This window comes from Sinohyriopsis cumingii, chromosome 8 (genome assembly GCF_028554795.1).
Source record: "Sinohyriopsis cumingii isolate HCF-2022 chromosome 8, ASM2855479v2, whole genome shotgun sequence".
Taxonomy (NCBI): domain Eukaryota; kingdom Metazoa; phylum Mollusca; class Bivalvia; order Unionida; family Unionidae; genus Sinohyriopsis; species Sinohyriopsis cumingii.
In genome coordinates this window covers 97,337,874-97,469,171 of record NC_142968.1, presented here as the reverse complement: position 1 = coordinate 97,469,171, position 131,298 = coordinate 97,337,874, and the positions used below count along the sequence as shown (strand labels likewise).

At 35.3% G+C, this 131,298-nt stretch overlaps 2 protein-coding genes across 3 annotated transcripts; one reads left to right on the top strand and one right to left on the bottom strand.

The window, feature by feature from the left end:
- The first annotated feature begins 23,876 nt into the window (after window positions 1–23,876).
- Window positions 23,877–59,489, top strand: LOC149794202 (uncharacterized). The gene is made up of 10 exons (XM_089968310.1): window positions 23,877–23,934; window positions 31,561–31,717; window positions 35,654–35,749; window positions 38,239–38,337; window positions 39,116–39,214; window positions 41,516–41,644; window positions 44,103–44,201; window positions 44,854–44,952; window positions 47,067–47,480; window positions 49,860–59,489. Exons 2-10 carry the CDS (start codon window positions 31,598–31,600, stop codon window positions 50,469–50,471), a joined length of 1,767 nt encoding a protein of 588 aa, XP_089824436.1. The 5' UTR covers window positions 23,877–23,934; window positions 31,561–31,597; the 3' UTR covers window positions 50,472–59,489.
- Window positions 59,490–62,821: 3,332 nt separating this feature from the next.
- Window positions 62,822–121,676, bottom strand: LOC149794201 (uncharacterized). 2 transcript variants are annotated; one of them, XM_089968309.1, is made up of 42 exons: window positions 121,391–121,676; window positions 116,097–116,260; window positions 109,559–109,753; window positions 106,579–107,026; window positions 105,631–105,786; window positions 104,495–104,612; window positions 103,873–103,993; window positions 102,770–102,924; window positions 100,569–100,682; window positions 100,064–100,198; window positions 99,554–99,619; window positions 98,706–98,771; window positions 97,342–97,526; window positions 96,828–96,925; window positions 95,374–95,516; window positions 93,366–93,421; window positions 88,214–88,361; window positions 85,981–86,057; window positions 85,527–85,637; window positions 84,769–84,936; window positions 83,595–83,735; window positions 83,092–83,173; window positions 81,421–81,974; window positions 79,931–80,086; window positions 79,341–79,458; window positions 77,491–77,611; window positions 76,875–77,029; window positions 75,867–75,980; window positions 75,589–75,723; window positions 75,248–75,313; window positions 74,540–74,605; window positions 73,813–74,009; window positions 72,814–72,911; window positions 71,994–72,127; window positions 71,460–71,515; window positions 70,987–71,134; window positions 70,374–70,450; window positions 67,663–67,770; window positions 66,864–67,031; window positions 65,746–65,886; window positions 65,123–65,204; window positions 62,822–64,347 (listed from the first exon to the last, which is right to left on the bottom strand). In XM_089968309.1, exons 2-42 carry the CDS (start codon window positions 116,197–116,199, stop codon window positions 64,201–64,203), a joined length of 5,727 nt encoding a protein of 1,908 aa, XP_089824435.1. In that variant the 5' UTR covers window positions 116,200–116,260; window positions 121,391–121,676; the 3' UTR covers window positions 62,822–64,200. The 2 variants fall into 2 exon arrangements, with proteins under 2 accessions (XP_089824435.1, XP_089824434.1); XM_089968308.1 differs by lacking the exon at window positions 121,391–121,676 and adding an exon at window positions 118,434–118,607.
- Between the last annotated feature and the right edge of the window lie 9,622 nt (window positions 121,677–131,298).

Genomic DNA, 131,298 nt, shown 5'->3' with positions numbered 1-131,298 from the left:
ATATATATATATATATATATATATATATATATATATCGCACTTGTTTCCAAATCCACTGTTCATATAATGCACTTTGCATACCATGAAATGTTTGAAATAAACGCAGTTTAAACTAAATTAATCTACTCGTCTTGGTTGTTTCCTGCTGTCAGTTTTGTTCATCGTTGTGCTCGTATTTGATAGTACCGAAATGAACATTGAGGGATTTTAGACATAAAAATGATGAATGATTCAATGTAATACAAACTAAATGACTGTACTGCAATAACTGCGTCCTGAACTCGCGAAGGGTGCAGGTCATAATCCTAATATCATATCAGTCCATGTCGGATACTGCGATGTGGCCCTGGGCAAGGCAATCTACTACAGTTGTCTTTGGACTAAATGGCGTACTTGTCTTGTTATGCTGTCAAACGAAATCTGGCGGGTTTTTTTTTTTTTTTTTTTTTTTTAAAAAAAATCATTTGACGCAAAGTAGATTTATCAGCTGACAGCTGACCTGTAGTTTTGCATGCTTGTATGTGAACCATAGCATAATCACGTGAGAACCAGTATTTGTTCGAGTGACTATGAATCAGACGTTACAGATTATCAGGTTTGAAGTGCTGTCCTACCTTTTTGACACCATGGGCCACTGAAAAATGTTTTTCTTGAAGTCGAGGTCCGCAGCAGAAAACTGAAAAGCAACGACTATATAGCTTCTCGAGCTCTGGCGAGCCATTTAAAATCAGCCCGCTGGCTGCGGGTTAGGCAGCGCTGGGTTAGAATATAGACGTCACAGAGATTACTAGGTTAGCGCGCGTGTGTGTGTGTGTGTGTGTGTGTGTGTGTATATATATATATAAAAGCGCTTTACAACATTAGACAACACCTATAAGATAATAAAAAACACATAATGATATGATCATAAAAACAAACGCCATGAAATCAAAGAAAAACAATATAAAAAAAACATAATGAGAATATCTAAGGTAGGAAAGTAGTGAATGGGGCCACCCTAGGGACAATGGGAATTACCATTAAAAACACCCCTGGGGCACTCTGGGGACTATGTAAATTTAACATGGGGAAAATTGCTGGGCCACTCTAGGGACAAGGGGAATTGAACATGGGGAATAGAGTTTGGGCTTGTCTAGGGACAATGGGAATTTAACATGGGGAATAGAGTTTGGGCTTGTCTAGGGACAATGGGAATTTAACATGGGGAATAGAGTTTGGGCCTGTCTAGGGACTATGTAAATTTAACATGGGGAATAGATCGTGGGACTGTCTAGGGACAATGGGAAATTTAACATGGGGAATAGAGTTTGGGCCTGTCTAGGGACTATGTAAATTTAACATGGGCGATATTGTCGTGCCCCTCTAGGGACAAGGGGAATTGAACAGGGGAACAGAGTTTGGGCTTGTCTAGGGACAAGGGGAATTGAATATGGGGAATAGATCGTGGGACTGTCTAGGGACAATGGGAAATTTAACATGGGGAATAGATCGTGGGACTGTCTAGGGACAATGGGAAATTTAACATTACGGAAACCCCTGGGGGGATATAGCCTCAAGGGAATTTAACATGGGAAAAAGTCTTGGGCAACTCTAGCCTCAAGGGGAATTTAACATATGTAAATTGAACATGGTGGGTCTGTATAGCGTCAAGGGAAATTGAACATGGTGGGACTGTCTAGGGACAATGATGGTAGAGGGTCAAACACAACAGAGACAGAGACATACATACACTAGTACAAGCGTGAGATTTATATATAAACCATTACCAAGACCTGAAATCTTGCTGGGGTGTTCAAAAATTTGCATAATTGTAATGATGCTAAAATAGCTATAACCAAGGAAATGCTCAACGACAAAATGGATGTGACTAAAAGTAACGCTAAAATAACGAAATTGTCCCAGAATTTAAAGGAAAATAAACATATCCCCGCAAATTAAGTTTCAATGGTTTAGACTAAAATGGATAAAATTAGTAACTACTTACAATATCAACTTGTGTGACGATCGTGGATAAACACCCATGTATCTATTTATAGCTATAATCAGCTGAAATTCCTATGAAATCTCACTATCTATTTATAGCGACAACTTGTGGGTTATTCCTTTGGAAAACCCCACTATCTTTTTATAGCCTCAGCTTGAGTGACGTTCCTGTTTATGAACTCCAGTACATATGTATAGCTACAACCTGTGGAAAACCCCCAAGTCCATATTTATAGTCTCAAAATTTCCAGCGTAAGTGACGTTACTGTACTGGAAACTAGTGGATAAATGGCAACAGTGTTGCAAGTGGCTGACCTGAATACGCGCTACTGTAGGTAGGTAGGTAGAATGTATTTGATAGGGATAAAGGGAGTTTTATAGGGACACACACACACACACACACACACACACACACCACAGAGGGAAGAAAAAAAAACAAACCCAAAATATACTATTCACACAGGGAAGAGGAAAAAAGCCAACAAATATACTATCCAGACGTTCTTACACTAACACACACACACACACACACAGATCGAAAAATAAAACCAAAATTAAATTATACTATCCATACAAACGTACGCTAACGCATACAAACCCCAAATATACTATCCATACAAACGTACGCTAACGCATACAAACCCCAAATATACTATCCACACAACGTCGCTAACGCGTACAAACCCCAAATATACTATCCACACAAACGTACGCGAACGCATACAAACCCCCAAATATGCTATCCATACAAACGTACGCGAACACATACAAACCCCAAATATACTATCCACACAACGTCGCTAACGCTTACAAACCCCAAATATACTATCCACACAACGTCGCTAATGCATACAAACCCAAAATATACGATCCACACGGAAGTGAGGGAAAACAAACCCAAAATATACTATCCACACGGAAGGGAGGGAAAACAAAACCAAACATACTATCCATACAAGCGTACGCGAACGCATACCAACCCCAAATATACTATCCACACAACGTCGCTAACGCGTACAAACCCCAAATATACTATCCACACAACGTCGCTAACGCATAACAACCCCAAATATACTATACACACAACGTCGCTAACGCATACAAACCCCAAATATACTATCCACACTCGGGAGGAAGAAGAAATAAAAAACAACCAAATATACGATCTACACAACGTACGCGAACACACACACACACACACACACACAGAGGGAAGAGGAAAAATCAAACCCTAAATATACTATCAACACAGAAGGGAGAGAATACAAACCCCAAATATACTATCTACACATGGAAGAGGAAGAATACAAATCCAATACCTACTATCCACACGGAGGTGAGATGTAAAAAAATAAACCACATATCTACAATCCACGCAGAGGGAAGAAGAAATAAATAACCCAATATACACTATCCTCAAAGAGGGAAGAGGAAAAAGCCATAATATGCTAACCACACAGAGGGAAGAAGAAAACAATTATACACTATCCACATGGAGTGAAGAAATAACACTTTATATATACTATCAACAGAGAGTGAAGAAAATAACCCATTATATTCCATCAACACAGAGTGAAGAAGAAAACGTTCTTTGAAAGCACCTAAGCCCTCACCTGCAATGACCAACTCTACCAAACACCTACACCCCACCCCCCACCCCCAACACTACAAAACCCATTTAACCCGTTATTTTATGGCATCAGTGTGTGATTTAGGAAACATCAAGACACAAAATGATGGATGAATAGACTGACTATTGTTTACCGACTTGCATGCCTAAAGAGCGTGCGCGAAGGAAAACATCCTTCCATTTCAATTCTAACTAAAACATGATTCAGAGGGATAGAGAGAGGTGAAAGAGCACAATTTCATAAAGTGTGAGTAAAAACAAAACACGCCATCCTTATTATACAATGTCAAGACAAAGAGACACTTACGTTTTCTTTCTGGTCTATTCTCTTTTAGAAGGTAGTATGAAATTTCACATCAGGGCCAACGCATCGGCTCACATTGTCAAATTTTCCATTTCCATGTCTTCACTGGCACAAGTTCTTCCTCATCTTCAATTTCGTCTTCTTCTGAATCCCTCTTCTCTTTTTCGTCTTGTTTCTGTTTCTTCTCTTTTCTCTTAGGGCACTCTGAATCCCAGTGTCCTTTCTCCTGACAACGATATTAGGTATCTTGACTTTTGTCTCTCTTTCTTAGACGAAGCAGGTATACTGGAGACAAATACCCATTTACCTTTGCAGATATAGCAAACTTCATCAGCACTTACACACTTTCGTATGACTCTCATCAAATCAACGACCAAAAGAGTAAGTTTTATTGCCACTTTCGCCTGTGAATTATGCTTTCGTATGACTTTTAGCATATATTTGACCAGCAGGTCGATCTGTGCTGACTCTTCCATCTTCTTGATTGTTTGAGAGTGGAATGAATACTCTGACGCTAAGACACTCTCCCTATATACAGGGACCTGCTGCGTATGAAACCTAGTCAAATGTAATTTTGCAATAAGATGCAACGATTTCATTGAGAAAGTAAAAGGCAATGACGTGCCGTGTCACCTCACACAAGACCTGAAGTGTTAGCTCAAATCCGTGTCAGCGATTTCGAAGACGACATAACTGAGCTTTAATCAATGCTCTCCATTTCTGCCACAAAACCACGAGTCCTGATTCATGCCAAAAGATATTTCGTTCGGTTCATAAAAAATAGTATCACATCTGAGAAACGCAAAAAACGAACTTCCAGCAAACAGAACGACGGCTTACACCTACAACGTGAAATGTATGAGTTCAAGTAGTGCGTAAAACTTAGTCAAATTAAATTTTTATAGTCAAGACGAAACGATCTCTTTTCGAAGAAGAAAGCAGACACCAAGAGACACTTTTCAAAATGTGTATTATTAGAGGTTTGTTCTAGCGATCTGCACGGTTAAATTAAATGTTGATGTATTTTGCAATAAGACGGACACAATTTCCATGGGATCGCCCATGGTACCATTGTTCGTGCATTAGTTTAATTTTTTAAAATATTTTTTAGATAAATCGCCTAAAGGATAGACCCAGTAAAGCATGGCCATTCTCGTCACTGTGTGAATAGCTACTCAAGTCAATTCGAAGTGAACGCGGTAAGAAAATAAGTATAGCCAATAAAATGGCTAACAACGGGTGATGCATTGTTTTGTTCTAGGACTGTGTGGCATAATAATCCCTACGCTCTTTCGTTGTTACCATTACAGTGCAGACAGACTGGAATGTGAACTTACAAGCCCTCTTTGTGTATTGTACCATTTCTTCTTACCACATCAAAATACTGAGCGTCACAGTATTGGTTCGCGTTTTCAAGCTGACCATTTTTTTATATCCTACTTAAACATTTTAACATAAACACTCACACTCACATCGGTAGAGTCAGAACAGACGTGTTACATTATTGAGGGGCATGTTATCTTTTTTTTTCTTCAAACTAATAAATTTGAGGTTTGTATGAATTAAAGAACCGAAAGTACAGTGAACCTCAAGGATGATGACCCAATCTGTCTGTCTATTGATGCGTGTATTTACTTAAGAAGAAATATGACCTCTAAAACACAAAGAGATACGGCAAGCATGATTAGAATGAACACAACGATGTTTTCCTTCACGCCCGTGTAATTTAGAGTTTCAATCCTCTTTCAAGACAAACTTGGTCTCCTTTTGTAGGGCTTGAAATAAAATAAACTGAAAAATCTTAAGCACTTTGCTATAGATAATTTCATCAACAGACTAAACAACATAAATACCGTTACAACACCAGAAAGCCTTAAATCTTCTATCAAAAAGAAATGCATCAAAAAATTAAAGATTAACGATAACTAACCAATGAAACCGAATTTAACAAAGGCAATGATATGTGAAGAAATGTCTCTCACTTTGGAAAGGTAGGCGAATGTAATCTGTCATGCACCATCAACTTGAAAAAATTATAAAGAGAGAGAAATCTGAATTCAAAATTCATTTTGTTTTTCTTCAAAAATTGTTTCGTTTCTTTTTTCCTTTTTGGAACAAATCTAAGCACTAATATAGAGTGGAAAAGGGAAAATGCACATAAAAGCTTTGATATTTCTGAAAAAATGAGGGGATATTCCTAACGTTCATAATCACCTATATATGCTTGGACTTGTCTGTGACTTATCCACAGAAGAAGATGTACATATTTCTGGTCAAGCTGCAAGTGTGTGTGTGTTTTGGAAAATGGTAAAAATTGGATATACAATTTTCTCGTGACACTTTTAAAGTGAGGAGTCTGTGCAAGTGTCAAAAGCCAAAGTCATATAAGTTTTGTATTTTGTACGGCTTGTAAATATTTCCACTTTAGAAAATGTGAAGTATCACAAGTTATTATCACAAACAGAAGTGGAACATAGGGGCTGCAAGAAAGAAAATAACCCAGACAGTTGGTGTCATCAAGAGTGCTAGAGACGGTACCCGAACTTGCTTGCTTGCTTACTTGAATTAAAGTGATTTTCGCTCCAGTGGAGCATGTATCACTAGTTTAATCACGCACCGCGTGATTTGTAATTACTCCTGGGGAAGGAAAGAGAGCCTCATCCTCCAGGCTTTTATGTACTCACAGACTACTTTTAAATTTAGCCACTCAGGTGTAGGACTAACTAGTCCTTAACAACCTGACGGAAAGGCTTTAAACATGAGTGGGAATAGTCTCACCACACACTCATTTTTCTTAGTTAGTTTGAAATGCCTCAGGTGTCAACCCAAGCAGTATGTAAAGCCCGCTACGATTGGTCGGTAGCGATGACGTCACATTAGGACACATGGGCGTCTGGCAGGTGGAAATCGTTCCACATTCTGCCACGTGTACGATGTCCGAGCGTGGTAAAGGAGGAAAAAAGGTGCTCAGCAAGCCAGCGATGGATGTTAAGTACTCCCCAAAACGCCAGCCCGTACTTATTTCAAATCAAGTCAAGCTTTTGCTAATGGACAATAAAAAGTACCAATAATGTGTTTTCCACCTGTGCAATTAGTTCAAATCTAACGAGTCTGTTAAATTTCTTACTTCCTAACGTATCTATCTAATATTAGTACTTAGTATACATAAAAATAACCATACTGGTCTTATTTAAATTAATATGTCTAAGCGACATATACAAGTTTTGTCACTGTTAGGTTTAACAAGTTAAGTTTGTTGTGGTGTTCGAATGGGTCAAGTTTGTTTGGAGAATAGTTTAGTCAAGGAGGGATACCAAGCCAAATATGGTTCCCTATTTAATAAAAGGCAATCTTTTGGAGCCCTAAAAAGGGCTGTTTTTTCTCCTAGAAGGTACCACGTCTCTCTTTCGCCCTCACGATCTTTCCCGCACTCCTAGTCTCATGATTCTTGATATCAGGAAATGCGTAGCCATGATGGGCGACAATGTAAGCAGCGGCTTCTACAAGTTGACTGAGGGGGTATCCAGTGTAGGCTTGTCTGTAGAATTGGGGGGAGAACTCTGACCCCAAATCCCCATTGACAAGGTCTTGGTTTAAAGGTGTGTAGAGATTTGTAGGCAACGTATTGTATGGCTCTTATACACTGTCTTGCTTTGTTGACGTCATACAATGCTTGATCTAGCCCCATTTCGGTGTACTTCTCAACGAGGGTCAGCGTCCCCCCTCCTCCTCCTCAACCGCCTCTATTTCCTCTTCTGGTTCTGATACTAATTCTTCAGTTGAGGTAGATAGTTTCAAATCCGCTGCTATGGTGTCTGTCGCTGTTATTGTTGTTGTGGTTGTTATTTCAGCTGGGATTGCCTGTAGTATCGGAGTGAGAGAAGAACGTAGTGCCTCCGATAATTGAGTCTGAGTTTGCCATACCGTTTGTCTAACATAATTGGCCCTTTGTTCTGCCACCACTCTTTCCGGGGTGGGTTGTTTGTTAGGTATAGTCGGCTGTTGACTAGATGTTATTTGTGGTCTCGAGGTGGGTGGAGTGCTAACTGGCTGGGTCTGCATTTCTTGCTCCCGCTGCTGTTGCGTGTATTTCTTCCCTCCACACCAAGTTCTGGGTCTAATTATTTTAATTTCGTTGTACCCGAACTTACATTATCCATATTATCACCACCACCACCCTCCCAAAAAAAAAAACCGCACAGACCTAAAAGAAACACTCACTCACTTTTTACTGACCATCACTATTTTAAAACTTTTGATAGGCGACGGAAACGAAGGGCTTCGAGTCACACTTTCTAACCAAGATAAAGAAATCATGTGCTTATAGACTCACTTCTGTTGTGTTTTTTTAACTGACTAACATATCGTAGGCATAAGTACTCCCCAAAACGCCAGCCCGTACTTATTTCAAATCAAGTCGTGTCACCAAAAAAGAAGACGTGTACGACATCGAAGGCATTCTCGAACGCAGAACCCGTAAAGTGGGCAAACGACGTGTCAAAGAAGTCAAAGTACGTTGGAAAGGTTATCCACCCAGTTTTGATTCTTGGATCGACGCTTCGCAAGTCATCGACTATAAAAAGAAGTGACCATCATGCCCTTTCACACAGATTCAGCTACTGCGATCACTCCTTCACCCAGTTTTTCTCTGCAAGATTTGCAAAAACAACCCTTGTGGGTGTGGTGTGGAAAACGTGTGCCTAAAACGCAGATCGTCTTTTTCTGCCAAATCTTCGTGGTGTATTGTGTCATCGGGGCAGCCATTGCCAATTTGAGTTTGCAACAAGGAGACAAACAATTGTGGACCATTTTATTGAGCAGTTGCATCGGTTACCTGCTTCCCAATCCCTTCCTGAAATTCTCTTCGAACGGGAAGAACGGGAATCTTGCGTCCAGTGTCAGTTACCACTCTAACAACAACAACAACAACAACCCCATTTTGGGCGGAGACACTCCTCTGACTTCCAGTAACCCCTCGGACAGTCACAGAACTCTGGAATTATGAACAATAACAACCAATTTTACTTAACCTTACCCAGTGACAGTTCTATGGAGGTGTTTCCCAACAACACTTTGTACTGTTACACGGTCAAGTTACCTCAAACCATCCAATTAGATCACGAAGCCCATTGGGAAGTGGCTTTGGTGGAAATCATTCACCCAACACAAATCAAAAACATCACCGAAAAGCAAAACACTTTCCAGGTGGAAATCCTGAATGCCCAGTTGGAAGAAGAAATCAATAAAATCGGGTTTTTAGGGGACACAAGACCAGCCAGCAATCCAGCCTTCATTATCTAGACCTTGAAAATTCCTTCAGGTTATTATTTTAGTGGTGAACATTTGGTGGACACTATTGGGGACAGGTTCAACTTAGCCTTTGGCAAAGCACTGAGTAGAGCCAAAAAAGTGTGAAGATTGAGTACCATAAAGTGGCTCATCGTGTCATGCTCAAATTTCAAGATACGGACACATTGTCCATCAGGTTCAATAGTAGTTTGTTTGAAATTTTGGGTGGACATGCAGAAATGGTCGCAAACAATTTGAGCCCCAAGATCAACAGTAATATGGATTTTTACAGAGCTTTTGGAAACCCGGTAGAACTGAACCAAGAACTGAATTTGATCTTTGTGTATTCCGATGTGGTGGAGTACAACGTGGTGGGACACACCTCCGTACCGTTACTGCGTGTCATTCCTTTCAAAGTGGATAGTGCCACGACCAGTGACCAGGAAGGTGGAAACAACCTATCACGTACACCGCGAATTTGTACATCCTCATTATTTGCCCGTCAGTAAGTCGTATTTGGACACTGTCAACATTGCTATAAAAGTAGATCTGGGACAAAATATTCCATTCACCAAAGGGAAAGTTACAGTGAAACTCCATTTTCGAAAACGGTTCTCTAACGAATTGTAAGTCAAGACAGCGACGAGGGACATTTCCACCCTATAAAATCCGGCCAGATTCGTGTGGAAATTCAGTTTGCAGAAAATCTAAGCGCAGATAATATTGTGAACGTCATCATGTATGCTAAATTTGACAATACGATAGAAATCAACAGTTTGAGAGAAGTCATTCTAGACTATTAGAAGTCATGGAAAACTTTTATCAATGTTTATATAGTAGGGATTCTTTGGACATGGAATGTGAAGATCCTGAGGAAGGAAAACCCCAATACAAAGACGAAGAAGTCACCATGATGAAGTCTAGATGGCCAGAACAAGAAGCCCATTTAGTTTCCTGTTATGCTATAGTCTTTGCAGAAGAAAATGAAGGAATTGATCAAGAAAGATTGCTATGGATGTCATAACGATCATCCCAGTCAAATTCAACACGATAAATGCCTGATGTTGAGTTAAGAAGAAAAATTGGACGAATATCTGGACGAAGCTTGGAGTCTCATCTCGGAAGAAGACGTGTTGCAACAGTGGTATAAAGGCTTGCGTGAACATTCTTTTCCTCCATTAACAACTCAAGAGATCCATCGCATAGAAGCTCTCTTGGATCAGAGCTGGGAGACGAGGCGAAGAAACGGTTACTTGTCAGACATTTTCAAGCAAAAGTCAGGATCGAATAGATCACTTATCATTACCTGTGAAGAAGAAAAAAACATGGATACCTGGGAACTTTATTACCTTTTGAACCACAGCTCGTACACGGCTTCTTGGAATCCTGTCGCCTGTGCAAAAGATGAACTCCCTCATCGCAAACCTCAAGACCATCTAGCTTATGTGATCAACACGGACGACAGTCATCTCCCAGGAACCCACTGGGTAGCCGTCTACTTTCCTCAAGAAGTATGTGTGGAATATTTCGATTTGTATGGATTGCCTCCTTTGGAAGACGATATCATCGACTTTATGAGAAGAAATGCTCAGACCACCCGATTCAATAATGTGAAATTACAAGGCACAGATTCCTTGGTGTGTGGACAATATTGTGTGTATTTTCTGCATCATCGCAGCGTGGGCTATTCCTTAGAACATTTAGTGACTCATTTTGATCCTCGTTCTTCTTCTAGAAACAATGTGAAAGTAGATAAATGGTTTTGTGTCCATTATACTGGTCTTTTGTCTCAAGCTAGGAAACGTAGTGTCCATCAATGGCCTAATGACTTCCAACAGTGGAAATCACAATTTCATTCACAACGTTGTCAGCCCTGTCCAAAATAATGTGTTAGTTGAGAAAAAATGTTTGTCATTTGAAAAAAAATGTTTGATGTTATATTGTTGGGTTATTGTTAAAAAAATGTTAGAGTTGTTTGTTAGTGTTAAGCGATTTTAAATAAAAAAATGTTGTGTTTTGAAGAAAGAAAAAATGCCTTTGTGATTTGTTTGGCTATAGGTATCCTGATTCATGCTCTTTGACTTCTTACTATCCCTCTCATGACACTCATTGAACGTTCCGACTCGAAAACCGTGTGGGGATGTTTTCCTTCGAGTCCGCGGTTTGACCATAAAAACGGGGTAATCTCCAGTCTGCGCATCCATTGTCGACTCATCTTCCTACGAAGATGTGCTCCAGACTAGCTAAGTTGAACGAAGCCTATGTGAATTTGCATAGGGTCATGACAAGTCTGATATCGCGACCTGAAGAGATAGACAATGTGAGAATGTTGAAAGTCACTGAAGACCTGGAAGAAGAGCTCTTCAAGGATGAAATCAAGAAGGAGAAAGAAGAATGGACGGAGAAGTACAGACTTCATAAACAGCAGAGAGAGCAGCAACAGCAGCAGTAGCATGAACCTGACAGAGGCTTTGTCGACTGTCGTATCGATACCAAAGAGTTCTTCTTCTCTTTCCGAAGAAGCAGACCTTATCCTGTGAGAAAGCCTGTCGTCAGAGGAGGCCGCCATCTTATAACCTGAAAGATCGCCATAACTTCAAGTTCACAAAAAAAAAAAAAAAATTTCAGGGCTACCCCATACTCTCGAAAAGAAATAACATTCCACTGCCTATGATATGTTAGTCAGTTAAAAAAAAAAAACAGAAGTGAGTCTATAAGCACATGATTTCTTTATCTTGGTTAGAAAGTGTGACTCGAAGCCCTTCGTTTCCGTCGCCTATCAAAAGTTTTAAAATAGTGATGGTCAGTAAAAAGTGAGTGAGTGTTTCTTTTAGGTCTGTGCGGTTTTTTTTTTTTTTGTGGGGGGGTTGGTGATAATATGGATAATGTAAGTTCGGGTACAACGAAATTAAAATAATTAGACCCAGAACTCGGTGTGGAGGGAAGAAATACACGCAACAGCAGCGGGAGCAAGAAATGCAGACCCAGCCAGTTAGCACTCCACCCACCTCGAGACCACAAATAACATCTAGTCAACAGCCGACTATACCTAACAAACAACCCACCCCGGAAAGAGTGGTGGCAGAACAAAGGGCCAATTATGTTAGACAAACGGTATGGCAAACTCAGACTCAATTATCGGAGGCACTACGTTCTTCTCTCACTCCGATACTACAGGCAATCCCAGCTGAAATAACAACCACAACAACAATAACAGCGACAGACACCATAGCAGCGGATTTGAAACTATCTACCTCAACTGAAGAATTAGTATCAGAACCAGAAGAGGAAATAGAGGCGGTTGAGGAGGAGGAGGGGGGACGCTGACCCTCGTTGAGAAGTACACCGAAATGGGGCTAGATCAAGCATTGTATGACGTCAACAAAGCAAGACAGTGTATAAGAGCCATACAATACGTTGCCTACAAATCTCTACACACCTTTAAACCAAGACCTTGTCAATGGGGATTTGGGGTCAGAGTTCTCCCCCCAATTCTACAGACAAGCCTACACTGGATACCCCCTCAGTCAACTTGTAGAAGCCGCTGCTTACATTGTCGCCCATCATGGCTACGCATTTCCTGATATCAAGAATCATGAGACTAGGAGTGCGGGAAAGATCGTGAGGGCGAAAGAGAGACGTGGTACCTTCTAGGAGAAAAAACAGCCCTTTTTAGGGCTCCAAAAGATTGCCTTTTATTAAATAGGGAACCATATTTGGCTTGGTATCCCTCCTTGACTAAACTATTCTCCAAACAAACTTGACCCATTCGAACACCACAACAAACTTAACTTGTTAAACCTAACAGTGACAAAACTTGTATATGTCGCTTAGACATATTAATTTAAATAAGACCAGTATGGTTATTTTTATGTATACTAAGTACTAATATTAGATAGATACGTTAGGAAGTAAGAAATTTAACAGACTCGTTAGATTTGAACTAATTGCACAGGTGGAAAACAAATTATTGGTACTTTTTATTGTCCATTAGCAAAAGCTTGACTTGATTTGAAATAAGTACGGGCTGGCGTTTTGGGGAGTACTTAACATCCATCGCTGGCTTGCTGAGCACCTTTTTTCCTCCTTTACCACGCTCGGACATCGTACACGTGGCAGAATGTGGAACGATTTCCACCTGCCAGACGCCCATGTGTCCTAATGTGACGTCATCGCTACCGACCAATCGTAGCGGGCTTTACATACTGCTTGGGTTGACACCTGAGGCATTTCAAACTAACTAAGAAAAATGAGTGTGTGGTGAGACTATTCCCACTCATGTTTAAAGCCTTTCCGTCAGGTTGTTAAGGACTAGTTAGTCCTACACCTGAGTGGCTAAATTTAAAAGTAGTCTGTGAGTACATAAAAGCCTGGAGGATGAGGCTCTCTTTCCTTCCCCAGGAGTAATTACAAATCACGCGGTGCGTGATTAAACTAGTGATACATGCTCCACTGGAGCGAAAATCACTTTAATTCAAGTAAGCAAGCAAGCAAGTTCGGGTACCGTCTCTAGCACTCTTGATGACACCAACTGTCTGGGTTATTTTCTTTCTTGCAGCCCCTATGTTCCACTTCTGTTTGTGATAATAACTTGTGATACTTCACATTTTCTAAAGTGGAAATATTTACAAGCCGTACAAAATACAAAACTTATATGACTTTGGCTTTTGACACTTGCACAGACTCCTCACTTTAAAAGTGTCACGAGAAAATTGTATATCCAATTTTTACCATTTTCCAAAACACACACACACTTGCAGCTTGACCAGAAATATGTACATCTTCTTCTGTGGATAAGTCACAGACAAGTCCAAGCATATATAGGTGATTATGAACGTTAGGAATATCCCCTCATTTTTTCAGAAATATCAAAGCTTTTATGTGCATTTTCCCTTTTCCACTCTATATTAGTGCTTAGATTTGTTCCAAAAAAGAAAAAAGAAACGAAACAATTTTTGAAGAAAAACAAAATGAATTTTGAATTCAGATTTCTCTCTCTTTATAATTTTTTCAAGTTGATGGTGCATGACAGATTACATTCGCCTACCTTTCCAAAGTGAGAGACATTTCTTCACATATCATTGCCTTTGTTAAATTCGGTTTCATTGGTTAGTTATCGTTAATCTTTAATTTTTTGATGCATTTCTTTTTGATAGAAGATTTAAGGCTTTCTGGTGTTGTAACGGTATTTATGTTGTTTAGTCTGTTGATGAAATTATCTATAGCAAAGTGCTTAAGATTTTTCAGTTTATTTTATTTCAAGCCCTACAAAAGGAGACCAAGTTTGTCTTGAAAGAGGATTGAAACTCTAAATTACACGGGCGTGAAGGAAAACATCGTTGTGTTCATTCTAATCATGCTTGCCGTATCTCTTTGTGTTTTAGAGGTCATATTTCTTCTTAAGTAAATACACGCATCAATAGACAGACAGATTGGGTCATCATCCTTGAGGTTCACTGTACTTTCGGTTCTTTAATTCATACAAACCTCAAATTTATTAGTTTGAAGAAAAAAAAAGATAACATGCCCCTCAATAATGTAACACGTCTGTTCTGACTCTACCGATGTGAGTGTGAGTGTTTATGTTAAAATGTTTAAGTAGGATATAAAAAAAATGGTCAGCTTGAAAACGCGAACCAATACTGTGACGCTCAGTATTTTGATGTGGTAAGAAGAAATGGTACAATACACAAAGAGGGCTTGTAAGTTCACATTCCAGTCTGTCTGCACTGTAATGGTAACAACGAAAGAGCGTAGGGATTATTATGCCACACAGTCCTAGAACAAAACAATGCATCACCCGTTGTTAGCCATTTTATTGGCTATACTTATTTTCTTACCGCGTTCACTTCGAATTGACTTGAGTAGCTATTCACACAGTGACGAGAATGGCCATGCTTTACTGGGTCTATCCTTTAGGCGATTTATCTAAAAAATATTTTAAAAAATTAAACTAATGCACGAACAATGGTACCATGGGCGATCCCATGGAAATTGTGTCCGTCTTATTGCAAAATACATCAACATTTAATTTAACCGTGCAGATCGCTAGAACAAACCTCTAATAATACACATTTTGAAAAGTGTCTCTTGGTGTCTGCTTTCTTCTTCGAAAAGAGATCGTTTCGTCTTGACTATAAAAATTTAATTTGACTAAGTTTTACGCACTACTTGAACTCATACATTTCACGTTGTAGGTGTAAGCCGTCGTTCTGTTTGCTGGAAGTTCGTTTTTTGCGTTTCTCAGATGTGATACTATTTTTTATGAACCGAACGAAATATCTTTTGGCATGAATCAGGACTCGTGGTTTTGTGGCAGAAATGGAGAGCATTGATTAAAGCTCAGTTATGTCGTCTTCGAAATCGCTGACACGGATTTGAGCTAACACTTCAGGTCTTGTGTGAGGTGACACGGCACGTCATTGCCTTTTACTTTCTCAATGAAATCGTTGCATCTTATTGCAAAATTACATTTGACTAGGTTTCATACGCAGCAGGTCCCTGTATATAGGGAGAGTGTCTTAGCGTCAGAGTATTCATTCCACTCTCAAACAATCAAGAAGATGGAAGAGTCAGCACAGATCGACCTGCTGGTCAAATATATGCTAAAAGTCATACGAAAGCATAATTCACAGGCGAAAGTGGCAATAAAACTTACTCTTTTGGTCGTTGATTTGATGAGAGTCATACGAAAGTGTGTAAGTGCTGATGAAGTTTGCTATATCTGCAAAGGTAAATGGGTATTTGTCTCCAGTATACCTGCTTCGTCTAAGAAAGAGAGACAAAAGTCAAGATACCTAATATCGTTGTCAGGAGAAAGGACACTGGGATTCAGAGTGCCCTAAGAGAAAAGAGAAGAAACAGAAACAAGACGAAAAAGAGAAGAGGGATTCAGAAGAAGACGAAATTGAAGATGAGGAAGAACTTGTGCCAGTGAAGACATGGAAATGGAAAATTTGACAATGTGAGCCGATGCGTTGGCCCTGATGTGAAATTTCATACTACCTTCTAAAAGAGAATAGACCAGAAAGAAAACGTAAGTGTCTCTTTGTCTTGACATTGTATAATAAGGATGGCGTGTTTTGTTTTTACTCACACTTTATGAAATTGTGCTCTTTCACCTCTCTCTATCCCTCTGAATCATGTTTTAGTTAGAATTGAAATGGAAGGATGTTTTCCTTCGCGCACGCTCTTTAGGCATGCAAGTCGGTAAACAATAGTCAGTCTATTCATCCATCATTTTGTGTCTTGATGTTTCCTAAATCACACACTGATGCCATAAAATAACGGGTTAAATGGGTTTTGTAGTGTTGGGGGTGGGGGGTGGGGTGTAGGTGTTTGGTAGAGTTGGTCATTGCAGGTGAGGGCTTAGGTGCTTTCAAAGAACGTTTTCTTCTTCACTCTGTGTTGATGGAATATAATGGGTTATTTTCTTCACTCTCTGTTGATAGTATATATAAAGTGTTATTTCTTCACTCCATGTGGATAGTGTATAATTGTTTTCTTCTTCCCTCTGTGTGGTTAGCATATTATGGCTTTTTCCTCTTCCCTCTTTGAGGATAGTGTATATTGGGTTATTTATTTCTTCTTCCCTCTGCGTGGATTGTAGATATGTGGTTTATTTTTTTACATCTCACCTCCGTGTGGATAGTAGGTATTGGATTTGTATTCTTCCTCTTCCATGTGTAGATAGTATATTTGGGGTTTGTATTCTCTCCCTTCTGTGTTGATAGTATATTTAGGGTTTGATTTTTCCTCTTCCCTCTGTGTGTGTGTGTGTGTGTGTGTGTTCGCGTACGTTGTGTAGATCGTATATTTGGTTGTTTTTTATTTCTTCTTCCTCCCGAGTGTGGATAGTATATTTGGGGTTTGTATGCGTTAGCGACGTTGTGTGTATAGTATATTTGGGGTTGTTATGCGTTAGCGACGTTGTGTGGATAGTATATTTGGGGTTTGTACGCGTTAGCGACGTTGTGTGGATAGTATATTTGGGGTTGGTATGCGTTCGCGTACGCTTGTATGGATAGTATGTTTGGTTTTGTTTTCCCTCCCTTCCGTGTGGATAGTATATTTTGGGTTTGTTTTCCCTCACTTCCGTGTGGATCGTATATTTTGGGTTTGTATGCATTAGCGACGTTGTGTGGATAGTATATTTGGGGTTTGTAAGCGTTAGCGACGTTGTGTGGATAGTATATTTGGGGTTTGTATGTGTTCGCGTACGTTTGTATGGATAGCATATTTGGGGGTTTGTATGCGTTCGCGTACGTTTGTGTGGATAGTATATTTGGGGTTTGTACGCGTTAGCGACGTTGTGTGGATAGTATATTTGGGGTTTGTATGCGTTAGCGTACGTTTGTATGGATAGTATAATTTAATTTTGGTTTTATTTTTCGATCTGTGTGTGTGTGTGTGTGTGTGTGTGTTAGTGTAAGAACGTCTGGATAGTATATTTGTTGGCTTTTTTCCTCTTCCCTGTGTGAATAGTATATTTTGGGTTTGTTTTTTTTTTCTTCCCTCTGTGGTGTGTGTGTGTGTGTGTGTGTGTGTCCCTATAAAACTCCCTTTATCCCTATCAAATACATTCTACCTACCTACCTACAGTAGCGCGTATTCAGGTCAGCCACTTGCAACACTGTTGCCATTTATCCACTAGTTTCCAGTACAGTGACGTCACTTACGCTGGAAATTTTGAGACTATAAATATGGACTTGGGGTTTTCCACAGGTTGTAGCTATACATATGTACTAGAGTTAATAAACAGGAATGTCACTCAAGCTGAGGCTATAAAAAGATAGTGGGGTTTTCCAAAGGAATAACCCACAAGTTGTCGCTATAAATAGATAGTGAGATTTCATAGGAATTTCAGCTGATTATAGCTATAAATAGATACATGGGTGTTTATCCACGATCGTCACACAAGTTGATATTGTAAGTAGCTACTAATTTTATCCATTTTAGTCTAAACCATTGAAACTTAATTTGCGGGGATATGTTTATTTTCCTTTAAATTCTGGGACAATTTCGTTATTTTAGCGTTACTTTTAGTCACATCCATTTTGTCGTTGAGCATTTCCTTGGTTATAGCTATTTATAGCATCATTACAATTATGCAAAGTTTTGAACACCCCAGCAAGATTTCAGGTCTTGGTAATGCTTTATATATAAATCTCACGCTTGTACTAGTGTATGTATGTCTCTGTCTCTGTTGTGTTTGACCCTTTACCATCATTGTCCCTAGACAGTCCCACCATGTTCAATTCCCCTTGACGCTATACAGACCCACCATGTTCAATTTCCATATGTTAAATTCCCCTTGAGGCTAGAGTTGCCCAAGACTTTTTCCCATGTTAAATTCCCTTGAGGCTATATCCCCCCAGGGGTTTCCGTAATGTTAAATTTCCCATTGTCCCTAGACAGTCCCACGATCTATTCCCCATATTCAATTCCCCTTGTCCCTAGAGGGGCACGACAATATCGCCCATGTTAAATTTACATAGTCCCTAGACAGGCCCAAACTCTATTCCCCATGTTAAATTCCCATTGTCCCTAGACAAGCCCAAACTCTATTCCCCATGTTAAATTCCCATTGTCCCTAGACAAGCCCAAACTCTATTCCCCATGTTCAATTCCCCTTGTCCCTAGAGTGGCCTAGCAATTTTCCCCATGTTAAATTTACATAGTCCCCAGAGTGGCACAGGGGTGTTTTTAATGGTAATTCCCATTGTCCCTAGGGTGGCCCCATTCACTATTTAGGAAACATTATAAGGTCTTTAAGTTTGTTCTTGCAGTCGAAATAAGTTAGTTTTGAGAGCCCTCTTGAATGTGATCACTGTGTCTAAGTTCAGTGGGCAATTCATTCCACGTTGCTGGGCCCTGGTATGCAAAAGAACGCTGTCCATATGACTGTTTTCATACTTGGAATGATGAGCATACGATTGTCAGAAGAGGAGCGTAAGTATCTTGCTGGTGTGTACACTGGGTGAGGTCGGATAGGTATGAGTCCGACAGTGAAACGTAGCACAGAGAACAAATTTTGTGTTAGATTCTGGATCGAATGGATAGCCAGTGTAGGATACAGATCAGCGGGTAAGGTGTGCTCTGATCGTGGTACTCTAAGCATGATCCGAGCAGATGTGTTTTGAACTTTTTGAAGTTTCTGGAGTAGATATTGAGATGAAACAGACATAATTGAGTTACAATAGTCCAGTCTTGAAAGTACTAATGAACACACAAGTGTTTTAGTGTCATCAACTGAATGATATTTGCGAATTGAGCTGATGCGTCTCAGCTCAAGATATGCAGCCTTGCATATGTTCATGACATGTTGGTGCAATGTGAGAGTACTGTCCAGAGTAACACCTAGGTTTGGTACTGATTGTGTGAATTTAACGTTGGTGTTGCTGATATTTATTGTTTGAGGTAAAGGATGTGAATGAGAAAGTCTTTGTGTTGTGATCAGAATGGCCTCAGTTTTATCCTCATTCATCTGCAGCTTGTTACATGTCATTCATGATTTCACATCAGAAATGCACCTCTCTACACCTTGGATGGTAGCATCAACTTCAGTTGGGTGGCTAGATTTGTATATTTGGGTGTCATCAGCGTACAATTGGTGAGACACTGGATGATGATCCATGGCACTTGAGATCGACTGAGTGTACAGAATGAAGAGAACAGGTCCAAGAACATACCCCTGTGGAACACCACAACATAGATCAATTGGGCTGGAGTGTATTCCATTTGCAGATACAATTTTTTTCCTGTTCACCAAGTAGGACTTGAACCACAGTAAGGCTGTACAGTATATCATGAATGCCAAATACATGCTGGAGACGGTGAAGTAATATATCATGGTCTATTGTGTCAAATGCTGCAGACAAATCAAGGAGGGTGAGGACTGTAATCTTTCCGCTATCCAACGCAGAGAGAATGTCATTAACTACTTTTAGAAGAGTAGTTTCAGTACTGTGGCAAGAGCGATATGCAGATTGTACATTGCTAAAAAGACTGTTTGAATTTAGATGTGATACAAGCTGGGATAGAACAATCTTTTCTAAGATTTTTTATATGAATGGGAGATTAGAAACTGGTGGTAGTTCTTTAAATCGTTATGGTCTAGTGTTGGTTTCTTCAGCAGAGGCTTTACAATGGCAGTTGTGAAAAATGGTGGGAATTCCCCGGATGAGAGAGAGGTATTAATGGTTAGTGAAGGCAATACTGGACCTAAGCACTCAAGCAGCAGTGATGTTGGAATTAGATCAAGTTCATATGACTTTGGTGCACTCTTCGTCAGGATTGTACGTACAAAATCCATAGAGACAGGTTCAAATGCTGCTAATGGTTGCCGCTCAAATTCTGTATCCCAACTGTATGGTGACGACGAGTCAATTGATATTGTGGTGTCAAGCTTATCTCTAATGGTTTGTACTTTGTCACGGAAGAAATTTGCAAACATGTCGGAAGGTCGACTGGAGAGAAGGTAGTTGGAAGTGGTGTAGATTTGTTACTTGACATTAACTTGTTAGTAATCTCGAAGAGCTCTTTGCAGCTGGAACTTTCCATGATCTTAGTAGTATAGTGGGCTAATTTCGCTGCATGTACTATATGTGTGACATTCTTCTTAGCGACTTCATAGATTTGCTTATGAATAGTGAGTCTGGTGGAAAGCCAGAGCCTCTCAGCTTTACGGCGGTCTCTATTAGCAGAGCGAAGCTGGTCCCTAACACTGCTATACCATGGAGAGCACATGTGAATTGATACTATGTACTTGGTAGCTGGGGCATGTTTGTCAAGCAATGAACGCAGGCAGTTATCAAGTTGTTCTGATATAGGAGGTAAGCAAGTTGTTAGGTTAGCTTGGATGTCATGCATTAGTTTGGTACTATTTATCATACGGAGATTTCTCTTAGTAGCAGATAAATGTGGAGAGTTAGGGACTGATACGTCAAGATGGCATATAATGCAGAGGTGATCTGATGCAAGGTCATGGGATACCAGGGAGGACCGTAGAATATTATCATCAGGTCTATGAAGAATCCAGTCTAAAATGTGACCATGTTTATGGGTGGGTTGGTTAACTGATTGAGGTCGAAAACATTAATGGAATCTATGAGTTTTGATGTATTTGGGTTTCCGGGACAGTCAAAGTAAAAGTTGAAATCTCCAAAATATAATCAGGTGGCCACCTATCGAATTTCCATTGTCCAGGAGATTCGGAAACTGCTCCATCCTTTTTGACACCATAGGCCACTGAAAAATGTTTTTCTTGTACAATACAAAAATATATAACTGTACAATATTTTCATCATTCACTAGTCTGTGCAGCTGACGATAGATCTTAGACTTCGAGTTTGACCTCTCACCTTACATTCACATTTGACTCGTACCTTATTTTTCTTTGTGAAAACGAATATTTTTTTTAAAAAAGTTTTTTTATATACTTAAAACCCTAAATTCACCTTTTCGTTATACATCCTAAAATGTACAATGTTTTGCCAAAGCCAACGTTTGTCCACTTTTGCTTTTTCTTTCTTGTTTACTTTTGGCTGTTTGTCTTGGAATAGACGAAATAGAAAAAGAAACAGAAAATTAACTAGGTAACAATTATTGATATAATGAATCGAACCTACCGATACAACAACCTTTGTCCAGTTTTACAATTTGTCAGAATACAGAATATATATATATATATATATATATATATATATATATATATATATATATATATATATATATATATATATATATATATATATATATATATATAAAACCCAATTATATTGAATAATGAAATTTATATTTAAAAAAATACAGATTGTAGCATGTATAGTCGCCTTTTGGTCAACAATCTGTGTAATGTGGTAGAATTTGGAAAGGCACACTATAAAAATGCCTTTCGATAAGCGGCTAAAAATATGGAATATTTTTTGGGTATAAATGAGCGATGGCAACGACTCCTGAATACATGCTGGATGTGTGTGTGTGTTTGCGCGCGCACGCACGCAGCCAAATGCCCTGCAGGTTATTAATATATAACCTAGTAATAGAACTAACCTCCAAACGCCTTCCACCAGAACAACTTTAACATAAACCCACTGTTGTACAATGACTGTTTGAATCCTCTCCATATTGAGATTCTCAACGGCTCGTTCAAATGATATTGAAATAATAATATAGGAAAGGTCCCAGTCAGTTACCATCAAAGCGAAATATTATTTCAGACTCGATATAAAGACTTCATTGAGGCTATAGCTTGATACATGCTAACCATTTATCATTTAGCAATAGTTGTTCATGTAGTGAACCAGGAACTGCAACTCCTTTTCTTTTAGACTGTACTAAATATTTTGTTTTAAGAAGCCGTACAATCAAAGTGTTTTCCCATAATATAGACATAACTTCGTTATTAATTGGTAACCCCCAATCTGATTAAGATCTTTCTCGTAGGACAGCATAAATCTGATTTGAATCGGATACGGGTAACCCCTTGCTACCCCTTGCTATCACTTGTAGTTACCAGTAGATGTTTTAGACAGATTAAAAGTTTATAACAGCAATAATTATGAGATAACACCGCTAACATTTTCATATATTGTGTATTTGTATAGTTCAATGCCGTATAAACCTTGTTTTGGTTTTAATGTACTTTCCATGATAATGTTTGAATATAAATACTGGTTAAACCAAACACATATGTCCACATTGGTGTCTGTGTCTCACCAACAGAAATAATAGAAGTGAGTTGAATCGTTTTCATACCCTCTATAGCAAAAGCATGACTGATTGTATCAATAAGTAGGTAAGAACTGAATCTTGGATTTCTCTCATTTTGATTTGTGTGGTGTGATATGGATTTCTTATAAAATTGACCACTGAGTAAATATGACACAAGCTGGCTGTTTTGAAATTCATATATATGCCGACAAGATTGTGAATCAAAATGGCAGCTCGTGTGGACTATAAATGAAAATATAATGCAGATGTTAAAGGCAAATTATGTTTTTTTTTTTTTGTTGTTTTATCATCGTCATCATTGTCATCAGCTTTATTGGTATTATCGTCTTCGTCGCCTTTTTAATTATTGTTGTCAGCAATAACAGCAACACCATCAATAACATCGTCGTTATTGGCGTTCAACTTTGATAGAGAGAAAACGGAGACCGGATGACTGCACAAGAGGAAGAGTTAATACCAATAGCATATATGAACAAGTTAATAACTCTTGGCATTGTTTATTTAAAATAAATGTAAAATAACAAATGCTTGAAAACTTTTTTAAAAACCCACCCAAATTTGACTTGTTATAGATATGCAATTGTTTGTTTTTCTTGCAATCAACAGAAGCAAAAACGCACATAGTATAAATTTAGAAGAGATTAATCCCGCTGTCAGTCCGTGTATCAAATTCCATTAGTCTAAACCTGTTTGTCTAGTTTCATTGATTTAGTAAATAGTTTAGTCGTAAATTCACTTTCACTTTCAGCATTGTTCTTATCATAAAGGTGAAAAAGTATCTTTTGATATTGAAAAATGTATTTGAAATATTTTTTTAAAAGTTCACGCGACCGTAGTTACCTAAGTTACCGTAATTTCGAATGTTGCAGAGTGAATCCGGTACAGTTTAAAGGCCTTTCAATATTTGAGATGTAGCATTGGCTTATAAAGAAGCTCTCTACTGAGGAGGTTTCCTCGCATTAGGTGTTCCTGTTTGACGATAGTTAGAGACAAGTAAGTCAAGCCAAATAAAGCAATGTTTGTTTAAAATCAGTGCATATGTTTCAGAGATATACGACACAGTCTTAACTGAGCTTCTATTACGACTTATTTAAACCTATCAATACAGTACTTACGGTATAAATCAATACCTGATTGAAGTAAATCCGGGACTGGTACGTCGCGTTAATATTTGCAAAACACACCAAAAATTTTAATATAGTTACATTTTCATTTTTTTTTCCTACTGCATGAGTAATGAACGCTTGAGTCTGGGTATTCTGAGGTACGGTTACTAGAAACACAGAAATACGCTATCTCCATATTTAATGTTTTCGGTTGTTGTGCACCCCTATAGTATAATTTGTAAATGTTGAAATAATAATAATAATAATAATAAAAAACTTTGATTCGAGCAATTTTGTTACAAATAATTGCTTTTTACCAATTTCTTGTATAATTTATATAATGACGTCACTCGGTCGTACTCGATTGGACAGGTATGATAAATGGCGAAATGGTCAGAAATTAAAATATAAGATAATATATTCAGGAATGTGATTACGATTATGAGAAGCCAGAATGTTCACTTACAAGTTTTCATTGTATATATTATACACTTACGTGTTTTAAGTAAATGAAGACATAAGTGATGCATAAAACGAGTTAGAAGATGGCAGTTCCACTTACAAACATCCAGATTAAATTAGGTTAATTTTCTTGATGCAGGAAAATTTGACTTATTATTGTTTTACACTTTCATTCCATGTATATATTATGATTTGATTTTTATTCTAGCAGTCCGATCAAGTACGACTAAGCGACTTCACTGTTAGTCCTACAGTGTATGACCTTATCCTTGATATTTATGTTTTGGGCGTCGAGGCCTAAATGACAGCGCTGTGTTGTATGTTTTGATGCCGACTTATATTGTAATGAAAGTAAAAAATTTCAGGAATATCTCACACACTTGGTAGCCCATATTGGTGCTTTTCTACAAATTAAATTTATAATGTATTAGACTTTCATTACTCTGGTGTCTTTTTCTTAAGAAATTCAAATTCTTACACAAGCAAATGGCCTACATTCCAGTTGTCTGGAAAGCGATGGAAGCCAGGAATGTCGAAATTGGGTCAAGTTAAAGTATTATTCTTTAAGGAAATGAATAAAAATATATTATGCCTATTGGAATTGTAAGCACATTTAATTTCATTAAAGAAACATATCCCTCCGCATGAGTCTAATTGAACATAATTTGGCATACCTCGACTACTGAGACATTTCAACAAATTCAAATGTTTGTCAACGAATAATGAGAATGCATCCATTTGCTGGTGTTAGATTTTGATTCCACCACAGGAAGTACATTAATTAGACATCAATTTGTGGAAGACTGTTGATATGGGCGGCCGAGTGTGTGAGATATTCCTGAAACTTTGACGACTCATTTCAATGTCAACAGACATTGGAACTTCTATACAAGGCTGTTATTTGGGCATTAAGATGTAGCACGATAACATAAAGAACATATGATTCATCTTACATTGTAGGACTTAGTTCATTGTATGAATTGTACTTTAAATAGAAAAATGTAATAATTTTTATAATTTGTATAAAAATCACTTTATTTTTATTTTGCTTTTTTATCAATATTCAAACAGTTGCAAATCATAATATGGCTCCATGAGTATGATGATAAAAGAATATGTGTATTTTAGTGCATTTTTTTTATTAGCCTATTTTGGTGTTTCTGGTGTTTCTAGTAACCCTCCAAGGTGACATCTGATTGGTATGTGTTATGAAGAGTACTGCTATTACTACCCCTACTTCATGGATAAGGTACTAAAATGTTCCTATATGTATCAATGGAGCTGCCAGGTATGATTCACACACTATGCTTTTTCAGCATATTGTCAGAAAGTTTGAAGAATGGGCATAGTGCTTACATATTCTTAAATGAATGAAGTAGTAGTATTATTCAATACCATTATTGCCAAATTTCACCATAGAAACATGAGTCATTTATATTCTTCATACAAATTTAGTTTTGGATTGTCACTCTGCCATATTGGTTCATTAAGAACAGCTTTAATTTTCAGTCTTGCTTTTCAGTGTTCTATATAAGACATTGCATCCATCTTTGGAAATGTTAAACAGATGATAGTAAATATGACATGTGTTGAATAACATACTGTAGAATATCCAGATATAGTATGGTATGCCTTATTTGTAAAGTGAATTACCGTGAGAATCTTGTGTTACCTGTCATGGTGGTCAAAGTGTAGTTTGGGTTAACATACCAATGTATTTTACCTTACAAAGGCTTAATAACTTTACCATTAGGCAAACTTCCTAAGAAACCTAACTCTACCTAGGTATATCTCATGTCATCTTTTTGTCAACAAGAGTTTTAAATGTTCCATTGCAAGGTATAGGACATCTTAGTTAAACTCTGACAGATGCACTCGTCAGAGAATGTCCTATTACCACAACAATTGAAAAATACAGTGACTGTAAGTAGGATGTAACCAAATTACAATAAGAAAAACTAAAGAAAATTTGCAAAATGTCGTATAATAAAAACACATGTAATAAAAAATGTCAAAATTAAATACATATATTTAATTAAAATCTTTTCATGCCTGAGTTACATCAAGTGTTTTAAACCCAAACTGACTAAATATCTCTATAAACAAAGATTATACCATGAGGGTCATCTTTCTAGAATCCTCCAGAATGTGTGTGATTTGGATTTTTACGTAGCATTAACAATTTTTCAGTCATATTCTACGATGTCTGCAGTGTGGCAGTTTATAATGATGTCTAGCACTTGGGCATCATGCCACAGACATGTAGCATGATGTCCCACCCAGTCACATTACCCTAACACCAGACCAACTAGTCCTAACACTAACTCTTAATGCTGTGCACCCAGTGAGGCAGCTGTTAGTACCATTTTTATAAGAGTCTTTGGTATGACTCTGCCAGAGATCGAGCCTGTATCCAAGGCAAACACTCTAACCACTAGGCCACTGGAGTGGTCGCCTGAGTTGTAGATCCATTAAATAATTATAATTTCTGATTTTTTATTTGTTCTGATTTTATATTAAATGGCATATTTGTAGTTAGCCCACAATCCCCCTTAACTTAAATTGTATGCCTCATGTCTAGAAAGAACTTTTTATGAATCTGAAGGGATGACATGGTTCATTAACTTGCCCTTATGCTCTGGATCCAAGAACCTATACTGAAATGAAACTCACGAGTTTGATGATATACCCTTAATCGGCCCCAACACTGAAATGAAACTCATGAATTTGACAATACACCCTTAATGGACCACCCACAAATTAGATATTAATATTGTATTGAATAGCTTAAGTCATATGACCAGTTCAGCTTATATTGTTTAAATTGAAATTGGTTATAATATAAATGGTATTTGACCACTTTCTTAAATGTGTATCTTGAAGTAAATTCTATGATCTCCTTTTCATCATGATATTGTCAAATTTTTAATCTTCAAAGCTACATAAAATATATGACATTATATTTACACTTAAGCTATTCAGATACGATGCATGATGACAGTGCATAATGGAAATGCTTAAATGCTGCAGTAATAGACATGCTGCGGTAAAAGAACATGGTGATATATGTAAGTTATACTTAGGATGCAATATTAATTGGTTGTCTGATAGAGCCCTGTAAGAGATAATTTGTATGAGATTATGAGATAATCCATCACTTCTTACAGTGAGAAAGATGATTTGATCTGCAAAGGTAGAAAATCGTTGCTACAGTGCATGTGACAGTAATGAATCACTTTTTGTATAAATGGTGGTACCATATTTATTCTTGAAAAATTTGGACCTTATATACGATTCAAATGAAAATTGTCTCCGATCCTTTGATGTAAAACTGTTCACTAAATGAAATAAAGAGAGCAGTATAAATTCTAATCAGCACTGTTTTTAAAACATGTGATCACACTTGACAGTATCAGATCACATGAGCACATTACAAGGTGTACACTTGGAAGGCATCTGAAAACAGCTTCTTGTAGCTATATTGAGGGAGTGGGTTAAGATTTATGGCACACCAGCACAAAATATTGACTGTATTATTATGATTTAGGTAATTTATTACAGTACATGTAAGTGACTACAACATTATTATGATTTAGGTCATTGATTACAGTACATGTAAATAACTACAACATTATTATGATTTAGGTCATTGATTACAAAACATGTAAATGACTACAACATTATTATAATTTGGGTCATTGATTACTGTACATGTAAATGACTACAACATTATTATAATTTAGGTAATTTATTACAGTACATGTAATTGACTACAACATTATTAAGGTTTAGGTCATGGATTACAGTACATGTAAATGACTACAACATTATTATGATTTAGGTCATTGATTACAGTATATGTAAATGACTACAACATTATTATGATTGAAGTCATTGATTACATGTAAGTGACTACAACATTATTATAATTTAGGTGATTTATTACAGTACATGTAATTGACTACAACATTATTAAGGTTTAGGTCATGGATTACAGTACATGTAAAGTGACTACAAGTTAATTATCCTGGCCAACTTAGTAAATAGCAAGAGAAGTTCAGAGAAACATGAAAATGAGTCATTACTGTCAATGATCCATTACTATCACACATTGTGATCTGTGGTTGTCCCTGGGGCATCAAGCTTTAAAAATCTGGCTTTTAAGCAGATTTGTCTGGTTGCCCAGTAAATGACTGCAGTTATGTCCATGATAGCCATAATAAAAACTATTTGGCAACTTTTGTCATGTGTATATATATATATATATATATATATATATATATATATATATGGTTTCAGTTGCACAGCAATTTCAACTCACCATCAGTCCTTCTAATGGAATGTGTCACACAAGTTCAGACTTTTATATTAATAGATCTATTCCCATCCATCCAAGTTTGCACAAGTTCATTTATTCTCATTTCAAAGAACCATGTACCAGTTTGATGTACTCCCATTTTGACTAAGCCAGTGGGCTTTGTCAAGATTGTCAGTTGCATCTTTTCATGAAGATCTTGTCTACATTTATTATTATTTGTATGGATAATAGTTTTCAAAGTTAGAAGTTGCTATATTCACACTGAATGTTCATGGTTTTTGAAATATTCAGACTTTTGATCTGAATCAGCCTTAGTCACTCATTTTATATCCCAGATTGAACTTCATTTGGGTTTTGACATGTTTTAACTCTTTTTGGTTCAAGCTCTTGCTCGAAATAATGCTGAAGTTAATGTAAAAGAAGACATGTTTTCTCACGGCCCTTTCTTTGACGCATAATGAGTTGTTTGCACATCTAGTCTATAAGCTGCCACACTGCAGACATCATAGCAACAGGATTGAAAAATTGTTAAAGCTACATTAAAAATCCAATTCACACACACATACACACACACACACACACACAGAGTCAGTCAGTTGACCAAGACTGTTGCCATTTCTGTATAGATGGCTCACTTTGTTTTATGACATGAGCAGTTTTCATAGTTAAGAATGTTGTCATTTGCAGGTAATCCAGAAGTGATCATTTGCTCTTTTTCATCCTTTGAGAGAGGTGTATCAGCAAGGCCTATTTAATGTTTGCTACTTTTAATGCCAGATATTATTTTGTCTATATTTAGAACTGCTTCTTTCTTTCAAAGTGAAAACAAATGAAAATTCAATCCATGTTGTGCTTGCTTAAGCACAACTATGAAATTACACTGTTCGCTTCTGATTTATTTACTTGCTAAGTTGGAATCTGTTCATTGTTTTAAATTCCTCATGAAAAATGCAGCTGCTGAGCTAATTGATCAAATGTAGCTTATCAAGTAAAACTGATACATGTATAGAGTGTAATGATCATTTTTGGTTGTTGTACATATGGAAATATGGACAAGTTTGTATCTCATATAACTACACCAGAGTTTAAAGTTTTAAAAAAGCTTTGAACCCCATGCTTCAGAACTGACATAAAGAAAAATGTCTTTTAACTCAGTTTTACATTTCTTGAATAATTGAATCACATCTTTGATTTTATCTTAAGACTCTTAGTGTCCGTTAATTTGAGCTGTCTTAGAGGATGATCTCTTAATGAGTTTTTTCTTTACAGGGGGATCTCCTGATGAACTATTCTCCGGGGGGATGTCTTAATGAGCTGTTCTACAGGGGGAATCTCTTAATGAGCCATTTTACAGGGGGAATCTCCTAATGAGCTGTTCTACATGGGGAGTTACTTAATGATCCGTTTTACAGGGGGAATCTCGTAATGGGCTGTTTTACAGGGGGAATCTCTTAATGACCTGTTCTACAGGGGGAATCTCATAACGAGCCGTTTTACAGAGAGAATCTTTTAATGACCTGTTCTACAGGGGGATCTCTTAATTGGTTGTTCTACAGGGGGAATCTCTTGATAGCTGTTTTACAGGGGCAATCTCTTTTAATGAACTGTTCTGCAGGGGGAATCTCTTAATGAGCTGTTGTTGTTGTAAGGTTTAATGCCATTTTTCAGCACACGATAGGCTATACATGGCGGCCAGTATTAATGGTGGAGGAAGAACCTGGGAAAACCCCAGAAAGAACCTCCGACCCACGAGAAGCTACTGGCAAGCTTTCTCACATACCCACATTGGCTGAATCCGAGACTCGAACCCACGCAGACAGAGATGAGATGGCAGTGATCTGTAACGGAGAGCACTTTAGACCATTCGGCCACTTGGGGCCCCAATGAGCTGTTGTAAAGTGGGAATCTCTTAATGAGCTGTATTACAGGTGTAATCTCTTAATGAGCTGTTCCACAGAGGGAATATCTTAATGAACTGTTTTACAGGGGGAATCTCTTAATGGGCTGCTTTACAGGGGGATCTTTTAATGAGCTGTTTTACAGGGCAATCAATTGATTGCTGTTCCACAGGGGATCTCTTAATGAGCTGTTTTATAGGGGATCTCTTAATGAACTGTTTTACAGGGACAATCTCTTGATTGATGTCCTACAGGGGGATCTCTTAGTGAGCTGTTTTACAGGGAGAATCTCTTAATGGACTGCTTTACAGGGTGGATCTTTTAATGAGCTGTTTTACAGGGGCAATAAATAATTGCTGTTCCACAGGGATCTCTTAATGAGCTGTTTTACAGGGGATCTCTTAATGAGCTGTTTTACAGGGGCAGTCACTTGATTGCTGTTCTACAGGGGGATATCTTAATGAGCTATTTTACAGTCGATCTCTAAATGAGTCATTTTACAGGGGATCTCTTGATTTGTTCACGAGGGGACTACAGTTTAGGCAATGTTTTCTGTATATACTCTGGTATAAGTCGAGCCCAACTGCAAGCAGCACAGACTTTGATCCGCTTTATATACTGCACATAATGCAAGACAGCTGGGTTTGTGCAGTTTGCAGTGACCTCAACATATAAGTGATTATAAATGGTGGTAGTGAGCTGTTTTATCCAAAATATGCATTATATGGAGAATTTTTGTAAAATATAGTTTGTGACTGCAGTCTGTAAATTACAGGTAGTGTGCATTAAGAAGACCTTTGATGTAATTTTAAATTTATCTCCCCTTCTTTTGTAGGATCTTGATACCATCAAACCACAGTTCATTACTGGAGATGGGACTTGCTGCCTCAAGACAAGAGGCCTTCTGGGAGGCCTGTGGCTTTGGTCATGTAGAAAAAGTACGGAAATTTCTTCAGGATGGAGATGTGGATGTTAATTGGGTTTCATATACAGTAAGTTATGCTTGTGATCAGGATATTTAATAGTGGTAGTATACTTGCTTTCCACCACTGCAGACTTTGGTTCCATCCTGGGTTATATTGTGTGAGAGTAATAAGTTTATTTTTTCGTTAGTTTCTATTGTTTCCATGACCTCCAAAATATCTGCAACCACAGCAGCTCCAGTTTGAACCTATGAGTCCAGCAAGGATGATGCTGTGATAATTGTTTTTAAATATTCCAGTTTTGTTTCCTTTTTCTTTATGAAAGTTTTTGTGTGTGGTTGATTACATGAAATTTCACTGCCAAGCAATAATTTGTAGTTGTCTGGGTTAGTTAGGCTAGGGAATCTTCATTCCTGGTGAGAATACTTCTGTTCTTAGAACTATACCATTTAACAAAATGTATGTGTTGCATCATTCTTGTGTGAGTTATTGTTCAGAGCTCATAATTATCCATATATTTTCATGGCCAGTACTTTACTCAAAATTTAGACCTCTCTTTAAATGTGCTAGGAAAATAAATGATGAAGGAGGAAAAAAGTAACTAACCTCTGCTAAGAAAAAAGCATTAACATATATATTCTCTCATAAGTTGAGTAAAACTGTAAAGAACATAGACTCTGCTCTGCCATCATATAATATGCCAGTAGATCAGGCTCTTGTAATGTTTATTCTACTTCTAACAAACTGTATTAACCCTGCTCTGCCAGTACATTATGCAATGGCTGATCTGGGTCTGTGCAGTTTGCAGTTGGGCTCAACTTACAAGTGGGCATAGATGGTATTTGATACTACATTGTTTGCATTATAATCTTTATTGCCTCAAAATATTTCATTTTGTGTTCTATATAATGCTATAATGTTCTTTGCCCAGTGTTTGGATAGGTGGGTAAGGAAGAGAGTTGGGCAGTCTTGACTTTAAAGACAACAGCACACTTGTGTTTGACTCTTTTGTTGTCTACATATGCTCACACATCGTGAACATATCAAGACAAATACATAACATTGCAACTACAGTGTGACCCCGCTATAGCGCGCTCCGTTATGACGTGAATTCGGATATAATGCAGTTGTGGTGTGGCTTCCGAAATTTCATATGCATGTATTTTTCTTGTGCACAAAAATAAAATAAAAAATTCATAAAAAGTACAAAAAGCATAAAAAGTTGCTTATCATTTTGGGGAAGAGATTGCATTTGAATAATACAAGAAGATCGCGGCTTGGCTTCTGAAATATTATATGCATTTTTCTCGTACACGAAAAAGTTTTTTCTTCTTCTTGAAAGTAAGAAGAAAGAAAAAAATGCATACAAAATTTATTCTGGGATCATGTAGGTCTTCGCCAATGTTGCAAACTTTATTTATTGATGACATTGTTGGCTGTTCAAACTTTTATATACAACCATTGGTTTCGAGTGCAGAAATTCAGAGGCCCCATGAAAGGAAGCCACAAACTAGATATAAAATGCACTGAAATTTATCTATTGTTACATAAACAAATTCTTTGTTCATATTGACAAACCATCTAAACAGTGCATTGTTATATCATAATCCGCTTATCTTGACATCTAGCACGAGTTCTGTATGTTGTGAAATATCCACTTCTTTGTTGTTGACATTTCTGGACGAGGCATTGTCTTGTAATCTATCTTTCATTGGATTTTTGTCCGCTCGCTAGTAATTAATATATTTACAAAGACTGATATTTGTATGTGGATGGTAAGTAAAATTCCTTTTCTTTTCATTCAGAATTAAATCCTTGAGAACACTCACGTTTTCTGTAATAATCCCTGTCATCAGAACACCTGTGTCTCTATTGTCCGTTGACCCTTTGTTAATTTTCAGACGCATGCATGGAAGGCAGCATCATGCTGCTACCACAAATGTAAAAAAAAATACGTCTCACTTATTGGTTTATTCAGTAGGCATGGAGGGACAGTAACTAGAATAGTCTGAACGATGGCCAATTCCTTTTTAAAAATGTACCCAGATAAAATAGTTTGCTGAAATTTTAAAGGAAACATTACCTTTGAAGCAACAACTGTTTTGAAAACATACTCAGCAAATGGAAAAAAATACCAGTCTCAGTCATGCAGTACATTTATTTGATATTGCCACCACAATGAGAAATGGGCATTCGTTTGGTTCTCCAAAGCTGTCCTTTAGCGGTGACTTCAATAGCACATGCACCCTTCATCAAAGAAAGCCAACTACAGTCTTTCAATAACAGCAAAGAACTTTTCATCAAAGCAAATCAGTACCAAACTTAAATAAATTTGATGGAATCTGATGGATTTTTGCATTTTCCAACATGACTGGAACATGTTAACAGTGCTGTGAAAGTTTCCTTTTTTTAGGGAAAAAGTTTATGCTTGCGAATGCTACCAACGGCGGCTTAAGACATAAACTTTTACCGACTTGGAATGTACTTTAAAGTAAATGTGTTTCGTTATTTGTTGCATGATTGTGCTATGTTTTTATGCTGAATTGAGACCAATATGACCTGTTACAAAATTATTGAATATTTTAAAGCTGTGTGTGTGCATATTTTCGATGGAATCACTTGTATTGTGGATTCAATGTATATGATGAGGTTCGCAGGTGAGTACACGGTGTTGATACTCTGTTCATGCTATACATTAGACATTTATATATAAACAACATTCACATATATGTACCAATTCATGGTTTTCTAAATAAAGTAAACAATTATATTATGTCTTCTCTGTTTTCACTACAGGTTTATTTCTTATTTAAGATGGTAACTGTGCCGACAAAGCACGTATTTTACTGCCTGCATTTATTACCCCCCCCCCCCCATTTTTTGGGAAGTACATTTTCTTCAGCTAACTGACTTGGTTGCATTTAACACGGTTCGGTGTGTAACACGGTCAGGTTTTATGGCTCCCAACTACCGTGTTATAGTGGGGTCACACTGTACTATCTGTTTCCACTGATACGTTGAGTGCAACTGTAAACAGCATAGACCCTGATTTACCATCATATAATGCCCCTGCAGATCAGGGTCTGTGTTGTTTGTTCTACTGATTACCCATACCAATCTGCATAGATCCAGATCTACTGGCACATTATACACTGGTAGATCTAAGTTTAGTTTACATTAGGACTTGACTCATTAGTAAATACATACAGTAGTTTAACAACATTCAGTGCAGGGTTTTACTAATGTTTATTTTCACACATTGTTTCTGACAGAAAATATCCATCTTGTCTGCTGTGTCAGTCATTTCCAATACATTCCCCTCCCCCCACCCCCTGTTTTAGAAGGGATATTGGGAATTCCTCCATCCGTCTGTTTTTACATCCCACTAAAGAACTGTTGTGTGGAAATTTGCAGACTTTGTAGTTTTGTTATCTTTACAGCATATATCAGTAAGAAGGGTTTCATCCTTTTCCCCAATCCCTTAGGGGGTTCCTAATAGATATACTTCAATTTCAGTTACAATATTTTATATCAAATTTTATGTAGCATTCATAGCTGGAAGAAGCATCTTGTATATGACATTTTGCTTTATTATCCCAGTGTTGCTTCTTTTGGAGATGGGGATAAATATGTTTGGACTATCAAAGGAGATTGTGATTGGAATAAAAAATTAAAAATAAATAAAAAGGATGGGAATCTGTGAGCTGTTGTATTTCTTGTTTAAACTAGAAGTCTCTCAGAAGAAAGCATAACAGCTTTATCTCCACACTTTTCTCAGCTGCTACTTCCTCCTTCCTGGCTTACGCATATAGGCATGAATGTCCCTGGTCCCCTACCCTCAAGCTCCACAAAGGAATAGGCCAGATTCCAAACTCGCTCTACACATCTCTAGACCATGTCTGATCATGACCCAGAGTTTTGTCTTTAGTGCAGATGGAGTTTTTTTGAAAAGCATGGGGGCAGTAATTGGAATGCATACTTGTATTTGTTAAATCTCTTTTACAGCATGACAGCTGCCCCATCCATGTAGCATCCCAGGGGAAGCCAGAGATTGTGAAGATGCTGATTAATGCTAAGTGTAATGTTTGCGCTAGGGACATAGTGAGTACCGTTATTAGATGTAAGACATAATTACTCTAACTTAATCAATCTCTCACTCGACTGTAAGGCCTATTGAGCTTAAAGTTGGGCCCTGCATTTGTCAGTCTCTCACATGCCTGTAATGTATAGTGAGCTTAAAATGTGACTCAGCGTCTGCCAATCTCTCACCTGACTGCAAGCCTACTGAGCTTAAGGTTTGGCCCTGCATCTGTCTATCTCTTACCTGAATGTAAGGCCTAGTCAGCTTAAGGTTTGGCCCTGCATCTGTCAATCTCTTACCTGGCTGTAAGGCCTAGTCAGCTTAAGGTTTGGCCCTGCATCTGTCTATCTCTTACCTGACTGTAAGGCCTAGTCAGCTTAAGGTTTGGCCCTGCATCTGTCTATCTCTTACCTGACTGTAAGGCCTAGTCAGCTTAAGGTTTGGCCCTGCATCTGTCAATCTCTTACCTGACTGTAAGGCCTAGTCAGCTTAAGGTTTGGCCCTGCATCTGTCTATCTCTTACCTGACTGTAAGGCCTAGTCAGCTTAAGGTTTGGCCCTGCATCTGTCAATCTCTTACCTGACTGTAAGGCCTAGTCAGCTTATGGAATGGCTTTGCATCTGTCATGTGTTATCTGATCTGTTGTATTTATGTCAACAGTTCCTTCATATCACTCTGTTGGCCATTTTTCAAACCAGTTATATTCAGGCTTGAAATTTGGTTCTTATATTATCAAGATCTTGGATGAGTTTGAAAATTAGCACAACCACCCATAATAATGAGTTGATATTGCATCTGATAGTATGAACTTCTTACTGCCATGGAAACTATAATTCTAATTTGTATTTGATATTGCATCTGATTGCATGAACTTCTTACTGCCATGGAAACTATAATTCTAATTTGTATTTGATATTGCATCTGATTGCATGAACTTCTTACTGCCATTGAAACTATAATTCTAATTTTTATCAAACTAATATGGATTTCTGTCATCAGGGCCTCTGACAAAGGTTTGGTCTAATTTGATCCAGCCCTGGGCTTGTGTTATCAGGGACTCGGACAAAAGTTTGATAATGAGCTATATCCAAACTTATCAGTGATGTGATCTTGCGTCTGATTGGCTTTTTACAACTACAAACGATATTTCTGATCCAGATTTGATCTCACTTGGAACACATGCTTATACAGTCAAGATATTGCTTGAGTTTGTTAATGAGCAAGATTTACATATATTAATTAGTTGATCTTTCATCTGATTGATTGAGCATGTCATTATGATTGATTGAGCATGTCATTATGCTAGAGACTTTATATCTAATTTGATTTTGTGCATATTAATTAGTTATTTAGCACTCTAGAGACTGCATTTTAGGTATGATTTGATCAAACTTGATAAATAGGTTTATATAGCCAAGACCTCAGTTGGGTATGATTATGATCAAGGTCCATGTACATGATGTCCTCTTGCATCTGTTTAAAATTTATTTCTGATCAGAATTTTGAGTTTGTATCAAGGTCTACATGCTGCAGTCTGGTAAATCAGCTGATATCATCATTGTCTTAGACAGGTTCAGTAATAAGTGAGACTTGTGCATATTAATGAGTTGCTCATGCATCTGGTTGGCTGAACTTGTTACCTGTCTAGATCGAGAGACTTTATTTCACATCCAGTTTTAATAAACCTTGGTAAATACATCCATACCTTAAGATCTTGGTTTGATTATGTGTAATAGGTGATGCATTATGTATTATGCCTACATTTTTGGAAAGATTTTATAACAGACCAAAGCAAAATGAATAAAATAAATTGGTAAACATTTTGGGTGATTGTTTACGTAGGATATAAAGGGTTGTGTTCATACAATGCAACATAAACAGGTGAACATGAAATCACAGTAGTTATTTTAATGTTTTAGAATCTTTAAATATTGGACACAGTCACTCAAGTTTTCTTAGTTTGTTAAGAGTAAAACTGCCTCATTGGTAGGTATAAACATATTCTTGTTTAAGACTTATTGGCACTGAGAGGGGTAAAATACTCTTACAAAACAAAAACACATTAGATTGTGTGAGTATTCTGTTTTCTATTAGTTCAACAACAAAAATGTCCAGTGCCTATGAGCCCCATTTTTAAAATATATTCAGAAATAACTTTAATCTTTGGGAAGAAATAAAGTTTTAAATGATTATTGTATATACACACTTATAAGTTGAGTCTAACTGCAAATAGTACAGACCCTTGTCAACCATCACATTTTGCACTGGCAGATCAGGATCTATGTTGTTTGTTCTACTGATTACACCTAAGAAGTCACATGTACCCAGATCTGCTGCCATATGATAATTATGTCAGATCTGGGTCTGTGCAGTTTGCAGTTGGACAGAACTTATGAGTGAATATATACACTACAAGATTTGTCATATTTGCAAACATCCAGGTCGCAGACCATACCATATATATATATATAATACAGTTATTTTCTTGTCCTGTATTTTTTTTTTAAAGAGGGGAAATATGGCTATTCATCATGCAGCCATGAAGGGACATGCTGATATCATCAAGATGTTGGTGGATGCAGGGTCAGAGGTCAACTGTCAAGACAAGGTGGGTCTTCAGCATTGAAAAAGAATACCTCTTGAAGGAGGTTAAATCCTGTTTCAAGCATGTTCTCTTGTGGCTTAAAAAGTAAATATCACAATAGAAACAGCAAATAATGTCATGAATTTTGGACATTTCATAGAAAAGGTTAGATCTTTTGAGTGTTTTTGGACTTAGACTGACATTTATAAACAAAAATTATGCTGTGTAGGGGGTTCTTCCTCCACCATTTATACTGCTTCCATGAATAGCCTATCATATGCTGAAAATGGCTATAAAACATACAATAACAACAACACCATCAATAAAAAAATTGGCCTTTTTTGCCAGGGGTGAGTAAATACTTTTAAAACGTTTTAAACTCAAGGAACAACATTTCTTCAGGATATTAATCCTAATCACAATCAAGCTACACTATGCACAGCTAATGAATAACTGGATAGTTTTAAAATCCACATTTAAAAAATGCTGGCCCATTTTCATGTTTCACCACCTATCATGGCAATTGTGCCTACTGGTCTGAATGACTTATTGTGGAAAATGAAAACAAATTACATCCCACCACATTTTTAGCACAGCACCTAATGTGCATTGAACAAATGCAGTTGAACTAATTTATAGCTACTCTTGGACTTGAAAATTGTCACATAAAACAAAGCACTCGGATAAGTAAATATTTTAAAAATACAATGTTTGTTGCTTTCATTTTTAAGGATGTTTATCTCAGCAAGCAAGTTACAATGGTGTCTGTGAGTTTTTAATGTAAAAATTGTTCTTCTTTCAGAATGGCTGGACTCCCTTACACAATGCTGCCTACTGGTGTCAGGCAAAGGCAGTGAAAATGCTCCTGGAGTGTGGGAGTGATGTCAGTATACAGAATAAGGTATGCTGCTGTTTTTTCATCCTGCATGTTTTACACACCATGCTGCAGGTAATTTACCAGTGAAATGAAAATATAATGAATGAAAACGAAATGATTGATAGCATTTAAAAAAATTAAGAGCACAAATGCAAAAAAATGAAAATAAAAATGCTAAATGACAAACAAAAACTGAATGAATTACCCGAAATTTCCTATGCTAAATGCCCTTTTCATAAAGAATCCACATTTTATGCATTTGTTGTTTAATTGGAGTGCACATTTAATAAGACAAGATATGAAATCTATTGTCATCTCTCATTAACACTAAAAAAATGGAATGTCTGACTTAAGTAAATGCATTTTATTTATGCAATCATAATGAAAAAAGATAAAATGAGATATGAAATTAAAGCATGAATAGAATACATAAATGAACAAACAAATGAAATAAAGATTTTAGTAAAATTACAGATACCAGGATTTGTAGAAGCAGTTTAGCAGATTACCTAAGGAAATCTTTAGGAGTTCTCTCTTTGATCTTAAAAATTCAACTTTATAGGGCCTGGTTGGTTCATTGTACATATATTGTCATGGGTATTCTTGGATCATGTATGGATAGTGGTTTTCTGATTTACTATAGAGAGCAAAGCGATAAGAACAACACTATGTCTTAATCTCCATATTGTGCATTATACAGAGATAAAGGCATAGGAAGTACAAATAATGGATACAGAGTCTTAACAACATTGTATGACACAATCTCATCTGTGAAACTAGACTCAACAGTATTTAATGGAGTGCTATGAACCTAGTAAATATTATAGTAGTCGCCGAATGGTGTGCATGTCTACAAATCACTTTGCTTCCACAATATTTTGTTAGAGTTATTGCACTGTATGTTTTGAAGCTTAATGCAGGATATCACACAATTGCATTAGAGCATAAGTTCTCAAACTATTTGTTATGAACAGCAAATGGGCTGTGGGTTGTCTGCAGGTGATATACTAGTCATATAAAAATACCTAGGAATGGGTCACAGGTGGAAAAAGAGCAGCTATTCTTGCATTTTGTGAACACAACTAATTTCACAGTTTTCATTGGATTGCCATGAAACTTTGTAAATGTTCTGGTAATAATTCAAAAATGCTTATCACTTTGCACTGGCAAGTTTTATTGGAGTTATTGCCCTTTAGGTCCTGCAGGTTATTTCAGCGTAAGACTGAATCTTGTGAATGCAACATATTTTGCATTGGCTACTTTGAAATATGGTACATATTATGGTAATCATCTAATGATGCATTAATTGACAAATCTTTGTGTTCGCTTGATTTTTGCAGGAGTTATTGCCCTTTTTGACTGAGCTGGATGTAGTGTATGAAAGAAGACTCTTAACTACTCTTGCAGTCATTGTGTGTGTGTAATTTGGATTTTTGATGTAGCTTTAACAATTTTTAAGTCATATCGCTACAATGTTTGCAGTGTGGCAGTTTATTACGTTTAGCACTGTGGCATCATGCTTCAGACATATAGGATGATGTCCTACCCATTCACATTATCCTGACACCAGGCCAACCAGTCCTAACACTAACTCTTAATGCTGAGTGCCTAGCGAGGCAGCTGTTAGTACCATTTTTATAAGTCTTTGGTATGACTTGGCTGAGTTTTGAACCTGCAACCTCCTGCATCAGAGGCGGGTGCTCTAACCACTAGGCCACTGGAGTGGCCTGCAGTCATTAAGAGATTGATGTGAAACTTAGTACAGGTTATGCTCATCATTAGAAGATATGCATGTTTACACTATTTTCAGAGTTACTTGCTTTTTTTTATTAAGTATAGACTCATCCCCATCATGGGGTAGGTGTGGGATGTAGGGGAGATGGGTATATTTATATGAGCAAATCTGTTCACCATTTCTTCAGTTACTACTTATTTCATACCCACCACCTCCCTGACCATGACTCAATGGATGTAACTCAAAACCTGTGTATATGCTGTGTCCTCTTGCTATGATCACATGTTAAAGGTTTTGTTGAAAAAACAAAAATGTCAAGATGCTGCTGCAATTGTGATTTTTGTATATTTGACCTTTGATCCCCTCCCAGGGACTGCAGATGAGAGACCATATAATCATACCCCTCTTTCAGATGGTTATTACATGGTAACCTCTCATGTATAATGAAAGCCACCCAACTGTTTAGGCAGTGTTGTAGTACATGGGTAGACAGATGTATGATTGACACTGGGTATCACAGCTTTCCTAGTTAAAGCATGGGTATAATGACACTTGTTAGTAATTGAATTGAGACCATATTTTCTCTCTAGGATCAGAGGACAGCATTACATGAGACGGCACGGTCACAAGAGCGGAGGGATGATGAACTGGGTGAGATTGCCAGGTTACTGATTGATGCTGGAAGTGACATCAATGCCAAGAGCAGTGATCTTGGAGATGTAAGGCAGATGTTAACATGTTAGCTAAGTTATTTTCATCACCATGACATTTTGATGTTTCCATTACTAAAATATTTATAAATTTGTTGTGGCAATGTTATTGTATTATAATATAAGTCGTAGGTAGACTTCTTGATTCTTTTCAATGTAAAATTAAAGACTTGATCAGAATATTTGCTTTAATGAACATTTAGTCTTGCTGGACATGACTGGTGTATATGACTGTTTCCATTCTTGCTGTACCAGTTGTTACATGTACTAGCTGGCATTGATTTCAACTTGTAAATTAAAAGTGATAATTGGGAAGATTGACAGCCCGAGACTGAACTTTTATTGGATTATTTGCAGTATATACAGCATGTGCATCACAGATTTCAGATTGCTTACTCAGTACTGTGAACAGGGACATGAGGCAAGGAATTCAGTGTCTTTTATGGATTGTGAATGTCCACTGTGTCTGGCAGTGGATGTTCACACAATCTAGTGGAACTCTTTTGTATATTTTATTGCAGCCATATTGGGTTTTATGGAACCTCACATTGATTTTATTGCATTTACTACAGGAGTTGACACACTAAATCAACAGATGTGTGAAACATGACCTGAGAACTAATCACAAAGGTCCACAATAAAGAGGAAATATTTAGAAACTTAAACAACCTCCCCTGCAATCAGTTTGGAGTCGATGAAGAAGTTTAACTTGAGATGCGGGGCCCCAAGTGTCAGAGTGGTCTAAAGCGCTCTCCGTTACGGATCACTGCCATCTCACCTCTGTCTGCGTGGGTTCACGTCTCGAAATTCGGCCAGTGTGAGAAAGCTTGCCAGTAGCTTCTTGTGGGTCGGTGGTTCTTTCTGGGGTTTTCCCGGGTTCTTCCTCCACCATTAATACTGGCCACCATGTATAGCCTATCGTGAGCTGAAAAATGGCATTAAACCCTACAATAACAACAACAATAACAACTTGAGATGCCTGTTTTTTGACCTGTTTAAAAAAGAAAAAGTCCCATATTGAGAGCAGTTGCTGCAAGTATAGTTAGAGATTTTGTAGCCCTGGCAAACACATGGCTTAGTATATTGTGATGATATACAAGGCATTATTGATAGATATGAAGTGTTCAGTTTATGTATAATATAGTACAAGGTAATCAGAGACAAAATTAATAACCTTTTAAAACTAAAATTAACCCAATATACAAAAACTAGAAACTCCTTATTTTACAGCAGTATTATCAATTGGTGAAAGTCATTTCACAGCTTAGTTTCAAATTATGTATTTCAGCTGAATTCAAAAGATGATTATAATTATCTTAATCATCGTCATATTCAATATCTTTATTTCCATCATTTTGATGTTTGTAAGTTTTGGAGCTTTTTACAATGAATTGATTTAATGCCACTAGACCTGCAAGGCTGTGTGAAATAGTTTTTTCTATTCTGTTTTCAACAATGTTTCCGGTATCATATAAAAAAGGTTTATCATAAGAGTATAATTGGGTCAAAATGTAACAAGTTTTTGTTGTATCCTAGCAACTTAACTGATTATAAAAACAATGTTTGCCTGACATATGGAAACACAGAATTGTGGTACATGTTATGGACTGTGTAGACCATTGTGATTGAGGATGTTATGCAAAGGCTTTAAAGTGGAATCAGACAAAAAAAGATCATGACCTGTTTCTGATAGTTTTTTTGGTTAATTGAATAATTGATGCTGTCATGTTCCAGATCACTTCAGTGTCTTTTTCCTTCTCATATCAATCAGCTTATGCTTACACATCTCTCCTGTTTTTAAAAAAAAAATTTTAAAGCAAAATCTCCCTCAAATACCTAAATATTCTCAAGTGTTTATTACATCTTTTATATCTAGGAATTCATATATGTTTGTGTGTTTTATTGGGTGAGTATTTGGATTTTGAAAAGCATTGTATACAGCTTAAATAGAACATTCTGCACTGTCTGCTGTAGCTCAGTAAACTGACAAGTTCCAGGTGATGTCCACTATTACATAATTATATTACTTTGACATTTTATTGGGGGCAATAAACTTAATCCGACCTTTACAGGCCATGACAGCATGACACGGACATCCAAAATGACAGCTATGCTATGTCCACAAAAAGCAACAGCATGGATAAATTAACTTCCACTGCAGAAATATAGATTTTCTTAAATCAGTGATGCATGTACTAGAATTAGAATAAATCTTTCAACTGAAGTAATTTTATGACAGATATCCATTACAGAAGATTGCTTGTGTATTGAAAGATGTTAAAATTGAAACTAAATTGTTGTCTTAGCCAAATGTAAAGAATCTCTAATTGTCTAGAGGGAAGCGCTAAACATATTTGTTACTAATGGCAGTTGGTTTGTTGATCAGACAAGTTATAAAATGTATCCATTGAATATATATATTAGTAGACATAGAAATGAATTAATATTGAAAGACATTGTTTTGTAGGCAGACCTGACAGGACTAATTTATGCTGCATATCACAATCATCCAGATGTGGCCCTGGCCTTCATAGAAGGAGGCTGTGAGTTAGATGTAGTGGGAACGGTAACTTTCATTTTTATCTTACTTCTGTAAACATAACGAGTCAATTGTGTTGTTGCTTTACATGAAGTGACGTTGCTGTGTCAACTTTAGGCCTTTATCTTAAAGGTTTTTGCAATGGAGGGAAGCATCAGGTTAGACACTACATTCCTCAAAACACTTATTTTATGTTGAAGTGGTCAAAATATAAATTTAGTATGGGTTCTAATCTCTTAATACTGTGTGAAAAACTGTCATTAAATCTAAAAGAAACTAATATGAAAGTCATCATGGTAAACAAAAACGGGTGATATGCTGTCTTGGTTTTAAAAAGAGCTGCCTATAAAGAAAGAACACACACGAAACTATCATGATGTGGTCTTTATGAGCAAGTGATCTTAATATATTGGTAGTTACATGTATAAGTTGTGATTTAAATATTGTATTTGTTATATGATAAACCCTTGAGTCAGCCGTACAAACTATTGTAAACCCAGGAGCCAGCCTTGAGGAAGTAGATGGTTGTCTGATTATCAGACAGTAATATCTTTGGTGAATAATTGCCAAAAATTGTACAAGTAGGGATTTGTCATTGTATAGTAACAAAATTTCATCTAGTGAGTTGTAAAGATTTCCATTGTCTAGTACAAATATCTTGTGTCTTTAATTTGTACAGACAATGTGGACGGCCCTCCATTGGGCTGCAGACAGAGGGAATGATGAACTAGTGTACATTTTACTAGAGGCTGGGGCAGATCCCACAGTGAAAGGAATGGTACGTTTATTTTCTTACCCAAATAACAAACTGTGAGAATGTTTAACATTTCTGGCTGAAGGTGGCTAGCATAGTCATGGTCAATATGTTTACAGTTAATGTGTTTGAAAGTCATATGGGAAACATCATAGCTGTGTTAGTGTTATGAGTCTGTGCTCTTAAAATAAGTAACAGAAAAGAGTGAAAGACAACAAACTTTGTTAAATTTAACATAATTTATTTCCCTAGAATACAAAGTGAAAATGAGAAAAAAGATCTTATGGTATTGCAAATTAAATCCCAAAATAATCCAAGAATTACAGACACAAGTCCTAATAATATAAAGTCCTGATTACAATTCAGTACAAGCCCCGAAGGGATTTAAAACTGAAGTTGATGATGTGTCTGTGATAGCTATTAAAGTGTTGATGTGTCAGCAGTCTCTTGTTGAATCACAGAAATGTAATTCCAGGATTTAATTCATTATAAATTCCAGTGAATGCCGTTATCAAAGAATTTTATCAGAGCACTTTTGTATTTCCAGACACAATAAATCATTTAAATTCAATAATTTGAATAAAATAAAATTCAGCCGAAACTGGTTACAACATGATACAACTTGAAGGTACTAGATGTTAAGCAATGACTGACTAAATCCTCACAATCAGAAGATTATATATATCTATACATGACCTCAGGTCATAATTAGCATTTTCTATTTAAAAAAATACATTACCTAATGGAAAATAATCATTTTGAATGATCTAATGAGCCTTGTTTTTTTTAACAACACAATAACCTGTAAAATTCACTTAGGAAACTCCAAAAACCCAAATCAACATATTTACTTCTTCTTGTTTAATGGAATAAAAATCCTGATAATAAGTTCATACACATAGAGAATATAATGAAGCTATTATTGGTTGTTTACATAAATGAAATATAAAGAAAAGGTAAATCAGGGGTCAAGCAGAAATTAACTCAATTCTGGACAAGTTCAAGTCCAGCATACAATGTTACATTACAATAGCATTTAATGAAATTTATTTAAAAAAATAAACTAACAAACATACAATTAAAATTAATTAAATATACAGAACAGTTAGCAGGCACGATTCTGCTTGAGGGATCCATTTTGTCAAGTAAATTTCAAATGAAACAAGTCAAAAGTAAATTTTTCTTATATGTTTTATGTATCTACTTACAAGGAAACAAAAGTTCCAGGACAGGGCATGAGTGGAGATGTAATTTTTTATATATAAAAGCACATTTATTGAAGAAGTTATCATGGAGAATAGAATATATTGTTTCCCATGAAGTTATTTGCTAAACTCCAGGAGATTTAGTCTTCCATGCAGGAGTGTTAAAGAAAGGGAAAAAAATGCTGTATGTCAAAGTCATGAGTTAAAATTGTCACGATTGAGGCAGCTGATTTAGTTTTTCAAAAATGTCTATAATAGATGAGTATTTGTGATTTTTTCCCCATTAATTTGTATATAGGTGTGTAGATGACTTAATTCTAAAAAAATTATGTGTATTTGATTTAATTTATATTTCATTTAATTTAATTTTTTGTAAGTTTTAAAATCATTTTTAAAAAAATTTATTACTTGTCAAAATAATTTAGTTTTGTTTACTAGGAATTTGATATTTTCCAGAAATTAGTTTGACATTAGAGTTTGATCGTAAACACCGAACATTGTATCATATGTTGACCTAGTTCCCGACCTTAATTAAGAAACCACTGGAAATATTTTGAGTGCTCATACAGAATTCTTGAACAAAGACATTTCCAAAAAGAATTATTCGGATTGTCTACACCAGAGTGTTCTTTTGTGTGTTTCTACAAGGAACTGTAGATAGCAGCACTGTATACAGCATACGTCATTGCTTTCCATCTTGAATTCTTTGTCAGGAATCGAACTTGAATTCATTAGAACATTTCATTAATAGGACTTCTAAAATTTTATTCATGGATTATTCTTGGGTGATTTTTTAAAATTTGTCAAAGTTTGTTGTTTTCACTCTTACTTTTCTTACTGTTTATTCGATCCTAAAAACAAAAAATAAGATTTTGATGAATGTGTATTGAGGGGTGTATTTGATTAAATTTTTTTCTCCATTAATGTGTATAGAGGGGTGAGCTGGCAGCAGACAGAGCCAAGTCGAGTGAAGTAAAGGAGCTTCTGCTGAATGCTGTTAACATGCATCATGATATAGCAGCAATAAACCATCCTGCCAAATCTGAGAGTAGTCACTCTCTCCAGAACAAGTCTTGCAGCAAGTCATCTAGCAGTTCTTCATTCAAGTCTAGCATGGACATGTTAGTCAGTAAACCAAGCAACATTTCCTCTATTGACAAGCCAGTTAGCAAGTCTGAGAGCAGTCACTCTTTCCAGGAAAAGTTGGTTAACAAGTCAGCTAGCAGTTCCTCAGCACAGAACAGCATATCTACAACTAAATCGGGAAGCAACATGTCAGTAAAATCTGGCCTGGTGATGTCAGTCAATTCAGACAGCAGTTTTTCTCTCCAGTTTGGTAAAAATGAGGTACATAATTTAGTTTAATGAAAATATATCATCTTCATCTTGGAATCTTATAATGCATTAAATTAATGGATATTTAACTTAAATGTCATTTAACTTAAATGTTAGAATATAACACTGAGATAGAAATTGGAAAAGTATCTATAAAGAATGGTCAATCCATGATAACTAATTATATTGGGTACTCTGCTAAACAGAGATGAGTCATCCATTCCTTTTAATAACCAGAATAAAGCCATTCTCTTGGGTTATAACTACATGTTATGATGACAGGGTAAACTTCTGAGTGTAGGAAAATGATGGCGCCCCCACTTTCTGTCACCACTACAAATGATTTTATTGAGCATCATTTTTGATACAGATGATATCATGATCCCCATTGCCTAAAATATAAATTTCCCTCCAACAAATTGTCAGAATTTTCATCATTATTGGCATCTACATCTCTTGCCCCCCCCCCCCATACTGTCCACCATTTGAATCGCCACACTTTAAAATTTAGTTTTGGACTTGAATTTTCTACTAGCCAGTTATCATCATCTCTGTTCATTTGGATGATCTGCATTGCCTAAAATAACCATTTCCCCTGCAGACGTTTCTATAGTTTCATCAGAATTCGCCATCCACATCACTGCCATCACTTGCCAATTCAGAGCTGTTCTTTATGTTGATCTCTGCTTGTTAAAACTCATGTTTTTGAAATCAAATTTTCAAATACACAGTTATCATCAACACTGTTCATTTTGATGAAGTAAAGATAATAATCCCCATTACCTAAAATGTCCATTTCCCACTTTCTTACATGAAATTGTCTCTATTTTCATCTGCTTCAGCAAGCAAACCACTGTCACTTGCCTCTTCAGCACTGACTGCCATTTTATATCCACAAGTTTTAAAAGTCAATTCTTAAATTGAAGTTTGAAGTTTTACCCATTTTGTATTTTTTAAAAACTTGTGCTGTCACTGCATGATAGGTTGATATAAAGATTGAGTGCTCACACTATAAATAGGTGGGTTATATAAAATCTGTGAGAACAATTTTACAGGTTCACAGCTTAAACTATTGCTGTTCTTGCTGTTCATGTTTATTTGATTGCATGTACTTGTTGGTACAGCATCTGTTACCTTTACTTAGATGTCCTCTTGTCCATGTTCTGTCCTTCACATGTCCATTACCACAGGATCGTTACCACTACTCTTTCTAAATTACTTGAAGGATTTCCAGGAAACTTTACACACATATTCATATCAGTGTCTGGTTTGTCCTATAAAGTTTACTGCTTTATGACCAGTAAAGGTAATAAAAATTGCGTATAAGTAACTTAAGTAATTCTGACCTAGTTTAAAATGGTATTGATCTGACATCCAGTGAGACATCTTGAAAACTTTTTTATCGCTACTTCTCATAAGTGGGAAATCATATAGACATCCGGTTTTCATAAGAAGACTTCTTATGATGTCTACTTGGTTCTAATCGAAAATAATATCAATCTGACATCCAGTGTAGCAAACATTGTTGCCATCTTAAAAATCCTGTTATTGCTACTCCTTCTGAATGGATTGACATATTGACATGCGTTTTCACCAAAAGATTTTGATATCTGGTTCTCCTAAATGAAAATGGTGCTAATGTTATCAGTTTTATGTCCTCCTTCTGATGTGATTTTCATGTATACTTATGGTATTACATCAAAAGACTTCTCATGATATCTAATTGGTTCTGAATGAAATAAGTGCCTTATCTTACATCAGGTATGGTGGTCATCTCAAACATGTGTGTTATCTCAGAGATGGTTTAATCTCTAAGCAGTTAAAAGTAAAATGAAGAAATGGTTTTATCTTAGATGCCTAGAAGTTCCTTTAGTCCAGTAGAGCAACACCGTCTTTGAGGACACTAGTTCATACGTAACAATGGTTATAAGTAGCAAGAATATTCTAATTTTCATTTCATTTTAAATTTTCAAAAATGTGTATAGTTTTGTAAAATGAAAAAACTTTGTATGAAAATGTAAAGGATGAAGAAAGAAAAAAGATTTATATGGCTTGGTAGTATATGAAAACCTAGTCTATGCAGTCAGCTGTCTTTAAAACCAGAAAGCATTTTAACTAGGTAATATTTTGCTTTTAATAATTGGTTTTGTTTCCACTACAATCTCATGTAATGCCTTTTGATTATCACCTGATATAGGAAAATGACTTCTGATTATCACCTGATATAGGAAAATGCCTTTTAGTTATCACCTGATATAGGAAAATGACTTTTAGTTATCACCTGATATAGGAAAATGACTTTTGGTTATCACCTGATATAGGAAAATGACTTTTGGTTAGATGTGTCATATCTTTTCAGTTATCCAAGTTTACTTAAGTTGTTCATTTCAGGTTAAATCTGCAGAAGTGGTAGAAGCAACAACACAGGAGAATCATACAGATGGCTCTCATCAACTTTCAAATACCAAGACAGAGAGTTCCACAAAATCTCAAAGTATATCCAGCATAGATTGTCTTGGATCCACAGGTGATTCCTTGCCAGAAATAGATCAGAAAATAGGCATACAAGCGGAACAAGCTGAGAAGAATATAAATATTACTAGCAGTGACGACTCCAACAGTTTAAATATAAGTCCAGTACATGTTGAGGAGAAAAAAGACATTGATGATGACTCCAAGATTCTGGACCCTCAGACGAAACAAGTGGAGGAGAGAGACAATACTGCCTTAGTTGTAGAACCAAAGGCTGATATACAACTGAAGAAAGTGGGAGAGAAAAATAGCATTAATGATGACTCGGAAACTCTTGATACAAAAGTGGAAGAAGAAGAGGATTGTAACATTGTTGATAGAAGAGATAGAGCTCTGGCAGATCCAATGGCAAGTTTGTCCCAAGATGAGGACTCACCACAAGAAATGAAGATATCTGACTGGAAACAATCAGATAATGTGGAAACAGATATTGATACACAGAGTGCCTGTAAATCTGGTATAAGTCAGTAGGAATGAATCAAGATATAGAAGGAGCATTGAATCTGTGTACTGGGAAGTTTCCCTGGTTGGTCTGGCTGGAATGATTTTGGCCTGGCACAAGTGCTACTGAATAAAATCCCATAGGAAAAATTTAATTTTGTTGGCATTATACAAATATTCTTTGAAACAGCAGTCTTTCAGTATTAGTTACATATGTACCAGTCATTCATTTACATAGGTACCAGTCATTTAATTGCATAGGCACCAGTCATTTAATTGCATAGGTACCAGTTATTGAATTGCATATATAGCATTCATTCAATTACATAGGTACTAGTTATTTAGTTGCATAGGTACCAGTCATACAGTTGTAAGATACCAGTCATTTAATTTCATAGGTACCAGTCATTGAATTGCACAGGTACCATCCATTCAGTTATATAAGTGCAGTCATTTAACTACATAGTAGTCATTCAGTTACATAGGTACCAGTCATTGAATTGCATAGGTACCAGTCATTCAGTTATAAAGGTGCCAGTCATTCAGCTACATATAGATGAGACATTCCATTACATAGGTACCAGTGCCTCTGAAAGTGTTCATCTTATTGTATTATCAGCCATTCATCATCACATACTTTAAAGATGCATTTGGGCCATTTTTGAGATCTGGAAGAAGTAATTTTTCATTTTGAAATGAAAAAAAGGAAGACTCCCAACACTTCCTTATATTTGCTGTATGTTAGGGTCCACTATTAATTCTGCAATGCAAGCATGTATGTATGCAGTATCTTCATTAATCATGCTTCTAGCGTGCCAGCTTTTGATATGTAACACTTATTCCATTATGTCTAATTTTGTTGTTTTAGGATTAATGAAATTGCCAGAAGCATCACCTTATCTTATGATGGCAATATAAAATTCTACAAGGTAACCTTATGGCTTAGCCTAACTCTCTCATTTGATACCACCTGTGACATCATAGTCAGAGTGATGTCAGAGACAGATGCCAATTGCCTGTATTATTTATACTATATGATATAATGGATGCAGACTATTTGGGGAAATGTTATTTATCTTTCTTGATTTTTTTGAGAATATTATTCCAAATTCCAAATCATTTAAAGTTACATTATATCCTTCAATAACAAACAGTTTACTATTTGCAGGACATTTGGTTATATATATATATATATATATATATATATATATATATATATATATATATATATATATAAGGTATCTTGAATTTCATGTATTTGTCAGATATTAAAGTGTTAAATAAATGCCTTAGTGATGTAAAATCAAAGATAATTATGTTTATATATTGTTTCTTGGTTGGACAGTCAGTATGTGTCACTGACTAAGCTTGCTACCATATATCCGCATGAGGGCCATACCACTCACAGTCAGCTGGTTAAATGAGGGTAGAAAAGGGCAACTCAGTTCTTTAGTAAACAATAATTCTGTACAGTTTCCAAGTTTTGCTTCTTAACTAAGATATTTGCAATTCACCATCATATCTGCTAATGGAAGAAATATAATTGAACAATTTCCCCAGGGTCTATACTGTAAGACTTTACATTAATCAGACCTTTGCAGCATGCACTTTGTAACAATATGGCAGTGTGTCAGCACAGATGAGACTTTAAGAACAAATAAAAAAATGCCTTGATTAGAGAACACATATACACATAACAAGTGACCTTTGCTATCTTCCTTGAACATATTCTTGATCACAGTAAAGACAATTTTACTGCCTGACTTGATGAGAGATGCCCATCAGTTAAGTGTCATGTACCTTTTGATGTAGTGAATCAACTTGTCAAAAAAGAAGAAAAAATTAAAAAGGGAGAGTGAAAAATAATTTCTCTTTGAAGTGAAATTCTACATTATAAGCTTCTAAAATAAAGAAAACAGTTTGGATAAAAGGTTAGTTTGATAGACATCATTCTTTGAACTACCATGGTTGATGACCTTAACATGAATGATTCTTTGACCTGCCATGGTTCATGCCTGTAAAATGAATGATTCTTTGACCTGTCGTGGTTTATGGCCCTAACGTGAATCATTCTTTGACCTGCCATGACTCATGCCCTTAACATGAATCATTCTTTGACCTGCCATGACTCGTGCCCTTAATGTGAATCATTCTTTGTCCTGCCATGACTCGTGCCCTTAATGTGAATCATTCTTTGACCTGCCATGAAACGTGCCCTTAATATGAATCATTCTTTGACCTGCCATGACTCGTGCCCTTAATGTGAATCATTCTTTGACCTGTCATGGTTCATGCCCATCACAAGAATTTTAACATCTACATTCAAATATTGCAAGAAACTATTGAAATGACTATCGAAGGTGCTAAGCTGTATCTACTGGTATATGCATTGTTGAAAAATGTTTGGCATTCCTCTAAATCATTTACAAAGTATCATTTTTCCCCCACATGTGTTGAAGTTTACTAATTTTCTGGATGTGTATTCTTGGTTTGTGTCACTGACATCAAATTGACAAGATGTACAATTAGAATTTGCCAAAAAGGCTAAATTGTAGAAACATAATTTGTGGTATCATAGTATATTTCAAATCAACTAGTTTTGAAATACATACATTATATTGTATGCATTGTAACTGAGGTTTGTGCAATTACATATATCTGCCTGTTAGTTATTTAGTAGATAAATGAATCCTTATGGAGAGACTGAGGAGAGAGAAGGAGGGTTAGTTAATAATTGGAGTTGGGTATATTTTCCAAAAATATATTGATATCTCTAATAATATGCATGCTGCAGAATATGTTCGTTATTTATACGTTGAATTAAATCACTTCAGTGTTTCTCTGTTAATTTGTTGAATGGGAGTTTAATGTTTATTAATTTCTTATATATATATATATATATATATATATATATATATATATATATATATATATATATATATATATATATATATATATATCAATGTAAGTTTTTCACTGAATAAATAAGAATGCATAGTTTTCTTGTATGGTTATTAAGCAAGTAATTTATGATTGAGATAAAAGAAAGAGAAGTTAAGTTAATGGACAATTTCATGAATACATTCTTTAATGAATATTTGTAACAGTTCTGCTTGTATAAAATATGTGGATCACTGCCTATATCAAATATGAGAGAGAGAGAGAGTTTGTATATTAAGATAAGGTGTGTGTATTAACAAATTAATAAATGAAAACAATTCAAGAGTTTTATTGGATAAAGTACAACTTTTACAAAGAATATCAGTGGATTCAAGTTTACTGTGTTCAGTTTTTGCAATGAATAATAAATTGATTCCTTCATCTGATGAAATAAACCCTTGAACAATGCATACGATGTGCCCATTGTTGACATGCAACCCTCAAAAACTGTAACCATCAGTAATTTGCAGTTTGTTATGACACCTTGTTAGCCAAAGAATGCCAACACAAGGGGGAGGGGGGATGGGGTGGTGGGTAGGATGACAAACACTGTCAACATCAAATATATAATAGGTTCAGGTAATAAAAAAACACCTGACATTACAAATCTGTCGTTTTTTTTAAACTAATAAATACTTGGGTTTTATTGCTTCTTTTTTTAACATAATAATTGCAGTTTTTATAAAAACATTTTACCTAACTTATAAATCAACCATTTGTTGATGGCTTGACTGACTGTAAATCTCGGCTGGCAGTCCGTTAACAACCATCTGTAGCAGATCAGTCAGGGTGGAAGTGTCTAGAGCCAATCTTTGTTTTGTTTTAATTCTGTTTACAAAACTGAATCCTTGCTCGCATGATGTAGTTGAGACAGCAACACAAGCTGTGGCTTCTAGAAACTTTTAATTATTTAGAGTTTTTTTAATTGCTATATTAAATATCACTGTAAATAATAATTAATAATCAAAACACATGATACCCAGCGAAATGGGGTATGAATAAAAAACACTGTGAACACAAAATAGAAAAGACTGAACTTAAAAACAAATCACATGCAAACTAACATGCAGCATGATATACCACTGTGATGTCTGAGCAGGACAGGGTGCTTGTTGCTGACATAATTGACTCTTTGAATCTGAACTGATCTGAATATTGCCGAGTTACATTGTTACAGATGCACAGTTGATAATACGCCCAAAGAGGTGGATATATATGTGCTGAATATACATCTATGCATGCCTCTTGCTCAAATTGTGAGCTTGCAAGTGGGATTTTTTAGGGTTGTTGACATGTATCACACTCAGTCAGTTTTGAAATATTACTGAGATATTCAGCTTAACATCACTGGGAGCATACTTTTTGCAAACACATCACTTTTTGTTGTTGTTGTGATTTCTTCATTGCCACTGTGTATGTCTAGGTAAGCATCAGTTCAGATATGGACTGGATTTTCTGGTGCCATCATTTTATGCTTCCATTATTGCATGCCTAGGATGTTTTGATGTGTCTTCTTTTCTTTTTAGTCTTTGATTATTGTGCTGACAGCTCCTCTTCTCTCTTCCTGCCAATTTTTTCTTACTTTTTGTTATATGTTCTATATCTTGTTGTTTAGCATCATGTGACCTGACACAATCGTGGCATATTTGAAGCAATATAAATTTATTGTTTGGTCTAGAATTTTTTTGAATTTTGCTTGAGTGTAAGCATATGGACTCTGATTTTAATTCTCCCTCTTAACTGTATTGGACATCACTATTATTTTCAGGAACTTGATTTGAGTTTATGCCATCATGGAAAAAAAAAACTTTTGGTACATTTGTATGCTTTGCTATCAGGGCAAAAGATATATTCCTGTTACATGATGGCTTGCTGCAGGTTCTCTGCTTTATACTGCTTGAGAATAAGCAATGCATCCTAACTCTGATGTATAAAGTTTACTTACTACACCTGTGTGTGATCATTCAAAATTTTATGTCCTCTGGAAATCCATAAAGTAGCTAACATCTATGGGCTGCAGGATTAGTCTTGTATGGGTAGAAAATATGTGCATAATGATGGTTTTGTTGCACTGCCTATTCTACGAGTCCCATAGAGTTGTTGTTTGTTCCCATGCTGGTACAAGACAAAGAAAGTGGTTCTCTAGGTATTACAAGAAAATGAAGGAGTTGGACCACCCTGTCTCTGACACATTGGTATCAGCTCATGGATTTGTTTGTCCTTCATTATTTTATCAGGAATAACAAAGAAAGGGAAAACTTCAAGTCCTGCTACACATTAGCTTGCAATGATGGTGAGTGTTGATGATTTACCAGAGGTTACACCACAAAGATGGAAATTGCCAGCAAGTATGCAGAAAATGGAATGATTGATGTTAACTCCTTTTTCATCATTATTATAAATCAAGTGTGACTATTCTTTTAGGTTGTACTTGGTAAGTACATGGTCAAGATCATTTGCCTTCCTTCTGGATTATTCGTGAAATGGCTCTCTTTTTGCATCCAGGGCGCTGGTTAAGACAACATTCCAATCTGACCCTCTCTGTATAAAGTATCTGGATCATTTTTCCTGAGTGGTTGATTTATCTCTTTCTTGATTGAATGGCATGGTAAATGGTGATATCTAAAACCTTCTGGCATGTGAATCTATACCAATATTTTGTTATTTATTTTAAGCGATTTTCTACTTGGGCCTCCTCTTCTTGGGTCAGGAATGCCATTTTTCAGTACAGGATAGGCTATACACGACAGTCTCTGACACAAATATTATAATAAGTAAAATCTCTATTTTTATTATGTTTTTTTAATTATTATTTGCATTTAAGTTTCTGTTTACTGCATTTCATTATGTTGATAACAAAAGCAAAACAACACCTAATCCATAAAATTTTCATTTTCTGATGGATGTACTTATATAATCAGATATATCAATGATTACAAGTTTCTATACTTCCTTATTAGGGTTTCTGAAAAACAGTCATTTTTGAAAAACAGCTGTTAACTGTTTTCAATTTTCAAAAAACAGCTGTTAACAGCTGTTTTTACTGTTTTTTTGATATTTTCACTAATTTTACAGTCAATAGCTTATTTTTTTGATGAACACCATTTTATTATATATCTTTCGTGATAAGTTCTAAATCAATACATTTTTACTTCCTATAATAATATTTCAAGAATACAAGTGCATTAAGCGACTTGTCTGAGAGACGCGATCTTAATTTTGTACAGAAATTCGTACAGACCGAAAAAACTCTTTCAGCGTCTGTTGATGTCGGTTTAATGGATAGAATTACGTTGTACAATTTCTGGAGATTTTCAGTGCACTGGCCAGAGTTCCTGAAGAGCGTGAATTCGGACTTGAGCCATTTGAAACTGTCTTGCCCTCCGACTGCAGTTGATGATCCATCTTTTTGAAGCAACAAATTCAATTCATCTTGAAGAGACAAGTTCACACTTTCAGCATCATTTGACGACTGTTCGACGACATCTTCTACATCGTTGACTTCAAATAGACGAGACGCTAGATTTCCTGTGAAATTTAGCGTAGTTTTTGACGGGGCGACAGATGGATCTTTGAGACTGCGCAGGAGGTTCATGACATCATTGTTCAGTCGCTCTTCAATGCGACGCTTCAAATTTTCCATGAGCTTGGTACTAATGTCATTATTCAGGTTAGAGATCTTTTGAATATGAATTCTAAAATTGTGTCAGCACTCATCAACGTCGCGTCTTCTCGACTTAGATTCTCAACAGCAAGTTTCACAGGTTCCATTACCTTCAGAAGAGTTTTGAGAGCTTCAAAATCCAATGTCTCAATGTCCATTAGAAACAGTAAAACAGTTAGAAAAAAAACAGCTGTTTACTGTTTTTTTGATTTTGGATGAAAAACAGCTGTTGTACTGTTGCTGTTAAACAGTTAGCAGAAACCCTATTCCTTATGATAGTTTTCACACAAGAACAACAAGCATAATCATAATTTCAGGATCCCAGATATATCTATAGATACCATCACCTTATTACTTGCATAAAAAATATCCATTAAACAACATATTGGTCTCACAAGAGAATATGTTAAGATGGTAAGTAATTAAACACATTTGGTATTTTTTTCTCATTAAATGCATTGTCGTATTTAGCTGTGAAACATTGCTTTGGGCAATATCATTTAACGGCTCAAAGAAACAATGCATTGAACTCATTTTCATTGGTGGAATATTGTATTTACCCAAGAAAATTGATCTCCATATCAACCTGTGGTCTTAGTGTCAGTATAATGATTTTTCTAAGGGCAGTAACTCTTTGTCAACCAGAATTGAAAATCAATAGTTATGTATCGTTTATGTCTGCTATGTAAGTGTTTAAGAATTATGGTTATAATTGTATGTGTCTATTGACAGCCAGTGAAAATATATATCAGAAAATCAGTAATTCATAGCCTAGCATAAAATATTGTTTATATGTCAAGAATTACATATTTGAGTTTTTATTATCTCTATTGTAAGTTTGGTTTTTGCCCCCCCCACCCCCCTCTGTGCATGTGGAAAACATGTAGGATTTATGATCTTTCTGGCTTTATACACATTTACCTGTGCATTATAATGTGCAACTCTTGTTTCACTAATTTTGTTGCAGTTGCTTGTGTGGAAGAGTCCTCAGACTTTTTTCATAATCCTATAAGGGTATAGCATAATAGTACTGTGTGTGTGTGTGAAAATGATTTAGTTGCTGAATGAGACAAGCATAGAAGTCAGTGCTGCATTGCTTATAATTTCTAGTTTGTGTTTCAGAGTTTGCAAAAAGGAATATTTATTTACTTGTAATTCTGACGACAAGTAGAACAAAAATGTTACTAGTTCTCAAAATATTGTTACTATATATAATATCAACCAAATCCGATTCCTTTTTTATACACCTGCCATAATGCGTATCATATAATAATGTTGTTGATACATCGTTAAATACATCCATCTGTTCCCTATGATGTAAAGTCACCGTCTGCCATTACTAAACTTTGTAGGTAGTTGTATCTTGAAATAGGGAAACAGAAAAACCCCAATTTGATCATGGGTTCAGATGGAGAAAAAAAAAGCCAGGATCATAGGGACTGAAAGAAGGAAATCCATGTACCAGCGTCTTTTTGCATACCAAGGCCCAGCAACGTGGAATGAATTGCCCACTGAACTTAGACACAAAGACACCGTGATCACATTCAAGAGGGCTCTAAAATAATGCTCTTATTTTGACTGCAAGAACAAACTTAAAGACCTAATAATGTTTCCTACCTGAAATATTCTCAGCATGTTTTTTTCTTATTTTTTAATGTTTTTCTAATTTCATGGTGTTTGTTTTTGTAATAATATTATGTTTTTTATCTTATAGGTGTTGTCTAATGTTGTAAAGTGCTTAGAGCTTCTAAAGATTAGGCGCTATTTAAAGTCCTCATTATTAGTATTATAAATGCACATGTATATTATAACTTGACCAGACTTTGTAAGTAGCTTGTATCTGAATAAGAAAAACAGGTAGATTTGGTATCAAATTGGTACATATTGACAAACAGAATGTTCATGGTTTATATCAGTATTACTTCTACCAGTTATTTTAATAATCCCTAAACAGATCTGTTGTTTTCTCCTTTGTGTTTCTATTTAGATTCTTTAAGATTAAAAACCCTAACACTCATTTCATTAAACCTTTTTGCATTGTATACTCATTCTTTTTTTAAACTTTAGTGAAATAAATACATCTTAGTGTCATCCCAAAGGTTGACACGCTTCATTGAACTGATTAGGTCAACGATAAAGGATGACATATCGATGGATGCTTAGTGAAACTGGTTTTGTTGATGATGAAGGATATATCAATTGATGCTTAGCAACACTTTGAGTTATGCTAGCTGGATGACATTGAGGCTTTGTTAGCAGACAATGTTTTTTTCATGTAATGGAGATAATCTTGATGGAATATATTGTCAAGTAGTAAAATCAGTGATATCCATGTATTTTTTTGTTATAAACATGTTATAGTAGGTTTCTTTTAAATTGATTCCACATATATTCATATGTATTTCTATATCAGTGCTACTTATTCAGTAAACACTTCTCCTTTGTGTTGTTTTTAGCATTTTTTTCCTCAGTAGTTGATAAAATTAGAGTCTGCATGCATAAACCTTTATTTTGTGTTTTCACAGTGTTAACTGGTTGGTACAATTTAATTTTGTTGTCTTTCAAAGCTCCATGGCCATAAGAGTCCACTGTTGACAAAGTCAGTATTAAGACAATTATACAGGCTTCATATTTTGCATACCCATTTGATAAACCTTGCTGATTGGCTGCTGCAACATTGCTCCACCCACCATGTCAGTTTCAAAGCCAATGAAATGGATGTTGTTCTTGACTAGTTAATTTCCTAGTCCAAATGTCCGCAGCTTCATCCAGCAGATGTGCAGCCAATGGACTTGGATTTTGGTTAACCTTGGTATATATGTCACTTTTCTGACGTTACTTAGTTGTTACCTACTAAAAGTTTGACATTGATATTATCTTCAAGAAAATGACTGAGCTTTTGCGACCACAAGCCAACATCTGATTTCCTGAAAATGGGTAGATTCCTTCAGGGTCATCTTCCATGAATTCCACGAAATTTAATAGTGTACTACAGATGTGATTATACAGATTTGTAGCCAAGACCAAACAACTGGTTTTACATGTCATTCTTCTCTTTCTTTAGAGGAAAATAAATCTTTGTTTTTTGATGAAAATTATGGTGTGGATTTCCTCCCAGTTTATGATGTACAAGAATATTTTTTTGAGATTTGGCTTGCATGGAAATAGGAAACTGAAAATGATGACTTTAGAGTTGTGACAAAGGATTTTTTATTTTTATTGTTGATTCTATCAGCAACAACATTAAAAAAGCCACCTGACTGTAATCTAATATCATTCAAGTCTGTTGCTGATTCTGGTTTCTGTTTACATCGGCCACTTCTCCAGTGGCTTAGTGGTTACAGCATCCGCCTCAGATGCAGAAGGTCGCTGGTTCAAAACGTGGCCAAGTCATACCAAACAATTATACAAATCATATTAGCAGCTGTCTTTCTTGGAGCTCAGCATTAAGAGGCTAGTGTTAGGACTGGTCGGCCTGGTGTCAGGATAATGTGATTAGGTGGGACATCATGCTACATGTCTGCGGCATGATGCCCCAGTGCTAGACATTACTTTAACCTGTCACACTGCTGGACTTGACTTTGTTAAGCTCTTGTCCCAGACTTAGTTACTGATATTGGCCTGTTTGGTCTCAACTTTGTGAAGCTTCTGTCCCAGACCTAGTTACAGATATTGGTCTGAATGATCTCAACTTTGTAAGGCTCTTGTCCCAAACCTAGATACAGATATTGGTCTGTATGGTCTCAACTTTGTGAAGCTCCTGTCCCAGACCTAGATACAGATATTGGTCTGTGTAGCCTCGACTTTGTGAAGTTCCTGTCCCAGACCTAGTTACAGATATTGGTCTGTATGGTTTCAACTTTGTGAAGCTCCTGTCCCAGACCTAGTTACAGATATTGGTCTGTATGGTCTCAACTTTGTAAGGCTCTTGTCCCAGACCTAGTTACAGATATTGGTCTGTATGGTCTCAGCTTCGTGAAGCTCCTGTCCCAGATTTTGATACAGATATTGGTCTGTATGGTCTCAGCTTTGTAAAGCTCATGTCCCAGATCTAGATATAGATATTGGTCTGTATGGTCTTGACTTTGTAAGGCTCTTGTCCCAGATCTAGGTACAGATATTGGCCTGTATAGTCTAAACTTTGTGAAGCTCCTGTTCCAGACCTAGTTACAGATATTGGTCTGTATGGTCTCAACTTTGTAAGGCTCTTGTCTCAGACCTAGAGGCAGTTATTGGTCTGCATGGCCTTGACTTTATAAGGCTCCTGTCCCAGACCTAGATACAGATACTGGTCCTTCTAAATGGGTTTCAAAGTGAATTGGGATTGATAATTTTAATTACATATTTCACCAGATTTAAAAGAGTACACATGCATTCATTATATTTATTCATCTATCCATTCAACCATCATTCTATCCACTCTTGCAGAATATAATCTGCAGTCTACTCTTTTAAATCATGAAATTATAAACACGTATTCTTGTTGTTTCGTTGAAGACAGTCATTTCAGTTTCATTCAGTCAATAATAATTTTCTACATCCTTTTGGCATTTAAATCATTTAGAAAAGAGGTTCCCTTATATTCAGTTATTTTGGCATGGTGTATATGTAACTTTTGCAGTGATGAAGGACTGTACAATGGTGAAATGAAAAGGCATGCCATAGAGATTCAACACACACACAGACAGACAGAGACTTAGGAATAATGTAGCATACCTGTAATTAGTCATGTAATAGTACTTCAGTAAAAAATCACTTCCTGCTTTGTCAAGGATACAGGTTATCATATAATTTGCAATCTACTCCTTTAAATCATTAAAAAAATAAACAGGTATTCTTGTTTCTTTTAAGATGAGTCAATTCAGTTTCAGTTATTGAAAAAAATAATCTTCTCCATCCATTTGACATTGAAATCATTTAGATAATACATTCCCTTGGTATTCAGTTTAGTTGTTTTGATGAAAATGTGATCTTAAAGTATTTTTGGTATGGTGTATACAAAACTTATTGCAGTGATGAGGGACTGTAAAATGGTGAAATGAAAAGACATGCCGTAGAGACTGAACACACACACACACAAACACACAATCACACTGAGAATTATGTATAATGTTGCAGACTGGTAATTAGTCATTTAATATTACTCACCCCAAAAAAGTACTTAATGCTAAATTTAGAGGCTTTGTCAAATACAAAGTTTATCATATAGATTAATGCTTTTGAGTTAACTCTAATGTTTCATCTGTGAAGAAAACTACTTAACAAAAGAAAGATTACTTGTAATTCTCTTATGGAAAGCACCACTCCAGTAGCCTAGTGTTTAGACTCTTAGAGCATCAGCCCCAGATGCAAGAGGTCATGGGTTCGAACCCCGGCCAAGGGATACCAAAGACTTCTAAAAATGGTACCAACAGCTGCCTCACTAGGTGCTCAGAATTAAGAGGTTAGTGTTAGGACTAGTTGGCCTGGTGCCATGATAATGTGACTGGGTGGGACATCATGCTACATATCTACAGCATGATGCCCCAGTGCTAGACATTACTTTAAAGTGCCACACTACAGACATTGTAACGATATGACTGGAAAATTGTTAAAATTATGCTAAGAATCTAAATCACACTTATGAAAATCCAGTACTTTATGATCAGCATATTCTCATATAGCAAAGCTATGAGAAGATTCAAGAAGTGCATTGCAATAATATGAAATAGGTGTGTTTTCTGGCTAATCATAAGATAAATATGGTAGTATACAATCATTTGGATAAATTATAAACTCATACTCAACAGTTTATTGTAGAGAACATATATTACAAGTCAGCGTACTAAAAGGAATATATCATCGAAAAATAGGGTTATCTGTCTGCATTACAGATTTACAATTTAACAATCACAAGTCTCTTGATTGTATAAAATAAAATATTTTAATGACCTTTATTATTATTATGTATAACCGATAGTCTTTTGAGGACACTGAGAGATGGACAGTCTGGACACTTTGAACTTTCTTTTATACCTGACAAAAAAAATAAAGACATTTTCCTTCCTTATATTCTATGACCGCTCTAGTGGTTATAGCATCTGCCTCAGATGCAGGAGGTCATGGGTTTGATCCCCAGCAGAGTCATACCAAAAACTTACAAAAATGGTACTAACAGCTGCCTCGCTTGGCACTCAGCATAAAGGTTAGTGTTAGGACTGGTCACCCTGGAGCAAGATGCCCCAGTGCTAGACATCACTATAAACTGCCACACTGCAGACATAGCAGTATGACTTAAAAATTGTTAAAGCTATGTTAAAAATATAAATCACACACACATATATTTTATTACAGGCTTTGACTCATTTTAAATGTATTTTTTAATTTAATTTTCTTTACTCCAGCTTTGTGCTTTTAGAATTGGTAGAAGTCGTTTTTGTCTTGTCAAATAAATCAAGTATTTGCAGTGAAACTGGAATCATTTATATAGTATATGCTTTTTAAGTTAAGGTCATCAGATTATCTGATATATTATTGTTCTTTCATTCGTTGTTTCAGAAAAGTAACCAATAATCAATGTTGTTTAGCATTATTCATTATAAGTATATTTATTTTTTGTCTGAGCAAGATGAATAAAGTTTATTTTTTTACATTAAATATAGCATATTGAATATTGGTAAAAGGGACAATTTTATTTTTTCTTTATTACAATTTATTTGTTCTTGACACTTAAAAATAACACTCTCTAAATATGCTCTCTAGTTCAGACAATTATGTAAATATTTACAGCAGATTGAAGTTTCTATTTACATCATTATTATAAAAGTGATGATTGTTATTTCACTGAAAAGTAGAGTAGGTATGAGTGAATATTGGATTTGTTGCATAGTTTATGATACTGAGACAAAATACAAGTAATACATACTGACATATACATGGCAGATGTAAGATAATTAACTGTAAACTGGGTCAGTAAGAATGTGACAAGCAGGCTGCAATTTTGTGCAAATTAATTTTTTAAATTATAACTTTAAAACTGTTTTAATTTTGGATTACAGAACTGGGACCTGCTACTGCAGTCACTTAGCAAGTATCTCAGAATTCTGCTTAATATGTGAGATCAATAAAATTATGCTTTTGATCTCTTGTCAACAATGTCATTCCACATTGGAAACTTTATGCCTTTTGGCCCTGTAACCACTTGGCAACAATGTCATAATTCTCTTTCATCCAGTTGATGTTTGCCTCAGTAGTCTCGATGGCTTGTTGTAAAGCTCTGGTACCAGAACCCAGGTCAGGGTGTTGATCCTTGAATTCCTCCAACTGGAAAATAGACAAAAGGATAAGTTTATCCAGCCATAGATGGATTCATTCCATCATTCTAAAATTGCAGTCATCCATCCACATGATTAACAAAGATACATACAGTGTATTATATTTGGAATGGTTAACTTTAAGTAATTCGAACTTAAACCTGTTCATCATCCACTTGGGTTTATCAATCATCTCTAAGTCAAATTTGCAACAGGTAGGGAGGCTTGTGAGTCACACATACAAACAGACAGACTTGCATGCATTCATACTAGCAAGCTTTCTGTCTGTCGATGTACACAATAGTATGTGGAAAGATGAATTTACTGACGAAATGAGAATTACATAGCATTAATAGAGACAAAACAATTTTGAAAAAAAATAGCTTCCCTTTCTATCTACAATTTTAGAATTACATATGTAGCAACTATGAGTTACTCTCATAATAGTAACTTTGTTTAACCAAACATCACATGCAAAGTAAGCAACAAATAGGAACAACATAATGAATGTCATTGTCTGATCATACTTACGATATCCATCAACTTTGATGTTTCAATCTTAAACGGTCACTATATGTTGGTGAGTTAATTCTCTGTAAACTGAACACAAAATAGGAATCAAGAAAAAAAACTTCCAAAACCATTCCCAAAATTCTGTAGGCATTTGGAATTTATGTAATTGCATATTAATTTTGTATGTATGTTTACAATTATATGTATACAAATCATTGCATTTGCTCGAGATTTACAAACTCTTTCCAACAAGTTCAAAATAATCAATTTACCTGCTGTTGTTGAAAATTTGTGTTGAATGTAGAAGTCAATCCTTTGATCATGTTTGATAATGAGAAAGATCCACTTCCAAACCTAGTGATGAAAAATACTGACTGGTAATGTCTCATCATTAACTTTACTGGCTGTTACATTAATACAAAAATTACTGCACACCAGGACATTGCATATGTCGCATGTGTTGGTATAATACAGACAGGTATGCATGTCATCTGAATGTCTACCAGCTTGGACAAATAATAGTAAAGGTACAAATTGTAACACAAAATCAGTACATGTAATTGACAATTTATTTGAGGCGAAGTTAAGAATAACTCAAATAATAGGGTGATTGTATTCGTTTAAAAAATCAAAGAGGACAAATAGGTGATAAGTTTTAAACGTTATATATTTCGGATTATATACACAGAACATATGTGCAAGCATGAACTGGCAAAAAGAAACGATTTGTGGTTGACTTATCTAGATACATTCCAAACTTCAGAGAGGATAATGAACACCAATTTCTTTTCTTTTTAAAGCAATCAAAACGTGAAACTATTGTGTATCTCTTATACTTTTATATTTTCTATAATTTTGCTAGCAATACATATTGTCCAAATAGAATGGTACATACTTGTTCAAAATGTCTTCTATCTTTTCCCTGAAGAAGTCCCAAGCCAGTGGGGTTCCGACAGGATTTGCAGCCACGCCGATAATGACTGAGCTAACATCCTGTGTCTTGATGTCTGTCCCTTCCAAGGTCATTTCCAGATACCTGTTGTTCACAAATACAATGCTACAACATCAACCACAACAACAACATCTATTACTACTACTGCTAATAATAATAACAACAACAAGACATCATAAGAATTGATAAGTTTTACCACATTTACTTTTGAGTACCATCTTGGCAGCTGCTTACCAGTGGTTTATACTATACCATGTCTCATTAGAATCCATTCTGTAATAGCCTTCTACAGGATAGCAATATGCTTAGTCATTCAAACCCCACTAACATGATAAAGTCAAAATTATGAATGAAAAAAACTATTAAAAAATAAGCTTATTGAGCAGTTTCAACCAAACTATATGACAATCGATAATGAAACCAAATATGTTTAAATCAAATAGTAAAATGTACATTTTTAAATTAGATCGATTATATGAACTATTTTGTTTGCAAGGATGGAACATAAATATGTACATGTACTAGCTGCAAGATAATATTTTCATTTCTAAAATCAATACTCTCTCATCTAAAAGATTTTCATAGCAGATTGTAATGCTAAGAGAGACTATACAAAACAAAAATACTTTTCCAAAAATGTTTTAAGGAAATGCAGATTTGGTGAGGAGCAAAAGCTGAAAAAGGATCCAGTAAAACTAGGCTGAATTTACTGCCAAACTGACATATGAATAAAGGCTAAGTTAAAACCTGTTGATCAATCAGTAAAAACATTAGCGTATATTTACAGCTACAAATACAGTTGCAATTGTTACAGGAGAAAAATAAACAGGTATACAAAGGTAACACTAGGTAATTATTTTAAAAATGCAAATTAAGACGTTCATAGGAAAGGAAAGCAATCTTTCAATCATCGATGCTAAGAAAAAGTGAAAATAAATCAAGGCAGCAGCATAAACCAAGCCTGAAAGCAAACTAAGGTAAACTTAATTAATATAAATCATAAACACATATGTTTAGATTTTGCTGTCTGTTTAACTATACATATATATGGACAATCTTACTTGCTTAGTATCCAGACTTCTCGTGTACAGGCCATGGCAGATAGAAGGCGGGATTTCTCAGCCGCGACAGGACTCTTTTTATACTGGTCTAATGCAAAATCCCACTCGTCAGCACCACCTTCTCGCACAGCCGTGCAGTAAATGGTGGACTTCAGGTCAGGGTCAATACTTGTTATATGAAAACAATGGATTGTGATATAAGGAGCAGATTATAATTGCTAGACTTACCAGCAGTAACGAAGATTTTAAAATATTTTGACCAAAGATAGTATTAATTAGAAACTCTTGTTGCCAGTCGCTATGTGTAGATCGAAATATTAGTATATTTGAGTTTGCCAACAACCACTGTATATAAATCACTCACTATAAGAAATTACTATTTTTAAGGAAGTATATACTCTATGCATGTTCCTTTCGGGTCTCAAAGGGGTACTCACTGATCATAAAATTAATAAGACTGGCCTTCTTTGCAACAAGGAGCTGCAGTACATGCTATTAGTTCTTAAAACTTCTTTTTAACGGACCATTTTCAAAACATTTAATAAGACATTTTGCAGATAGTATCAGGTAATCTGTGTCGACTATTGCAAGGGAATTTCCAGAGAAACATAGAGAAAACAGACATCATAAATGTAAAGAATCAAGACTGTTATCTTTTGTATTTTAGTGTAAGAATTTACACCATGTAGGTGGTCCCTCATGTTATTTCTACAATTAAATGCATGGGAAAGAGACATATTGTTAGGTGCTTATGGAATAAATTTGGATCAACATTTTGGCATAGGCAAATGACACTTACCTGTTGATATTAGTTGTCATCCATTTTCTGTATTGATCTGTGGTGTTTTGTACACAGTCAGCTATTCCATAGTAACATGCTGAATTTGCTATGCTGCTCCTGAGATATCTGATAATAAACGATCCCCATCAGTTAAATGAAAATTATATTTCGATATAAATGGTACAAAAATGATGTATGGAAAGAGTAAAATAATGTATCACGCACTTTTGATTGGTGACAGAAGAAGAATGCAAAATAGATCTATCTACTAGCAAGGCAGCATGAGGTCTTCAACGTAAGAAAAAAGGTATGTATATAATAAAATGAAAAACATTATTCCCTTCAATTACCTTTTCCACCCCACAACAAAACAATTAATTCTCAAATAGAAATCAACAATCTTTAAATAATTATTTAAGTACCACATGGCAAATTGTCAGAGTAACTGTCCACCACTGAAGCCAATGAAAAACATTATCATGCCAAAGTCTGAAATTTATTCATGTTTAAAATTGACAATGTGAATTCTATATATTGAAAGGAAATTCATATCTGAATCAAGGAAATGGACCTAAAATGAAGTCGGAAGAAATTGTTTAAAGTTAATAAGAAAATTGCACAAGATGCATAAAATATATGACTGATATATTAATCAGAGTTTCGTTCGAAATGAAAAAAATAAACTTTGGCAAATTATTGTTTGGGAGTTTTTGGAAACCAAGCATTTTAAATTAGCTGTTATAAAGAAATGAAAGTATCCTGTTTGTTAAGGCCCAGCTATAAAGTCAAGTATAAGCTATAATCTACTATCTTGGAAATATTACTGCATCCATGTGTTTGATGTCTAAAGATTGCCGCAGGCTAGTGTTAAACTCTTACTCAATGTTACTGTGACCCGCCAAAGACCAGAAAGTTGAGTTGGCAAAGGCGACTGCTCGCATCATTTGAAATAGGCTTGCCGTATCACACCTATGTGTTACAGCTTAGTCCTAAGATCAGAGGGAAGCCAGCAGGGTGAACGAGGTGTGTTCTTATCCATCCCCATGTTGACAGGCAGTGAGAGGGACATTGTCACTAAATTTGATTTGATTGTTTCACAGCGATATCCAATCGGAATGGAGACAGAGGGCGTGAGTACAATGCAGGCTGAATGATAACATTCATAACTCTTAAGAGAAAATTTAGTATTCGCCTGGGAAGATTGCTGGGCAATAGGGTTACTCTGAGAGAGCCACTCGTAATTTGGCTGCATAATCTAGAGGTAGATTCTAAGGAAAGACAAAGCTTCAAAAAAGAAGCTTTTAGGGGATACATAATTTTGGGTTTGATTGAGTCCCGAGTCTTCAAGAGTTTGAGACGGAAGTAAGACTAGGTGAAACAGTCGAAGTCGAAGGAAGTCTAGTCGGTGGAGAGAATGTGGAGGAGGAGGAAAAGAAGTTTGGAGGAGAAAGTTGAGGAGGAGAGGAAGGAGTGTAGAGAAGTCGAGGAAGAGGAGAAGGAATTTGCAGAAAGTCGGGGAGTAACTGTTAAAGGAATTGCAAGAAATTGGAGAGAGAAGAATACCACAGATAAAAAGAATACAAGGACAGGTGGAACTCGATCTCACACTGTTAATCAAGTGATACAATAGGCTATTAAAGGTCGAGCAGAAGGTGTGTAATTGGGAATTTGAATCATTTGATTTTTGAATTGTTATTAAACTGTTATTCATTGAACTTCTACCTTGTTGTTTATTTAATCATCTAACTGTCGGCATTGTTGGGGCTTGGAGCTTTACATCTATCATTCACTAATATAACTTCCAACCAAAATCTATAATAGTTTAAATAAAATATTGGGAGCACCCCACCCAACCAATCCAACCCTTACAAAAACATTGCAAAGGGAGTAGGCAATATTCATCTTTTTAAAGCTGCATTACCGAACAAAGGATGTAATCAAGATAATGGCATGACATGATATTTTGCCTTTCAAATGAATTTTAATGAAAAAGAATTTTGTACAATAGAGACGCATAAAAAGTTGGAATGCCACTGGGGTCTTCAACAAACTGTACAATATATCGGGTGTAAACATGCTTAAGAAATTTCCAGAACATTAATCTGGCAAGACAGTTTGAACTCTTCAACGTAAGAAAAAAGTACATGTAAAAAGAAAATGAACAAAGTATACCCAAATAATCACCAGCAAAACATCCACCCAACAAATAAATAACCCCATCCCCCACAAAAATCAATCCCCTAAAAAATCACAATGGAAGCAATCCGGTGAGGTCAGCATAATACATGGAACTGCACACAGTCAAAGTATAGCATGAGCACATGTTGTTTCAGTGTTATGATCGTCTGTTCTCCCAAAAGAAAGTGTTAATTTTAGTCAGCAATACTGATGGTTTGTTTTTTACTGGATGAATTAAGCTGAAGACAATTGTGTTAGAAATCACATTAGATTTAAACTGGTTTTGGGAGGGAATGCAGCTTTAATAATGAAAAATTAGAAATCGAGAAGACAATCTACTTAATGTTTTAAAACGTTGACTTTTGGTGACATGTTAAACTGTCCAGGTAAGAAAAAAGTAATTGATTTATTTCAATGTTTGAAAAACTATGCATTATTTCTCGATGGCATACTGTACTGATAATAGCGTAAGAAGAAATAATAAAAATAATGCGAGGAAATGCTTCCAAATTTAAAAAACACACCCTTTACATTTTATATGTTTTACTTACGACTGAAGATGAGTCGCTCCTGTGTCATTTAGTCCCAGTTCATTAAATATACCTGTGACCTTAGATTTCATGAATTTCTGAAGTAAAAAACAAACAGGGTAATACACTCTATAATAACATAGGAAGAAGAATCTGTATATTTACCAATCCTAGATATCAGCATGGCAGTGATTTGGTTTTACGTTCAAATAACCATGTCACATGAATGAATATAGGCAACATGTTCACAATTTATTTTCTTAAATATATAATGCACCAGAAATATGGTAAGGGGTTAAACATTTGGAAACCATTTGATTTAAACAAAAATCTTCAAGCAGATAGTATTTAAGAATAGTAGTTATTGAATAGTCAATGCAGTCAATGTAGTCAATAGTCAACGTAGTCAATAGTCAATGTAGTCAATAGTCAGTGTAGTCAATAGTCAATACAACTGCAAACAATATCACAGAAAACAAGGGACTGGGACTTATATTAAATAAAGGAATATTTGCTAAAAATTTAAATTTGTCAACTAAATACGAGAAATGTAACTCGTCACAGAAAGTAAAGCAAAGAGGATGCGAACAGAAACAGTTAAAAAAATAATCAAGCCAAATCTGAAAAATCTCACCTCGAAAGCACCATAAAGTTCGGTTCTTACGAGCATATCATCTATGTAGGATAGCTGGACTTTTGCAGCTACCCAAGGTGTGTACTCTCTCTCTTTGTCCAGGTATTGGAATATATTTAGAGCTAGTTCCATGTTCAACTCACCTGCCCTGTATATATATATATATATATATATATATATATATATATATATATATATATATATATATAACGGGAGGCATTCACATTTTAAAGTATCAATTTAAAACACCTGGTACTGGATTTTACTGCTACTTACGTTAATTGAATATATTGTTTTATAAAATGTTCGATATCTGGTTTTCATATTAAATAAATTATAATTAACACTTAAACACTAAATGTAAAACTAGTGTCAAATTATCCAGGCTAATTCATTTAGCAAATTAACAACATATTGTTTTTGTACTATAATATATCATTTATTATCAGTAAATGAATTGGAAGATATCTTACTTGGCCAGTTCCATTGCATCATTTATAAGCTGAGCTCTGTTGGATACATAGATTTTCTGAAACAAATTGGTAAACGTATGAAGATGTCATTCGTGAATCATCGATGGTTTCAGATATCTGGTAGATAGTAAATAAAACTAAATGCTCGGGATCATTCTCTTAAACGAGAGATTCATCGGTTCTCTATACTCTTGAGAATTTGCAATTAAATATTCTTTTACAGTTGTGTGTACATTGCTGTTTCTATTCAGCAATGTGAAAACACTAACATATTTATGGAAATGCTTCTATTGCATAAAACAATGTCAGGAATTTACCACTCATTTGCTAATAATGATTTGTATTTTTCATGCAATATATATCCATTCATGTCTGTTCATATCAAGGAGTTATACATGATTAAACATTGACATATCAAATAAGTTGCATACAAATGCTTCTGTAATACACATTGACATAGACTGTGAACTGAACATTTTCATTAACTCATTTAGTTTAAATTTACCGTAACATCCCAAAAAGAAAATGCAATACCTTGTGATCATGATTGAGTTGCTGTATCAGTGCATTCCAGTTGCTCTCATGGTAATTAACTCTGTAATAGCCTTTCACCATGACATTACCTATAACCCAGCTTCCGTTGGATGTTGGGAATATGTTTGGAAATACTACAAAATAAGACATCAAAATGCTTAAATTACTCCTGCTTTTGATGGGTCATTGATACTATCAAATAACCAAAAAATATTATATCAATTTTGACGCAGATATAACCAAATATTTAATTTCAGTGCTTAACATATCTCTATTTCTAGCTAAAATATTTCATCAAAATCTGCCTAGATACGGCAAACGATAAGTAGGTGCAGAACAGTGGTGCCTCATTAGTTGAGTTTTACATATTCTTCTTTAAATTGATTTTCCGATATTTTTATATTTGCAAGGAAATAGGCTATACACAACACAAGAGCTGAAGAATGTATTACATGCAATTAATAAAATAAACCATGATGCAATAGATTTGACTAGTGTATACTATATTAATGTTTGCATCTTCTCTTGGTTATATATATATATATATATATATATATATATATATATATATGAGTGAATCTAAATGTGCCAGCTTTATTCAGGCAGATGTATTCAAGAAACTAGATTCAGCTAGAAGCACACAATTCTTTTTGACTAACCTCTCACAAACCCATATACAATAATATAAATATACCGGTATATATCTTTAGCATGTTGACATGTCTTCATTAGAATGTAAACAATATTCAAAGTTGCTTTTGAGCCCATCTAAGTTCGTATTGGTATTAAGAAAATGCACGTTTCTTTCAAAATGATTTACCTTGTTCTTCTGACATCAGCCACATAACATCTGATTTTGATTGGTTGAAGTTCGTATTCTCACTTGTCGTCATTGTGAAAGGTATTTTCCATGTATAACTGAAAACAGTTTAACAGAACTTATATCACCATTGCTTGTTTTTGTAATTAGTATAAGGTATAATCAAAATGCTCTATATTGTGATATATTATGTTGAACGAAGCCAGTACACATACAGATAACATGTGAATTCAGTGATTTTGTTTTAGGTGGGTGAGGTCGGGTGGGGTGGCCCCCTCTGAGCAAGGCTACACAAATAAGTTTTACCTTGACTTTGTGACAAAGCTGAATAGTTGCTGACATTCATGGAACTGAATAGTTGGTGACATTCATGGAAAGTTACAAAGTTCCTCAGCTGTATTTCAAGGCCATTTAAGGGCAGAAGTAAACAATGAATTAATCACTGACCTTGACCTTGATGATGTCAAATTTGATGTGAAACGCGACAATCTATATTACCACAAAGAGAGTACGAAGATTCAATCAGCAACGTTTGAATGAGATGAAGACATTGTAATGATGATAAAAAAGTACGGAACTTTTTTGATTAGAGAAAAAATACAGAAATATTAGCAAAAAACTTACTATATTGATTTGTGACCTTGATCTTACTGATATGATATCAAGAGTGATATACAACACAGCTTCTAGCGCGAGGCGCATAAAGATCACAACACTTATACTAAAACAAAATGAGTTTTGAGTAATATACAATACAAAATATAGGTAATGATTTCATCTGTTTTCAAATGAAACAAAAGCAAATAATAATGTACACGTACTTTATTTGAAAAATCGAACAGAGAAAGGGCAAGAAAATCAGGTATGCACATATATGTTGAAGTTACAATTAGCTTGTGTACGATGAATACACTATCTGTATCAATATCACGTGGAAAACAAGCGAAACATCTTTATAAAAAACGTTCAATGGACAACGCAAATATTATGGGAACATACTTGAATGGTGAAATGTATTTCATGGGGTCCTTAGCAAATTTATTGCTGAGGAAACGTTTCTGTGAAAGTTGTGTTGTTCCATTCAATGATCTTGACACCAAAATGACAGGATAGTTCATCTGCAGAGTCCACGTGTCTAAAATGTCCTTCACAGTTGCTTCTTCAGCAGTTCCATGATTTGATTCATTTTGCACCTGCTATGTAAGAAAATAAACAAATGATCGCATGTAATCGTGGGTAATATTAAATTGGGCTGCAATTTGTTACTGATTGAACATGCAACCAATTGCAATAAATATATATGCAAAGTTGCCGTTATATTCAAATATTGCATCTAAATAACAAGCATGCATTGAAAATACTTTTATTCACATATGGAATTCTTAGATTGATCTGTTGGTATAAATACTTTCTAACGATTCTTTATGATTTTCTTGCAATATAACTTCAGGTTTGTGCTAAGTTTGCGTATTGATGCTATGTGTTGCATCAAACCTATTTCTATTCTTCGTTGAGAAGATCCTGACAGTTTTTCAAGAGAATATATCATCCATTGCATTATGTTCTTGAATTTTTTAGGAAAACAAGCATGCAGTAATAATTCATGTGGCTGGACAGACTTTAAAGTTTTATTGAATTAGTCCAGAATGTCTGATTCTAACACATTTATAAGTCCATATTTTCCATTCGAAATATATCGTCTATTTTGGTGTTTCCAGGTACTTACCTCTTCAAGAGCATTCCATAAATCGTTATGATCGGCATTTTGATATGCCCTGTTTCTGAGGTATCGCTGAAAAGAGACAAACCAAGTCAGGTGAATTGCATATGATACCTTTGGATGTCAGGAAGAACATGATGCCGAGCTCAAAATAGAGTGATGTGCGACAATAGCAAGACTGTATACAATAAAATTCAAAAACGTGACAATTTTTATATAGTTAAACATTCTGCCCTAAGGTAATTCCTTTCCAATTAGTAAACATGTTAAGTACAAACTGAATTGACATAAGTTGAAACACTCTCGCACAGAGTATTATATAAAATACAGTAAGCAAAGAGTAATCTACGAATTTATCTTCTCAAGGATGATGTCGAAACTAAGTCCATGCAACTGCTATTGTTTCTGTCAATTTTAATACTAAAATCATAAATGATAATGAGCCATACATTTGTTTTATCCTATCGTCTTTTGTAAAGTATTGTAGCAGTCAAGGTACATGTGACCACTTGCTACGCAGTCTAGATGATCTGGGTATTATTTGCTTGATGCTTTTGTGTGCAATACTGTGACACAGACGATCAGTATTCAATTCTGATGGAGGCACCTATATTTCACCTATTCCAGCTACATTATCACATACATTTTATAGAGAAAATGTCAAACAGTAGAAAATGAAGTAAATAACTGTACTATAATTTAAATGATGCTTACTTGGAGTCCCTTCTGGAAAGTTGTCTCCCCTAAGAAGAACTGCGCCATCTGTATCATGGAAGCTCCCTGTCGATGTATATACTTTGTAATTATTGCTAATTGATCATGTTTGGTACGTATTCAAACAGTTATGTAATTTTTATTCTTACGATTTTATTGCTGTTATAAAAAGGGTCATTTATTATGTAAACATTCTCATTAACATAACTTTTCTTTTATTTGCATATATATATATATATATATATATATATATATATATATATATATATATATATATATATATATATATATATATATATATAAGGGCATTGCGTACATGGCCATGACCATTTTCAATTTACCTTATTATATGAGATGCTATCAAAGATTTCGTTAATTTCATCCGGATTCTGTACCACTGCAAACAAAGGATGTGATGTCACAAGTGCATCAAATTCAAAAGCACTATGCAGGGTTTCTGTCACAAATTGCTCAAACTGAAATAGAATTGAAAGAAAAAAAAATGACTGGAAATGAAATTGTTCGCTAAAAAGTGTTTTGTCCAAAAACAATATTATCTAATGGAAAGTGTTATGAACAGTAAAATGTTAAATTTGTATATATAAATAACTTAGCAGACCATTTTCCAGCTTGGCTCCACAAAGTCTGTTCCCATGTACTCCACATAAGATGCAAAGCCTTCATTTAACCAAAGGTCATCCCACCAGTCCATCGTTACCAGATCGCCAAACCACTGGAATTAGAAACCACCCGTTTTAGTTGAACCAATGTTCAGACATGTCTGGCTCGTTCCAACAACACCAAGTTTAAGGATATCAATTTCTTTGTTGGAAAAGTTGGCATGGATTAGAAAAATAACATAACAGGAACACATACATTTGCATAACAAGTATAGCTCCAGTATTTCAAGCATTTTGAAATTGCAATGATTAAAATAGTCGGACATTAAATTAATAAATCAAATAATAAACAATTTTATTAATAATAATGCCTGAAACATATACATATTACATTTGAATAAATTTGTTTTCTTGCGCCATCAATCAATATGCCACTCACTTTGAAGTAAAGATATTTTTAAATGCATGCAATCAATCGTAAAGACAATCTCATGTTAACTTAGAAATGAATGTAAGGATATACTGTTATAAGGGCAATACAAAATGAGAACAAAAATAACGGGAGCTGGAAGTGTGGATAAAAGAAACAAAATAACCTATATCAGGTTTATAAATATTACTCAGTATTTATTTACATTATGTAAACAACAATAAATTGGTGAAGGCTGTTCCATATTTGAAGTTTGAAAGTACCACCAATCATTGGTTCATTGATGGAGAACTTCCAAATCTTAAGGTCTATATTAATTTGAGGTCTGTTGACAAAGTTTGTGAACCTGTGCTAAAGAAACTTATACTTATGTCATGAATAAATGTGGTGTCAAACAAAATTCATATCCAAATTCGAATTGTCAGTTTTTATATTAGAAAAATAAAGATGTTTAAGGAAAAACATATTCATACACTTTCAATATTTTAACACTCAAAGTTGTTTGATTGGATTATTTGTAAACTTATATATTTGACTGCTAAAATTTTCATTGAATATGGGATAAATTCTTGTTTACCTGATGGGCCAACTCATGGGCAACCACGACTGCCACTCTCTGAAGGTTGCTCTCACCTGCCACGCCAGGTTCATATAACATGGCAGTCTCCCTGTATGTGATAAGTCCCCAATTCTCCATAGCACCTGCTGCAAAGTCTGGAATGGCTATCATATCTGCATAGACAAAAATATAGCTGCATGGTAGCTAATCGATTTGATAGTATTGTGTTGATTTGTATCTACTGGAATTCTTAGAATCCAGGCAATCAATGTGTAAGAATTACTTTACATCACACTGAGAAGTATATTGAATTGTGCATGCCATACAAGAAACGTAATTGTTGTATGTACATGACAATTTCTAGCGCTTTATATCTCTCCATGATCTATCAATGTATTATAGAATAACATTTATCACTTGTACTATGTAGTCTTATTTTGTCACCATGACAACAGGTGATGCAATGGAAAATCAATGTAATAAAATGGTGAGAGTAATACAGTCTGCAGTTCGCTGTGATGATGTAGCATATAAGCAAGATTATAATTACCACAATGCCTATTGTGATTTGTTTGGTTCAGTTTTACTTACATGGAGTTTAGAGAGTTGAAAAGAATTTTTAAAGAATAATCACCTTGCTTTGGTAGTGGAAAGTCTATTCCATAGTAATTTGCATATTGGGTTATTATTCTGGTTCCATAGTCAAGAGCTTTCTCTGTCTGATTGATAGACTCTGGAGTAGACCAAACTCGATACTGAAACACAAATTTACACCATTTTCTTAAGGCACAAAGTTATACGTTCACATCGTTTACCACTTTTTCAAAATCACAACCATAAGGACAAATGCATCATGGCGTATCTGACTCGATGATCGTATTTTTGTCAGTTTCTTACATTATTTGTTCGGTGAAAGGTCAGCGAAATGCAAACAATGTGTTCTTTGATGGTGTGTTTTATTGCTTTTTGAAGTGCACTTACTCATTTTTTACAAGGTTCTATTAAGATCTTGCTTCATGCTCAATTAACTGGGCAAGAGCCAACTGAAGTCCCTTCAAAAGGTTCTACTTCTACAAGTATACTCTTTTTGATAACAGGTTGGTATGTGCTTGTATAATTTTGAATCATAACTGTTTCCAGTCAAATTTTATAGTTATTTGATGTGATTAGGCAGCATGTCTATATATAATTTATAAATATACTTGCAAGTATGTTTGACATCAATATCTTAAGATTTTTGAGCATCCATCACAAGTCTTGCTTTCAAAAAACTGATACTGTGTATTGTTCTGATTAGATGGTCATACTTTAGATCAAAACATAAATCACTAAATGGTTCTTGGTGTATAAAGAACACTAAAGGTAATATATTCAGGTAAAATCAGCCATATATTGTAGCGTAGCTATCAATGTGGTTTTGTGAAACCTGTTCATAGTTTAACAATACTTCTAGGACACGGTTGTAATCACATTACGATGGGAATAGATATATGTTTAAAAAGGGGGACAGGAGCGATTTAATTTTTTATAGTGAAATGATGGTGTTATGTGGGTTGTGTTGCACCATCAGTCACGTGGAGTGTGTTGTTTGATAAGGCAGGTCGCAGCAAAGAGTCGAAGTAGAGTTGAGATGATGAATATAAGGGAGAAGAATAGAACAATGAATTCATTCCTATTTCCTATTTTTGGTACTCTTCTTATTTTACTTTCATTCCACCGAAGTATTTAAGGTTGTGTTTAGATATAGTTGAGAGGAATACCAAGAGCTCATATGACTGCTTGGACTAAATATTTTGAATACAGTCAATGACGCTCTGCACAATGCCATTGCGATATGTCAAGAATGTTGGCACGTCAGCACATTCAAGGCTATTGGTAAATCAGCACATTCAAGACCTGTAATTCATTGCACTTGCAATCTAACGTTTGGAATTATTTTGGATTTAATTTACAATAGTGAAAATTCCTCTTACATTTTCATTTATAACTTAGAGAATTAAATTATATGTTACATTTTTATACTTGCTGGTTTTGCTCTTTGTTACTTAGAAGTTTAAACCATAGAATTGTAATAAAATGACTAAACCCTTATAATGAAGATATGCTGAAGATATTACACTGAAATAAAGGTAACAGAGAGGTTAAATTGAAATAAAGGTAGAGAGAAGTTCTTTTGAAATAAATTGAAATTGACATGATTTACATGAGGTTTAACAAATAATGAATCGTCATTTTTGCTTTAGACAAATCATGTGCTTAATTGGACAACGTTCAAAGTTTTTCGCCTTGTGAGAGGTAAAAATGTAAGAAATTCTCTTTCTAAGATAACTCCTAAGTTTGGTGTATAGACTGTTAAACATTACTATTGGGACGATAATTGCTGATAGTCGTTTAAAAGGTAAATGTAATATCGGTGATGGTGAATAGGGTGGTATGTATATATCTATATTATATTTTGTATATATCTATATGTAACGGACTTACTGTTATATTTTTGGAGGTTGTGTTAGATTTGTAAGCAAAATCACCAACAATAAACGCAAGAAGATACGTAGACATCTTTGCTGTTCTTTCAAAAATATCTGCTACAAAATCACCTCCTCTGAAAAAATATTATGAAGATAAAGTATTTCATTTTAAGAGTACCATTTACTTTCTTATCAAATACTTACTTAAAAATTCAATAATTTTGTTGAACAGCTAGCCATTACACGGTCTTAAAAAACATAAAGCCTGTTGAACTTTATTTTATTACGTTAATATTTATTTGATAAGTTCTATAAATTGGTATCAGAATGTTAATTATTTCATTAAAGACTGTGGCTAAATATTCCTATATTATAGAATTTCGTCAGAATTATCATAAACACAAGTGTAATCTTGGACACTAGTTTCAAAATGTTTAAGAACTGCTATAAATCGAATCTTATATCGGCAATTAATAGTCCAAACATTCTATTGTCAATGTCATCTGTATTCTTTTTATTTTTGCTTTCAGATTTAATCCAATGATTTGCAAAGTTTTAACATTTCTAACTATGGTTGCAGGATATGTCCAAATGAAACATCTATACCTTGATTCTGTTCTTTTGACGGGCATGTTGGAGAGTGATATCAAATTTTTCTTCCTCACAAGGATTACGTCGAAGTATGATTTTATATCAGGCTCATCGAAGCAAGGCAAAGTCTTACGAGCATCGGTTGGTTCCATTTGGGATGTAGCTATATAGCTGAAAACAAGAACGTTATATTTCTCTACGAGCCTACTGTATTAAAAATATAATTACCATTATAAATATAATTACCATTTATAAACATAATTCAAATAAAAAGCTGATGAATGTTTTACTTTTCTAGTTCTATGTGTAATTTACACCCACAATTATCCAATATACACTTTGATATAAGATGACTTGAGGTAATGATAATACAATTTAATATATATGGGGAAACAATTCATTAGTCTGCAAAAAAATAAACGGTCATTTTACCATAAACAAAAACTTTTTCTTAATGTGATAAATTATGGATATTCATCTCAAATGAGATATTTAGTAAAGATTGTTATATATATATATATATATATATATATATATATATATATATATATATATATATATATATATATATATATATATATATATATATATATATATATATATAGTTACGACTCTATGGTCTTAATCTAAGTAACAAAAAGGAGCGAAACCAATAAGTTTTGTAAAATTAAACAAATAATTTATTTCCTTAGAATAAAATATAAAACGAAATTACAATATTATGAAATAAATCCCAAACAGTCCTAAAAGTTCTATCACAAGTCCAAATATTTAGAGTTCAAAAAGAATTTTAGTGGTATTCCAAATAAATTCTAGTATTGAATGTATTGATAAGCACGTGGTCTTGAATATGCTACTGTGTCGATGGCATGGAGTGTGTCAATGTGTTTAACATTCTTTTGATATATCACAATAATATAATCCAAAAAGATCATTGACTGAATGCAACATAATTCCAAATTAATTATGTAGTCCTAGACGTATTAATCAGCAGTTTGTAAATCCAGGGAATAATTTTAAATGAATAAATCCACCCAGATGAAAAAGTGAACACAACAATATGACTGATTCAACTTCGGATGCTAAGGTAGGATTTAATAATTTATCAAGCAAACAACAATGATACAAAAGCTAATACACAATCATAAAGTCAGGATGTAGGTCAGTCTACTTTCTAAAACATTCAAAATTGTCAACAAGTGTAGGAATTTCCAAACAAAAACTAATATCATAAACTTAGATTCAAATAAACATGTTTACCTCCAATAAAAATAATCAGAGTATTTAATCTATAATCATATAGAAATATTAACTATGTACTATGTTGTTTACAAAATAAATATCACTAGCCAGGTACACCATTAACTTGATTTTGGACAAAAGTCAATAACAAAATACAAATATACATAAAATACAATCACTGAGAATAGCCAAGAACAAAATACAAGAGTTATTGGTCGAAAAAGAGGAGGCAAAAAGCTAAATAGGATCAATGTTGTACTTACATTGTGTCATTTCCCCTATTATATTTGCTGAGGTAGAAGCCAGCCAAACTGCCATCTAGCGCACCTGTGAAATTCATCTGTAATGAATAATTTTCTCCTTCTATCATTGAACTATCCAGCTGTATAATTAAAAACTGTCTCTCTTCATCATAACTCAAGCTGACATATTTGGGCCCTTGACCAGTTCCACTCTCCCAAATGAATTTGATGCTGGATTCATCTATGTTAAGCTTGTTGGAATGAAGAGTAACACTGCTCTCAGCATCAATGCAGCGAATGTGAATTCTGACGAAGCCATCAAAAGTAAAGTTTTTCTCATCACCTTCATACATATTGGGCTTCAATTCGATGTCATAACTAAGTGGGTACACGTGTCTGGGAAGACGCACGTCTGTCAAATGTTCACTGGATGACGTTACCGATTTAAGCCAAGTTCTGATTGTTGATTCATACGTTTTCATGAACAGTATGTTTGATTCTGTTTTCTCTATCGCTTGTTTGAATGCTCTGGTTCCAGTTCCAAGGTTTGGATGTTCGTTGACAAAACGTTTGAGCTAGAATGAAACGACTACACATTCTACAAACTGTGATGAATCAGATATTGTAATAATATTTTTTACTAATCGCTTTAAGGTAGGATACAAGTACTCTGCAGAAGACTTTACGCTACGTGTTTACAATATGGGTAGAATGGAAATAATATACATTTGCCCTTATTTTTAGGATATTAACTCGAGAATAGTGAAAATAAATGATCCAAGGTTATAGAAGTTTATCTGCAGTTTAATGAATGTAGGTTACCTGTTTATAAAGTGCAGTTTATACAAATATTCATTTATGCGTCATTCGATCGAGTCAACTAGTATATTTTTACTTTAAAAAAAAAACATCAAAATCAATATCTGAATTAATCCATAATGCATGGAGGCTGTTCCAGCAGCTGTGCGTATCGTAGAACAGTATTATATTAGGTATGGATTTGAAAAAGTTGTTATCAATGTTTTATATTCACTGTTCGATACTAAATAAAGAGCACACATACACACGCATATTTCTTCCTTTCAGACCTTGTTGGAAACTCTTATTTGTCTAAGATAACAGCAAGAAACAATCAAAGTACAGATTATTGAGACTAAAGGCGCGTAAAGAAAATTATGATCATTGTTAACAATGACGAAGACATTATATATTCTTGTAATATGATTATAGTCAGGTACCTGTTCATTAAAATGTGTGGATATTTCATTTGCTTAATGCATGTTGATTTTTATCTCTGCTGATATTTAAGCAGCCTTCATGAGTATTTGTGTAATCACTTTTATAACTGTGTTGTTTTATATATTTAATCATCGACGAAAATGACATATGGAAGTGGCAGCCAAGTTATCTGCTTTGCCTCATTGAAGATATCTAGAAAACCAGTACTGTGATTCGATGTTTTCTTTTGATGCTTTTACCCACGTGTAAAAACTAAACGCCGAAACATGTTTATCAGCTGAATGCATGCAACCAATCAGAAATATTAATCCTCACACATCCGCATGAAATGATAATGAAAATGAGGATTTGAGCCTTTTTTTATTACCAACTTCATGAATATTCTGTCTTTTTTATTACCAACTTCATGAATATTCTATCTTTTTTATTACCAAGTTTGTGAATATTCCTTACCTGCTGCAGTTCAAATTCTGTACTGAACGAACTTGTAATGCCGTTAATTATATTTGTCAACAACATAAATCCAGAACCATACCTGAAATGATAGAATTTAGTTGAAATTTAGTGACATAAATTATGATGATAAATTTTATCGACATGGATCAGTTCGATGAGGAGTGAATCAAATTAACCGACTTGATATACTACAGCAAAGATTTTAAGATCAAGAATTTTTTGACACAATTTCTGCAACTATCAATGACATGTTCCTTACATAAATGAACATTTGTTGTTTGTTTGGCTAACTGTTGTCAATTAGAGGGTTTGTTTTATTTAACGGACTTGAATTGTTATATAATAGTTTCGCTGATCTTTGTATAGTTCTAACAGGGAATATGTTAAGTGCATGCTAATAATATCTATGTTTAATTTCGTCCTTCAAAAGACAATAGTTATTGAGTTCCACATGGAAATAATTCTTTTCTGTTAAGGGATTTAGTTATGTGTGGACTCACTCTTTAGATAGATAATCCCATTTGTTGCGAATAAAGTCCCATGCTATGGTTCTTCCAGTGGGATTACTAGCAATGTAAGTCAGTACATGGGCAGTATCTTGTTTCCGAATTTCTGATGGTGAGATGGCGATATTCAGATACCTGGTGAATATAAATATGAAGAACATAGGTAATATATTAAGTTCAACAAAATCAGTTTTGATAAGTTTGGAACAAATGAGTCTCAGTTTCCAACGACAACATTAAAAAATTGTTATCAGATAAAAGCAAAGAAACGTGAAGTGAAAGCATGGATTTAAATTGCATATCGCACATATGTTAAACCTACCTTAGACTTTAGTGTTTGGCTTTATTCATCCCTAAACTCAGCTGATGACTATTTGGGTTCAAAAGTGAAATATGATTTTATCGTTTAACTCTCAAGGAACATATCACAAGTCGCACAAACCTCGAAGAGGTACGTTAATAATGGACTTTCTGCAATCATGTCAGTGGCAAGTAAAGGACAGGTAGAACATTATATAGAAACACACACACACACACACACACACACACACACACACACACGCGCAGTGTGAGGCTTTGTATCATTCATTCAACGTCCAGTCAGATGGACCTCTGTTTTATGTCTCAATTAGTTAAGTGCAAGAAAAATTAAACATTCGGAATTCTAAATTTCTTTTCTTTGGTTCTTAGGACTCCTCCCATGAATTTTTCCACTGTGTGTCGAAAAGGCATTTCTCAAAGTCTGGCATTGAACGAACTGAAACATCATATAAATAATTTCGGTAACAGATGACTTTGCAATATTCCGTAATACAGATTATTTAAAAAAAAAATATCAGGCCAATTTCTTGAACATTTATTGCTTCACATAAATTAATTAATTTCACTATTACTTGACAGTGGTAACGTGGCGCATGTACTTAAAGCAACTAGGTACTAAAGCAAGATGCTCCGAAGAGATGCGCAAACGGTTCATATTGCTCAACACATACATTTCTGCGAATGAAAATTTTCATATTGTCACCTCCAGAAAATAAGCTTCATAACAGTCTCTCACAATATGCACAATCCAACCCTCAAAAATTAATTATTTATGTGGTGTGGTATTAACGTTTGCTGCTATAATCCTGGATGGAGCGTACCAAATTTGTGTAAATGTTACCGATACCTGTTCAGTAGCCAGGTGGACCTTGTGCAGGCGAGTGATTTTGTAATAGTTTCCTTCTCAGCGGCCGAGGTGGACAGCTTAAACTGATGGTAGCCAAAGTCCCATTCTTCTTGTTCTCCCTGACTGATGGCTGAGCAGTAAACTGTTTCCCGCAGGTCTGGATCAATACTTAAAATATAAAATGAACTTGGAAACAAGTTTCCAGCTATTGTTTGGATGCTCAAAAACACTTTAGCCCAAATCCAATTTAACGGCCAGCGTTAGAATTCGCCAGACATGTCTTTGAAGGATATGAAAGCGTATGGTACATACTTTGCAAATTTCTGAATGAATTTACCTTACATGTGCATATCAAATTAACATCTGATATTGTTTTAACCACTAATAGTTTAGTTGGATTATCTTGAAGATTACGATCAACGAAACTGAAACAGTCATCACATCTCATCCATCATAAAAATCTTCAAAGTAATTTAACGACATGTAATTGCAGTACATTTTGTTGTGCCTAGCAGAATATGCTAAATTATAGGATGCGAATTCAGGATACTCAAGTTTAATGTAGGACACGCTTAAAAGTATATAAACATTTTATAATGATTCATCAAGAGTCATAGGTCGCATTTACGTCATCTTAAGTCCTTTACTCTAAACGTTGAATTTTCACCAGCAAACATCCTTAAGTCTTGTTGTGATTATATATAACTTACTCCAGGCTATTTTAACTTAGATATGGTTTAAGTATCATAAGAGCTTACGGATTGTTGCTTGGGTCGTCCATCCACTGCCTGAATAATCGCTTTGACACCCGGTTACACTCATCAATCCCGTAGGAGCACGCCATACTGGTAATCATACTGCGCATATACCTTTAGAAATGAATACAATTGTACGATCAAACCGAGAACTGCTAGTCTGCAACAAGGTAAATCTGTTTAAATTTATACATGTTTAATTATTACATGATATGATAATATAAGACATAAGCCTGGAACGTGAAGGACTAATGAATGACTTTTTTTTTGGAATGATACCTACAATTACATGAGTTAGAAATATGGACAAAGATAAGGATATGTACACTGTGTCAAAATGAAATTATACAAGTCCGTGGTTGTAGGAAAATACCATTTATTATTTAATTAAATACGAGTCGTAATAAGGTGTTTTTATTTGACATGTTATTCGAATATCGTTTCTCGTAAGACTTACGACTCAATGTGTGTCGCATTCGTGTCATCCATACCATAGTGATTGAACGGGTCTTTTAGCTTTAACTTCATAAATTTCTGAAAAAGACGAAGGGAAATGCAAATAGGTTAATGCAACATTTGACATGATAACCTTAAATCACAAATATCACGACTCTTATCTCTGAGCTAGGAACCACAACTCCAAACAAATCATTATTAATAGAGAATTGTCTTAAACTGTTTTCCATGATTTGTACATGCATCATGGAGATGACTAAAACAAGAATTTAACATCATGCTGGAAGACAAGGGTCCATAAAATGTGCAATTGCCCAGCCGATCAGTCCATCTGCATTATTGTCAGACTGTGACTCTTATCTTTATCTAGGAGCAATTACTTAATAAAGTTAATTAGATTCATTTATACTTTGTCTTTATGGTCGACATTTATTTCCTCTAAATCGAACCGCTCCGGTGGCCTAGTGGTTAGAGCGACCGCCTCGGATGCGGAAGATTGGGGTTCGATCCCCGACCGAGTCATTCCAGAGACTTACAAAAATGGTACTAACAGCTGCCTCGCTTGGCGCTCATTATTAAGAGGTTAGTGTTAGGACTGGGTGGGACTACTGCAACATGTCTGCGGCATGATGCCCCAGTGCTAGACATCACTTTAAACTGCCACATTGCAGACATCGTAGCGATATGACTGAAAAATTGTTAAAGCTGCGTTACAAATCCAAATCACCCACACTCCTCTACGTCGATTAAATACGCTCGCAAAGAAGAGTATAAATATCCAAAACAAAGGACTAGCCAATGCTATATAGACAAAACTACATACATCTTTTGTTCCGACTGGGCAAAAAAAACGAGTTTGAATCGGCGCAGGAATATGTCGAGGCTATCAGGCCGACACTATGTTCCCGCGCTGTATAAAACGAATTCTTGTCCCCGACTCGGAACTAAACATTTATGTGGTTTTGTATTTACAACATATCCTCTTTTTATTTACTTTTGTTTTCAATTTTATTTTATGTATACTTCACAAATGGATTAGGCAGTGAGCGTTTGATGAAAAGGACTGTACAACCATTTGAAAATCTCCTTGTACGTAACCTGGTCTAGGCCATCTATATTTATTCTGTGCAATTGCGTCAGCATTGCCGAGATAGTGATTCACTATAGCTTTGAATTTGTTTTTAAATGTTGTAAGGGACATATGAATCGATTATAACTGCACTCATAGGTCGTTGTGCCCTGAATTCAGCACTTTGTGGAAGTTAGCAAACTCTTTTGCAATTCAAATGCTGCAGCCGTAGTTACCGTCCTTTAATTGTTTTTCTTGACATGACTCCCATAATCTCTTACTTACTTTGTCTGGATTGTTTAAACTTTCAATACAATATGTCAGCAGAAAGTACTTTGTTTATCTGTCTGTCTTTCTGCTGTCTCTCTCATATGTTTAGTGTCACTTTGTACACTAGTTTCATCTGAGTACTCATTGTCAAACATTGGGTCCAAACAGTGTTGTCAACCTCAATTTACTCTAATTTCTCGGCGGTGGATACCACAAATGCCCATAAACTCATCGTTGCTACTTCGGGTACTCCTCATGATCCCCATTGGCAATAGCGGCTATTTTCCCCTGATATGACCGTATTTCTTAAAATTACAAACATGTATTGACACTTTTGTATAATTTAAAAATGTGTGGCAATAACTCATTCCCGATATTTAATAAGTGGACTATTATTGAATACTGCAAGTTATAAACGTAGTTTCAAGCTAATGTACGATATGGAATCACAGATCGAACATATTATTGAACGCAAGATCACCCATGTAAGATAAAATGGGTCTTTAATAAAGATGACATGGGTATGTAATAAAGATGACATGGGTATGTAATAAAGATGACATGGGTATGTAATAAAGATGACATGTGTATGTAATAAAGCGATTTCATGAATGTTATCTATATGAATATATGTTGAGTAAATAAAATACAGTGGAATAAAACGATGTTGCGGTATGGTTTAAACATGAGGTGTAAGCAACGAATACAGATTGTTATGTTTTTTATTTCTTCCAAAACCTTTTTTGTAATTTCTTCAATCATTTGAATTGCTATGTTTACTAAGTCAGGTAGACTTATGACATCTCTTCTTGTTTTCTACCACCTAAATAGCAAGCTTGATCGGAAGGACATGAATGCAGTTACTGATTGTACAGGCATGAAATTATATACTGACCATAAAATCTCCGTAAAGATCAGTTCTTTGTAGCATTTGGTCCAGGTAATCCAGCTGATCTACTGCTGCTTTCCAAGGTATGTAGTTTAGTTCCTTGTCTAAATATTCTACCGTCTGTAAGGCGGTGTCCATCTTTAGCTGCTGAGCTCTGCAAAAGCCATATTGCCAGTGACATTTAAAGAAGTGACTTGCAGCTAAATTGTCTGAAAGGAACCGGCAAATTGAACTGACACCCCGTAGCATATTACTTTAATAAAAAGGAAATATTTTTAAATGTTGTAAGGGACATATGAATCGAGTCGCTTTCAAGATTTTAGCTTGGAGTGCTAAAATCAAATTTATAAACTTTGTTTGGAAAATCTTAATTGTCAAGGACTGCAATAAATATGTGCGTGATATACTTTTATTTCTAGAAGTTATAAAGCCATAGCGATAACACAAACACACACACACTCACACACACACACACACTCACACACACACACACACACACACACACACGCGGCCAACCTATTAAAAATTTTGGATCACATATTCTGTCAATGTAATAGCAATGTTTTCGCTACTCGAGAAAGGATTCTCTCTGCCAAGGGCTTTAGTTTCATATAGCCAATTTCATTCTGGGGTCAAGACGCGTTGTCTCTTTTCCTGTAAGAAATGTTCTTTCTTGAAGTGTTTTTTATAAGCTGAGAAGTTTTCTTCGTTCCTCGGAAGTTCTTCCCAGAAAGATCGCCATGGAAGTTGAGTATTTTTATTCTCTTTTTGCATTTCACAATATTTGTTACCTTTGTAATGCGTTACGCCACACTTATACTTGGCCAATATATATGAAATGGGCTATACCGGCAATTGAAATCGGAAAAAGGCACTACGTTCGGTCCCGATTTTAATATTCGTCGTCGTTATATAACTGAATGCATAGGGTTGGTGGCACGACCGTGGAAAAAATTATCAGGCGCGATCTTTAGGTTATATGTACAGTTTAACCTTTGGTTCGTTTGGTTGAGGAAAACGATTTTAATCTGGATGGTTCGACTTCGCCAGAGGTAGTCGCTTTCAACGTTTTAGGAATACCATCTCTCTTGCATCGTAAATACGAGGTCTTAAAGGAAGTAATTTACGTCCTCCTTGCCGCGGTTTGAAGAAGGGAGGAGGGAGAGCTAAAGGTTGAGACCGCTCATCGTAACATCATACAGAGCAAAAGCGCATCAAGCTAATGCTATTCTACGAATCGAGGCTGATAGATGCACTTATCTAGCGCATCAAGCTAATGTCATTCTGCCAATTGATGCGGATAGACACATTTATGTAGCACATCAAGCTAATGCCATTCTACGAACTGAGACTGACAGATACACTTATCTAGTGCATCAAGTTAATGCAATTCTACAAACTGATGCGGATAGTCACTTATCTAGCGCATCAAGTTAATGCTATTCTGCGAATTAATGCGGATAGTCACTTATGTAGCACATCAAGCTAATGCCATTCTATGAATTGAGACCGATATACACACTTATCTAGCACATCAAGCATATACCATTCTACGAATCGAGGCTGATAGACACACTTATCTTGCCTTCTGGAACAAGAATCAATGCCAGTTATACAAATGGCTCAGAGGTGCTACTACATGTCGCCGGCCAATTTAATAGCAATAATATAAATACATTTTCATAGTTTCATACATTATTTCAACATCAGTATTCGAGCACAGTATTATGATGTTAACACATATGCAAAACATAAATAATATATAAAACAATACAGAAAATCTCCATCAGCAGTGTTTCATTGTTCTCCTTTTTCTTTGTCACACTGTTAAAATAGCTCCGGCCTATATCAATTTCATTGCCACTGGGTTCTGCTTCCAGCAGTATTTTTTCGCACCACAAAACTGTTTCTTTTATTTTAATTTTTCTGTATATACTCGTTGCATCATTTGCGTTGTTTGGTTAAGCTTCTCGCTACAGTTATCCATGATTTTCAAATTAGTCAAATATGGGAACCGTTTTTCACTAGTTAGTTCCGCACATGTGTGTTTATCAACTATTCCGTACCGCTAGCATTTAATTTTTCTGTTCTTGTTTCAGTATTGGCGTACTTGGGTTCAGCACCTCACTACAGTGACCCATGATTTTCAGATGAGTCAAATACGTGTTCTGTTTTCCATCAGTTGGTTCTATATCACTGGACTGTGTTTATCTGTTGGTTCCATACCACTGGCATGTAGTTTTTCTGTTTGTACTTGTTTTCATGGTTGGCGCAATTGTGTTTTGCACATCACAACAGCGACCCATGATTAATCAAACATGGTTTCCGTTTCCAGTGGTTGTTTCCGGACTACGTGCTTTCCAGCTGGCTCCGTGCCACTGGTCTGCTCTTATTATGTTTGTACTTGTCTCATAACTGGCGTACTTGAGTTCCGCACCTCACAACAATGACCCATGATTTTAAAAAATCAAATATGGGCTGTGTCGTTGACCTGCTGGTTCTGTAACACTGGCCTGTATTTTCTGTTTGTACCTGTTTCATTATTGGAGCAATTTGGTTCCGCACATTCCGTACAGTGACCAATGATTTCATACTAGTCACAGATTATTCGTTTATCTCCTACACTGCAATACTCGATATGTACCTGTTTTATCATTTACATAAGTTGGTTCAATCTCAGGGTTCTGTGCGAAAAGTACTCGCAACACCAACAATACATCTATCATGTGTTCATAGATTTCAAAAAGGCCTTTGACCGAGTGTGGCATGAGGCATTGTGGGCCACAATGAAGAAGTATAACATAGGTCAAAAGTTAACCAATACCATCAAGCAGCTGTACGCCAAGGCTACCAGTGCAGTAATTGCCCAAGGTGCTGTAGGGGACTGGTTCCAGACAACAGTGGGAGTGCGTCAAGGCTGTCTCCTGTCACCCACGCTTTTCAACATCTACTTAGAGCGCATCATGAGCGAAGCCCTGGAAAACCACTGTGGGACAGTCAGCATTGGAGGGCATAACATCACCATCCTCCGCTTTGCAGACGACATTGATGGGCTGGCAGGCAGTGAAGATGAGCTAGCCACCTTAGTGAAGAACCTGGATGAAACATCTTCCAGATTTGACATGGAGATAAGCGCCGAGAAGACAAAACTGATGACAAATAGTGGCAAACAAATCTCAGCCAAGATTAAAGTCAGAGGACATGAACTGGAAACAGTGAGCCAGTTCAAATATCTTGGTTCCATAATCACTGAAGAGGGATCAAGAGCAGAAATTTTGTCAAGAGCAGCACAAACAATGGCAGCTGTGTCAAAGCTAAGACCCATCTGGAGAGACAAGAATATCTGTCTGAAAACTAAAATCAGACTATTGCGAGCTCTAGTCTCAGTCTTTTTGTACTCATGTGAGGCATGGACTCTGACAGCAGAATTACAACGAAGAATCCAGTCACTTGAAATGAGATGCTACAGAACCATCCTTGGCATCTCTTACATGGACCACATCACAAATGAAGAAGTGCGTAACACCATCAGGCGCGAAGTAGGCCAATATGAGGACCTCCTCACCACCGTCAAAAAGAGAAAGCTGAAATGGTATGGCCATGTCACTAGAGCCAACAGTCTATCCACAACAGTCCTGCAGGGCAGCGTCCAGGGTGGCAGATGGAGAGGTAGACAGAGAAAAAAGTGGACTGACAACATCACAGAATGGACAAGGAAAAGTTTTGCGGAGACACAGGCATTGGCACATGATCGAGACAAGTGGAGGGAACTGGTCAGATGTTCAGCAGAACAGTGCCTCAACGACCACACTAGGTCATGAGACTGATGATGATGATGATGATGATGGTTGCCCAACACACTGCAGTGGAATGTGGCTTTCGTAATAGTACAGTATTGGTTATGAATTTTCACCGTGGAAAAAAATATGAGCACGATCTTTAGGATTATATGTACAGTTTAATCTTTGGTTCGTTTGGTTGAGGAAAACGATTTTTTTAATCAGGATGGTTCGATTTTGCTAGAGGAAGTCGCTTTCAAGACTTTAGGAATAACATCTCACAACTGAAATTAATGTATTTGCTAACTTTGTTTAGCTCCGTACCTTACTACACTGACATATGACATCAGACTAGTCAATAATGGTTCTATCTTCCAACCTTCCTACTATTTCATATGTCCCATTCTTCAACATTCCTTATAGAAAGAAGAACACCCCCCCCCCCCATTGAAAATGCGGCGGGACCTAAATATGTGGTGCAGCGAATCAGATAATGAAGGTCCAAGATTCAGTGAAGATAACCAGAACCACGGCACCATCGTCAAGACTCGCGGCTACCAATCTTCAACCAGGACAATCCACCGAAGGAGCTTGGGTGGATCCACAGGTTTTTAATTAGTTAATGCAACGGGTCTCCAATAGGTTCACCATAAAATCAATAAATTTGATCAGTTCGCAGCGCTAAAAAATAGCCCGTCAACTGCTTGTCTTCAACCGGGACGCTCCATGTCAAACGAAAACGCACTTTCCCCATCCGCGGTCTCCTGTACCATTATCATCTAAGCTACAGCTTCACTTAAGAGGCACAGCCGTGGATACTGGTAACATTACCAATCAGCCAATTGTTAAAAAGAATTCTGCATTCGAAGTTCTTTCTCAATCCCAATTAATGAGTTCGCCGATCTCTCCATCTGCTCTAACCATTGATAAAGTTAAGGAAAACATATCGGCGGGTTCGTTCATATAATTTTCTAACATTCTAACTAAACCACACGGTGCGGGTTTCAAATGTTAGCTCTATACACATAGTACTGGTACTGATCTTTGCATTGTCCCTAAAATCATGAACATCAAACTCACAACAGGACCGTATATGCTCACTTGGAGTCGGTTTAATAATATCCCATTTGAACAAAATCCACTGGTCAGTTCCTATCTTCCCCAAAATGTAGAGAATGCCATTAAACTTGAAAAGAGACGCACTGATTAGTGTTTTATTATGATGAAAACCTTCGGCAGTGGGTCGCACGGGTAACATAAGAGTTGGATAAAGGAGTGGAAAAAACAGGTTTTCAAACGATTCCAAACAAGATCTTCATATGGGGTCAATAAAGAACATATACGAGGAACAAAACTTATTTCCGCAATTTTCAACTTACTTGGATAAACTCCATGCATCATTTATAATCTGGGCTCTGTTTTTAGGATGGATAATCTGTAATTCAAGGATAGTTATGAAATCAATATTAAATGAAACAAACTATATATATATATATATATATATATATATATATATATATATATATATATATATATATATATATATATAATCTCAAGATGATAAAACTAAAAATCAGAACTTGAAACCAGGTAAAGAGGAAATTAAATTATATGAAATGAGACAATCGTGCAAAATCAATAGTTTCACGACAAATTAAAGTTCTCTCATTCTTCTTTTATCTAGCGTATTTAGCTTCATTGAATGTACACATCTCGTTTATCTGGATTAATTATTCTTAGTCTTTGGGTGGAAATTGGCTGAATATATGCAAAATTTATTCTTGTATTTGACAAGAAAGTGTTGTTTTTTTAAAGAGCGGATCGTCAAGTTGGGACCAATTCCAATTTACAAATCTATTAGAAGCACTAATGATTAACGGACATTATGAGGTTGATAGTTACACATCATGATCAACCGTAACACACGAAATTACTTGTAAAGATTTAAGTACGCCACTGATTCCACAAGATCAGTACTACTGAAAACGTCTGAAACGTCGATTCAGGCATTCCTTTATGTATTTATAGGTTACTGCATTTGTATGGGAAAATATGAACGAGTTTGGGATGGAATACTGCACGAACTTGTGAGTGCAGTATATCCTTCCAACAAAAAGAGTTCATATTTTCCCATACAAATGCAGTAACCTTTTTATTATATGCTCATTTTTTTGTTCTACCTAAGGTTTAATTTTATAAACAAAATACACTACAAGAAACAACGTAAATGAATGAATGCCGTATTCCAAACTAAATACACAAGCGCAGATTTGTCATTACACAATGATATCATTATTAATGCGCACATAACTCCGCCCAGATAAATTTGAACTTACTCGCGCGCTCGACATAACTTTCGAAAGAAAATGGCGTTTCTAGTTAAAATTGAAATTTGCAGTCATATTGTGAATGAATGCACATTGCAACAACTTTTCCATTTGATCTGGAATGAATATATTTTGGTATTTTGTTTCGATTCGACGAAAGTTTGTGATTTTGGACTTGATTCATCTGTGCAAATTATACATGAAATACATCGGATTGAAGTGGCGCGGGGAAGCGTGTTTACGTCTGCAGATGTGTTTCTGTTTCTGTCATTGAATGTTTGAAATCATAACGTGGGGAAAATATGAAGTCTTTCAATTGCAGTTATCAAAAAGACGCTATGGAATTTAATGCTTATTTCATTTTGAGTGCAGTAAGGAGGATGCAATTGCACTTATCATCGAAATTACAGCACAATTTCGAAATGTGTAACCCAGATTGAAAACATATGACATGGCTCATGTAATTCGGATTTGCAGAATTAAGAAAAAACATCTTGAGGAAATTCAGGATGTAAAACTGTAAGTATATTTTATTTTGTCATTCTTATCACCAGATAAAGAAGACAGTATATGCCTTGTCACTTGTATGTTATTTGTAAGGACCTAATCTTCCGTCTTTTATATAATGTAGCTAGCCTAAATCCGTAACATTGTATTGACGCGGAATGTGTCAAAACAGCTGGGTTTTTTTGCAGTCCACGAAACATGTTTTAGTTCATTCAGAAACAAATTTAAACAACCACAACGAGCCTCTTACGCGAGTGTATATGATTTGTTTACATGCTGGCATCTGCGTCATTGTTTGTTTACAATAGAAAGTAGTTCCTTTATTCACGTGAATGCTATATGTGTATTGTTGCGCGCGTTCAGTATTGGGGAATATTGAACGATTCTGACAATGTAAAGTTAACGGGGAAAAATGAGCATATAATAATCGATCTTATACATTGATGCGCGACTGGTGCTTTCATTCCCTGTGTGGATCGTTAATCAGTTTGTTAATACTCTCAGTCAGCAACATAGGCTGACCTCGTCTAATACAAAAAGAAGACTCTGTTACCTCGTGTTTGGTTTTGAGCTGTTTAATCAGGGCGTTCCAGTTGGCCTCGTCGTAATTAACCCGATAGAAACCAAACTCCTGGATATTTCCGAGAATCCAGAAATTCTCCTGATTTCCCGTAGGAAAACTAGTATCCGTGTGATCTGAAGAATTGAATCACTATTAAGGTAAGTGACAAACGCATATATATGCTAGTGCTGAAAGATTAAAACTTTAAGTAATTTCGACCCAAAGATATACTAGCTGTATACTCTCAAAATCAGGTCACTAGTGTGGATGATAGTATGAACAGATACATCAGACCGGTACTAATGCGATAAAATAACTCATCAATGAACCGCCCTTAACAAAATAACACAGTTTCCTATTACAAGGATGATTTAACCTAATGATATTTTATCTATATTAACAAACTGCGTACACAATATTGTTACGAATCTATGGTCTAAAACTAAGTAACAGAAAAGAGCGAAAACTAAAAACTTTTGTAAAATTCAACAAATAATTTATTTTCATAGAATACACTATGAAAGTTTAAAATGAACAAACAGTATTGTGAATTACATCCCAAACAGTCCAAGAAAGTTCCTTCACTAGTAAAAATATATTGAGTTCCAAATGAATTCCAATGGTGAATTCTAATTTTGACTGTTCTAATATACCAATAGCCTGGAATGTTGCAACGTGTTAAAAGGTTTTAGGTATCACAGTGATATAATCCAAAATGTCCTTGAATGATTTCACAGTAATCCAAAAATTGTGATATAGCCCAATAAGTATTAATGAGCAATTTGTAATTCCAGTGAAAAATTGAAATAAATTTATCCTCTCAAATAAAACTGAACACATCAATAAAAATGATTTTGCTTTGGATGTTAAGGTAGGAATGAATAATTTCGAAGTAAACAATATTAATATAAAAAGCTACGCCACAATAACTGAACAGGATGGGGGTCCACTTCCCTTCTAAAACATTCAAAGTTGTCAAAAAATCATGAATTTCCAAATGAAAAAGTAATGTCCAAATCTCAGATACAAGTAAACATGCTTACCTCTCTTAATAATGATCCGAGTATTTAATTTATACTCCTAGAGAAATATTAGCTATGTATTATGTTGTTTACAAAATAAATGTCACTAGTCAGGTAGGCCTTTACCTCGATCACTAAGGTCAACAACACATACCATATGATCACGGGGAAAAGCCAACAAACAATACAAATTAAATATGCAAAACAATATAAGAATTAGTATACCCATAACGTTTTTCCACCTCTGTGCCATTAGAAGACCAACTGTGACTGCAATACATTGACTTTGCTCTTTACTTTAAGCCCCAAAATATATTTTATATTTGATCTTTACATTTGTTTTTCTTTTGGCACTTTTACTACTTTTACATGCAAACGACTGACAATTTTACAAGAGGCTATACTAGAGAAGACGCCATATACCCATGGTGGTAGTTGTCAGCCATTTTACGTCACGACCAGTTTTGTTGAAGTCTACTTCAATGCTCGTTGTATAGGTGATAGGGATTTTCCACGTGTAACTAAACATAAAAAAAATAATGATCGAAACGGTGTTAGTCAATGTATAAATTCCATCTAAAAAGGTGAATAAAACGATTTAAAACTTATTGGACGTATAGAGTACTGATATCAGGATAGGTGCTTTAATCATAAATTATAGAGAATATACATTTATTGTTGTTCTGGAATACAATGAATATGTATGGTTTGATATGAAAGCGACACATTTTAACCTTGTATATTGCATAAATACGTAAATGCCCGTTCCACTCTTGTTATTCTAAAATTAAAGACTAACTCTGCTGAGCACAGCGTTAATTTTCTTGTAAGACAATTACAAATGAGATTTGTCCTTAAATTTAATCAGCATTTAAATATACGTCTTTAATATGTACTTTATCACAGATTAAAGTCGTTGTTATGAAAAACTGGCTACCCGAAAGGAGAAATGAATTTCAAAGGATCCTTTGCATCTGGATTCCTTAGAAACCTCGTTTGGGTGATAGAGAGTGTCTTTCCTTTTCGATGCAAAGTGACCACAGGATAGTTCATCTGTAGGACCCACGTGTCCATCAGGCTCTTGATATTTATCCCCAGATGCACGGATTCATTTTTCAGTTCCTGGGAAAGTATAGCATATATATATATATATATATATATATATATATATATATATATATATATATATATATATATATATATATATATATATATATATATAAGAATACAAATCATATGGCGAATAACAATCCTTCCAAGTCCAATGGATCCAGCAAGGGATCACGTATGTCAGGGATTGATTCAGATAAATGCAATAAACTGATAACGAACAGTGCGAAACTAGTATCTAGTTAGCCCAAGCGCTTTCGACCCTTTATAGAGTCTTTTTCAAAGGCGAATACAAAACACGGACAAGACTATCAAATAAAACAAAACAAAAACCCGGTTACGTTTGCAAAACTTTACATGGCTGTTTCTACAGAAAAATTCAACCGTTTAACTCTATTATGTGTCAACTAATTTATTTCAGCTTGTTTCTGATACTGGAACATACTTGCATTGACCCTGAAATTAATGAGCCATAATGACATCTATTATTTCACGTAAATTTATGTAAGCGCAGATTATACAGACATCTGCTCCAAACCAACCGACATACGCCAATATTTCCTCCCAAGCAGCTGTTATCCAAAACACTGCATTAGGAACATCCCATATAGACAGGCACTGAGGATACGCAGAATTTGCTCCAACGATGAGACATTCCCAAAAAAGTCTGAAGAGCTATCTAAATTTTTAATTCACCGAGGCTAAGACAAAGACCTGATTACGGAAGCAACCCAAAAGGCTAAACAAACAAACCGCGATGACCTACTAAAATATAGAAAGAAAGAAAAGGCTGATCAGATACCATTTATCCTGACCTACCATCCAGACAACCCCAAAGTAGGTAAAATCATCGGGAAATACTGGCCCATCGTGGAATCGTCGGACGCATTCAAGTTAATCCTGCCAAATAAACCTGTACTCGCCTACCGGAGACCAAATAACCCCAAGGTCATCCTAGTCAGGGCGAAGCTAACGCCAATCACTAATCAATACCACCCTAGTCAATCTGGCCCCTGTTGCGATAAGAGGTGCAAAACATGTCAAGGACATTTTCTAGCGCAGTGACTAGATAAAAACTAACAGTTGTAACTAAAAGTAATTTTTTATATATATTTCTTTGGTGATATTTTAAAAAGGTTGTTTTTAAACTAATGTCATTTTTATGAGAAAGAAAGAAAGATGAGAAATTACCTGTTCTATTGAATCCCAGAGGTGATCATGGTTCGCATTCTGATATTTTCGACTTTGTAGGTAACGCTAGATTAAGTAAAATTCACCAGGATTATATTACAGTTTGAACGAAACATAAGTCAGGAAAGATTTCACTGTCATTCACATTTTATACTTTGCTTCCTGGTTTCCCATCGCTGAAAGTTTTCCAAAGATAAATTGTAAGTTAACCTAATCATCGGAAAACCGCCCTCCGAAAGAGCAAGATATGGTACACAACTTTCTTTGACTCATATGAGGGTTATTTTATACACTCTCCACCTGCGAACTGTTGAATTAGTAGATGAATTTGGGTTCTACATTGGATTATGATCTAACTCGGACTATGTATAAATAGATCATGATTTACCTTGTTATTCATCAATAACTCAGTAGGACTATATATACCTAGATCATGTGTGTGTTTCACCGTGCTATTCACTCTTTTACAACTGATGTGAAGTTCATATAGGCTTAAACATATTTTCATTACAAGTTCATGAATTAGGGTCCATCACAAAATTAAAAAAATTATTAACATGTTTCAAGACATTCCAAAAACTATAAAAAAGATAAAAACTTTCCATTTTTAGTCGCATCATGTCTACTATTCGTACAAACATTCGAGACATTCGAATTCAGACACAAAGTTGAACTTTTATATCTACATTTATGTTAGGAACTTTATGGAAATACATTAAACTACAGTTCATTTTCTAACTATCATTTCTGTCAAAGGCAATCCATACAATGTGAGATGGGCGGAAATATATAATAAATTATCGTGTAATTTCAAAGCAAGATATTCAAGTTATGAATTAATTGCTTACGACAACGCCTTTTCTGAACGTCTCTTCGCCAAGCACGAATCTCAACATTCTAAGCACAGATCCACCCTGAAATGCAACTTGTCGGTTAGAGCAATTGCTGTTTGGCAAGTCTACGATTACGACTGGATTAAACACATCAAAGCGGAAGGTACGTAAATATTCAAACATTAAGTTTGCATTGCAAGACAACACCTCCTTTGGTTTGGTTACTTATTATTAATCCCAATGGGATCATGCTCAAATCTCGTACGAGAGAGAGAGAGAGAGAGAGAGAGAGAGAGAGAGAGAGAGAGAGAAAGAGAGAGAGAGAGACTTTCACTGATTCAGAGTAGATTTAGAGCGAAGCTAAACAACTTATGACCTTAATAAAAGATGTCACATATAACACGAGATCCAATACAGTGTTCATGCACCCATTTTAGGAAAGCATTTTATTGGAGATAAGATCCATAACAAATAACATTCTCAAGGTAGGGTATGGTTGCGAGGCAAAAAGGAAATAAGTTTTACCTTGTTGTAATTAATTTTGTCAAATATTTCGTTGATTTCATCTGGAGTTGACACGTGGGTATAAATTGGGTGGGAGGAGACCAGACCATCGAAATCCAGTGCACCGTGCACTTCATCTACGACGAACTGAGCATCCTGAATGAAAACAAATCGAATTTAACAGCATAGTTTTTTTAATGCATGCACAAAATCAATATCCATTTAAGTCAAAACGAAAATGTAAGATTTACAAGTAAAACAATGGTATGTTTGAGGTATTTAGGGCTATCTTTGAAAACTAACAAGAGGTCAATAGCGTATCACTATTATCTTTATTTTCTTTCTCCTCCTCTTCCTCCTAATAATAATAACAACAATGACGATTATTATTATTATTATTACTATTATTATTATTATTATCATTATCATTATTATTGGTAGTAGTAGTAGTAGTAGTAACAGTTTTTTCCTTGTTCTCTAAACATGTACACAGTTTTCACTGTTTCAACAGATGCACAAGACGTACCATGTCCCAGTCAGGAAAAACCATTCCCGTTCCTTGGTACTCAATCAGTCTGGCAAATCCTTCATTCAGCCAAACGTCTCCCCACCAGTCCATTGTCACAAGGTCGCCGAACCACTGAAATTCATATTACATGCACAATGCACTGAAATTCATATGGCATGCACCATACTGTGAAATTCATATTACATGCTCAATGCACTGAAATTCATATGGCATGCACCATATGCACATACACTGAAATTCATATTACATGCACCATATGCACATACACCGAAATTCATATTACATGCACAATACACTGAAATTCATATGGCATGCGCCATACACTGAAATTCATATTACATGCACCATATGCACCATACACTGAAATTCATATGGCATGCACCATACACTGAAATTCATATTACATGCACAATACAATGAAATTCATATTTCATGCACCATACACTGAGATTAATATTACATGCACCATATGCACTATACACTGAAATTCATATTACATGCACCATATGCACTATACACCGAGATTCATATTTCATGCACCATACACTGAGATTCATATTACAAGCATCATATGCACCATACACTGAGATTCATATTACATGCACCATGTGCACCATACACTGAAATTCATATTACATGCACAATGCAATGAAATTCATATTTCATGCGCAACACATTGAGTATTTATACGTGTAGACATGGATTGACATACATGCCTTGTAAGCCAACAATTATCTATATGAAGAAAAACTTTAGGGATATCTAGAAAATGAGACGTTTAAAGACAACGAAAAACTGCCTGGAACGGACGTTCTTATATTTTAGGATGATAATATTTTAAATATGTTTTCTTGATGTTTATATTTATATGATTCTTTTTTAATTCGCTTAGTTTTTTCCGATTTATCGGGACTATTATTAGCTAAACAATTGTCAACATAAAAGTGTCCACGTTAAATTCCATAAGATACACGTTACGAAGACCGAGATCGTCAACCTATTAACCCACTTTAATAAACATTAATTGCTTGGCCTTATCATTTAATACTTTCTTTACAATATGATTTTTTTTCTTCAAAGATTTTAAAATTAGTCTAACAGTTATTGTTCTTGATTTTTACTTTGGATCAACAACTGAATAATGTGATATATATTTTATGTAAAGATGTATTAAACTTTTGCAAAGATTTATTTTCATCTTATCGAATTCAAGTACATCTGTAGCAGAATCAATCATACACTATCATTTTGGAATTATTATAAGAAAATAAAAAACATTCGATATCAAATACTTTCAAATAGTATATTTCCGCCAAAACAACGGGAAAATGTTGGCAAGGGAATGAGTAACGAAAATAAACGCCTTTCGAACGGAACAATGACAAAAATGCTTAAATATAGAAGGTCTTTCTGCACTAGAGTGATATGTACCATCGACTGGCACCATACCTCTGCAAGCTAGAAAAATCCATGGAATCGATGACAGAGATAAACAGAGAACTGTCTGAAAAGCTGAAAGTAGTCAACAGTTGCACTTATTTCGAAAAGAAGACGTTAGCATTCTTTGAAATACCGTATGCATTGGTCTTTTGGGTGAAAACAAGGATTAACTGACTACATTTTGAATACTTTGGCTCCAGTCTGACTAAACATATAAAAATATTTTCCACAAAATTAAGATTCTGACAATATTTCCTATTGCTTGGTTAGTAGCAATGCTTTTCTCTATGAACATTTAGCATTCATCAAGAATTAAAATGCATCCAAATATCTTTCCTTTAAAGAGTTTACCACATCCTTGGAAACTGTTTGGGAATTTTTTGTGTGGCAAATTTAAAACAGTTCCATGTCTTAAGTACTCAAATGAGAAAGAGATTTTCCAACAAAAATATTTATATAGTCAGAAATATCATAAGCAATATCTCACTTTGAGGGGAAATGTTTCGAATTTTAGTGGAACCTTAGCAAGGCTTATATTTTTACAGCTTTATTTGTTCGAGGACACTTTAAATGGAATTTAAAGATACGCTTTCCAAATTATATAAGTATGAAAACCTAGTTTGAGGCATTTCAACAAGTGAAAGGCCATGACCTCGGAACCAGCTATTTCATGCGCTGTCCATGTCTTTGTGTTCTTCGAAAGCTTTTGAAAAATTTCATCAAGATTAAAGATGGTTTTCAGTATTAACGAAATTTACCTGATGTGCTAGTTCATGAGCAATGACGGTTGCAACCCTTTGTTTATTTTTCTCTGCAGCAACCCCTTGTTCAAACAACATGGCGGTCTCACGGTATGTAATAAGTCCCCAGTTTTCCATGGCTCCCGCAGCGAAGTCAGGAATGGCGATCATATCTAGAAATTGTAATTCATCATCATCATCATCATTATCTCTCTCTCTCTCTCTCTCTCTCTCTCTCTCTCTCTCTCACACACACACACACACACACACACACACACACATTGCGAACGTACTGCTGTTGTAGTTGTTGTAGGGTTTAACGCCATTTTCAGCACACGATAGGCTATACATGGCGGCCAGTATTAATGGTGGAGGAAGAACCCAGGAAAACCCAGGAAAGAACCACCGACCCACGAGAAGTTACTGGCAAGCTTTCTCATTTATCCACATTAGCCGAATCCGAGACTCAAACCCACGCAGACAAAGGTGAGATGGCAGTGATCCGTAACGAAGAGCGCTTTAGACCACTCGGCCACTCGGGGCCCCTGCGAACGTACTGACAACAATAAAAATAGTGAATAACAACGAAATACATACAAATCGGCTCAACATATAGGATATATTCTTTACCTAAGTTAATACCATATGCCGTGATATTTGAATGAGTGGGGAAGTCACGAGTTAAAATATAACCTTTTGTACCACAAGATGAAATATATCCAGTATTTATGCAGGAAACGATACATGTATATGGATTATTGTCTATATTCATATTTAATTATATATATATATATACAAATATTCGAAGTAAATAATACTTTATTTTATATTTTTATGTTCCATTCATGATCTTCATTTCAAAGCAAACGAGCTTCAGCCAGTATACCTCACATATTCATTATCATACTTTAATCTAAGAGGAAAAATTTGCATCTTAAGGTGCTGATTTGCATGCACGGTAAACCATGATTGAATTAAATCTCACGTATCGAAGTTATTATGCAGAAATCACCATAAGCAGAAAAACTAGTATTGGACATCCCTTTGTAATTGAACAGAACATATTCCTGTCTGAGAGATTAGTTGAAGAAAAGAATAAGAAGGGGCAAGAGATATCACACCTTGTTTAGGAAGCGGGAATCTGATATCAAAGTAATTTTCGTAGTTCGTTATAACCTTGGTGCCGATATCAAGCGCCAGATCAACTTGATCTATGTACTCCCGCCGTGCCCATGCGCCATACTGTAGAAAAACAAAGCATACATGGGTATATAAACATATATGTTTGAATAAATGTAGTGTGTGTGTGTGTGTGTGTGTGTGTGTTTGCCAAAAATTTGATGTGTGGGAAATCAACGCTGATTGGTGACAGTCGCAGATAACATTAGCATCAAACGTTTTAATCCAAAGTAATATTTGTTAAATTTTCATTCATACTGTGGTGTAAATATTGAGATATCACTTAAATTTCCTATTAAAGACCAGATTATATCGTACTGAGTATATATTGCGATGAGAGAGAGAGAGAGAGAGAGAGAGAGGGAACGTGTATGTGTGTGCATATTTGTGTGTGTAGGTGAGTTTCTAAGGTCGTGTGTGCATGTATGTGTTTAGTTTAAATGACTAAGTGATTACTGGGGAATGCTATTTCACACTTAGATATTGCAGTATGCGTAAAACATTCAACTGACAGGAAAATTTAGTCAATAAAAGGTCAGAAATACACATGTGTTGAGAACAGACCTTGATGCCGTGTTCAGTAATTTTGTTTCTGTTCTGGAAATCACATACGATAAAGGCCAGAAGGTAGGTGGACATTTTCTCTGTAGTATTGTAGACGTCAGCTACCATGTTGTTCGATCTGAAGCGGGATACAAGGACATATTGGCATGAACTAAAACTCAGGAGTGTCCGTGTTGTTCATTCGGATTACAATCTTCACATTATTAGAAATTCTATATTTGAGAGAGAGAGAGAGAGAGAGAGAGAGAGAGAGAGAGTATGGTTAGTCAAACAATGTAAACAAAAGGTTCAGAGGTAGTGAAACATTTGAGTCGAGGTCTTTGATAAAAAACATTGAATATTTTAATTATTGTCATCAAAGTCTTCTATTTGATAACGCGCATCTATACACAGAGCGGAAGATTCCACATCACGTTTCTCTTATCATGGAAAATCATAATCGTTTTCTCATATCTGGTGTAGATTATATATTACAAAGTTTAATCCACGCCTGTTATCTCATTTATTATTAAACGACTGCAAGAACAAACTTAAAGACCTAATAATGTTCCCTACCTTAAATATTTTCAGCATGTTTTTATGTTTTGTAATTTGATGGTGTTTTTTTTGGTAATAATATCATTATATGTTTTTTATGTTATAGGTGTTGTTTAATGTTGGAAAGCGCTTAGAACTTCTAAAGATTAGGCTCTGTACAAAGTTCTCATTATTATTTCTATTATTATTATTATTATTACACGTCTTTCATTAAACTTTTGTCTGGCTATTTTATAGTGTGTGTGACACCAATACACTAAGTTGATTAGTCTTAAATTTCTGTTGTGGTTGTTGTTGTTGATGTTTCGCATTCTCTCATCGTCAATAAAAGTTGGTACAATATCTGTAGAGAGAACACGTTACATTCAAACGTACTTTTCTCATCGTTACAAATAAAGCATATACTACATTTCAAGGATCCATGGACGCCCGCAGGATTTTTTGCAGGGTGGGGTGGGGGGGGGTCAGTTAATCACGGCTGGGAGAGTTAGTTGCGTAGTTCCGTGCGTAAATGTGGGAAATTTTATTTGCGGTTATGATTTCCGAGGCTGTGGGTGGGGGCACGTGATCCGATATCTTTATATGGAACTTAGGCCTACCTATTTTCCTGTCGAATCTTTGGCATGTTGGAGATAGAGACAAGATCGTTTCTCCTCACTAAAGTGACTTGGAAGTGGGATTTGAACTCCGGTTCATCAAGGCATGGAAACACTTTACGAGCGTCTGTCGGCTCCAACTGACTTGTAACCATATACCTGTAATAAAGGTGACCTTTTACATAACTATATAGTAAGTAATGCATGTCTATTTTCGAATTTCAATTGGTTATATACATTATTTAGACCATTTAAAGTTTTGCATGTTCAAATACGTGTCCGAACACCAGGAAAGTGTTTGAACATGAAAAGAAAGCTAAAGACATCACATTCTTTTCATTGTGGTACGATAAACGTTGGAACTTATGAAACCCTGTGCGTTTTTTCATTTCTAAACTAACAATAGCGGTTTAATTCAAGATAACGTGTGAGAAAAATACTTGACTTAGAGAACATTCTACGTTCAACTGGTACATGAAGTTTAATTCTGTATTAGTGAATGATACTTACTGACGTCATAAAAACGCTTGCTTTAACTTGAAGGGTGTGGTCTAATTACAAATGATGTATTTCTTCTCTACTGTGTATTCGTATCAAACGATTAAAGGAATTTATAATATTGCGTAAAAATAAATTTCTTTCGGTATTTATACATTTCCACATCCGTTTTCAGTAGAATATATCCAAAACGTTACAAGTACATTCCGCAGATGCATGACCATGGAGATACAGCGAATAATTGATAGACTAAAAGAGGGAACATAGATGCCAAAATGGCCGATCTGTGGAATAATACATATGTATCTATATTTGATAATCCCGGAACTTCTATAGAATAATAAAAACATGAAGTGTTAGAGTTTTAAAAACTTCTTTTACTCGAATGTTTCCAGAATGTATTGAAAACTTACATGGGCCACAATAAACTAAATAAAGAAAACTATTTCTTACACGGTGTTATTTCCCCTTTGGTAGGAGCTCAGATACAGTCCCGCCAAATCATTTTTCAGTGGCCCAGCGAAAGCTATTTTGAGTGTATATCGTTCGTTTTTTACCATTTCACCGTCCAATCGAACGACCAAAAACTGTCTAGATTGGTCCAACTCGTGACTGTGGTAACCCGGTCCGCCAGTAGTTGGAAGCCGAGGATTGAATTGTACGGCCGTGACATTCAATTTATTGGCATGAAGGGTGACATTGCTGGAGGGTTCAGTACAGAGGATATCTATCTCTACATCCCCATTGAAGAAAAAGTCATCGGAATTCGTGCTGTATAGATGTGGTTCCAGGATCAGCCGGTACATTTCGGGATCCACGTGCCAAGGGAGACGTAGATCCCTTGGTGTTGGCTGGGATGTACTCTGTGTTCCTGAAGTTGTGGTTCCAGGAGTTGTTTCTCCTGGGGGAAAAAGGATTATTTTATGTAGTTATGTTTCAGCAATTTTATTTTTCGGAGCCAAAGACCCAGAAATATGACCGGACCGCGCGTTTTCACATATGATTGGTGGGTGTCCATTCTTTGGCAAAATTTATTTATACACAGATCTTGTAGTACAAAGAAAGAAGATAATAGTTAAGCGGAAGTGCCAATGTTTACTACAGAAAATCATTAATCAAGCATCCGTCAGCATTATTAGTTCATATGGCTCGAAAAAATTACTTACTAATAAATCTTAATGTCAAGATCTGCTGTCAGCATATGCACTTTGTAACCATTTTTGTCAAGAGAACGACTTGCAATAGATAATTCATATTCAACTAGAATGCGCATGCATACGTTTCTAACTGACATGGAAATGAAATTGTATGTTTTGTGTTCGTTTTCCTTCTTTCTCATTTGTGTTTCAAACAAACAATATATATATATATATATATATATATATATATATATATATATATATATATATATATATATATATATGCGTGTGTGTGTGTGTGTGTGTGTGTGTGTGTGTCTTTATGTCTGTATGTCCTGATGGTAGCCTATTCACATATTTGATCAATATTACGACAACAGAAACAATGTTCTGTTGACAACAATTTCTACTAATCTTTCCCCTGCCAAAGATATATAACTGGTGGTGTCATTGTCTGAGATATATGTAACTAGCGGTGTCATTGTCTGATATATATAACTGATCGTGTCATTGTCTGAGATATAGAAATGGTGTGTCATTGTCTGAGATATATAACTGGAAGTGTCATTGTCTGAGATATATATAGCTAACGGTGTCATTGTCTGAGATATATATAAGTGGTGCTGTCACTGCCCATGTTGTGCTCTTTAAGTGATTTCGTTCTCGACGATTCAAACTAAGTACTTCGTCGGTAACAAATTTGTTGTTAATCGATAGCAGCCATGGCAATTTCAGTCATTATCAGTCTTTGAAGACTCAATAAATTCAAATAGCGATTGCCAGAGATAAAGGAAACTTTAAAATACGGCCCATATATTGCTTGCAATAATCCTTCTTGACAACCCTGAATAGAGAATTTGGAAGGTCAATATGACCCCTAATATGTGTACCGTTTGCAGCTAGTTAACCGATGCTCCGGAAAGCAATGCTAATGAAATAAAATATTCATTAATGAAAATAGTTCATCGTAAAAATGTGACATATCTTTTTATTTTTTTGAAAAGAGCAGCATAGCATAAATAATGTGTGTGGTGTTAAATAAACAGGCACATACATCTTCTCGGGTGGAGAGAAGAGGAGCGTACTTAACTTCTTTAACGTTACAGCGTTCTAGAAAATTACTATGATTCCAAGGATAGAAGATATTTGAATTTGCTATCGTGACCTAGAGTAAACTGAGACGTTTTTCTTATCGTTTTATTTGACCAGTAACAACCTTGAAAGTACGTAAATTAACCTATATAACATTTAGCTAGTCTGCATTCATTAACCTCTCCTAAAAATAAAACTGAAGTAGCAATGGCAATAAAAGCAAATTTATTTACTTACATATGTTTGTTGGTATGAATTACTGTCCCATCATTTATGACTTTTTTATATACCGAGTTTCACATTATCTCCCAGTCTTAATATTCGGAAGAAATATGCATTATTTTTCTTTACCTGGTAGTAATTTCGTCTATCGTTTCTAAATATTGTATTGCTGTGTTAAGCACATGAAATATTCGTGATAAATTTGCTTTGCTAGAACAACAGGTATTTATCCTAAAGTCTCGAGTATAGTAGACTGGTTCGATTCCGTATCCAGTTTGATTTATTATAGTATATAAATACCTTTCTTTTTTGTATCGTTACTGGTAAATACAGTGCAAATTACTTAGGATATATACTTTAATACGCCTTAACTGCAGACTCGTTTGTTCGAATGATTTGAACACATCATTTTCAGTGCTATACAACATAATAAACCATCCTATTGTTTTTGCCATAAAGGTAGTCTCGGTTTCCTATGAAGTCAGGTGAACATTGTCACCGTCTTCTTTATAACGAACAATATTTTATGTTGTCATAGTGAAAGAAACATTAAGAAAATATAGAGTTCCATTCTGGTGTGTCCAGATTAATTGACACAGCTAAATATTTTAGTGTTTACAAAATTATTTTCCACTGACTTTTGGGAGACAAACTTATCGAATCTCCTGATACATAATAGCAGTCTTCAGTTGCATTCTACCTAAGTAGAGCACGTGGAGTTCTTAAGAAAGAAAATGTGTACCTTCTCAATTTGCAAAGGTGAAGCCATGTTTGTATGTCTTTGTATAATCACTATATTAAAGTTGTGGGTCTCAACCTATATCGAACAAACATTCGTAATAATTTCGATGGATCAAAGGTATACTTAAAACATAATTGATTATCACATAAAACAAACAAACTTTATCAAAATAATTATATGGGTTTGATTTACGGTATACTGGCTTATACACGATTTCTTTACATTAAAAAAGACTTACTAATCATTGAGGGCGTTGTGGGGGTGGGATTGTGTATTCCCGTCCATTCCTGACTGCCACCTTGCTCCTGAGGAGTTCCTTTGACATCCTGTTGACCTTCAGAGAATTTACACACAATCTCTCTATTTTCGGCCAAGTGAACAACCAATCCGACTACCACGGCCAATATTAGGGCAAGAAATGTAAATATGAATCCTGTTAAGACAGAAAGAAAACTGTTAAATATCTATACCCCCCTTGTTTTATATTTTTTTAAACATTTTTGTTTCAGTTGAGTCGTTCAAACTTTTCATTGTCCCCGTAATAGGTTGACTATTGGGTGGGGGAACCATCCCAATATCACCTTACATTTGACGTAGTCTAGGGAGAAGAAATATAGTGAAAAAGTAATACCCCCACAAAAAGAAAGCAAATATAAAAATCTTGTTCACATCTCTTCTTGTGTCTCCCAAAATAACAGTTTTTGCACTTGGCAGTGTATAACAGTTTTTGCACTTGGCAGTGTATCTACATTCACTTTATTCTGAATCCAATGGGACACATCATTCCACAGCCTGATTTATCACATTGCATTGCAAAACAAATGCAGTATTGTTTCCAGGGCAGCTTCGCAAAAGGTACATTTATCAGTAGTGAACACTTTTTTTTTTACAGAAAATAATTAATTGAAAAAATTATATGAGTAACAAGAAATTGAAACCATTGTAATTTTGAGTTTCTTGTTTTAAAAAAACGTTAGCATATATCAGGCCATATATCCATATTCAGATTGAAAATTTAATTCCATTTATTTTCTCTAGTTGGGTTAGCACTTTTTTTCTAAAGTAAATTGTAATAGTCTTACATATTTTATTGTTATAAAATACAATTTCTAAACGAAAAGTGATAAATTGTCTGACCAGAGTGTTCTATCTAACGGTAGGTGTTTACACGAGGACTTACACCGAATTATCCAATGAAAGGCAGGGAAATTCGTGTTGAGACTTATCTAGCTTCAAAACTATCAAAGACAATAATATTTCCCTGATCTGTAAACCCTACATTGGAGTTCATCCATAAACTTGTTTTCATAACATTTTCTCCTGTCCGGGATATCGTTTTTTCTAGTAACAGCTTCCATGCCAGTAAAACATCATGCCAAAAAGCATTTGTTCTATTTTTGGAAAAGGTCATCACATTTTGATCTCCTAGTAGGAACAAGTATCTAATCTCGCATAGTTCATATTCAAATGAATTAACCAAATTTCTGTGAGGTAGAATAACTCCACGAATCTATGTTAGTTTTAAAAGCTAATATAAATATATCAATATCTGTCATCGCAAAACCATCTTTAGAAAAAGTTTGAATCATAGCCTATCTTTTAACTTTGATCACTTTTATTTCCATAAAGGTGAAAATTATTTCTTTCATTGGTAAAATTTTGTGGAGGATTTGATAATGAGATGAACAAATAAATAAGCTTTGGAATAATTAAGGATCGCTTTTCCCAATGTTTTAAACAATTTGTAATCATTTCTGTTTTATTTTCAAAAATCATTTATACCAGTTTATCCAAATCCACCTAAAACTGTATGCCCAATAATGTAAATTCAGTTACCCACTGTAACTTTAGCCTGTGAAGAAATGTTTCTGCACTGTACTTCCTGCTTCCTATACAAACTGCTTTTGTGCTGGTAATGTTAAGTTTCTGTCCTGAAATCCTTGCAAAGAAGCTCAATACTTCAATAGAGAATTCCAGGGATTCCAATGATTCAGAAGAGCCATCAGGGATAAAAGTACTGTCACTTGCAAACTGTGGCAGTAAAATCTATGTTTCCTTTGACTTGATACCTTTTATTTTTTATTATTCTTTAATAGTATAGACAATATTTCTGCATATAATAAGAAGATATATTGGGACATTAGATTACCTTGTCGAGAACCACTGGAAAGTTAGAAAAATTCTGAAGAAAGCTATTTTGCAAAACTGCCAAGGAGATATTGTAAAAGAAATAGATTAGCCCAGTACCTTATGCCTGGTCCAAAATTAAAAAAGTTTGAAAATTATGAATAAATTTCCATGAAATAAAATCAAATGTTTTTTTTCTTCTTCAAAATCAATTAATAGTAATACACTCAGAACTTATAGCTCTTCTGTAATGTGCATAATATCATATACAATCCATTTTATATGTTCACCATTGTATCTTCCTTTTACAAAACCAGTTGATCATCAGATATTATTTCATTCAGTACTGGTTTAATTCTTTTGACATACATCCTGATGTTAGTTTGTATACAATATTAATCAGAGAAATTGGACGCCAGTTCCTCATGTACTGCTTAGGTTTATCCTCCTTGGGTATGCAAGTTATAATATCCTGTCTCAAACTAGTTGAGAATGATCCAGTTTCATATACTTCATTTAATTGTTCTTACTAATCGACCGCTAATAATTTCATTGCCATCTATGATTAATTTTATAATTATTTTATTCAAATAGTTTCTGTTTGATAGATGGCAAAATTATCTGGTTGGTTTCTCACCCTCTTCTCTCCATTTTATTCTGGATCTTCGAAGCTTTTCTTTTCTCAAACATTCATACTCTTTATTTTGAGACATCAAAAATGTCTGAATCCTAAGATCCTATAGAGCCATTCTCTATGGACTATATTTGCTGCACAATTTCTATTTGCTATTTTAATTTACATTTCGTTGTAGATGAATCATATGACATAGTTTTTCCTCGGATTTCCATCAACAATATATATATATATATATATATATATATATATATATATATATATATATATATATATATATATATATATATATATATATATATATATATATATATATATAATGAATTTCTAGCATTTGGGTTATTTACATTTCTATAATTATGTGAATCTAATTCTCGATATTGAACCAAGTTAAAGTCTCTAAATATAATAAGTGACTCATTCTCATATTCAAATATAATATCATTCATGTTATTGTAAAGGTATGGGCAATCTTTATTTGGCCCATATTCATTAATTAAAATGAAGTTCCTTACGTCAATTTGAATATCTAACGCAATAATATTGCCATCTGTATCCTTTTTGCATTCTTTTAGATCATACTCGAAGTTGTTATTGAATAGAACACAAACTCTTCGAGATTTGGACTCAATCGTGCTCTATTAATATTAAACTTTACCCTCTATGCAATGTGTATCTTGTAAACAATATATCTTACACTGATTGTTTTTTTCTTCTAAGATAATCAACAATATCCTTACATTTTTTAAAATCTCCAAGTCTCCAACCGTTGACAGTTAGTATTCTGTATGTTTGAGCTATTTATTTGCACTATAAAAGTATGAATTTATCACGCTAGAAATGCACCATGTGTTTTGATCAGTAGAGAAAGTGGCGAAAAATACCGCATATAGATTAAGAAACATTACTTATACATTATGAAAAAAATATGTGATATATGCCAGGAAAATGTCAGCCTAGAACTCTCTCTACACTGAAACATACAACAGTAATAACACACACGCACACACACATTAAAATAATGTAAACCTAGGGAACTGTAATGATTTGCCATGACCGTTTGGCAGGTGAGAATCCCAATATGGAATTATCTTCATACCATACACTTTAGTGTTGGATACAAAACAATGTGAGTACGAGTTGTGGTAGAACCTTTGATAACTTAATGCATAGTTACACGCATACAACGATTAAAGTTGGTAAGAATATTTGTGTTAATGCTAATCCATCTTTACTAATTTCAAGTCTACCAGTAGCATGCATAATACAATAACGAACCCATCGTCAAATCTAGTTAAGTACCAATGCTTGTGAAAGTTGAGCTGTTAGATTTATAACTGTGAAATTAACCAGTTACCTATGCTAAGTGACATTAAGGCAATTAAATTCTTATTAATGCCACTCACATTACTCAGTCACAAGTAAACTACTACTCATATTTTCTAGTTACAAGTTAAATCACCAAGACCAGCATAGATTGAGTGGGTTAAAATAGACCTTTGCTTGCACAAAGAGTAGCCTTAGATCAACCATATGTACAGCATTATGATCTACCCTCCTCCCAGATATGAATGTGAGTAATAAATAAGAATTTGAGACAAAAACTCAAGCAAGCACTATGCTTAGCTAAATGAATGAGATAATGCGAAAAATATTTAAAAATAAGCAAAACATAAACATGAAACCTAAGTGATGGCGTAATAATGCAAATCTTTTTTGAATATGTTGTTGCTACAATTATAATTAATGATGTATTTGTTTCACTCATAACGACAGCTTTTTGTCTTTCTTTTGATAATTCAAGCCATGATATTTATAATACTAATTATGAAATGTTTGCACAAGATATAAAAATGGTATATGCAAACCTCAGCACATTCTTCACAAAATACGTACAAAGATCACAATTATTTGAACATGTTGATAGGTGGATAAGAGAAGAATGTCTACTGATACCATTTAACCATACACGTGATTAAAGATTTGGAATTAGTCACTGCATCAATTTCACCAAAAAGGTAAAATCTAAGTCTTTTCCATGATTGTTTCTTGGCATAGACCCAGCAATTATAGTACTGTGCAGAATCTATCTTCGATTGCTTAGAGACGCATGTTTGGTTGGATTGTAGTTCAGACACAATGTCTGACCCCCACCCCCACCTAATTCCTTTTTGTAACCAATACGTATGTCTTCCTTTGTCACAGTCAATTTCAGGATTGATTTAGTATCTTGCAAATCTCGCTGGATTTGGTAAACGCCATTCAGTTCCTCACTGTCCATAATTAAGTCCCCTGAGTCGTGTCTTGCACGGGATTGAGAGTTATTGCTTGAACCGGTTTGGGGTTTTGAACTTTCTTTCCTTTGCCCCTACATACTTGAGCTGAGGTTGGTCTGACCTGTATTCTTTTTCTTTTTGGTGCTAATATTAGAGTTGCAAGTACTTTAGATTTTTTTTGTTGTCATTAGTGGATTAGGCTACTAATAGCCCAAATGCATGGTGTCTCAGCAAGCATATAATTGTAATAGGGGGTGATCTCAAGTAGTCATTGTAGGTCCTAACACATAGAAATAATGCTAAAAACTTTTGCCTAGAATATACAAATAACGTTTTCCTTCTAAATTGCATAAACCACAGAATTCAATCACCCAAAAAGTCAGCACCACTTTGTTTTGGCCCTCCCCTTCAGCTGTTTACATATATCCTATGAGGAAAGGTTCAAACCCTAATATTTCCAACCTGAATCACTCCTTCACATTTGTAACTTACAGAAAAACACCAACGTCTGAGAGAGATATACACTAGCTGCTAGATCTGGCAGTCATCTCGAATCCTGTATGATATATTTATTTATTTAAACCGATTGATTGATTAATTGACTGATTGATTTTGCATGCTAAACCTTCAATATATTTACCAACCGATCTACAAAAAAAAATGATTTGTTTTAAATTCCATGACTTAACGTTACAGTAGTAAATTGACTTGCAATAGATATATGAGAGATCGGAAAGCACGGGGTCTGTGCTGGCCATCATTCCTATATAAGAAATAATTTAAAAATGCATTTCTTTAAATAAGTGTTGTATAGACAAATCGTTTAGATGCTGATTACTAGTAGAAGAATTTCAGAGTAATGTGGAAATATATTTAACCTCTTTTTATTGATCTGATTGTATCTAATCCAAAAGTAAAATATATTCCACATTCTGAACTTATGAAAAATATATTTTCCTTAGCGCCATGGACATATGTAATCAATGTTGACTGCACAGAGATGTTAGGTGATTACAAAAACGGACCTGAGCAGATGTCATTAGGATGCAATATTTTATAACAAACAAAGGCAATTAAGTAATTTTATGGAAGAAAATGCCCTCAGTTACAACACCATAACGCTATGAGTGGATGTTTACAAACACGGGCGAGTTCAAACAAACATGGATAGATGTTCGTTTGACTGAGGTGAACAAACTTATGCTGATTGCTGTAAATACATCTTTTAATCCCAACAAAGGTTAAAGCTACATTTTGTTCGACTTAATTTCATGGACCACACCATAAAAAGATTACTACAGCTATTTATCATGTTGACCAAATAAACTAACGTTACTCAATACACTTTTTGCTCTCAGTGATATTGTAAACGTATGTAAACATGCTTGTGCTAAATCGTGTTCACGTATTATGTCGCTAAGATAAAACATGTCTGCATATGGGGTTCAAATACTTTTTATCATTTTCATATTTAATTTTGGTGTATATGCAAAATCGTTGCACGTTATATAATATTTTGCGTCTCACCCGAAAAATATACCCAAGCTCCCAAATTTCAATTGATAATTTAGCTCCGGCATACTTTATACCAGAGATATACCAGAGAGAGAGAGAGATCGAGAGATCGAGAGATCGTGTGAACCTTAAAATGCAATGGCTGTTTCAAGCCATGAAATGTACTCCAATTATTAGTGAATGATATTCTGCTATATGACCTCGGAAATACGAAAACAAATTACCTTTAAAGACGGTTACGTGGCAGCCGCGTTCTCCTTTCGTGTAGCCAGCAATCTCTGATGATGAACCAATATCCAATTGCTTCATTTCATATCGAGATGACATCTTCGTAATATCGGCAACGTTGACGACGACGATGGCAACGACGTTGATGAAGACTAGAAATCTGAAGCAAAGCACACGCTTCTTAGTTATTTTTCCAAAAATCGTAGTTTTCCACTATTCTGGTCCCGCCCCAAGAGTGGATTAAAATGAAATGAAGATTTTAGAAATACATTGCAGACATATTTTAAATAATATAATCCATTGGAAATCAGAGAACATTTTTATATCACCCTACTTAAAGTTTTGTTTGTTTTGATTTATTTTATATGCACATCAATAATGAAAGTAAGCATCGACACCATCTTGAAACAAACATGAATAGGCTAATGTTTGTAAAAAATGGCAGGTATTTAGTTCCTCACCCGAATTAAATTGTATTAAACCAATAAATGTATTTACATACTGCATTTGTTTTTCTTTCATGTTATAATTTTATTATAATTTTCTGGTCTTCATCTTTAAGGTACTTTTATGCTGTTGTCCATTTTATTGCTGTCATTAACTTGGCATAAACTGCCTTAACAGGTAAGCATATGATTGCTATTGATTACAAATATTAGTTGATCTTTATTCTAAAGTTTGACACGAGTTTTAGGTAAAACCGGACAGAAAGCAAAGACAGAGAACAAATTTAGGCATAGCAGTTGTGCACATATTAGTTTCATATTTTATGTAGATAGGCTGAGACAGATGGGAAAGGCGTATCATAGCAACGGGTACATAATTTGTATGTATATGTATATACGGTAAATTATCTGTAAATATATGACACGCACATTATATACGGTTCAAAAGTTATCTCTGGTTGAAATTCATAACATACTAGAAGATAATGATATCAAATATTATTACACAGTCTGGTCGGAAAATGTTTGATTTAAAATGGTCGCGTAGTCTATGGGGTGATAACTTTTTTTGTTGATCGTGTGACCTAAAGTTGACAAAATCTTTAACCTTCAATCTTTGTTTATTAGTACATACATACATACATACATACATACATACATACATACATACATACAAGTTTTGTAAAATATAACAAACAGTTTGTCTCCTTTGAACACAAAGTGAAACCTTTCAAAGAACTCAAAGTATTTTGAATTAAATCCCCAATAGTGCTAAAAGTACTATGACAAGTCCCACTGTATGAAGTTCCAAATGAATTACACTTGCATTCCAAATAAGTTTTAATATTGAATATGTTGACGTGCCTGTAGTTTCGACTGTACCCATGGCCTGTAGTGTGGTGATGTGCTAAGTCTTTAGATGTAGTACAATAATATTATGCAATATGTGCGTGTCTGCATTCATTATAATTTCAAATTAAAGTAATAGTCCAAGAATATTATTGAGCACTTTGTAATTTAATTGAAGAATAATTTAAATAAATAAATCCAACCAAATTAAAAATTGAATCCATCAATAAGACCGATTCTGATTTAGATGTTAAGGCAAGAATGAGTAATTCTTAGGTAAGCAAGGTTATATACCCATCTATTTGACATAGGTCTCAAATACCATGTTCTGAACATACTCTGTGAATCTAATAGGAAATTTCCATTCTGAAAGTTTCTAAGGTCAGAATCAAAGACTAGATCTTTAACGCAAATTGAAGCAAACCTGTTTACTACTAATAATGATCTAAATATTCAATCCAAAATGAAATATTAGCTATGTATCATGTTGTTTACTAAATAAACACTTGCCAGGAACAACATTCACTTGATTTTAGAATAAGGTCAAGTACAAAATACAGATGTACATAACATATAATCATTGAGAAAAGATTACAAATAGTACATAACAACATATACATTCATGCATTCATACATATGTATGTATGTATGTATGTGTGTGTGTGTGTGTGTGTGTGTGTGTGTGGATGTATGTACTAATAAACAAATAATAAAGGTTAAAGAAAACTATATTTCGTAGTGAATTTAACTTAGTGAATGATCATTACCCAAGAAAACGACGAAGTTAAATCCTTCATAATTATTTCTGCACAGGGAGGAATTATTAACGTATTATGCTGCAATTATATTATTATATTTGCTTTGGAAATTCAAATAGAAAAATACAAAAGTTAAAGTAAGAAAAGTTACAAGTACTCAGAAAAACAAGACATCTGGTGTTCTCTACGAATAAATACCAAATGTACGGATATCCTAGCAGCCAAAACGTAGAAGAAAAACAACCTATATAGTACAAGGAAAATGTTATATCGAACCTACCTTCCTGCACAATATAAATCAGTCCACGATTCAATCAAAAGACAATTTCAGGATTCTTTACGTTGAATCTGCTGCATAGGGCAAGCACCTGCTACGTCCTCATTACCGTATGTCAGGCGCTTTGACTGACTGCTTTTTTTTATGTGTCAGTGTTCTGATGATAACGTCAGATAAAGTCAGGAATGGGCCCATGCGGGTATGTCGTGTCACTTTAATGTCACTTTGAACCTTGTTATGTCTTCACAGTCTTGTATGCCATCAAATTTAACTTAATCTTAATTAAATAATTACTGGAGACAAGGCGATCATTTGATTGCAGTAGCAATTCTGCAACATTTCTCATTTAAGGTACTGTTATTACAAGCTAGGATGTCAATCTTTATATCCTAGCGATTTCTAATAAGCTGAGTTGCAGACAGCGATTTTCTAATTGTATGATAATCACAGAGTAATGTGAGCTGTACCACAAGAAACTGATTATAAATCCAAACAATACCTATCATTCAGACCGATTACGCTTTTGTTGGCAAATTTATATATATATATATATATATATATATATATATATATATATATATATATATATATATATATATATATATATATATATATTTCTCCAGCAGGGATAATACATGAAAGATCAATTAAAAGAGACACGACTGTTGATTTGGGGGCAGATAGCTGGAACCATTCCTCACTGAGTGATGTTCTACTGGGTACTGTCCTAGCATAATCAAACCAATCAAATACAGCGATTGGTCGAAACTCGAAAACGCTTCTCCTCTTAGAGAAAGCGATGATTGAAAATGAAGAAAATATACGGCAACATTATCAGAAATCAGAACAAGTCATTGCCACTCAAATGCTGGAATCTCAGCAAATTAGGCATGAATTAGAGAAATTACAATTAGTAACAGCTGAATTAGCAGCAGGCAAGTTACCTGCTGTACTGATTTCACCTCATGTTTTAGTGAATCAATCAATCAAATCGGGACCATTATATCTACCGGCTATCCGCGCTATTCAATAACGCCGAAAGATCCACGTTACTATTATCAGTTTGGGTCATTTATAGCGACGCGTAAGGATCGCGACCTATATATTGCATAACAGATTCCAATTTCGTCCCGACAGCGACCATTCGAGACGTATCGAATTCAATTATTTCCTGTCCCAAATAACGCATCATCAACACACGTTACACAATTACTTGATCTACCCGACATAATGCTTGTATCTGATGACCATCAATTTTACACAACACTAGCGTTATCAACCCTAAATCAATGTATCGGTAAGGACATTTTACACTGTAATATCCGTGCTACACTTAAACCCTTGTCTCAGCCTGAATGTATCAATCGTCTATTTCTGGATGATAAAGATAATACCCATCAGACTTGTAACTTCCGTTTTATGACAAACCGCGTCTTACCACATATTCTCGACATCTCCTCCAATCAAATATTAGTTTACCTCATGGACGAAATAATACTCGAATGTCAAAATCAACGTCGCGTTATTAAAGGTTGTCGTTTTTGTATTATGAATATTCCGTGTCACTGTGCAATCGTTACTACGTCTATGACATATGACGGACACATCACTACTTGTTCCGACAATTCGACAGAAGTTATTCAGCTTCACCCAATTAACTTGGCACTTTTACAACATTTTTTTCACTTCTACGCATTTAGCAGCCGTCGGGGGTAACAACACATCTTTTGACATTCCCTTGACTATTTCCTTACCTGGATTCAAACTATATGAGCACCAAATGTCACAAATTTTCGCTACAGATAAGGAAATTGATTTAAGTCTTAAGAAAGTAGTTGCACGCGCTAAAAGCGATCAAAGAATCTTTTCGTCTTTAGCTGAAACAATGTTGAGTGGTGAAATCGCAGTTGACAGTAATTCTTGGTTTGATTGCCTATATATTATGACTACAATTAGTTTTTCCTTGTCTATTCTTAATACATTAGCAATTGTTTGGCTCATATGGCGTTTTAGAATATTGTCGACTGCACTGTTACCTACACAAGCGACAAAAGCCCAATTTATAGTTAACTTCCAGTATACCATTGTACCTACGAGTTCTCCTCCCAATTGGTTTACTACTGTTTCGGATGTACTCACATGGGATCATTTGATCTTTTCAGTTTCAATCATGACATTTACAGTGGCCTTTGTTCAAGTTTATAAATGAATTTCACAATCCAATGCGCGAACTAAACTTCGTCTTGAAATTACTACGGGAGTGCAATGCGTAATGGTTGATATTCTTCAGCTTAGCCTATGTCCTTCATATTGGAACCTTACTGGACCATCAATGATTGATAACCTTCATGTCACGGGTTATCTTCGACCACGATTGCATGTTAGATGGACAGGTTGTAAGCTCACCAAAGCAAACAGTAACTCTGAACTAAACATGCCAACCTCGCTTCATGTTGACCTTGTATCCGCATTCAAACTTCGTTCAATTGTTAGCCAGCCCTTTTGTACTTACGTTATTTGGACACACCATGACTTTTCTATAAGAAAATAATTAGGTCACAAATTATATATGTTTTGTTTTGTTTTTGTCGAAATTAGCACTGTAGCAATGGACATATTCCCGAAGGGATCGTGCGGTGGGAGACAGTTCTGATTTATTTTAAAGCAATAAAGTTTTGACTAGGATCAGCTAAGGCAACTGGTGAAGGATGGAAGAGTCAATCACATTAATTTTCGGTACGAACAAGAATATTGTTTTGCGATCCCCTATACTGGAAAAAGTGGTTGACCTTTCACCGGTGTTACAGGCGCTTCAGATTCAATGGAGGAGAGGATCTTTTCTCCGTATGGATAAATTCGACATCACTGTAGCTAGGCATTTATTTTTATCGATTGACAAATGCACGACATTATATAATAATCCAAATTCCTTACTTCACGTAGTTAATATTGCAGCTTACCTTTTATTCACGGAGGAAACGTTAGCACAATTACTCACGGGTATGTACCCTCTTCTGCTTTGATTCCTAGCTTTCTAGGGTTTTTAACATCAACTTCTAACCCATGCTTACACTGGTCTGGCCGAATTATATATTCGTTCCGCTAAATTACCCCTTTCATTGTTACAGAACCCACAAATTCCATATCACAAATTCAAAAAGTTATGCCGAGATGCCCATAATCTCGAAGAATATTTGACTAAACGAGTGAGACCAGGATGTGTGTGTCCCCGATGCACTCAGCACCGCACAGAACGTTGTCGACCATGTCCCAACACATATACACCTCAACTAGTTTATCCAGATAGAATACGTATCTTTCCTCAAGAGTCCGCGTTACCCTCATATTTGGCACTCAAGGATATTCAAACCACTCCTGTTCAAAATAAAAATACACAGTAAGATAATAAAAAAAATTGTCAAGAGCTTCTGTTATTAAAATACCACACAGGAAATTACCTTGATCCGTAGGATGTCGACGACGGCAACCGTCTAGAATCCTATTGTTACGGCGATAATCGTCCAACAAGACTAGTCGTAAATGTAAATAACGCAGAATTTTATTATAATATTTTAAAACGTTTTTTTTGCCATTGTATCTTTTCAATTTTTTTTAGTGTCGTGAATTTTTTTCTTTCTATTTTTTGGTTGCATTATACTGAGTATTTTGCAGGTCTTTGTTGTATTTTTGAACTTCACTAAATGTCTGGCAATGTCTGGCAATGTTTTTTCATTGTATATTTTGAATTTTACAGACTGTTTCAAATATTATTGTATTTTTGATCTTTCACCTTTTTGAATGTAATTTTTTCCTCTATCAAGCCTCGAGGACTCGGCTCAAAAGACTCGGAGGGTATTATTAGGACAGAACTTCGAACTAAAAGTATTAAGATTGAAATTTATTCTAAATTGTATTAAAAGTAATTTTTCGTTAATTTATATTGAAACTAATTTTCCACTAAAATATATAGAGATAAATTGTTTATATTTGTGTAATATAACTGTATGCTTTTGTTTTTATAAAGATCGCGCTTTACGAGCAGGTGCAAAAACCCATACAATAAATTTCGCTCGTAACTAAATGTCAACAATTGTCAGCACTAAAAACATTTCGCTCGTATCTAAATGTCATCAATTTAGATTTGGGGGAATCTGCTGAACAGACAAATTGTTATGTCAATAATGGATGCGTTAGACAGATGGTTCACACGATCGCCATGGAAAAGTTCAAGGGTCATGTTCTCACTGGACTGAACTTACGCAAACACTGAATAAATAGCGAAGGCTTAGGACGAGTTAGTTCGTTCCTCGAGTCAGAACAGCTCTGTCTTTTCCTTACAGGTAAGAATCGTCTGTATTCGCAGACTTCTTTAAAGAATGGGCACTTTTTAGACTTGAGACTTTAACGGTAAAGTTCATATTTTTCCAACATTTTTGTGAGTTCTTTATATTTTATATTATAATATAATGGAATGTTTAATTGTATTTGTGGTATGTATTATTGGAAAAGATGAATTCACTACCAACTTCATGTTTAGATTTAATTTGGAAATAAAAGATTCTTTAAGTAATATTGAGTAATGTTTAGTAACCTATTCCAAATTAGTATTCTATTTTAAATTTAGCACGTTACATTTCTTCAAAATGATTGTTGCATTAATCGCAACTATTGAATTTTATACTCATTGGTTATCATGAAGCTAATCAAGATCTGTATTACATTCTAAAAGGCAGAAATTATACAAAGAAGTTGGTAAGCACGATGGGATAGTGTCAGTATAAATGTATTTCGTGTATGCTTAATATAAAGGCTTTATAAATGTATCTTTAGAATTTAGCATAATATATATCAATAAAAAGTTCGTTCCTCGAGTCAGGACAGTTCTGTCTTTTCCTTACAGTGATTCCGTACCTCATTCCCCAAGATGTAGTTGTATCTCCACGGTTATTGGTGAAACCCTTGTTAGAGAGCCTGAATTCCTTCTTCTTCCTCTTCTTCTTCTTCTCCTCTCTCTCTCTCTCTCTCTCTCTCTCTCTCTCTCTCTAACCATGGGCAAAGACATTTCTTAGCTTATGAGTAATCCCTTCTCATAGCAAGAGATGGGAAGAAGGTTATTATACAACTCATATCATAACAGTTCCAATCATTTAGAGTATATGTAAAGTACGGCGATTCTTAGTTATTCCTACTAATGTCACACTACTCTTGTGATTCCGGCTACACGCGCATGCAAATTTGATTTGAGGTACTATACACAGACTGCCTATTGCAATCTGGATACAAAATAAAGATTTATCTTGTATTTTCATACATAAGAAACCGATACTTTTTTTAAACAAATATCAAACATTTCAAGAGTGCAGGATACAGTTTGCTTGACGACGTTAAATGGTGTCAGCAGAAGCTAGAGTACTTGTTTATGCTCTCTCTCTCTCTCTCTCTCTCTCAATTTCCATCTTCTTTTACCTGTGGTAAAAATAATCGTTGACTGACAAATTACCGACAAATACACGACAAACGGGCAACGTTAGATGACTCAAATTAGCGAATGTTTACTTTGCCGTATGAAAAACTCCATAATTCATACGTTAGAAAAATAGAATTTAGGTACAATTTAGAAAATACCTTCGGTATTTCAGACCCTTGAGTTTTAAATGCTCAGTACGGTTTTTATCTGTTAACATGTATGAGGTTTTACTTTTCACTTTTTGATAGTAAGCGTACGCAAACATCTATAATGGTATTTTCTCTGTAATTATTATAATAAACGTCATTATCGCGATTATAATATAGATTGGCTATCTCAGTCTGCAATAAAAAAATGGACTGATATCTTTAAATGCTGTTCGAGAGAAACATTGACGTCTGTAACATTTAACCTCCTAACAATATACCACTATTGTTTAAATTTGACATTGATCACCGCTACAGTACATCATTATTATCAAATGAATGATATAAGAAAACGCCTCGGAGCGTATCAAACACTATGTTTAAAAGAATATTTGCACACGTTTCATCAGAGGTTTGATAAATTGATTAAGTTCTAATAATCGTAGTCCATGGATATTGTTTTCGGTTTTTCAAATATTCAAACATTCAAAAAGATTTGATTGTTGTAGACTTTGCAGTAAATCATAGGTGAGGAATGCTATGCTTGTTTAAAAATATGATTATAATGGACGTTGAGAATTTAGGTAAGGGTATTAAATCTTACATTTTTGAATTAATTTTAAGGACGGGTAGATTTAGAATGATAACAATATGTCGTATATAAGAGAGATTTCGTTTTTGAGGGTTTTCGGTGTAACAAACACGATATTATGAATCATCCTTTTGTTTTGTCTTTTTATAAAGATTTTTAACTTACTGCGCACTAAAAATCCCATCTGCCCCCACTCCCCCGCAAATAAATACAAATGGCAGCAACAGTTGCACATGATACTGAAAAAGATAACACTGAATTTGTACATCTGCTTCCTAAGGAACACAAGACAAAATGTAAATAAATTACGTTGAAACAAGACTCCCGAGTGGACCTGAAACTGTTTGCTCAGCTGTCAATTTTCTAATAGCCAAATGCAAAATTAGTTGTTTTTTTCTTTCTTCTTCTGGTTCAGTACGATACTTTCTGCAGAAGGTTCTTTCAATGTTGTTTAATGTGTATGTACAGAAACAGCCCTTCAAAGTTTCTCTATCATTTTTGTATCTTCCTCCATATTTGAAAGTACATCATGTGTCAAATACAGAACTGTCTTTATGACCGGATGCTTTATGTCAAAGTTGGTTTAATTCTGTTAAGCACATTTTTATTATTTTTAATACACAGTGGTTTAAATTGTTTAAATATTTTCGTTGTTTTAGCAAGAATGCCAATAGTTGATGGCGGTATTACATTATTTGCACAAACCTAAATCTCTTAAGACCAGGATGCGTTCTGTAAAATTTGGTGAAATTCTTAGAAGACGTTTAAGAGAAGTCGTTTAAAAATTCTTCTATTTTTAGTAACAGTACTGTCACATCTGGACACAGACATAAATGATTTTAATATATTAAAAAGGTGTACAAGCTAAGCTGTATTTTAATCTTTACATGGCAGAAGGTAATAATATAACTTTTAATAGTAGCGTTTTTAGCTGTATCTAATCATATCAAATAAACTGTTACACTGTCTTTATTTCTAGTCGTTGCTTGACCTTTATAGCGTAAAGCATTACATTTTTCCATTAAATTACAATCATCATTTTCATATGTTTTGAATCTGGACGTCGACAGAACAATAAGGTTATTCCATCTTTACTCGATTATAAATCATGCCTAATTGCAGTTCGTTAGGATTTATCAGTAGAACAAACAATTTAGACTCTGATCTGCCGGTGCTTTATACTACGGCAGATGAAGTCTATGTTTGCAATTAGACCCGTCTTATAAGCGAGTACATGCGTTAGTGCAAAGATTTTCGTCGATATTTTGAAGATTTGCATGCAAAGTGTCCTTTTCAATGTGTTCATCGAAACCCTAAAATATGCATTGATTTGCATAATGATCAATCCAAAGCATGCCATAAAGGTGCACGCACAGCAAACACTTTTGGAGATAACAAAATTGTATCTGTTTCTTCATATTATACCGCCTGTAACAAACTGACCAAGAGCAAGACGCTGAATGTTTTTCAGATGATTGATGTGAATGACACTGTAGGATCTCATCTTTGCTTGCCAAGGTTCCGATAACCTTATCTATACCTTGGCGTAACGAGCAGACATGTCTGTGCTCTGAGTCTGTGAATTTCATTGGATGCTGTGACATCCAATCAAAATTAAGTTGTTAAAAATTGAACCCTGTTTCTATATGATCGAGACAAGGGAGCACACAACATAAACGGACTGATAAATAAGCAATTTTCCAGTACTTGCACAAGTACCTTTCACTCAAATACACCTGTAGCAGCTTCCCTCTGGTACATATTCATACTTTCTATGTTAAACCTACAAAGTGTTCTTTTCAAGTCAACTGTCCCCACCACGTTTGGCTGATGTACAAATGCATGACGCTATTGGTTAGCTGGCATCACATATTAAGGGAGGCAACTCATGAACTCCAATAGATGTCGCTAGGAGAAAGCACAAGTATCTGTTTGATCTGCCAAGGCCCCCCCCCCCCGTTATATAGACAAAGGGAAACAATGAAAACTCCAGAAAAACAAACACCTAAAGAAAACCTGAATAAACCCCAATATAACGACCAAAACATGATAAACCCCAAATCAAATCAAGCATGCCAAATACCTAAACATCATTCAACTGAACAAATGGTACAACAAAATTTCACACCAAAAACAAAACAAAACCCACAACAACCAGATCTTAACTCAAGGCACAGGCAAACATTCCACCCCACTGATCTAACTATTTACATAGCCTGCAAAAGCTCAAAATTCCTCAGTCCTGGATATAGAACCATATCAAATGAACTCACTGAGGCCCAAGGGGGGGGGGGAATTCACTAGAATTCACTATAGTAAGGCCAAATACAAACTATGTCATTATTAGATGTAACACAATATAACAGGTAGCCAAGTAGATGGAACTAGAATAAATTGTCTAAATAAAAGTCACTGTCTCATGACTTTTTGCTCTTAAAGGAAACAACGGAAGTAGAAAACAACGCCTCCTCCACCACTGAAAACCAAGACAGGATAACTATAGAAGATGGCAAACAGTCTACAAAAAAGTCCTGAAACTTCCCAAAACGTCAACAACACAAAACAAACAAAAACAATTGGAAACTGATCTTAAATACTACGGCTAAAACATAAACAGGGTATATAAACTTAGGAACTCTCAGAAAATAGAAACGTCAACCACAATTACAGAATTTAACATACCACCACAACCAATTGTAAGACTAGGGCCCTATGGAATTCGCTACCGTTTAGAGGATTATCAAAATAAACCCCGCTTTTGCGGAAACTGTAAAGGGTGGGGCCACTTCACCACCTCCCGTGGATACTCACCAAAATGTAACCACTGTAGGGGTGGCCACAAGGGGTGGTGCAAAAGAAGTGAGCTTAAGTGTGCAAACTGCACAGACCACATCACCCTAAATCACACGAATGCTACTATACCACTAGGGAATTTGGAATTTGACCAAGAACATATATCTTATAAAGAAGCCAGGGAAAAAAAAACAATCTCTAGGCACCCCCCCCGCCTATATGAACCACCAATGAACCAGAAAAACTAAAAATCAAACTAATATCCACTCAAATTGGAATCACGTCACAATTAATACTTCCAGTCTATTTTTAGAACATTTTTTCCTCTCTCATTTTGGTGGTGATAGAAGAGTTTAATTTATGCATTTTTGGTAGGGATTAAAGGTAACTGTTTATTCTTGATAATATGAGCTCAGGGTGTTGTTGTCTGTGTGTATTTTGGCGACAGTGCACAGTGAGTAATAAGGCCTTGGTGATGATCCGGAAGTGAAATCTGTGTTCTGTTTACATGCTTCTATGTTGACAGTCCAGCATCTCAATAAAGAGCAGGTCAACCTTTGACAAGAACTTCACCGTGAAGTCATCTTTGAAGGTATTATAGGACACACGGTACTAATTATACGGAAGAACTGTGAACCAGTCTAGAAATGGGTGAAGAAATGATAGAGCATTTACAGGTTTGGTGGTCCATAATTGGTTAATAATGAAAATTAAAATGTTAGGAAAAATATCTTTTGAGAGCTTGTCCTATATGTAATGTAAAAAAAATATTGACAAATTTCTACTGATACAATTTTAGCATTTTTACAGGCTTGACTCAGGAGTACTCAATACTGAAAGTAGCACCTGATTCATTTGGTGCAGAATCAATAACACGTGTTTCATGCACATGTATGTAAACAAATTGCCGCGGGTCATATGGTGTTCTCCACACATAAGCTTGCACCAAGGTTAGATGTGCAGGAAAAATTATAGGTGTCATTATCAGCACCCATAAATTTTAAGTTATTGAATTTTGAATATGACAGTGTTTCCATGTTTACCATTGGAGTGGAATTAGTACCGTGAGTCCTTTAGATTAACATATGATTTGCATTGATTGTCACACAGTGGAAAGGTCAGTACTGAGAAACAAATGTAGAGAACATATAGCAAAATTAGTTGTGTTCTATGCCCAAATTAACAACAGTCCAAAATAACACTAGAGCTAGCAAGGGAAATAACTCTGACATAATTAAATCTCATAATGATAAAACTCACATACCCCATAGGGCAAACCAACACACATATTCACTAGAGGTAACATTCCAATTTATCAATGAATTTTCCAATAGCATTTTCCAAAATGTCACAAATGGACAGGTACCAACAAATTTTATGCACCAGCTACTGAACAAACTATCCGTCAACTTCTTTCCAGATAATCAGGTACAACCAAAAACACTCAAGTAGCGAAAAGTAAAAACTAAGTATTACCTAAAAGTACCATTATGCATCCCACACTACGTAAATGCCTGATCCTGTGGCAGTGAAACTTCCGCGGGATTATTAAAAATAGGACCGAAGTAATAAATAGAATTGAGTCTGTACAACTAAAACCTGATATACTATGTCTACAGGACACTCACTTGTCAAAGGACACCAATAATATTCCAAACATACCAGGGTATTCAACTGTATACTATAAGAGCAGGTCCAGTGGGAAACAAAAGAGAGGGTGGGGGTCTGGCAACATGCATTATAGACTCACTACCCAATACCACCGAGGTTATCACTAATCAAAACTGTCACCCACTTAACCACATTGAAATACAATCCATTCTGGTCCACACTGGGCAACAATCCATAAAGTTCCTGAATGTTTTTGACCCAGGGGGCGGCAACCCTACTACAATTGAAAGCTACAAAAATATTATTACCGACATTACTGAAAACGCTATTATATGCGGGGACTTCAATGCGCACAATATACGGTGGGGAGGCAAAATAAATAACTAAAGAGGCAAACGACTGGAAAAATGGGCTGCTGTAAACAACTTGGTTATCTTCAACAATGGCCCTGGAACAAGACTGGACCCAAACTTCGACTCACTCTCCGCAATTGACCTCACCATCGTCACTCCTAAACTGGCCCAAATTACAGATTGGGAAGTAGATCAAGACAGTACTCTTGGAAGTGATCAAACAACAAACAACATACCAAAATAGAGATATAATAAATCAGATTGGCAACATTTTAGAGCCATCCTCTCAACAATAACCTTAGAAGACCTCTACAATGAGGACACCGACCAATTTAATCTAAATATAGTTAACCCCATAAACTCAGCAGCTAAGCAAAGTATCCCCAGGACAGGGGAACAACAACTCAAACCCACTGTCCCATGGCGGACTAATGAATGTAAAGTAGCCCTTAAAAATAAGAAGAAAGGCTCTAAATAAATTCAAGCACTCAGGAAATTCCAATGACTTTAAAATATATAAATATGAGGAAAAGGAAATGAAGACTATTGTTAAAAATGCAAAGGAAAAATCTTGGCAAAAATGATGCTCAAATATTGACTTCGAAACAAACGCAAAACAGGTATGGGATTAAATTTAAGCAATTAAGGGCAAACCAAAAACAACAAATCCCCAAATTGATTGGTAAAATCACTAACAAAGAAAAAGCTAAATGTCTGGCAACACATTTGACAAATATGAGTAGTAACACCAACCATACAAAATAATTTCAAGACCACAGACAAGCAAAGGAACAAAAACACCCAAGACTGTTTACTGATCTTGGCCCCAAACACTCACCACTGAATGAAAACTTTACAATAGCATAATGGACAGCTCCCCTAGCCAAAAAAGCCAACATCTCCTGGGGAAGATCAATTCGGCTATGAAAATTACAAACACATACCGGAAAATATGACCAAAATAATAGTACACCTCCTCAACACTATCTGGCAAAATGGGAAAATCCACAAAAAATAATGGGAAAACAGCTATCTTCATCCCTATACCTAAGACGGGCAAAGAGCCAACTGACAACAACGAATATAGGCCCATATACTAACTGATAACATCTCCAAGCTAATGGAAACAATGATCAACAATAGACTTAAATACCACCTGGAAAACAACAACGGCTTTCTCAACAAAAGGCCCACCTTAGATCAGTTATTTAGACTTGAAGCTAGTATCAAACTCGCATTTAATGCCAAGCACAAGTACGACCGACATTTAATCGTAGTATTTCTAGACTTGGAGAAAGCATTTGATCTAGCATGGACAATGGGTCTAATTGCGAAACTAAACCAGGACGGAATCACTGGCCATATGCACACTTGGATATCAGATATCCTGACAGATCGTAAAATCAAATTGAAGTAGGGGACCAATATTCAGACAGGTACCACTTAGAAAACGGAACACCACAAGCTAGTGTACTTAGCCGCACACTTTTTAATATCATGATTAACGATCTCAATAAAGTGATCAACCAAAATGCAAAAGACCTATCCCAAATTGCTGATGATAGCGGGCTATGGAAAGCAGGAAATTCCTCCAGTCAAAAAGTCATAGAACACATTCAAGATAGTCTAACTTGATAGGTCGGTGGGCTGGTAAATGGGGTTTTAAAATCTCTAACACTAAAACAGAAGTATGTATGTTCTCCCCACATAATCGAACTAACATAGAGTATCCAAAAACTATACATACAAGGGAAATTAATAATATTCAACAAGGTAACCAAATTCCTAGGAATGTTCTTGACGAAAACCTAACTTTTAAATACCACATTAAAGAGCTCACCCAAAAATGTAAAGCTGATCTAAATCTACTAAGAAACAGCAAGGGTACTACGTGGGAGGCCAATCA

Excerpts from the sequence above, each read along its gene's own strand:
- LOC149794201 (XM_089968309.1), bottom strand. The coding sequence starts at position 116,199 with ATGTCATCTCGATATGAAATGAAGCAATTGGATATTGGTTCATCATCA. Across the intron at positions 99,620-100,063 it reads ACAAAATTAATTACAACAAG|GGTGGATCTGTGCTTAGAAT; the intron begins GTAAAACTTATT and ends GTTGCATTTCAG. Across the intron at positions 67,032-67,662 it reads ATGACAACTAATATCAACAG|TATTGACCCTGACCTGAAGT; the intron begins GTAAGTGTCATT and ends TCATATAACAAG.
- LOC149794202 (XM_089968310.1), top strand. The coding sequence starts at position 31,598 with ATGGGACTTGCTGCCTCAAGACAAGAGGCCTTCTGGGAGGCCTGTGGC. Across the intron at positions 31,718-35,653 it reads TTAATTGGGTTTCATATACA|CATGACAGCTGCCCCATCCA; the intron begins GTAAGTTATGCT and ends TCTCTTTTACAG. Across the intron at positions 47,481-49,859 it reads TCCAGTTTGGTAAAAATGAG|GTTAAATCTGCAGAAGTGGT; the intron begins GTACATAATTTA and ends TGTTCATTTCAG.